The sequence below is a fragment of the Urtica dioica genome, chromosome 9 (genome assembly GCF_054948205.1).
Source record: "Urtica dioica subsp. dioica isolate 48M chromosome 9, U.dioica_male_clone48M_v1_H2, whole genome shotgun sequence".
NCBI lineage: Eukaryota > Viridiplantae > Streptophyta > Magnoliopsida > Rosales > Urticaceae > Urtica > Urtica dioica.
The window spans coordinates 30,064,471-30,184,876 of record NC_142764.1 but is presented as its reverse complement, the minus strand read 5'-3'; the positions used below and the strand labels follow the sequence as shown (position 1 = coordinate 30,184,876).

The window sequence follows — 120,406 nt, the reverse complement described above, 5'->3', positions numbered from 1 at the left end:
ACATCTGACGTCAATGTTTTACTCATAAATTCTGGATAGTTCTGTGTCCCTCTCTCCCTATCCATACAGCCCATAACTTGGAATGGGTTTGGGTTTGGTTTGATACACGGCGCAAAAAGAGTGCTACGTTATGGCACGTACGTAACACTAGTTTAAGCCAAGAGATATGGATTTAATTTAAATGATAATACATACGTATGAATGGTTCACCGCATACCATAAATATATATAATATATAATATATCAGGCGCTTAGTTTTAAAAAAATTAAATTTTTATCCTAAATATTTATATTTCTAGCCAATTTTTTTTTGTATATAGTAGATTTCATAAAGTTCAAAATATTGTATTCATACCCATTGTTAATCCTGACTTCTTTTAATTATTATTTTGTACACAAAAGTATCATAAATGTTACTATAAAAGTATAATAAGTGTATTAATAAACTCCTCCACATCGATAAAAAAAAATTAAAAAAAAAATCGATCAGAAAAAATAAACTCATCCACAATTGGCTATTCAATTCATTTTGTAATAGCCCGTACTTTTTTATCTTTCAAGGAAAGAAATAGTCAATACTCAATCCCTATGTAAATGATCATGTACGGAATGAAAATATTCACACAATAAAACAAGTTTCTGAATGGAGGGATGTTGTTCAAGGGAACAACTCTATTTATTTTTGTTTGGATATGTAATAGATTTCTGTGTTTAAATACTTTTTGGTCCACTATATTGTAGGGTGATTTTTGTGTTAAAAGATGAGCTAATCATCTTTTAGATTAATAGTTCGAGTTTGCTATTATTTTAGGGTAGAGGTTCTCTAACATTTTTTTTTTATGCGGGATGATGCTTCAAGCGTTTTGCTTCAATCATAAACCTCTAGGATATATTAAAAGAGCGTTAAAGTTGCTTTGCGAATAAATCATATACGCAAACTCACGTGTCGTCTAAATAATATAGATTTGTAAGTAAAGATATCGAACCCACGAACTAGCAAAAATTAGCGATTTACTTTAACTTGAAAGATAATTGATTCCAAGGTGAACAGGAGATGGTTTTAAATGACTAACGAAATTAAACAAAAATAAGAAACAATAAATCAAATGAGTTTAAACAAAGAGCAAAGTAGGACTACGACTTCACTACAAACCGACTACGTCAACTATCTCTAATATGTCTATTGTTGCCTCGTTTTTATATGTTACCAATCTCACTTTTTTTAACATATTCACTAGCATATCTCGAGTGATCTAGCAAATCTATGCAATTGACATATCATTATCATCTCGGCCTCTAATCCTATTAAAACAATCACATGCATAAAAAACAAGAATTCAAACGATTGCACTCTCGCCTAGAGTTTTCTATTGACCTAACTCGATCATTGATTATTATAGCAAAGGCACGATAATTTACTCTCTTTCGAGTAGCAAACGATCCTAAACAACAATTCAAAGGTAGCTAATCAATGAACAAACATTAAGCATGGCTAATAATCAAGCAAACAAAATTAGGAACGAGCAATAGACAAATATTAGAGAATCATCAACGCCTTTTTATCTCTTCCGAAAGCTCTTAAAAACAACCAAACACTAAAAGAAAAACTAAAACAAAGGAAAAGATGCGCTTTTAGTTTATAATGATCTTTTAAATAGGTTTTAGGGGTGAATAAAGGGTTTGAGCGTGCTCTGTTTCAGTCATTTCGGCTCTGATGTCGTTGACCAGTGCTGGTGGCGTTGACTTTACCTACAAATCGTCGTTTTCCTCCGTTTTGACCTTCAATTTCTTTTAAATAGCTTCTATGAGGACTCGGTGCTCAATTATGCACAAAAACCTGAAAATTCAATATAAAAACATCAAATAACTTCAAATACACTTGAGAACTCGCTAGATTTTTGCCCGAAAATGATAGATTAGTATGTATAAAATGTACTTAACATTGTTTTCTTCTCTCTTTAGTCCCTTTTTCATTTTAAATTGAATTCTATCCCCTGCCAACTTTATCTTTATCATAATTTTAACTTTATATAATTAATTTTGACATTTAACTCCCTTAAACTTATATCATAGCATTTTTTGAGTCTGTATGCTTGAGTTGTGTTTAATCCTGTGCATTTGGAAGGAACGCGTTTAGCTCTGATGCGCATGTTTACATACTGATTCCCATGGCGTGACTCTTCTATTAAAAAAAAAAAAAAAAAATCACTATCCGTTGTAACTTAGTATTTGCAAGAAACACAATCATCGAAGTCGAGAAGAGCCACTTTATTCGGGCCATAACCAGAGTCTCGTATAATAAGCAAAAGAAACAAGAAGGGAAAAAAACACAATTAATGAAATTCATAAATCATATGTCGTACAACAACTTCTCGAAGGCTTTGAGGTGATGGGGCTGAAGGCCGATTGCAACAGAGAGACTCCCATCCCCAGTCGTGCTTGGAAGCATAAACGACAAACCCTCGAACATGATCCCTCCTGGGCCCATGAATATGGGCCGGCCCCACCCGAAATCCGCGTCGTGGATCGGAAGCCTGACCCAACTCGTGATCCCCAAATTCGGGCACCGGAACGTGTGGGCCCCACGAATCAGCGCCGATAGATCTGGCTGAACCTCCAAGTAGTCGATCGCCGATCTCAGGTAGTCCTTGTCCATCCTCGCCAGCGCCTCGTGGATCCGACTCGCCGCGTACCACGTCGGCCGCGACCGGATGTCTCCGGCCACCGCCATCGGCGTCGTCGTGAATATCACGTTCCCGAAGTACCCCGCCGGGAGCCGCGGGTCCAGCCTCGCGCGCCCGTCGGTGGCGATGTAGAGCTTCGTGTCCTGGTCGTCGGGGAGGTCACGCGCGATGCACGTGCACCGCCACACGTGGCCGGAGAGCATCTCGTACGAGCTGTAAGCCACGGTGTTTCCGTTCTCCCTGGACTTGGCTTTCAGCTTTCCGATCTGCTCCTTCGTCATCTTGTACAGTCCCACGGCGTGGCCGTCCGAGGTTATTGCCGGCGGATTCTTCATCGGCGGTGCGGGATTGTACTCCACGTGCTCGAATTCCGGGCGGGGAGGGTCACGTGCCTTGAGCAGCGTCCGGTCTATGAAGGGAGGGAGAGAGAGGTCGAGGCCACGTGCCATGTCTGACCACGTGTTGACGAAGTGGAGGCCGGAGAAGCCGTCGGCGGCGTGGTGTTCCATTCCCACGCCCAGCGATACTCCGCCGCATTTGAAATAGGTCACCTATAAACATACACATATGAATTTAGTACTACAATTCTTGATGAATAGATATATGCGCTTCAATTAATATCTAGTACCTAATCAGAAGAATAATCGATAACGAATAAAATCTGATACCTGGTGAACAAATAGAGCTCATATTGATTGAGGTTCAGAATCAGATCATTTCAATAAACAGTATACTCAGTAGTCTACATTGATTGATCAATTGTTATCAGTAGCTTTGACACTTCAACATTATACAGAAAATCTTTGGTCTGTGTAAGTAATCGATGAGCTTCGAATTTAGCGACATTGATGTATTGGATATATATGACTAATCAGAAGTCAAGAACTATGTATACACGAAGACTCTGATCAATTGTTAGTTGTATATATATCTGCCTATGACTCAAATAACAACTACATTATGACTCGAGAGTGGATAAGTGGAGATTCCGGCGGAGAAATCGACATACATACATGAAATTTTAGTACTCCATTTCGTGATGGATTAATATACATACATATAGCTTCAATAAATATCTATAGAACAAATCTGATACCAGATAAACGAAGAGAGCTCATATTGAGGTACAGAATCAGATTAGTTCAATTCAAACAGAATAACCTGTAGTCTATTAGTAGTCTAACATTATTCCCAACAGGTACGGAAATGAATACCTGCAAGACGAGGAGCGGATAGGTAGAGATTCCGGCGGAGTAATCGACGGTGGGGATGAGCGTTCGAAGCTCCGGCGTGGGCGTGAAGTCGCCGAAATCGTCGACGAGGGAATCGGTGTAAGCTTCGACGAAGAGGACGCCCTCGGCGTTGCAGTCGATCTCGATGCGGCCGTCGGAGTCGCAGCGCAACCGCCCCGCCATCGGATAAAACGGCACCAGAGCCTTCCCGAGCGCGGCCCTCATGACGTCAGCGTCGAAGAATTTCTCGGCTCCGTTGGGACGGTAAAAGTAGACCGACGGAGTGTGCATCTTCGGGACCACAAGGTCAAGGTTCGAGTTCCAAATCGGCTCATTTGGCGTCTCCGCCGAGGGCCGAACCAGCGTCGACGATTTCACGGTGATGATCATTTTTTTTTTTTTTTTTTTTTGGCTCTTGTTCTTGTGGTTGTAGTGTGTGCTTTGTTTGTTCGCTAACCAACCCTGAAACCAAACCAAACCAAACCAAACTAAAGCGTTAACGTTTGCTTTAAGTAATTGTTTAAGGCTGTTTTGGCATCGTGCAGGTGTACTTTAGTATTATTAGTGCTTTGCCTCTAATTTGCATAAAGAAGAATAATGGTAATAAATAAGTTGAAGTGCACGATGGTGAAATCTCTCTCGAAAGTCTCGAGATATATATTATATTTATTGGATTTGAATTGAATTGATCAATGAGTATTCATTTGTTTGAAAGCTGTGGATTAAAGAACAATGGTTTGTGAAAGAGATCACTCAATTCAACCTGAATAAAAAAGAAATGGTATTATTACTCGAGAACTTCAGGTAGATTTTTTTGGCGTTTGGTCCGTGTGTACGTAGTGGTGTGTTCGTTTGAATTTGAGTTTTTAATTAAAAATAATAAAACAAATCAAGAAAGAAAAATGCATGATGATATATTTTATAACATAACATTGAATCGATCAGCACGGTCGGTGAGGTTTTCTTTTTCTTTCATTCCTTGTGGGATACAAGAACAAATTTTTTTTTTTTCTGATGAAGAGATTATTCAATCACAATTCAACCCAAATAATAGCAAAGAATTGGAAACGTTACCTGAATGTAGAAGATTATTAGAGACGAGAGATTCTTTGGTGAAACGAAACAAGTGCAGATAAACACGACACACGGGTTTCTAAGTTCAAAATTGATAAAGGTCTAGGCTTATATATATATATATATAAATATATATATATAATCAAATCAAATGAAATCAAATGAAACGCACTTTAGTTTTGGCACTCACCTACTACAGCCACCATGGTTGCCCCGTAATAATCCGCCACGTCAGCAAACCGCATTGACCGGTTTTTGGTTCTGAAAGTTGAGATAAAAGTTGGTGAGACGGTGACCGGTCTACGACCTCACCAACTCTCATCCAAAAATGACTTCTTTATTACCATATATTATATTGTATTATTATATTACGAGCTTTCTTTCCATTTCCTTTCACTACAGCGTTTGATTCACTTTTGGTATACTTCACAACCGTGTCTCTTTTTCTTTTCAGACAATCAATCAATAATGATTCATGACTAAGACTTTTTTAAAAAAAAAACACGTATAGTTTAACTTTATTTTCTTTATTCATTTACTCTTTTCTTTACTTTGACGTGTGCTATTTATAAAACTATTCGTGAATATAAAGAACATCTTCCCGATTGCACATTAGACTTTTTTTGTTTTTGTTTTTGTTTGAAAATAATTCACGATCTGTATTATTCCCATTTGATCATACATACTTGTGCGTTTATTATCTCTTCTTATCTAAAATAAATAATATCTATCTCATGGTGCGTTGGTGCTCGTATTGGAAGCTGGCCAAACAAGATCGTTGATCAATAATAAAAACGTATTCTTAAATTAGCAAAATTAAAGCACAGCCTAACTATGAATAATATTGCTGGTCAACAAACACATATATATGACTTTTGATTTTTTTTTTTTTATTTAGTCCCATATTTGGATCGGATTGGGACGATGATTCATCTTGTGCTATTGTATTTAACTCTCTCTCTCTCCTTTTTTTTTAAGCTCTTGTATTTATCTCTTGCTTTGTATACTGTTAGACTGATCTTTATCTTTTGTATTCATTTTTTTTTATCTAACTGTTTGATCTCCGCCTACGTCATCACCATGTCATTCTCAATTTCGTTAATTGGATTTTTTTTTTACCTGCACCTGCGTTGCACATGAAATGGGTTTTCGGAGAAACACAAATCAATTGTTATTTGGGTTATTAAGTTATATAGCCGAACGGTTACAGTGAATTGAGATATAGCCCACATTTCGTTAATTTCTTGTAAATAACCAAGTTAACTTATTAACAGATTAGTAAAAGACTTATTTAATCCAACCAAACATGTAAAAAATGTAGTTAATAGGCTGTCAAGTATGCAAGTTGGTTATTTACAAAATATTTATCAAAGGTTGGATAATTTAAAATTCTTATAGTTTAGATGGTTTAACCAATTTTTTGTTATTATTTTAATAACATTACTTTTTCTTTCTTTCTTTCGAATTTCGATAACGGTGTTTGGCAATCAATCACACCTGTAAAGTTTGATATCGGATTATTAGTGTACGTAAATGAAATTTATTAGTTACTGGGAAAGTTGAATGTCTCTTACAAGTTTTATGACTTAGTCGAGTGGTTCAATTCTTCTATTTTCTTCTAAAGGAATAAAGGGTTCAATTCTTCTACATTCAACAACATTAAATACTAAACTATAATATATTCGTATCATTGTGATAAACAGTACATACGGTTTTATCTTGAGAGTTTTGATTGTTATGTTGTCTTGATGATCTCGTTCAAGAGACCATCTCGTGAATCTTGATTTCAGAGTTTGACACGAAGATTTGAGAGTCGATTTATGGACTTGAAAGACGACTCTTGGACTTAGTTTTGAGTCGTCACGAGGACTTGAAATTCAATTCGTAGACTTGAGACATGACTCGTGGATTTAAAAGACGACTTTTAGACTTGGAGCGTGGAACGTCGTTCGGCGATAAGCGAAGCTCAAACCTTTGGGCGTCAATAGCATAAAGCGACTCCCAAAATATAACGCATCACTTTTTAAGCGACTTTATAAAAGTATTTTGTAGTAGTGGTGGATTTAGTTTTGGATCGATTCGTGGATTTAAAAGATGACTCTTAGACTTGATTTTAGGTCATCACGAGAGATTGAGAGTTGTCTTGATGATTATAATTTGGAGTCGACACGAGGACTTTGAGAATCGACTCCTGAACTTGAATTTGACTTGAGGACTTGAGAGTCGATTTGAGGACGTTGATCAAAGGGTTGACTTGAGATTTGAGACACGTCTCGTCGTTTCTGTTTCGAGAGTTTGATCCGAGAGCTTGACTCGAGGTTTGACCCGAGTAATTTATTTGTGGGTTTGGGCGTCATGTATAGACTTGTCTTGTCGTTTTTATATTTGGAGTGTCGTTTTTACATGTGAAGACGAAAGTATAACAATAATGAAATGAAACTGGGATACTTAAATATCTCTTACAAGTTTTGCGACTTAGTTGAGTGGTTCAATTCTTATATTTATTTTAAAGAAAGAAAAGGGTTAGACTATAATACGTCCTTATCATTATAATAAGCGGTACATATATATGGTTTTATAAACCATAAAATAACTGTTTGGTGGTGCTTCAAATTCATCAATTGGAACATGAAACCAAAGTTTAACATACAATCGACAATAATAGTTTTTTTATCAGATGGTCTGTAGCTAATTCATTCGATTTGCACAAACTCATAAATATTTTTCAGTTCAATATTTTTCAGATGAATATCTAAACATACGAGTTGAGCTAAACACGTTGTTATTGGTTAGTCCGAATAATATTGTTGGTCACCAAACATATATATGTCTTCTTAAAAGAAAAGGAAAAAAAAGAAGAAGAAGAGAACCAGCACATATATGCATTTTGATTATTCATTTAATGCACTATATATTTTTATTCGATTGGGATTCATTTTGTGCTCTTGTTTTTTTATGTTTCTGTAGTAATTTTTTTATTTTTATTTTTGGTCTAACAGGTTGATCTCCGCCTAACGTCATCACGATGTAATTCATAATTACTACTTCCTTATATTTTGATGTACCTATTTGAATATAAAAAATGGATATCCAGATAAACGTAACATCAACTATTTGATATATCTTTTGCGAAACTTGACGTAATTTGCTTGAAAATTTGTAGCTTAACTATTTAGTTATTTCGATTCGTTCTTCTTCTATTTTCTTTATCTTTTTATATGTGGTCTATTTGATGATCATGATGTTTGGCGATCAATCACACGTTAGCTTAAAACCCCAGTGTTGGTTAAATCTGTGATAGGATTGGCGTAATCATTTGAATAATAAGTTGCCACTTGGTTGAGTAAGTTGTTCAATTCCTCTATAGATGCAACAACGTTAAACGAAACTATGTGATCAATCAGTACCATAATAGATATTTATGGTGGTCCTGTCAAATTTATCAGCTGGGGTCATGAAACACATGGTAATGTACGATGTGTTTGCTTGTCGATCGATAGGGTTTGAAAACTCTAAAATTGACTGAGTCTTTCAGGATTATAATAATAATATTATTAATATTATTATTATTCCCGATTATTATTATTATCATGCTGCCGTTAGACTTGGACTTTAAGTTATTGACCTCATTATAACAAAATAAAATACGAGATAATATGCTATAAATTGGAACTCATCATAAGATGGAAATAAAAGAAATGCATGATAATTTAATTTATCTAGCAATAATGGTATAAGTATAAATTATTCAATTAAAAAAAAATTAAAAGGAATATAGTAGACGTATGTAAAACTATAGTAGTTGTTCCCTCAAAAAAAAAAAACAAAAACAAAAACAAAAAACAAAAAACAAAAACAAAAAAACAATAGTAGTTGTCAAGACAATAATAGTCATATGACTCATCTGCAGAGGCCCAAAACAATAATAGTTGTCAAGACGTGGCGATGATGATGTGCTGTTATTGGGCGAGAAAGAAAACAGCCGAATATTAAGATTTGGCCCATTGTACATTCATCGGGCTTTATTTACCACAAGCCCGTTTATTCTATTTTCAACGACTGCTTTATTTGTTTTATTATTTGTTTTATAAACATCTCCTTTTTTATATATATATAATTTTCCTTGTTTACATTTTTATTTGAATACTGAGATATCTCTTTTTTATTAAATTGTTGATGTACTTCAATATTTAAAACTTGGATTTTGACTATAATACATTTGGGGTCTCTTTAGAAATTGTGATATTTCGGGTTTAACCCTAATCGTCACAGTCGTTGGATAAGACTCGTTGCTCTCGTCGTGATTTTCGAGGGTTTGTTAGAGATTGTGGTAATTTAACTCTTATCCCTCTTAACAATGGTGAAATTTTAGATAATTGTCTCTTATTGAGATCACCGGGGAAAAAATATAAACAATCTTAACAATATATGTGACATCTTGTATCGCCATATATCCAGCTTGAAGACTCTATCACTATCGAATCTCACGTGCGGTTATAGGATTTAGATCTAAATCGATTCACATAAAATATCAAGTGTATCACTCAAGAAGCAGGGGCGGATACAGGTTTAAGTTTAGCCGCCCAAAGCCCAAATTTTTGGGCTAAAAAAAAAAAATTAGCCTATTTTTTTTTAAGCTTAAATTTTTTTTGGTCTTTTTTTTTTGAATCTCCGCCATTATCAAGAAATAGTCTACGACACACACACACACACATATATATATATATATATATATATATATATATATATATTATATTGTGTGTGGTAACAAAGTATGTAAATCAAGTGATATTTGAACAAGCAATACGTTTTATTCATGACTTTTATAATTAAATAGTTCATAAAACTAATAGATTTGCAGTAAAGTTTGGATTCATTTGAAATTAGTGAAATAATTAAAATGTGTAAATATTATATTTAAATAATGTTTAATACTGTGTAATTATTTTTCTATGTGATAACATGCATATATAAATTGTCAAAAATTTTATTGATATTGTCAATTTGTTTTTACATCGCAACTTTAATTACATTTTTAGGCGTGGAAAACTTAAACTTGAATTGCTTTATTAATCAATTAATTTCAAATTATTAGTATAATTTATTATTTATCTATTATTTATAATATCAAATCACATGTTTTTTTTTATGAAATCACTTGCAAAGTGTGTGATTTCAACTTGATAAAAGATACAAACATTTTTTTAACCGAAAGGCAGGGATTAAATAACATCACAATTCAATTATAATTTTATAATAAAGAAAAAAAAAATGAATTTGGTTAAAATTTACTTTTCTTTCCAAATATTTCACAAAATCAAGTATATAACTTTGAGTTCATCATTTTGGTACTCTCCATATATATCCATTGAATTTACTTGGTCGAATTTTAACAATTAAAAGCTGGTGACTAAACAATTATGTTCTTTTTAAATCTCATCACACACTTGAATGATTTTATCTGAAACCTTCGAAACTTAGTCGTCATTTTTTATGCTTAAAAATATGAAATAAATAATAGGATGAGGGAATATATGTTCCCATCATTCTAACATGTTTTGTATTTTTTTCAAAAAATAAAAAATATAGGTACAAAGTAATTTTTTAATATGTTTGTTTCGTCTCTAATATTAATGACGATAGCCTACAAAATTACAAAATATAACAACAATACAATAAGAATAATTAAATCAATCAATCTGATAAAGAAAAAGAGTTATTATATCAAATCCCAAACCATATGGATCATCATCATCATCAACATTAGGATCTCTTTTTTACTCTCTAAACTCTACGCAATTTGCTCAAAGCCACACAGTGAGAATTCTTCGGTAAGAAATAGAGCTATGCTATCTTGTTAATTTCGTTTCCATTTTTAGAAAGGAAGAAAAAAAAAGTAATTGCGAAACCATTTGTGGTTTATGAAGATTTATGCTTTATGCTTTATGAAATTAATGTAAATCTCTCTTAGATTCGATTCGAGTCCAGATTCTGATAGTTGTTCTATTTGATCGCCGACGAAGCCCGAACAAAGCCAACTTGAGCTCTCATGATATAGCACACTAGGATTTCTGATTAAAAGTAAAAAGGAAAAAAGAAGAGCTTTTTTTATTATTATTTTTAATTCGGAGTAAGAGTTGGATCTAGATAAAGGTGAAGGTCAGGTCTTGAATTCTGATGTGTTACAAAATACTTTATTTTTTAATATATTAAGAATCAAGATACAGTTTGTTTGGTTGATGAATTGAACAGAATTGAATAGGGTTGGGTGTTTTATTTATTTATGATTTATTGCAGGCAGAGAAATGGGGATATATCTGAGCTCTCCAAAAACTGAGAAGTCTTCTGAAGATGGAGAAAATGGAAAGCTCCGATATGGCCTCTCATCGATGCAAGGCTGGCGAGCCACCATGGAAGATGCTGTAAATGTTTCGCTTTCTTTTTCTTGCTCTTCTTACAAAATTTGTTTTAGTCTTTTCGGCTATCAATGAATGTAGAAAGAATTTTGGCAAGAAATGATTGATTCGGTAAAAGTAACGATGGAATGGACCGAATTAGAAAAGCATTTCATGAGTTTTTTTTCTTTTTTTTTCTTCATGTTGTGTTCATTATTTATAATTTGTGTCACAGCACTCGGCTCATCTAGAATTGGACAGCTCAACTTCATATTTTGGGGTTTACGACGGCCATGGAGGTAATTACTAGTTTGTTTTTCCTTGGGAGATTAATAATATTGCACTACCGTTGTTTTTCTAATTTATTTCGAAAAATCGTCGGAAACGCAGGTAAAGCAGTTGCGAAGTTCTGTGCCAAGTATCTTCACCAACAAGTCGTAAAGCACGAAGCATATGCGGCCGGAGATTTCGGGACATCGCTTCAGAAATCTTTTCTCAGGTTGACCTTTCCTTCGTACTTTACTTCTCATTTGGCTATACTAAGAACGAAAAAGAAAAGTTGAGGAATTTAAATTATTTATGAACAGAATGGATGAGATGATGCGTGGACAAAAAGGGTGGAGAGAATTGGCGATTTTGGGCGATAAAATGGACAAGGTTTCGGGCGTGATCGAAGGGTTGCTCTGGTCTCCGAGGCGTGGTAGTGATTCCAAGAAAGGCGAATTCAGTGAACAACCCAACGATTGGCCTTCCGAAGATGTAAGTTCACCACAAACTGGCCTGAATTCTTACGAGAAATTTCACTTATTAGGCCGTCTAAGTGCTCTTAAATCATGAATAGCTTCGCTTGTTGAACTTTATCAAAACTATAATATTGTCCCTCATTTGGACTAAAATACCTTTCTTGGACTAATAAATGCCATTCTTGAGCTGTTTAGGTCACATTTCAATATATCAGTTGTTTCAAATTCAATCTATTGAGGTCACATTTTTCTTTATTTTATGGTTAAGAGTAAAATGGTAAAAAAAGTTGTACCTTTTGATGAAGTTACCATAAATGAATTAAGACCCGTTAGAAGGTTTGGTGCATGAAATTTATGTCCCTAATATGGAATATCAGTTCATACTGTTTGATTTATCGTTCTATGTTGAGAATTATCTGGATGAAACGTGGCGTTGCGAAATAGGGTCCTCACTCGGATTTCGAAGGACCACACTGTGGATGCACGGCTTGCGTTGCTCTCATCCGACAGAACCAAGTTGTGGTTGCCAACGCTGGTGATTCGCGCTGTGTTATATCCCGCAACGGTCAGGTATTATTTCCTTCTGAACCGCCTGAAATTATATCCATGTTTTAAGAAAGATTCTCACGTCTTTTTTTTTTTTTTTTTTTTTTTTTTCTGTTTGCAGGCGTATAATTTGTCAAAAGATCACAAGCCCGACTTGGAGATCGAAAAGGAGAGGATTTTGAAAGCCGGCGGTTATATCCAAGTTGGACGCATCAATGGAACTCTGAACTTGGCCAGAGCTATTGGTACTTTAATTTTTTTTTTTTTTTTCTCGCTTGCTTTCTATTATTTCATTTTTTTGTTCTTTTGTTGAATTTTTACTTATATTTTTGAATGCTGCGTTTAATATCGCAGGTGATGTGGAATTCAAATTGAACAAGCATTTGCCGGCTGAAAAGCAGATCGTAACTGCTTTTCCTGACATCAGCTCTGTATGGACAGTTTATTTATGTATTGCACAGAAGTTAGATTTTTCAGGCACTCATTAATAGTTTGGTAGTTTCCTTCAGATTTGTATAGTTTACTTTCTTTGCCACAGATTGAGCTTTGTGACGATGACGAATTTCTCGTTTTAGCCTGTGATGGAATTTGGTGAGTCACTACAACATTCTTCTCTCTCTCTCTCTCTTTCTGACCTAGATTTCACATTATTATTATTATTGGCAATGAATTTCCATATTCTGAAAGATCTCTCAAACCCTTGTCACACTTTCTGTTTAGGGATTGCATGTCAAGCCAACAACTCGTGGATTTCGTGCGAGAACAGCTGAAACAGGTAAAGGTTTCAAAACGCTTTGGCTTTCAAATCTTTGAATTTTCTTCTGATTAAAACGGATTTGTTGGATCGTAGGAAACGAAGCTCTCGACGATCTGCGAGAGAGTGTTCGATAGATGCGTGGCTCCGGTTTCCGGGGGAGAGGGCTGCGACAACATGACTATGATCTTGGTTCAGTTCAAGAAACCAATCGTCGATTCAGTTCCCGAGTAACTCCTCTCATTGATCAAGGGAAGCTCGATCGGGGGAGCTTTGGATCGAGCGTTTGAAAGTGTCGTCGGTCGGTCATTGGTGATGGTTTTAGACCAGGAATGATTTGGCCCAGTTCCAGGGTCATTCATAGCCATCAGATGAGTCATTTAAAAAAAAAAAAAAGACATTGATTATTGTACATATTTATCAGGTGTATGAATGAATGTTTTGTAAGTGTATTCCGAGTGTTGTACATGAGCTTGGGTGTTTTTTTTTTTTTTTTTTCTGCATGGATGGATGGAAATAGTCCAAGATTTTAAAGGGCTTAATAACATTGTCATTCCTTTTTTTTCTTTTTTATTTTGTTTTATAAATAAGGTTCAGTAACTTGTTGCATAAGGTCTTGTAAGTTGTAACCCAAAGAAAAGTTCGACATTCCACTCATTTTCAGCTTGAACATGTTATTAAGATTCTAGATTATCATTTTAAGATTTTAGTTACCGAATCTTAAAAATCGACATCCAAATTGATGACTTCTTGAGCCAATAACGATGAAGCACACTCGATTAGATTGGACTTCTTCAGCCTATTCTTTTTCAGGGTCTTGGCTTATTCTGCACCTGATGGACTAGTTTCTTTGGATTATTGAAGAAATTACCCTCGTAACGTATTTTCAAATTTAATCTCTATTATTGCCATTAGCTTTTTAATTCACGACACGGTATTTGTGAGTATTCCTATAAATAGTATTACACGAGTCATTTTCATTATCAGCCTTTCAATTTGAAAAACAAATTATCCCTATAAATAAATTTGCAGCACTTACCTTCTCCTCACAATCATGGCTAAATATGTACACATATTTATAGCAAAAAGTGTTCTTGACCGACCAAAATAGAACTTAAATTTGTGGTAAATAACTCGGCACACTAATTATAACACACCTAAAAAAAAAAAGGATGCACCCATATAAATTGTGCACTACGCGAATTGAATAGCCACGACATCATCGTCTCATCCTCGATAAAGTAAATTAAAATACACGAGAAATGAAGGGCGTGTGGGCGATGTTGTTGGTGGCGTTGATAATGGGGATGGCCATGGTGGCTGAGCCGAGAATGGCCGTAGTGTCGTGCAAAAATGGAAACAAATGTGCTCCGACTTATGTGAGCACAAAGAATCCAAAACCAGCTGGCTCGCAACTTCCTAAGCCCTCCAATCCTTATAAGGACCGTGGTTGCAACCATCACGACAAATGCCGTAACCGTGGCTAACAAGCCATTCATTTCTTGTACAACCATTTGTTTTGTTTTTTTTTTTTTTTCATGCAATAAAAGTTGGGTGGACCTTTGATTTCTATGGAAGGAACCCATAATGAAATGATGTACTATGTTTTAATTCTTTTCAATAATAATGCCTATTACAAATATTATTTTAGTCTTGATTTTTGTTTTTTTTTTTTGTTTTTTTGTGGATGTGGAAAAATTTAGCTTAATTAGAGTAATTTGACATCATCACCAGTACTGCAATATAGATATGGATCTTCCTTGGTAAAATGACTAAAGGTGAAGACTTGTGAGATTGCCGTAAAATTTTAAAAGAGTGCAACATTATACTACATACCAAACTGGCATTAATATAAATGTAATTGGAGAGAGTCCTTGTCATGAATATATGTATATACATAATAATATATACATATAATCCGTACCTATTCAATACATCAACTTGTTTTTATGACGTACCATCGAGCATCAACTATAAGGCCAAATAATTGACATATTATATTAATGAGGGTATAGGACCCCCCGTATTTTAGATTTTGTTTTTGTGTGATTGGACGCTATTGTTTTAAAAAAAAAAAAGTATTGATTGGGATATACATAAAAAAATCTATTGATTTCACTGAAAATTAAATAAAAAGCTATTTGCGGCAAAAATACTCAATATTTTCGATTTGTTGCAATCTAATACCTGTTAGTGTCGTTTCCGAGCCTCAACAATCACGAAGAAAATTAAAATATAGTAAGTGTTTGATTCGGTTTTGAATTAATTGTGGATCACAAAAAGACTTCGTATAGCAAATGAATATTAATTATATGATAATAAATACGAGAATAATATAAATAATTGGCTTTATTTATAACTTGATCTTGAATACACTGGTCGAGTACAAATATAGAGGGAGAGAGTATTCGATGATAATAAAAGTCACGTCTAAATTCTCTCTGAATGAGGGAATTCATATTGGGAAGAGATGCAAAATCCTCAGATATACGTGTTGGCGACTTCGTTCTTCATTGCCTCGTTTGCTGCCACGTCGCCTTCTCGTTTGAATGAGCTTGGAAGAAATCGCCAAATTATACTCCTATTTTAGAAAATGATTTACGATTCTAAACAATAGTACACTTTAAACATATTTGATGGTGATCTCCCGGTCTTGGTTTTTGCAGGTCTCGAGAGCGAATGAGGAGTCTTTCCGGGAGATCTCTGGTGCCCCGAACCCCCTCCACCGGTGGTGCTCGCGATTCCTCACCGATCTCGGTGGCTTGGGTGTTGACAAGCTACCAAGATGCAGCGGAGGCTTCTGCTCCTTCACGCCCCACTTGCCCTCGTCGGAAGCCACCCTCGCCGGCGAAGGTTCTCCAAGCCGGAGTTCTTCTGCGGTCGACGTCCCCGGCACCGGTTCAGCCCCAACGGTGTGGACTAGCGTTTTTCGGAGGTGCACAGCGAATCCCACCCTCTCGTGTGTAGATCCGAAGCTCCAACATGGTCCCGTCGACCCCGATCCTTATGGTCCCTTTCGGATGGAATCGCTGGAGGTGCTCCGTGCCACGGGTTCGAGCCATCGAAGCTTGATGCCGAGTGACAGTTGTGGCCCGTCGACGTTCGCGACACGGCCGTGCTCGCTGCAGATCTTGGGTGCGGGTGTTCGCCTTTTTTTAGTTTGTTTTAGTTTTTTTTTTTTAGTTTGTTTTTTTTTTATGTTGGCATGGACCTATCTTTTTCTTGCTATGCTTTGTTTTGTGTTGGACTCGGATTAGCCGTAGTTCACTCTCCCGTAGTGGATTTCCTGTTAGGTTTTTATCTATGCAGGTTGAAGAGCCACTCTATTCGTGGTTATCGGACCAAGTTAGGTTGGATTTTTCCATCGTCATTCTTTGAGTTTTTTAACGAGCCTCTTGTGTGCTCTATTGGTGCTTGTAATTCTTCCCGTTGTCGGAAGTTTGCACATATCTTTTACCGAAGTTAGTGTTAGATTCACCTCGATTTAGGTCTTGGTAATCCATGTACTAAGGTGTTATTCTCATGTATTGATGAGTTTTTTTTACACAATTTTAATGGAAAATCCGTACTATTAAAAAAAAATACAATGAAGAGGGTAATAGAATTTAAATATTTATTTTTAATTAGAAATATTTCCATTACAATAATATTTTTTGTACTTTCAACACTAAAAATATAGCCATATGAAGAATAATTATTTACCCACATATATTTAATCCATTATTAAATTTTTATATGTATTCTCGAATTACATTTTAGAAATTTTATTCGTAATATGGTGAGTCTTATAATTTCATTTTAATAATAAAAAATATATGTTTTTTTTTATACTTACAAGAATAAACTATATATGTCTATACTCTATACACATATATACAAATTCTTCATAAAAGTAAAAAAAAAAAAAAAAAAAAAAAAAAAAAAAAAAAAAAAAAAAAAAAAACGTAAAATATTATGTTTATAATTATCATATACATAGTTTATTCATTATTAGCATTGGCCGCAATATTCGCCATAAAATTCAGACATCATATAATTTTCTAACTGAGATTGTTTTTAGCAACAAAATGAGAGTTTGTAACTTCATACTAGGATTCAAAGATTCTTTCACAACTCCATTTGTGATTAAACAGTGTTAAAACATATTTCATTGTCCTCACAATCATGGCTAAATATGTATACATATTAATAGCAAAAAGAGTTCTTGACCGACCAAAATAGAACTTAAATTTGTGGTAAATAACTCGGCACACTAATTATAACACACCTAAAAAAAAAGGGATGCACCCATATAAATTGTGCACTAGGCGAATTGAATAGTCACTACATCATCGTCTCATCCTCGATAAAATAAAATAAAATAAAATACACGAGAAATGAAGGGCGCGTGGGCGATGTTGTTGGTGGCGTTGATAATGGGGATGGCAATGGTGGCTGAGCCGAGAATGGCCGTAGTGTCGTGCAAAAATGGAAACAACTGTGCTCCGACTTATGTGAGCACAGAGAATCCAAAATCAGCTGGCTCGCAACTTCCTAAGCCCTCCAATCCTTATCAGGGCCGTGGTTGCAACCATAACAACAACTGCCGTAACCGTAACGGCTAACAAGCCATTCATTTCTTGTACAGCCATTTGTTTTTGTTGTTTTTTTTTTTCATATGCAATAAAAGTTGGGTGGACCTTTGATTTCTATGGAAGGACCCCATAATGAAATGATGTACTATGTTTTTTAATTCTTTTCAATAATAATGCCTATTACAAATATTATTTTAGTCTTTTTTTTTTTTTTTGGTGGATGTGGAAAAATTTAGCTTAATTAGAGTAATTTGACATCATCATCTGTACTGTAATATAGATATGGATCTTCCTTGGTAAATTGACAAAAGGTGTAGACTTGTGAGATTGTCGTAAAATTTTAAAAGAGGGCAACATTATACTACATACCAAACTGGCATTAATATAAAGGATATCCTAATATAAATGTAATTGGAGAGAGTCCTTGTCATTAATATATGGATATACATAACATATACATATAATCCGTACCTATTCAATACATCAACTTGTTTTTATGACGTACCATCAAGCATCAATTATAAGGTTAAATAATTGACATATTATATTAATGAGGCTATAGGACACCCCGTATTTTAGAATTTTTTTTTTCTTTTGTGATTGGATGCTATTGATTAAAAAAAAAAAAAACTACTGATTGGGATATACATAAAAAAAAATCTATTGATTTCACTGAAAATAAAATAAAGAGCTATTTGCGGCAAAAATACTAAATATTTTCGATTTGTTGTAATTTAATACCTGTTAATGTCGTTTCCGAGCCTTAACAATCACGAAAAAAAATTAAAATATAGTAAGTGTTTGATTCGGTTTTGAATTAATTGTGGATCACAAAAAGACTTCATAAAGCGAATGAATATTAATTATATGATAATAAATACGAGAATGATATAAATAATTAGCTTTATTTATAACTCGATCTTGAATACACTGGCCGAGTACAAATATAGAGGGATAGGGTATTCAATGATAATAAAAGTCACGTCTGAATTCTCTCTGAAAGTGGGAATTTATATTGGGACGAGATGCAAAATCATCAGAGATACGTGTTGGCAACCTCGTTCTTCATTGCCTCGTTTGTTGCCATGTCGCCTTCTCGTTTGAATGAGCTTGGAAGAAATCGTCAACTCTCCGATTTTATAGGCGAGATTGCATCTCCCATGTTGACTTCAACTTCGTCAGAATTCGTTACGGAGATGAGATGAGCTCGTCAGATTATTTGGGCCGGGCCTAAATGATTTATTTTATTTTCTTTATTCAATTATAATTAAATAAATTCGATAATTAAATATCGAAAATTAATTATTTACTTTATTTTATGTTAAATGGGCCTTTTCGATATTGGATTGGGCGGCCCAATATATGACTTGTTAGTGGACCAAACTCTACCCCCACAATACCTATTATTTAAAAGTTGCGGGAAAAATATTCAATGTTACAATATTTTTCCACCGTTACTACTTGTCCGTTGAAATGGATGGAAACACATATAAGCCATCTAGATGAGGAAAATTAAATAAAATAAACATCATATTTTTATATATTTAAAAAATAAAAAAAGTGCTCATATTCTATTCTTAGCCTAAATTTTCTACCCCTCTAACGCATTTTTATTTTATTTTAATACCGAAAAAGTTTGAATATTCATATTTTTAAATAAATAACAAATATATTATACTAACAATAAATAAAGAGCTAGAAGCAATTTATTTAATTTTTAATTTAAAATTATTTATTTTCTACAACATTAAAAGAATTAAAAATTAATAATAAATAAAATGAACATGAAGTTTGCAACAACAAAAAAATGCTCATGGTGAGGAAAAAAATGGAGAGGATAGAACACTACTACAAATCGCTTAATTAGCGTCTAAAAAAGTGACGCATTACATTTTGGGTGTCGCTTTTTGAGCGACGCATATGCTAGTGACGTCCATACGTTTGAGCGTCGCTTATGGCCAAGCGATACTCCACGTGGGTGCGACATAGGTTCCTGTAGAAAAAAAATACGGTTCGCTTATGCGGAAGCGACACACAATGTGTTGGCGTCACTTAGGCAGAAAGCAACACGCAGCTCACGTCACTGTCTGCATAAGCGACGTCTAGCCCATGAATTAAATTAATTGGGGCGTCGCTTTCTCATTGAGTGACTCGACATTTAATTTTTTTTTAGTATATATATACATTCTTTCCATTATACATTACATATTTCCTGCAACAAAACAGCAATGAAACAACACTCAAAACCAACCAAAAAGGTAAAATGTAGCACCTATTTTGCATGTTAAATTTCATATTCATTCATAAACAAGCATCTTAACATAACAAAATATCACCAACGCATTTTTAAAATTCATTAAACTTGTTTTATATCATACAATTTCAGTCATAGATATTCCAATCTCGTCACATAGGCTGAGATAAAGATGTAAACATACTATCAACGACTGCAACTGCAATAAAAATACATTAACATATTACAAAATATATTACAAAAAAAGTGGATCTGAATAATCTTCCTCAAGCTCAAAATCCCAGATTTCCTATTTCTTCTACTTCTTCACTGACGTCTCCACAAAATTCTTCCTCGCCGGAGCGGGCTTGTAGTTCCACGCCTTGGGGTCGAAAAGCCCGTCTTTTTCTCCTCCTTCGGCCTTGACCGCCTCGAGCCATTCCTCGTCGTCGTTGTGCCAGCGAGTCCGAATTCCCGAGCTTTTTCGGGGTTGCCCAGGAAGCTTTTGGGCAAAGCGCACCATACGACTTCCTGAGCCACGGCGACGTTTCCAGTCCCAATGGGCTCCGATGTCGAGCCGGACATGGGCACCCACAACTCGATCCTCCACTCGCTCTGCCGCGAGGCTCGCACGAGAGAGGCGGTGCAGATGATTAGGGGCACACAAGGCCTCGTCCATGGCTTCTGCAGAGCCCGGGGAAGCCCCAAGGAGGCTATGTTCGCAATGAGCGGTGGTTTGTGCCACCGGGTTTAGCAGGCGCGAGGGACAAGAACAAGACCCAATCTTCTCGGCTAGGGTTTCACGGCATTAATTAATGTACCAACGGAAACAAGAAGACTTGGTCCGGATTCGCTCGTCGTTGCAGAGATTGGGACGGCGAAGAGTCCGATTTCTCTTTGGAGGCGGAGATTCTCGAGTTCATGAGCTGTACGGAGAAGCCAGAGGCGTTTCCCACCAGGAAAGAACTTATCAATGGCGGCGAACAGATTTGGTCGACGCGATTCTGAGGAAGACGATGAAGAAGAAGAAGAAATCACAGTCCGTGGATTTCATGAAGCCAATAGTTGGAGTTCATGGGAAGAAGACTATCGGATCGTCCATGGCTTTCGTTTTGGTTGTGTTGAACACGGGGAAAGAAGAAAGAGGAAGTTGAATATTTTTTTTTTCAATTTTATAAATAAATGGTTAATTTATTATTATTATTATTAATAATAATAATAATAATAATAATAATAATAATAATAATAATAATAATAATAATAATTTGTGTAAACTCATAGATGGTAACTGATAAACTTTGACGGAAGGGGCAAAAGTGAACACATATAGGAGTTCAGAGTAATTTTTGTTGAAAATCCGAGTTGAATGTGCACTTCGGTAATCTAGTAATAGTTCAGGGAGGATTCTTATAAATTATCCTAAAAAATATTGAATATATGAGTTGGATGACGTGGTAGGCATCCACACCCAAAAGAATCTTATAAATATGACAAGAAAAAAAATCTGATTCTCTTGTTATTGTTCACGGAAAACCCCTCTTTGTTTCTATTTTTTGAGAGATGGATGGATTCTATCAACATGTTGCAGTACACAAATTGAAATAGATACATTTAGAAATATCTGGATGGCTAATAAATAAATTTTAAAAAAAATGTTCGAATGTATGTCTTATTATATCAATGTGCATCTCGTAGATGGGTGGCAAGTCCTTACAAAATAGATATTAAATATGAGGTTTTCTGCTTCCTCAGATGTTCCTATCTATACACAATGGATATAATTGGCTCAATATATGGATATAGCATATATGAGTTTTAGTCGCTTTAATGTATGTTGACCTTGATCGTGTTTGTTATATATATCTAATGCTCGAGTTTGAAACCATCAATTTTTTCAGACGGAAAATCTAAACAAAAATATGTAAATATAATAAGAGTTTTACATATACACGGTCCTTCAAATCATGAGCGTTTTGAGAAGACAATAGAATATACTCTATATATATTCCGGGGATTCCATTAACTCGTGAATAGAAACTCTTTTAGAGGCTAGGTAAGAAGCATTGTAAAAATATTATTTTAGATGAGATTAGTAGTAAAAGTATTTCCATATCATTTTTCTTTTTAAAATGAGAAGTGTAATTTAAGCTCATGATCTCGAACTTGTGTGGATAGAGCATAGATAGAGGTCTTAAAACTTCAGTACCGATTTGGTCCATTTACATTTTGTTTGTTTGATTTTTTAAATTTTGGTTGAAGTTTATTCGATTGTTATGCTGATATTATTTACTGTGCCCTTATAAATCCAACTCCAGCCTGACAATTGATTTTTGGAATAAATTATTGTAATTTTTAAGTTCACAAACACAAAAACGTGTCAATAGATGCTAAGGGTACTATATAGTATATATAGATGATAATAAATAAATATTTGCTATATTATTTAAAATTGATTTGTGGTAATAAAAAAGAAAAAAAACGTGGCAGTGACTGCTTGCATGCGTGGAGTGTCCGCGTGGGTGTTTAGTAAATCACGTTGCACATTCAACGCTGTTCATAGAATTGTAAAAATATGAAGTAATGGATAAAAAAAAAATATACCCTTTCATTTTTCTTTGACAATTGGATTCCATTGGATAATGTAATTACTGGTCTCCACTTCAAGTCCAAACCAAACTCAAAGAGCCACGCGGTTAATAGATATAAATTACATTTTTTTTGCTAGCAAATAAATATAAATTACATAAATGATAAATCTACTTGATCTCATTCACCGCCACGTTTCCCACTTCGACACCACATACTTCAGTTCTGAGAATAGCCTTTCATATATCAACTTTTTCCACCCCGAAGAATTTAAAAAAAAATTCAAACAAAATAAAAACCATTTCCGAAAATAACTTATCTTTAGTAGGAAAAAGAAAATACCGCAGTTGAATTTTTCCCCTACTTTAACTGCGTGACTTCGAAATGAGTTAGTTAATCAACAATAAATCCGCGGTAACTCAGTTTGTTTAAGATAAGATCTGTAGCACGAAAAAATCGAAACGCCCGGATAAGCGAAGAGGAATAAACCAAAACAAGAGGAGAATATTATTTGTAAAATAAAATCCGAATCCTTTAAAAAAAAATCCAAATCGAAGGTTGTGTTTGGTAGTTAACTCAAAAAGTTTTTTGTTTTCTGTTTTCTAATTTTTGTAGTTGTATTGAAAAACTGTTTTGTAGTTGTTTTCAAAAAGTTGTTTGGTACAGTTTTCATTTTTGTTTTTGAGAAAGTGAAAAAACTGAAAAAAAAGTGTTTGGTATAGTTTTCATTTTTGTTTTTGAAAGAATGAAAAGAGAAGATGACGAGAAAGATGAGAGAATAGAAGAAAAAAAATTTCAAAAACACTTTTTATTTGTTTTCAGTTTTCTTTACTTTTTTCCAAAACAACTTCAAAATTTTTTGAAATTTTTTTCCGAAAACACTTTACCAAACATGTTTTCAATTTTTGTTTTCAATTTTTTCAACTCAAAAACTAAAAAACAGTTTTTGAGATGAGAAACACACATGGCAGAAAGTCTTTGCTTGTCAATTTTTTTTTTTTAATTAAAAAAAATCTGACTAGGACTAATAATGGGATAGATAGGCGTAGAAGAAGACCGCTTTTTAAATTAAATAATAATGAAAAAGATACAAAAAGACGCGACACGTCATCACCAAGGCGAAATCAATTGAAAAACCGGATAAGGACGGCTATTTTGCCCATAGTTTTTTTTTTTCTCTCTCTCTCTGTCTCTCTTATCTTATTAAACCACAAAGTTTTCTCTATAAATACCAAACCAAACACTCTTTTTCCCTCATTCATTTCCATCAACAATTATTAGGGAACACGGCTTTGAGAGAGTATTTGAGATTCCATAAGGAGTTTTCTTGCTTTTGAGTTGATTTCTTCATCTTCTTTATAACTATGGCTGCCGTCAGCGCTGGGATAATCGGAGGAAAAATCAGATCTCCATGGATTCAGACGAACCAGAAAAAGAATAAGACAGCTCCGAGAAGAATCAGAGTCTGTCGAGCTTCCTATTCACAGGCCGTATCCGATCCGTACAAGACTCTGAGGATCGAACACGGGGCTTCCGAATCGGAGGTCAAAAAGGCCTTTCGAAAGCTAGTCCTTCAGGTTCGATCTCGGTCCTTTATTTTTTTTTTTGTCTTCATTTTGCATAAAAGATTCGAATCAGGTTACTAATTTTGGATTCTCCGTTTCAATTTCTTTCAGTACCATCCCGATGTATGCAGAGAAAGCAACCCGGGAGTTCAATTTCACACAATCAATGAAGCTTACGATGTGAGTCCTTTACTATATGTTTACTTAATCGTGATTATGGAGGTAAAGCTCAATTAAAAGCTAGAACAACGAACGGAGAAATAAATTAGGGTTTTGTAATTTCGCAGATGGTAATGAGGCATTTGAGAGGAGAGACGAGCGCGTTTGAGACGTTCGTTGATGAATCTGAGGATCAAACGATAGGCGTTTACGATGATGAATACGAGTGGGAAGAGTGGATGGGATGGGAAGGGGCTGGAATTAGGGATCAGATCAAAGGAATGGACGATCAGGATTGGGAGGAGTGGACTAAGGGAAGGAGCTGGGATTAGGGTTTGTTTTTCTTGCTAATGATTGTTTGGCAAGTCAAAATTGTGAATTGATGTAAATTGGGGGTTTTTTTTTTCTTTCTGTTTTTTGAAGTGAAAAGCCTAAAAAAAAACTATTTGTAAATAGAAATAATTGAGAGTAGAGGATTGAGAAATGTTCAATCCTTTGTCTCGTTATAATCCTTGTGTACATATTATTATCTTAGGAGCTGAGTTTTTTATGCTTGGCCTCTGATTGATCAAAAGTAAGAGGACGCCTCTCTTTTCGTATTTTGAGTTTTGACTGACTTGTTCAATGGATTTCCTTTGAATTACGTATGGCACGACTTCTGGTTCTGAATATGAAAATGTCAAAGCGTTGAAGATTTAAAAGGGGTATCTAGAAGAAGAACCTTTGACATAGAAATAGATGAAATATTTGACAATTAAATCCCATGAATCATTCATGTTCAACACAATACCATATATAATTTAATGCATTTGTTTTTGCGATTCAAATTCAATGCTGAACTTTCGTCGTTTAGAGACCCATGTAGCCTTGAAACATTGCAAAACTCTAATGGACGTTTAGGATGATACAACCAAAGAGTGTTTCATTCCTCAGCCATGGAGGCTTAAGAACAGCTCTTCTTCACCGTGGTCTATCTTGAATTTACGAAATGCTTTCGACGATTCTTTGCATTACCCCTCAAGAAGGAAGATATGAAAGTTGACGCATTGAGTAACGTTGTGCTTTTTTTTTTTTTTTTTGAGAAAAGTAACGTTGTGCTTTTATTACTACAAAAGGAAAGGGAAGAAAAAGAGAGAAGAATGAGAAATTGAACACACGTACGAGTATTTTTTTTATGTTAAAAGTTCATCTATAAAAAATAAATGGTAGAATTAATAAATGTACAGGACTAGTAAGGCAAGAATATTTGCGACACAAAATTTGTATAAACAAATAAGGGGAAAATATAAAAAAATGTCCCACCTGTTTTAGTGCAATGTCACGATTATACCTTGCGTTACATAAAAAAAAAAAATTCCCCTTGATTACAATATGTCATATTTGTTACTATATTTACAAATCATTACAAATTAATAACTCCATTTTGAATTTCGTTGACTTAAATAAGTTTTGCAAACCTAAATGAATACAAACAAGATGAGCTAGCTCAGTTGTAAGCATCCACCTTCAAATGTGAAGAAAGTTTGAGTCATCGCCAAAACAATTAATTAAAAAAAACATTGCTCTCTCTCTCTCTCTCTCTCTCTCTCTCTCTCTCGCTCTCGCTCGTAATGGCAGTGGGCTGTGCTTCCATGTTGCACTTGGGCTGGGCCAGCTCTGGGCCACATGTTCAGTCCGCAGCTCCAAGTAAGGCTTGAGGGCCTATATCCTAGCCCAACTCATGCCCTCCAACAAATCCAGTTCGGCCCGACCGTTTACTGAAAAGAGTCGGGCTTGTCCAAAACCTGCCAAAAAAAAACAAAGAGAGGTGGGCATGTTAACTCAATTTACATGACTTGTTTTAGTTTGATGATTATCTTTCCTTGTGTGCATATGGTTGATATGTGTTACTTGTTGTTCTTTAATGGTGTCTCATAGATCAATTAAGCATAGTAGGAGCGTGATCAGAGTTCATAAATAGATTCTTTCCGCAAAGAGCTTAAAATTTCATAAAAGGTTTCTGAGCCGGTAAGAGTTTTAATCAAAGTTATTCTGATATGTTCGGAACCTAAAAAATACATAAAATTAGAAAAATAGTCAATTTAAACGTTTGACAATGCTAAATAGCCAACGTTGGTAAATCTTAGGTAAATAGCCGTAAATAATGACGTGACCTAATATATGGAGGTGGCTATTTATCTAAGAGTTACGTCTGTAAATACATAAAAAAAAAATATTTACCTAAGATTTACTAAACGTTCGCTATTTAGCAATATCAAACGTTTAAGTTGACTATTTTCCTAATTGACCCTAAAAAATATGAGGGAAATCAAATTTGTGTAAAATTTCGAGGGAAATTATTAAACTAAAAAAAGGAAAAAAAGAGATTTGATGTTCCTTGAAAAAAATGTGTGAAAAATAAAAATCTGAGCATAATTGTACACGTGGGGAATTCTTAGGTTTTCTCATGAGTCATAACCACACTTTGAATTTTTATTCCTCATTGCATTTTTCACCGTAAGATCCGAGTTTCTAAACACAACCCAAGTCTAATGCCACACGGGTGGCTCGAGACAATTAACAACTAGTACTTGGCCAGAAGCTATTGAGTGGTCTCGCATTTGTACGTAGGCCCCATTGAGTTGCTTTTTTTGCTTGGCGCCGAGCTTGACATACATATGATTGCCACTGGGAGAACCATGAACAATGCTAATATGCTTAGGCGAGACATGTGTGATTCAACGAAATGTTGTCGAGAGAGAGAGAGAGAGCTTATTTTGGAGATTGAATCGCCTAGTATTTATAATATTTTGATTTTAATTTGAAAGCGAAAAATGTGGATTTTGAAGATAAAATCGTCCATAATATCAAAAGGCTATAATCGAAATTGTAATATGCTTAAAATATATTTCACATCATCATAATAGATATTCCTCTTAAAAAGAAAAACATTGGCTATACTATAATTATTAAGTTTGAAGTAGTTTAGTAACTTATAAAATTTGTGTGGTAGTGTGCTTGATTGAAGCCCTTTATTTATGTACTTCTTATTTAACGGAAAAGTCTTTTATTTCCATATGCTTAGCACCATTCGAGTACTTGTCGTTTCTACAAAAGACGACTGTTACAGAATTATCATCGTAATTTTTTCAGCGGCTTGACGATAGTGTTGACAAATCTAAGCAATAAATAAAATTCTACAATGCCCTATGAATTGTGCCTCAAAACTTGCTATTAATTATGTAGAGTTACTACGGAAACAAAAGGTATTAGAATTGAAATAAACCTTTTTAGTTATTAACCATAAACTGCTAGACTCTTAAATTAAAATAAACAAAGCTCCAAATGCTGGTATGCCTGGTAATCGAAAAAATCAAAACTTTTGGTTTCGAGGACATTTATGCCACTAATATTACCGTGCTAGTGGCTAATGGAATAGAGCTTCTAATTCCATAAGAAAATCAGAAGTACTCGATAATAAGTGAAAAACATTCCTCTCGGTTATTTCTGTTGAGACTAAAGGCTTTATTTTTTAATTGTGGACCGTTAGACTTTGAGCTGATGGAGATCAATTATCCAATAAAAACTAGCCGTTTTTAATTATTTTGCAAAACATAATTAAAAAAAAAAACTTGAAATGATATTTCCAATCTTAGAACCTGAAATTCCACTTCCAATAAAATAAAATAGAATTTTATTAGTTTTTATTGATCGGAAATCTTCCTTCTATTAATAGAAATTGAATTCCGTCTTAATAAAATGTGAAATTTCCTTGACTTCATTAACCCAAATTTAGTCAGTGATAGGACCTTAAACATTTTAGGTGACCTCTTACATTTTATGTTGAAACTTCAATGTTTAATGGAATTGATAAATGTTGAACAGAAAGAAAATGGAATTTATAAACGTTCAATGTTATTGATGTTTTAGTAGTACATATTTACTTCTTTTTTTTTTTTTTTTTTTTTTTTTTATATATATAAAAAAAAATGAATGAAAACGAGTGGGTCAAATGATTAGCAAAGCAGGGAGGTAAAAGATGACATGAGTTGAGAGAGAGAGAGAGAGAGATAGATTGCTAAAACAAAGTTAACCGCCACAAGTGTGGAACATGTTTGCCTTCACCACTAAAACACCTCTCCTTTGACGCGATTTCATTCGACTCTCTTCATCCAGGTATTCATTCGTGCTCGCTCTTTTGTTCCATCTTTGAATCTAGGGTTTCTTTTCATTCCTTAACTCAGTAATCCAGTTTATTGTTCAATTGACCTTTTTTATGCCGATTCAAGCGTTATCAACAGGATGATTTTTAAGTTTTATCTATAATTATTGCAGGACGGCCATCATTTAGCTATTATCACCGCCGGTGTCGATTGTTCTAGGTGATTTTTCTCTTTCGCTCTTTAGGACCATGTGTGTGGATTTTACGAAGCTTTGTATATGTCAATGTCAAGGAAATTTGAAATGCTCTTTCTGAGAACTGAATTAGAAAACTGAAAGATCTATATACAAATATTGCTAGAGGCTTTTCAGAATTGACCAAATTTCCCTGACTTGATTTAGGTTGATGATTATCTTTTCTTGTGTGCGTATGGTTGATCTGTGTTACTTGTTGTTCTCTAATGGTGGGTCTCATAGATCAAGTAGGCATAGGACTGTGATCAGAGATAAAAACGGATTCGTTCCGCAAAGAGCTTAAAATTTCATAGAAGGTTTCTGAGTCGGGTGGGAGTTTTAATCAAAGTTATTACGAGCCTATGTTCGGAACTTATAAATCCGAGGGGAAAATTTAAGGGAAATCAAATTTGTGTAAAAAGTTGAAGGAAATTGTTCAACTTAAAAAAAAACAGAAAAGAAAAAAAAAAGAAGAGATTTGATGTTCCTTGGAAAAATGTGTGAAAATTAAAGATCCAAGCAGAGTCACACACGTGGGGGATTTTTAGGTTTTTTCATGATCACACTTTGAAATTCGATTCCCATCACATTTTCCACCGTAAGATCCGAGTTTCCAAGCACAGCCCGAGTCTAATGCAAGACAAATAATTTTGGTTGCCCGTCACAGAATTTGATGGCGGACCTGAAAGAGCGGTTGCTTCCGCCGAAGCCTGCTTCGGCGATAAACCTGAGGGAATCGTCGCAGCACCGTCCGTTGGGGTCGGGAAGGCAAGCGTTCCAGAGCGTGGACGTGTCGGGTCTGAAGAAGCGAGGCCAAGGAATCCGGTCGTGGATCCGGGTCGACGCCTCGGGCGATTCCCAGATCATCGAAGTCGACAAGTTCTCGATGATGCGGCGCTGCGACTTGCCCGCCCGCGATCTTCGCCTCCTCGACCCGCTTTTCGTGTACCCTTCAACGATCTTGGGTAGAGAGAGAGCCATCGTGGTCAACCTCGAGCAGATCCGATGCATCATCACCGCCGAGGAAGTCTTGATTCTCAACTCCCTCGACAGCTATGTCTTGCAGTACGTCGTCGAGCTTCAGCGCAGACTCACCGCCAACGTCGTCAGCGAGGTCTGGCAGCCGGAGAACAGCGGCGATTTCGGCCGGAGACGAGGGAGTAGGAATTTCGACAACGTTTTCGGGAGCACGTCCCCGGATTATCTTCCCTTCGAGTTCAGGGCTTTGGAGGTCGCTCTCGAGGCCGCTTGTACGTTTCTTGATTCCCAGGTAACTATTATTAGGTGAAAGATTTCGTGACTCTTGTCGTGATTTTCTCTCCGCTTAGTTGAAAAAAGAAGCTCGGTTTATTCAACATTCTTGTGGGGTAGAGAAGGACGAGGGGAAATTAAAACCAAATTTTCCTTATTACCTTTATTAACAAAGAAAAATGATAAAAGATTTAAAAAAAAGTAAGAAAAAAGAATACACTTATTAGAAATGATGACAGTGCCTTTCTGTATTATTCCCAATTTTGAATCTCTGTATCAGTCAGACAATTCTATGTTCTTTCCTATGCTTGTATTAGGTTATTTACTTTGTTTCTTTCTTTCCTGTGAAGGCAGCGGAATTAGAAATCGAGGCGTACCCTTTGTTGGATGAACTCACATCAAAGATCAGTACGTTAAACTTGGAACGTGTCCGGCGTTTGAAAAGCAGACTTGTCGCCTTGACTCGTAGAGTTCAGAAGGTACATCACATCAAATAATTTTGAAATAAAAAACCAGTTTCTTATTACGTTCTCTTCTCTCTCAGGTTAGGGACGAGATAGAGCAACTCATGGACGACGACGGAGACATGGCTGAGATGTATTTGACCGAGAAGAAAAGGCGAATGGAATCGTCCTTCTTTGGAGACCATAACTCTTTGTTGGGATACAAATCGATGGACGGGGCTTCGGTCTCGGCTCCCGTTTCGCCGGCCTCTTCGCCGCCGGAATTACGAAGGCTCGAGAAGAGCTTGAGCATCGCGAGGAGCCGGCACGACAGCACGAAGAGCACGGAGAGCAACACCGAAAGCATCGAAGAGCTCGAGATGTTGCTCGAAGCTTACTTTGTTGTCATCGACAGCACGCTCAACAAGTTGACCTCGGTATGTGCGTCTCTTCTCATCGTCGGGCTTTCTCAATTTCATGTCTTCTAATTGGATTTTCTCTCGTCGTCTTTGTGTCGCAGTTGAAGGAATACATCGATGACACCGAAGATTTCATCAACATTCAACTGGTATAAAACCAATCTCTGCCTATGATATTTCTTGTTCGGAAACTCACGGGTTAGTATTGTGTACAGGATAATGTAAGAAACCAGCTTATTCAATTTGAGCTTCTACTCACGACGGCGACGTTTGTAGTGGCGATCTTCGGGGTGGTCGCCGGAATATTCGGAATGAACTTCCCAATTCCGATGTTCGATGAGCCTTCTTCGTTTAAGTGGGTTCTTGTGATTACGGGGGTTATTGGCTTCACCATATTTAGTGCCTTTATTTGGTTCTTCAAACATAGAAGACTCATGCCATTGTAGAGTAACTAAATTTTAATAAGAAAAAAGGAAAAAAAAAGAAGAAGACTCTTTTTAAAAAAAAAAGCATAAGATATAAATTTTCTGTACAATTCGTATTCAGTGCAATAATATTATTTTGGGGATGTAAGCCTTTTTTTGGAGGGGTTTAAATATTTGAATTGAGTGTTTAAAATTGCTAGTCCACAAGTACACCATGAAAATCAGTGCAAAAAAGAATGGGGCTTGGTTAAGCATAAGTGCATTTCTCCTTCCCGTAAAGGCTTGATCCAAATCTAACCTGTCTAAAAGGCCATTATCAAAACACAAGCCATTATCAAATGACAAGCCATAATCATGACAGTCGATCTTTTGGCTATTGTTGCAAAAATCTGAGCACCAAGAATCCTTTTTTAGCAAAGCAACCAGAGTTCATCTGAAAACCATGATTTTCAGAGTGCAAAGAAAAAGAAAAAAACTTGATAATCAAAAGTCAAAACCATTCATTGAGCTTATTATTACTAAGTAATCGCTTGGTACAGACACCGAGCATGAAAAGAAGCAGAACTAACAACCCCTAACAAAATCTGCTGTGTTGATATTGAGAATGAACAATGTATGAAACAAAGACGCGACAAATCTTCGGGAACTCATTTGGCGGGTGATGAAGCGGCGGCACCGGAAGAAAGCCTTGCGCTCCGTGCTTTGTCTGCCTTTTCCAAGTAATCTTGATGAGATAATTGCTTAGATCCTGCAACAAAACTCACTTCAGTTAGACTTAGATATATCGGTGAACCCGAGTATTATGATCCATCAACCACACTGAACTTTGTCACAGAACTGACTCAAAACCTAACAAACGTATGTGTTCTATTCTATGTAACATAAGCCACGCATATATATAGGACTGCCTTTTTTTCTTCACTCAATTGTAAATAGAAAGACTTTGATTTCCACGGCTTGAAGAAAAAGACAAACAGGATATCAAATAATAGCAACCAGACTAAGCGAAATATGCCTAGCAACAAATACGTGTATGTATAATTCATTATTCTCGTATGATCACTGAGTTTTCACGAGGAAAAGTGTTTTTATTCAATTTTGCAACATTAAAAATGATCCGGAACGAGGAAATCAATTCATGTTGTTACGATAGAAGAATTTCGAATCGAACAAGTAAAAGAACAAGTAAAGTGTATGCGTTTGCGATCCTGAAATTTACAGACCTAAACCCTAACCCTAAACCCGAGAGCGAAGAGAAAATACGAAGGGTTGACGAACCTCGGGACATGAAGTACCAGGGGATTCCACAGGCAATGGCGATGATGGCGAGTCCACCGGCGACGTGTTTCTTGTCGCCGCTGTACAAGTAGTTATTCATTCTCGCCCTGAATCCCCCTCCGCCGCCATTTCCGCTCATCCTTTCGATTTCTCTTTCTCTGCGCGCGACGAATCAATCGGCCTTTCTCTCTCCTTCACTGACTCGGACCTTATACGATGGCCTCAACTAAAACGACGTGTCGTTTTCAGTTTAAAGGTTGTCGTTTTCTATGTAAACGGTGTCGTTTCTATTCGTTTACATGTTGTCGTTTTAATACGTGTCGTTTTCAATTTAAAGGTTGTCGTTTTCTATGTGTCGTTTCTATTCAAGTACTTCGTTTACATGTTGTCGTTTTAATACGTGTCGTTTTCAATTTAAAGGTTGTCGTTTTCTATGGGTGTCGTTTCTATTCAAGTACATCGTTTACATGTTGTCGTTTTAATACGTGTCGTTTTCAATTTAAAGGTTGTCGTTTTCTATGTGTGTCGTTTCTATTCAAGTACTTCGTTTACATGTTGTCGTTTTAATACGTGTCGTTTTCAATTTAAAGGTTGTCGTTTTCTAAAGGTGTAGTTTCTGTTCAAGTACATCGTTTACATGTTGTCGTTTTAACACGTGTCGTTTTCAATTTAAAGGTTGTCGTTTCTATCTAGCGCTGTCGTTTTTTTAAAGGAAAAAAATTATGAAACGACAACTTTAAATGTTGTCGTTTTGATACGTCTCTCTCTCTAATATGATGAGAATTTACAGTTGCTACGATTTACAAGTGATGGCATTTCTGGTAATCGCAAGGTGTCTTCGGAGACAACATCTCAATTCATTCTCCACGCTTTTTCATTACTCTCAACCCACGTTTCACGAAACTCTCTTTCGGACATTTCGTCGAACACTTGGCGTTCCCTTTCGGGATTCTCCTCTGAGAGCCCTTTGTTTCTCAACTCTCCAACACTACCACCACCATGATCTCTACGACTCGCTCCAATTCAAGCCCGGAAATAATGAGGTCGACTGTGAGCTTCGAAACGAATTCCTCGGAGCGATCGAAAGAGTCTCTGGTCTCTCCACAGAAGACGAAGCCATTTCTGCTCTTGAGAGCTCGGGTCTTAAGGCAACCCCGGAAGTGGTTCGTTCGGCGATATGGGCGTTGAAGGAAGACGCGAAACTCGCGCTTCTGGCTTTCAAGTTGGGCGAGAGATTGGGTTGTTGTGGTGACGAAGAAGCTTGGAATTCGATTATATGGGTTTTGGGAAATCATGGGAAGTTCAACACCGCTTGGTGTTTGATCCGAGACTTACACAACTCCTCGTTGAGCACTCGACGAGCTATGCTTATCATGATCGATAGGTCAGTAAAGATTTGTACTCTCTTTCTTTGTATAATCATGGAAGATAGTTTATGTATATATAAACAAAAAAAAAATGCGATTGGTGAGTCACACCAAATTCATTGCTTATTGTTCAGAAGTAAAAGATTTGCACTTTTTCTTTCTTAGCTTATAATCATGAAAGATAAGATTTTGTTTGTTTATAATGATCCATAAAGAATTGTACTTGATTTCTTGGAATATTTATGTTGGATAATATCATGTTTGTTTAATCAGGTACGCAAATGCGAATGATCCGGGCAAGGCAATATGGACGTTCGAAGTTATGGAGAAGTTCAACATGAAACCCGATAGAGAAGCGTTCTACGCTTCCCTGAAGGCTCTGTGCAAACACGGATACATCGACGAAGCCGAGGAGTTGATGCTGAAGAACAAGAAGATGTTCCGACTCAAGACCGAGGGATTCAACATCATTCTCGACGGTTGGTGCAACGTCTGCGTCGATTTGGCCGCAGCGAAGCGGATCTGGAGAGAAATCCCGAAGCGCTGTCTTTTGCCGAACGCGACGAGCTATACCCATCTGATCTCGTGCGTCTCGAGGCTCGGGAATCTCTTCGAGTCGTTTAGGCTCTACGACGAGATGAAGAGAAGGAAATGGGTCCCCGGTTTCGAGGTCTACAATTCCTTGGTCTCGGTGCTGGCTCGTGAGAATTGCCACAAGGAGGCTCTCAAGATGGTGGAGAAAATGAGGGAGTCGGGTTTCGAGCCCGATTCGACCACGTATGACGCGATGATAACTCCTCTGTGTAAGGCGGGAAAAGTCGACGAGGCGAGAGACGTGTTGGCGACTATGACGGGGGAGAATATCGACCCGACCATCGAGACCTACCATGCCTTTCTCGAGACCTCGGGGTTCGAGGAAACTCTCGAGATTCTCGTTCGGATGAAGAATTCCGGCTTGGGTCCCGTCGGAGAAACGTTCCGCGCGGTTCTCGGAAAGTTATTCGTGTCGAAGCAGCCCGAGAATGCGATGAAGATATGGGAAGCGATGGCGAGTTATGAGATTGTTCCTGATTCTAGTCATTACACGATTATGGTTCAAGGTCTGGAAACTTGTGGATCGTTAATCAAGGCCAGAGAGATTCTGGCTGCGATGAAATCACACGGCTTTGTTGTGGATCCTAAGCTTAATATTCTCCTGAAAGTACCCGAAACAAGCAGTTCTGATCAAAAAGAAAAAAACGGTTCTGGTCCAAAAGAACGAAGCGGTTCGGGTCTAAAAGAAAGAAGCAAATCAGGTTCAAAAGAGAGAGGCGGTTCGGATCCAAAAGAAAAGCGAGCAAGGCCGAGAAAGGGACACCGAAAAGGTTAACGAGAATGCAAAACTATCATAGCCATGGGAGTAACTTAACATGTTAGTCAACTTTTTAGTACCAGACAATAAAGTGCTTCTTTCTTCTTCAAGCAGGTTTTGTGTTATCCTCCAATATGAAAGGTTTTTTCCTGTTTTATACATCAGGAAGCATGTTAAATAGAGAAAGTCCCACATTAGTGGGTGTTGTTTTAACTTTTAAGCAATGTGCCTGGATTAGATACCCAAAAACAGATAGATTAGAGAAATTTGAATTTCATTGTAACTCAAATCTAAAGTAGAAGATTTCTTATTTCAAGCCTCCTAGTCAGGTCAGGATACTATTTTTTATAACAGTGCCTGACGACAATAATCCATCACTGCCATTAAAAGGTAACAAAACAATGCTCTCAAGTCTTATATAATAAATGAATTGTTAACTTGAGTCTGCTTTAATTCAAAATTTCAAATCTGAGCATAAATGCGGTTCTCTCATTATCCTCATCATATTCTATGTTTATTATAGTAGTGTGGGACCATTAATCCGTGCTGTGTGTGTGGACCCACCCACATACATCGCTGGATTGAGCATTTCAATTATAGCTCCTTCAAGAAGTGTCTCTTCCATTCAACCAAGGTCAGCAAAGATTCCAGCTTTCTCTCTCTATCTATTTCATACTTATCCGGACAGGAATTCTTTTTTCCATTCTGTTTTTGGCTCCCAAGAAAGTAAGAGAAAGAGAGAGAGAGAGAAAATTGAGAAACAAACTTCAGAAGAAAGAAGTGAAAAAATGGGAAGCTCAGTGAATCTCACTCTCATATTGTCCATAGTAGTGGTAGTGATATTATTACCTCATGATGTATCAGCAACAGATCACATTGTTGGAGCCAACAAGGGTTGGAATCCTGGCCTCAACTACACTTCTTGGGTTAAAAACCACACTTTCTATGTCGGTGATTTTATCTGTAAGTCTCTCTCTCTCTCTCTCTCTAGATATGAAATGAAATGTCTCGTTTGTTTGTGTATCGTTGGATCTGGTCCAACCGTGTGTTAATTTGACTGGACAAAAGTTCTTTCCTTTTTTAGCTCACCACGCAACACAAGTTAGGAACTTTTTTTGTTTTGTTTTGCTTTATCCAACTCAAAGTTGGAAACTTTGAAAAAGAGACCCTTGAAAGTTGGATCTTCACAAGCTTGACACAAAGCCAAGCTCACCATCTCAGTATTAGAGCATTTTTAATGGTTTCTTGCTTAACAATTGTAGGGATTTGCTTGTAAATATAAAAAATGTTTAGCTAGTTGCTTAACTATTGTTTTGCATATTGGCTATTGATTTAACTAAGCAAATCTAAGCAAATTAGTTTATTTAAGCTAGTTGTTTAACTATTTAGCTCTAGAAAAATCTATGTGACAAATAGAGCTAATACATTTAGCTAAACCATTAAAGATGCTCTAATAGACCTCAGTTTAAGTACAAGAAAAAAAAAACGTTTCTTTCTTTGATTAGCTGACCAGTAACCCTATGCATAAAAGGGCAAAGGACAGAGACTTTGATCACTTACTAGTAACCCAACGCAAAAAATGCCCAAACACAGAGTCTTTGATCACTTACTAGCAACCCAATGCAAAAATAAGGCAAAAGGCAGAGCCTTTGATGAGTTACTACTTACTAGGATCCCAATTTGACACAGTGTAGTTCAGTTCCGTTATACTAAATTTCTGAAGTGATTTCCATAAATAAAAAAATGTATATATATTTTGTTGTTGGTGTGGACAGCATTTAGGTACCAGAAGAATCAGTACAATGTGTTCGAAGTGAACCAAACTGGATATGACAATTGCACGACGGAAGGGTCATTTGGGAACTGGACAAGTGGGAAGGATTTTATACCTCTGACAAAAGCGAAGAGGTACTTCTTCATCGGCGGAAACGGGCAGTGCCAGAACGGCATGAAAGTCTCCGTCGTGGTCCACCCTCTGCCGCCGCCGCCTTCCTCCTCCCCCGCAAATCACAATTCCTCCGATGCAGCGATTCCTCGGCCTCGATTCCGAGCCATTGCTGTGTCCTTGGCCTTGGGTTTGGCCGGGTCTTTTGTAGGGTTTTGACACCTTAGACGACGAAGAAGAAGAAGAACAAGTGTATGTGTGTGTGTGAGATGATTTGTTGTGTCTTGATTCTTTGACCATTTTGTTGCCGAGGGTTCTTCTTATCCTTGGGTTTGGTTGCTTTATTCATTCTACTTGTAGTGTTTTGTCTGCGTTGCTTCTATAATATGAAGTGATTGCATGTTAGTGTCGTTCATCTTTTTATCATTTGTGAAAGAGTAACATTTTGATGTTTTGGGCGAAGTTGTCCCATTTATTTTAAAGCGGTAAAATTTATGTTCCACTTTGAATTATTATCGAGTTATTTAGTCAAAATTAATGTTAAATTATATGTAAAGAAATTTGGTTACTAGCTACACATGTAGATATGCCAATTTGTTAAAAGAATAAATAAATTGTGGTGCAAAAGTTAATTCCATTGGGCCATACATAGACATGACAGAGTTGATTTAAAAGCAATTTTGTTTCAGGGATTCTTCTAGGTTTTGTTTATATCAATTCATGTCGTTTAAAATTGGTTGTGATGAGTTGTCGCTTGAAAAAATTCTAATGTCGTTCGGAATATGTCGTTTTTCGGGGTTCTTGAGCTTCTTAGTTTTGGACTATAGGCTATATACCATTCCTCATGCAAGACAAAATGGTGAATAAAAATGTTTCTTCGTCCTTTTATTCTCACCAACCATCGATTTCGATCGTTAATGTTTAAAAAAAAAAAAGTATCGATGTCGTTACAGCTAGCTACATGCTTGTTGAGTATCTGAGTATTTTACACAATGTATATAATATTAGGTCAACTAAAAATGTGTTGAACAGCATAAATTGGAGACATAAAAAAAGTATAGCTTCTTGAACTTTATTTATTCAAGTAAAAGATTGTCCCGGAAATCAATAGCATTGGTCTTTCCTCTACGCTAATTTTTTCTTTTGACAAGCCACAATAAATAAATTCACCTATTCAATAGTTTACTCTCAGTTTTCTAATATATATATATTGGCCGGTGATTACGACTTTAGTGTTGCTTACTTTCAGTTACTATTTAAATTGGCCGGTGATTACGACTTTAGTGTTTTCTGACCAGTCGACCAATAATAATATGTATGTAAATAAATCATCAAATTGAGCATGCTCGCATGAGGTCTCATCAATGTTGAATATTGACAAAACTTCATTGACGTGAATACGATTGTTCCGTCTGTGGACCAATCCCGTGGCTGTGTACGAGTAATAAAGCCAAAACATTCTGTAATATAGTTTCAGTTATGATGACCCTAGAGAATATTTTGGTCTACTGCCTATATTTTAATGACATAATAATATCACGCCACCAGTCATAACTTTTTTTTTTTTTTTTTGTTGCATGTAATTACCAAAGGAAGAAAAAAAAAAAAAAACACAATAGATGAGAAAAGCTTTCAAAAAAATTGAGAGAGTTAATTTGGCCGTAGAAGGATCAAATTGTATCTATTGTTAATGAAAAGATAAGATCAGAAAGAACAGTAACGTAGTAATTAACATGACATTTGAGCAGTGAATTATCACATAAATATTACAATTGATGTATATACAATACACACACTACACAGCAAGAGATATATAAAAAACGGTTATAGTAAAAAAAAACTTAAAAAGAGTCTGGAGTGGACTTGTGGTTTCTGGTGGAGTAGAGCCTGGACGGCGGAGAAGGAGAGAAATCGGGCGGCGGCGGTATCGGCAAATCCATGTCTCCGACGAGAATCCTGACGATATCGGCGGCGTCGGGCCTGAGGTCGGGCAGGCGGTGGAGGCAGGCGAGGGCGAGGGCGACGCAGAGGGCGGCCTGCTCCCTGTCGAAGCGGCCGCGGAGCCTCTCGTCGACGGCTTCCAGAACATTCTCGGCCGCCGCCAGGTGGCGGCACCAGCTCACGAGGTTGGCCTTCTCCAGCTTCATCGGCGATGCCAGCACGTGCAGCGGGCGCCGCCCCGACACGATCACCAGCGCCAGCACGCCGAAGCTGTACACGTCAGCCTTCTCCGCCAGCTGGCACTCCGGCGCCACGTAGCAGAGCGTGCCTCTCATGCTGGTGGTGCTGCTCAGCATCTCCGATCCCATCGAGTTCTCGTCGTCTCTCTTCTTCCTCCACCCCCGCCGGAAGCTGAACTCTCCGATGTTGTTGTTGCTCTGCTCTTCGCTCTCGCCGCCGCCGCCGATTCCTCTCTTCTCTCTCCGCCCCAGCATCTTATTCAGGCTCCTCTTGATCACCTTCATTGCTACGGCTTTGCTCTTCCTCTTCTTCCTCTTCTTCTTGATCTTGTTTTTATTGCTGAGCTCCGCTAAGTGCTCTTCTCTCCACCACTCTTGCATCTTCCGACCCTTCTTCGCCGTCGTTTTCATGGCCTCGATGCTGTGATGATGATCGGAGTGAATTGGTTCTCGTTGTTCTTCTTCTTCTTGATCTTCTGTTGTTTCTGGTCTGGTTGAAGAATTAGGGCAAATCTGAGTTCCGATCCATTCGGAGACGTAGTCTTTGGTGCAGAGCTCGTTCCCGCCTTCTTGTCTCCACCACCAATCCTTTCCCCACTGTTTTCCGTCGTCCAATTCTTTGCTGTCGTTTTCCTCGTTCCGGTTGTCGTTTCCGTCGTACGGCACGAATTTCTGATGATCCCAATCTCCGCCGGAAACCGATACCTCCTTCCCTTTCGGCGGCGCCTTCACATTGTGGCTGCAGCTCCGGCTGTGTTTCGACGACGACGAGGCTTGCAGCGCCAGAGAGAAGTCAACCTCCCCGTTGACCACCGCCGGTGGAGGAGGAGGAGGAGGAGGCGTGGGAGTCAAGTTGCCGGAGAGCTCTTGACTGAACGGGTTATCTCCGGCGCCGAAGAATTCGCCGTCGACGTCCTTGATCCTGGAGAGACCGAAGTCCGAGACCTTGGCTCGGAGATCGGAGTCGAGAAGGACGTTGCTGGGCTTGATATCGCCGTGAATCACCGGCGGATCGCAGCGGAGGTGAAGAAACTCCAGAGCTCTCGCCACGTCGAGGATGATCTCGAACCTCTTCTGCCAGCTCAGTATCGACTCCGATGACACGTCATCGTCGCCGCCTCCGAACAGAGACTCTTGAAGGCTCTTGTTCGGCATGTACTCGTAGACCACGATCCTCTGGTTCTTCTCGACGCAGAATCCCAGCAGAGTCACCAGAAACGGCGATCTCAGTCCGCCGAGGATCTGAAGCTCGTTCTGAAACTCCCTCTCGCTCTGCTCCGAGACGGTATCGAGTCTCTTCACGGCTATTGACTTTCCGGCGCCGAGGACTCCTCTGAACACCGTGCCCGAACCGCCTTTTCCGATCACGTTGGAGGCGTCGAAGTCACCGGTGGCGATCCTGAGCTCTCTGTAAGTGAATGCCTGGAGTTTCAATGGCGGCGATGTGGAATCGATCAACGGAATCGTTTTGGCTCTGTGAATCGTGACGGAACGCCATAGATGGTAGAGAAAGTAGAGAATCGAGGCTAATATCACGAGCGAAGCTGAGATCGTTACGGCTATGAACAGAACTCTGGTTTTGGTCAACAGAGTCGCGTTGGGGTTCGAAGGGAAAGGCCTTGAAGTCATTATCGATCTTTGTTTTCAGTTTCTGGGATTCGGTTTTTGGTTAAGGCTCTCTAGTAATGGAACTTGTTTTTTCTTTGTTTTAACATTTTCTTTTTTCTTTTCTTTTGGGTAGAATCCAATGCCAAGTTTTATTTATTTATTTTGTTTTGCTTTACAGTTGGATATATAACTCAAAACAAAGATTGTTTTGCTAATTACGTACCTTTCTTTTTGGGGTTTAACATTTTCTTGAACAGTGAGTTAAATTCTGTGATAATTAGCAGATCAATTGGGAGGGATATATATAATAAGGTCACAACAAGACGCTTTTGACTAAAGAAAAAGCTCTCTGCACACAAAAAATAAAGTATCATGCAAAAGAAAAAGGAAAATAGTTAAAGTATTAATATTATGATATTAATATCAGTTTACAAAAAAAAAAATTGATAGTAATATAAATATAAATTTGGAGGCAAAGTTGAAACTTGGAAGGATTGGAACACAGTTGTGGAGGTAAAGGTTGGTAGTTTTTATTTATTTATTTATTATTATTGAAATTAATATATGAAAGACAAGGGTTTTGTCTTGACTCTTTATACGCTATGGTTTGTAGTAAAAGCACGTGCATTGGCTGAGATTTATTTAGCGGTGATTTCATTTGCATATATAATTATTTTTCTCTATATTAGATGTCAAAGAGATTCCACTAAACGTTATTCTGATTGGTCCTCCCCATATGGGTGTAGAGTTGCAGATATAGACAACTACGTATAATCAACGATAATTCCCTTAATAAATAAACGAAGTTTTAAATGCAGATCCTGATTCAGCTGCAATTAATTTGTCTCTTCTAGAATTTTAAGAGACAGAAACCGATGTTTGAAATGATATAAACTTAAATTCTGAAAGCTGTTTTTCTTTTTTCTTTCTACAATTGAGGGTCCCAGTTTCCTGAAAGAAAAAAAAATGGCGAGTTTCCAAGTTATGTTAAGAAATGCATGGCTGGTTCTTCTGACCATTGCATTTATTTAGTGTTTCCCCAAAAAGTTGACCAGTAAAAATGAATAATTTAATTTTCTGAATTTGCTGGCTTCAAATGGACAGAGATTTTAGATGAGATAATATATATAATTTGAATGATAGCAATGAGAAAGGAATCAATAATTTGTAGCAAGAGCAAATAATTCAACGGTTCTTCATTAAAAAAAAAAGCGTTATTCGAGGGTACTTAATTTGTATGTGGTTTCTTAAATACATACTAGTAATAGAGCAGTAATACATAAAAAATAATACCAATTCTACGCTTAGACGACATGTCATTATCACTAGTGAGAGTGACAAGTCCTTATAAGCACAATTTACTGCTCCCTTTATCATGTAACAATCATCTTGATTTTTAACCATTTTTGTCTTTATATACTACATAATCTTTTGATTATTTTTATTTTTATTTTTATTTTTATGGAACACGTATTATTACTTTCCACACGCCATGATATGAGAGACATGTCCTTAAAACCTGTACACAAAAAAGATGGTGCAATGTTGTTGTTGTTGTGATAATACTTTTCCACCGAACAACAAAACCTATTTTATTTATTCAGTAATAATACTTGTATGCATAAACAGTGATATACGTGTAAATCCAAATGAATAAGAACAATTTTTAAAGGTGGTTTGTGGATCCCACCAGCAGCATATTCTGTTAGATTTTCCATACTGCTCGTTTTAATTTCAAGCACTAGTAAACTACTAAAGATTTTTTTTTTTTGTCATGCTTTTGTTATGTCAAATATACATATATTATATTTATCTATTTATATACTTGCAATCTTCTTTTTTTTTTTTTTTTTTAATCTACTTGCAATCTTCTTTAATGATACATGTACAATTTATAATGATGAACTCATCTTTCATCGACGTACTTGTACACAGATAATTCGTTTGATGTATTATACGAAGTACCACCATGAGTTGGATTATATTATTTGTGGGGGATAATTTAATACCATAAAAGAAAAGCTAGAAGAAGAAATGTTAGGGGATAGGCTCTGGTAATATATCAATGAATATAAGCTCATGTGTCCAATAATTTTAAAATTTTATGATGGCATTATCAATCAGAGAAAAAAAAAACATTACATGTGAACAAATTGATATGTGACACCACTAATAATATGTATGTCTTAATCATGCAATCTTGGATAGTTTTGATCGTTATTAAACAACATTATTAAACTGAGATTTATCGTCCTGTGTGGGTCTACTCAGATAAAGCAATTGGATTAAATTATTATATAAAAACTATGCTCAATATTTGATGCAGGATAACATTTCTTAATTAGCTACACATGGAAAGGATAAACATTTGTAGGATACTATAATGTTCCTGCTTTATATCATCTTTTTTTTTCTTTTAATTTATGCAAGTATGGCATTGACCATTAGTAAATTCATAGCTGATAATAAAATTCTATGCAAATTCTAACGATACCACAATACCTTTTTTTTTTTTTTGGCAATTCATTAATTAGCATTTTAGTAATTGTAAGATATACCAGTAGCTCTTATAGTAACGATATCTGAATAGTACCTAACTTGGGGTAAATTTACATTCTGATAAAAAAAAAAAAAAAACACAAAAAATTGAATAAGGTTAGACCGGGGAAAAAAAACTGTCTTCAAGCATCAATATGGATATGCAAAATTAGATGTGGATTAATATTTGTGGATATTTATAAGAATCCAGTCCAATCTTAGCTTAGTTAGAAAGATATGAATATGTTGAAAGGTGATGATTCTACAGAAATGGTCAATAAAACAAAAGCACAAAGAAAAAACAACATGTTCAGAAATGTCCTCTTTTGGAATCTGCTAAGAATGTTTGATAGTTTTAACTTCACTGCACACAAGGTCTTCAATTTTTACAGTGAATATTCTTGAACCAAACAGACGAAAAATAGAGAGCTAAATTAAAAAGAAAAAGTAAAAGATTTCTACTTTATTGTCCAATTATTTGGAATTTATTTGGCACATTTCATTTTTATTTTACAAACTTAATGATTACCAGTTTACTTTCTTAACCCTTTAACAAGTCAATTATTACACTTTACATCCCACCATATGGACAATAATGTAAAGGAAATATAAGAAAAGAATGTAAAAAAGCAAACCGATGAGAAAGCAGATTGCAGCCAAGCGTATTAACTTATTCATATATTACTGTTTTTATATGGCTTAGAGATTAGGGTTTGTTCAAACTTCAGCGAGACGATGCTACATGACAAATAAGAACCAATGAAAAGTAAGAGGATTGAGAACAATATATAGCTAAATATTTACAAAACGAACTTATGATACATGTATGTATTCAAATGTTGATAAAAAGATTGGGAACCAAATATTTGACTTTAGACATAAATAATTATGACTTCCACCTTGGAATGGAATAAATCATCCAAAAGTAGTGTTGGCGTTGATTGTTCTGTTTTTAACCTTAACAGAATCTAACTCACTAGGCACGTAATTGGGTGTTGTTGAGAAGAAAAGTCCCACATCGAAAAGAGATGAGAGAAACAAAGTGTTAATATAAGGGCAAGTTGGGCTATAGAATCGCCGGGCCTGGTGACGTGGGCTTGTGACCAAGTGGGGCAAAAAGATGGTTGGATGTGTTGTTGGGTGTGAGACAGAGTTTTCCTTTTCTGGGTGTCTGTGCTAAGCTTGCCTCGTTCTATCCGACGAAACCTCGGACGCCATGTCTGTGGGTTCCGACGAAACCTCGGACGCCATGTCTGTGGGTTTGAACCGCGTGAGAACCCGTGGTTGAACCGCGTGAGAGAATCCGCGGTTCGAGGATTGTAGTGTGAACTCTCTTTCCTCATTCTCGACCGAGCCAGAGATTGGCTCGGACAAGTTGGTATCGGATTCGGTTCGGTACCCGGATATTCTGACTATATCAGGATATTCTGAGGCCTGATAAAGACACAACTCTGTAACATCACTAAATCCCTGACACACACAACCAATCTTTTATTTTTATTATGTATAATTGATCTTTTTAGTGGTTGGATGATCTCGAAACTCGAATGCATCCAAAAACCCAATGTGTAACTAAATATAAGCCTTGACCAATAATTAATTCATTTTTAATCAGATAAAGTTAACCAATTTAAAAAAATGTTATTATTTTACTCCATTTTCGCAGTGAGTTCATTTCAATAAGATTGGTCTCGTATTATTCATAAGATTCAATTCAAAATTTTATCTTTTTACTTTTTAAGGAAAATATTGACATTCTCATGGAGTGAAAAGGATGGGAATTTCGGCGATTTCTTGTGTGAACTAGTATGGATTATAACATTGTATAAAAATCACTATTACTTTCACTTTGGAGTTCGATTTTTATTTCATTTTATTTTATTATATTGCTTTTCATCTCCGGAATTGTAATGTGGCCCATGAACTGTCTAAAAATGATTTACATTTTGACGTAGATGTAATTTGGTCTTCTTTTGATGTAATTAGGTATCTCCTCAGCGAATAAGTTGTTGACAATATGCGAAGCCAAGTGGTTTTTCCCGATTCGAAGCGAGAAAAAAGAAGCAAATGTGTCAAAGATTGTTCAAACTTCGATGACAAACCAGATTATCGTTGTTCACAAGATATTCATGTTTGGTTCAAATCTCACCGATTAGAGTTTAAGGGCCATAATCTTAAAATTTGAATCACGCTTTGTTCAAAAGTTCGTAATTGTTTTGGTGAGAGGATTCTCTAGTCAATAATGACCATTTTTTTTTAAATTTTAATATTACATCAGTTGATTTGTCTTGAAATATGAATTTCGCGTCGAGCTTTTTTTTCTTTTTATTTGCAACACTTTTTCTGTCTGATCCATTTTTTTATTTTTTTACTTTTATTTATCAAATTTTATAATTTTTGGGACCACCATTGACTTGATTATAAATTGATAAATGCGGGTATGACTTTAGCATTGATTTGTCAACAGATTTATATAATCACAAGAGCTTGCTCAAATATATATCACTTCATTTAGAACTAAATTAAGTCTGAACAAAACTCTTATTTATAAGAACCCAGCCCAATCTTAGCTTAGTTAGAAAGATATGAATATGTTGAAAGGTGATGATTCTACAGAAATGGTCAATAAAACAAAAGCACAAAGAAACAACATGTTCAGAAATGTCCTCTTTTGGAATCTGCTAAGAATGTTTGATAGTTTTAACTTCACTGCACACAAGGTCTTCAATTTTTACAGTGAATATTCTTGAACCAAAAAGATGAAAAATAGAGAGCTAAATTAAAAAGAAAAAGTAAAAGATTTCTACTTTATTGTCTAATTATTTGGAATTTATTTGGCACATTTCATTTTTATTTTACAAACTTAATGATTACCATTTTACTTTTTTACCCCTTTAACAAGTCACTTATTACACTTTACATCCTACATTCCTACCATATGGACAATAAAGTAAAGGAAATATAACAAAAGAATGTAAAAAAGCAAACCGATGAGAAACCATATTGCAGCCAAGCTTATTAACGCCTATAATATCCGTTATCTTTGTTCATATATTACTGTTTTTATTTGGCTTAGAGATTAGGGTTCGTTCAAACTTCAGCGAGACGATGCTACATGACAAATAAGAATCAATGAAAAGCAAGAGGATGAGAATTATATATAGCTAAATATTTACAAACGAACTTATGATACATGTATGTATTGTATTCAAATGTTGATAAAAGATTGGGATATAATACTAATGATGAAGTGGGGATGCCAATAGTTGACTTTGGACATGAAGTTTTTAAGACATAAATCATTATGACTTCCACCTTGGAATGGAATAAATCACCCAAAGTAGTGTTGGCATTGATTGTTTGTCAATATATTTGTCTGTTTTAAACCAACTGAGTCTAACTCAGTAAGCACGTAATTGGGGAGAAGAAAAGTCCCACATCGAAAAGAGATGAGAGACACAAAGTGTTAATATAAGGGCGAGTTGGGCTATGGAATCGCCGGGCCTGGTGACGTGGGCTTGTGACCAAGTGGGGCAAAAAGATGGTTGGATGTGTTTGGGTCTGAGACAGAGTTTTCCTTTCCTGGGTGTCTGTGCTAAGCTTGCCTCCAAATATCCTACGGAACCTCGGACGCGATGTTTCGTATCGAGGAATTATAGAGGGGTAAGCTCTCTTTACTCGGACAAGTTGGTATCTACCAACACGTTGTAACCGCTAATCGAAGCGGTTACAAAGGATATCGTGAGGCCTGATAAAGACACAACTCTGTAACATCACTAAATCCCTAACACACACAACCAATCTTTTATTCTTATTAAGTCACCAAGTCCATGTAGATGATCTCGAAACTCGAATGCATCCAAAAGCCAACGTGTAATCAGATAAAATTAACCAATTTAAAAAAATGTTATTATTTTACTCCATTTTCGCAGTGAGTTCATTTCAGTAAGATTGGTCTCGTATTATTCATAAGATTCAATTCAAAATTTTATCTTTTTATTTTTTTAAGGAAAATATTGAAATTCTCATGGAGTGAAAAGGATGGGAATTTCGGCGATTTCTTGTGTGAACTAGTATGGATCATAACATTGTATAAAAATCACAACGTTTGTTTAATTTTAAAATGGAGTAAAATCAAGTTGGCTTTGTTATTGCGGACACTATTACTTTCACTTTGGAGTTCGATTTTTATATATTGCTTTTCATCTCCGGAATTGTACTGTCTAAAAAAGATTTACATTTTGACGTAGATGTAATTTGGTCTTCTTTTGATGTAATTAGGTATCTCCTCAGCGAATAAGTTGTTGACAATATGCGAAGCCAAGTGGTTTTTCCCGATTCGAAGCGAGAAAAAAGAAGCAAATGTGTCAAAGCTTGTTCAAACTTCGACGACAAACCAGATTATCGTTGTTCACAAGATATTCATGTTTGGTTCAAATCTCACTGATTAGAGTTTAAGCGCCATAATCTTAAAATTTGAATCACGCTTTTTTCAAAAGTTCGTGATTGTTTTGGTAAGAGGATTCTCTCGTCAATAATGACCATGTTTTTTTTTTTTAATATTACATCAGTTGATTTGTCTTGAAATATGAATTTCGCGTCGAACTTTTTTTTCTTTTTATTTGCAACATTTTCTATCTGATCCATTTTTTTAATTTTTTTAATAAAATTTTATAATTTTTGGGACCACCATTGACTTGATTATAAATTGATAAATGCGGGTATGACTTTAGCATTGATTTGTCAACAGATTTATATAATCACAAGAGCTTGCTCAAATATTCCAATATATATATATATATATATATATATATATATATATATATATATATCACTTCATTTAGAACTAAATTAAGTCTGAACAAAACTCTTCTCAAATTCAGATCATAGAAAACAAAAATGTGACCGACTTTTATTCGACTAATTCTAAGCCGACATTGCTGGATCTGTGTACCCGAACAATCACATCATTTAGAACTATACACGTGTCATCTTTGCGCTACCCTCTCCTCCATATTCAGCACCATGCATATATTGACAGCTGAACGCCACGTGGCTTATAACATCATGCTTAAAAGAGAGCGACGAAACTCTTCATGCTGTTTTTACATCGAGGATGTCAAGAAGAAGAAGAAGATTAAAAAAAAAATCTATTATTAGCATTTAGCACATTCCGAGAAAGAAGTAAACAACAAAAGACTTTAAACAAATTTGATGGACGAGATTTCATGGAGTATAAACTTGTTTCAGAATTTGTCACAAGAGACATGAACTAAAAATCTGCTAAAGAACAGAAATGGTTATACATTGAAAAAAAAAAAAAAAATATACACAAACAGACACAAGACAGAAAAAAAAAAAAATACAAAAAAAACGTTAATTTTGTTTGTGTAATGTGATCGACTTCATCAACATGTTTGATTGTGGATACAAGTCGCAATACGTTTCCGGATCAAGGAAATTCGTAAGGTATTTATAAATATTGTTCATTACTATACACCACATCCATATTATTACGTACGTATATAAGCATTTATAAAACCTAAAAACACGAGAAAAAAAAAAAAAAAAGCTCAATGAAACGCTAACTTGTATAGATTATTTTCAAGATCTGGGGTTATAAATTTGTAGGTTGGAGGATTTGGAGTCTTCACTTTCGTCGTCATTGCCTCCGAACGCGATGAAGCAACGATATTGGACGTTGAATTTGGAAGGGCTTCCTTTCACGGGGCGAGCGAAGAGGAACGCGTCGATATCGCTCCGCCACGGAATGAAGAGAGGATCGGACGGTCTGATCACGATCGGAAGATCGCTCAAGAGCGGTGTCACGAGAGCGGTGTTCCCCGAAGATCTCAAGGTCTCCGATCGGACCATCTTCGACCCGCAAGACAAGTCTCTCCTCTTGTGGAACAGGCTGTTCGTGATCTGCTGTATCTTCGCGGTCTCGATCGACCCTTTGTTCTTCTATCTCCCCGTGTTCAACCGCAAGTCGAACTGCCTCGGAATGGACACCAAATTGGCGGTCACGACCACGACTCTCAGGACCGCCGTGGACTGCTTTTACCTTCTCCGCATGTTTCTTCAGTTCAGGACGGCTTTCATCGCTCCCTCTTCGAGGGTTTTCGGACGAGGCGAGCTCGTCATCGATCCTCGCCAGATCGCTCTTCGCTATCTCCGCCGATACTTCTTCATCGACCTCTTCTCTATTCTTCCCCTTCCTCAGGTTTTTATTCTTTTTTTGACATGATAATTGATGATGATGAATTGATGATGGTGATGTGTTTGTTGGTTTCGATTTTTCAGATAATTATCTGGAGGTTTATTCACCGAGCAAATGGTTCGGACGTGCTGTCCACAAAGCAGTACTTGCTTTGGATTGTGTGCTCTCAGTTGATATTCAGGTTTGTCCGGCTAATACCCTTGACGTCCGACCTCAAAAAGACAGCTGGCGCTTTCGCCGAGAGCGCCTGGGCCGGCGCGGCCTACTATTTGCTTTGGTTCATGCTTTCCGGGCAAGTAAGTACTCACTCCTGAACAACACTGCACAATTAACTAATGTGGGCAAAATGTGAAGAAAACAAAAAAAAAGAATTCGATTTTCTCGGGCAGATAACGGGGGCGATATGGTACTTACTGGCTATAGAACGCAACGATACGTGTTGGAGAGACGCTTGCACTCGAAGCGGAAAATGCATAATCGATTATCTCTACTGTGGGAACAAGCACATGAAGGGTTACGGGGATTGGGCTAAGATCAGCAACCAAGTTCTGACGTCTCGGTGCTCCGTCGAAGGTGTTTCAACGCCCTTCAAGTATGGAATCTACACACAGGCTGTGAGTTCTAGGATTATCGAGTCCAGAATCTTCTTCTCCAAGTTTTGTTACTGCCTCTGGTGGGGTATGCAAAATTTAAGGTACTATACTTTTTTCTCTTTCTCTTTCCAGATATCGAACTTTTTTTTTACTTCGATTTGAAGATTGATATTTCGATTTCTGCAGTACTCTTGGTCAGGGGCTTCAAACCAGTATATACCCTTTGGAGGTTCTTTTTTCGATAGCAATAGGCATCGCCGGTCTCATCCTTTTTGCACTTTTGATAGGAAATATCCAGGTACAAAAACCTATACACAAGAACTACTTTTGAAATATCCGAGTGTTCTAATCATTTTTTTGTTTGTTTTCGTGTTGGGTGGTTTCACGTACATGGGAATAGACCTACCTTCAATCCATAACGATCCGGCTCGAAGAGATGCGGATCAAAAGGCGCGACTCGGAGCAATGGATGCACCACCGCTTGCTTCCGCACGAGCTCAGGGAAAAAGTTCGACGCTACAACCAATACAAATGGCTCGAGACTCGCGGCGTCGACGAAGAAAGCATAGTCCACAGCCTTCCCAAAGATCTCAGACGCGACATCAAACGCCACCTCTGTCTCAATTTGGTCAGACGGGTAAGTAAGTACGCAAGTGAGTGACTAGTGAAATATCATGGCGTTCCATCTACAAACCAATTGACAATACAATAGACACTCCAAAACACTTTTCGAGAAGTTTCTAATTAGTAATACGGAGGGATATTTATCAAAAAAAGATATCTTTTTTTTAATGAGATGTGTCAAAATGGACACTTCTTAGCATTCGAGGTGCTCTTATAAACACTTTTCGACGTTTGATTCCAAATAGGTCCCACTTTTTGCGAACATGGATTTTGACACCTCTTAGCATTCGAGGTGCTCTTATAAACACTTTTCGACGTTTGATTCCTAATAGGTCCCACTTTTTGCGAACATGGACGAACGGTTGCTCGACGCGATTTGCGAGCGACTGAAGCCGAGCCTATACACGGAGAGCACGTACGTGGTGAGGGAAGGCGACCCGGTGGCGGAGATGCTCTTCATAATCCGCGGCCGATTGGAGAGCGTGACCACCGACGGAGGCCGGAGCGGGTTCTTCAACCGGGGCACGCTCAAGGAGGGCGATTTTTGCGGGGAAGAGCTTCTGACGTGGGCCCTGGACCCGAAAGCCGGGTCGAACCTCCCTTCGTCGACGAGGACGGTGAACTCAATCACGGAGGTCGAGGCCTTCGCTTTGGAGGCCGAGGAGTTGAAGTTCGTGGCTAGCCAGTTCAGGCGCTTGCATAGCCGGCAAGTCCAACACACCTTCCGATTCTACTCGCAGCAATGGAGGACTTGGGCCGCGTGCTTCATTCAGGCCGCGTGGCGCCGGTACTCGCGGAGGAAGACGGCCGAGAAGCGCCGGAGAGAAGAGGAAGAAGAAGAGCTCGCTTTCGAGGTTCCGACGCCTTCTTCTACTTCTTCTTCTTCTTCTCCGTCCTCTTCTTCTTTGGCCGCTCGGACTCTCAACGCTTCTCGGCTCCGCAGCACCATCTTTGCTTCCCGGTTCGCGGCGAACGCGCTTCGGGGCCGTAGGCTTCGGAACGAGACCACTAGGCTTTTGAACTTGCAAAAACCGCCCGAGCCCGACTTTTCCGACTGTTAGTTGCGTTTTTTTGTTCCTAAAATCTATGGACCTTAGATTGTCGGGCCATAACTTTTGCGCTAGGGTTAGTAGAAGTTAACTAGCAATTCAGATTGTAGGAACTATGCCAAGAGTTTTCAGGAGTTTTATTCTCATTACGAAAAACTCTCCAAAATTCTTTTGCTATTATTATACACTGCACACACAAAATTCATTTTCGGTGGTTTATATACAACTGAAATCGGGTAGGGGAATTTTCGGAATAAGGACTATACTTCATTTAATAATTAATAATAAAAAAGGAATAGGGAACAAGCCTCGTGCCTTGACCAGGTTGGCTCTTTTTGCGACTTTGTATTAAAACGACTCAATTACGCCACTCAGAAGATAATTCCGCCTCAACATCCTCTTCCCACCAAGTAGAAGCCTGAAATTCAGTTTTTGAACAAACTGGATTAGATTCTCCACTCAAGTTGATATATGATTTAATAGTATAAAAACAAACCTTGTAGCCTCTGCGGAGAAATTCCAGCGAGCTTCCTTGTTCTTCTTGTAGCCCAAGAACCCTCAACAGCTCTTCTTTTGTCTACACAGCCAAAAAAAAAAAGAAAAAAAAAAAAGATGAGCCTCGAATCAAAAGAAATAATGCATAGACAGGAAGTGAAAACAAATAATTACTTCGCCGAGGGTGAAACGCGTCTCACTCTCCGCCACACAAGCAAATGAACCGTCTGCTTGTTTAAGCATTACCTGCCATGGACCTTGAACATATTTGAAGAAAACATAAATTAGGAAAAATAAATTAAAAGTAAAATAAAAGGCGAAAAAGGGTATATAATGTACCGGGGTATTGGCGAAAAATAGCTCCATTGTAATTGACGATATAAGGTGCTACTGCTACAGTCTTTGAAGTTAACAGCCGATGGTTAAGCAGTGAAAAACACGAAGTTGAAAGGCATAGACTGAGACAAGTGAGTAAATATGTACCTTTGAGTACTCTCTGATTCGAATATAGAAGATCGGAAGGAACTGAGAAAGGAACCGAAAATGGAGATCCTTTGGTGGAAATCCCGGGATACCTAAGTCAGCACTGCGATGACTCAACAGTCATTCAAATGAAAAAGGCGAACGAAGTGTGTCGCTCAATGTTTAGAGAGGCGCGAAAGTTACCGAAGAGTTTCTAGTTCGAGATTAAAGAGCAGCGTCGGGGTCGAAACTGCAAATTGTTCCTGCAAGTAACTCAAAATACACTCAGAATAGAGGGAAAAAAAAAGACCCCTAAGGATTTTACAATGGGTAATTAATTGATCTACGATGGTAATTTTACGAGTTTCCGATAGATATCGTACCACATACTTCTCTATGGAACCGAGTTCTCGGGTACTGCAGTTAATGAATATATAGAGAGTGGGTGGTTCGTTGGACGCCCACCGATCTGCAATTTCAAGAGATGAACAAAACACTCGATATCGAAACTATTCTATTATTATTATTATTATTATATGTAACTTGTAGAATTCATTCCCAAGGACAAACAACCTTCATTTTCATCTTCGAAATCGAAATCAAGTGTGTTCCTTATCGATCTGAAGAAGGAGGTCACGGCACCGCCAGCTACATCGTCCAAGGAACCAACGCTTATACCATCAACCTGAAAACGCATAGCTATGAGTTAGAAATCGACGACAATACAAAAAAAAAAAATTAACAGATATACGTGTCCAAGACGAGATATAACCACAGGCAGATGAGAGGAATTCCCTATGATGAAATGCTAGTAACAATTCGAGAGAGCACAAAAGAGGAGGAATATGCCAAGCCCATTTGGGTCACCAACACTATGACATAATGAATAAACTAACTCGATAACTCAAAATATGGATAGAGATCGTGACTTACCGAGTCCAAGGCCGCTCTGAACAGCTCAGAGGCCCTACGCTTTTCTGGCTTATCGGGAAATACCTGAACCCAAATATTCAACGCCAGAGCCGAATATATATAATTAAAAAGAAAAAAAAACATAAAAAAAGAAGAGAGCTTGACAAGACAAAGACTTGACTTACAATGCGGGCTCGGGTCTCCGTTTTCAGTTGGAGCTTCTTGACAAGAGACAACACCAGTTGGATGTTGGCATCTATGAATTCATCTGAAGATCCCTTTACAATTTTAGGAATTTGAGATAATCAAATAAAACAAAAAAGAACATTGATAGCCAAACAACAAAAACAAAAAGAATTTGCTTAAACAATCATCAAGTGCAGAGTAGAGTAAAAAGAGAGGTACCTTATAGGAAGATATGTTGCTGGGTAAAGGACTGAAAAAAAAAAAAGCAATCAGAACAAAAGGAAACTTTGATTCGCAATGAGTTTCATAGAAGAGAGAGAGAGAGAGAAAGTTACGGGAAGTCAATTTCCAAGCGAGTCTTTCCGTCTCTGAGAGCGAAATCGAGCGAATTCGCGGCGTCTGTGACGAGAACCTCGTACGACTTTGGCTTGTACACCGCAACCCCTGCCTTCGCCGCCACCTCCGAGCTCTTCTTCTTCTTCTCCGTCGTCGTCGTCGTCGAAGCTTTCTCTTCTTTTTTGACGCTTCGGATCTGCCTAAATCTGGGTTTCGGGGTTTTGGGCTGAGCTTGGCTTTGAGAGAAGCTAGGCTGAGAGCAGAGACTGTTGTTGGTGCGACTGTGAGTCTTCGCCGACGTGAACGCCATCGTTGGTATCGTCGCCATTGTGACTGTGAGGAGAGAGAAAGAAGAGAAGGAGAGAGAGAGAGAGATTTTGATGGAGGGAAAATAGTCCACAACTGCTTAACTGGATAACGAACTTGAAGTTGAAGTTCAACCCCTTCTCTATCTTCGTCTTCTTGCTGTTCGGTCCTTATTCTTTCATTGAATTATAATTTGACCGCATAAATTCTTGCTCCCTTTCAGATTCGCCATAACCAGCCATATTTTAACGGCTTTTATTATTTTGAAAAATTAAAACAATAAAGCCACTTGAAACAACAAATTTTTTATTTTTTTAAAAACAAGGACTCACGGAGAATTAATTAAAAGCTCTCACTTAAATGGCAAAAAAATACCGTGGTTAGATCAAAGCAGAGCCGGCCCTGACTATAAGCGAGCAAGGCTGATGCCTAGGGCCTCCGATTGGGTAGGGCCCCAAAATTTTTATATTTTTAATTTTTTTCTTTTATATTTAAATTTTTACTATCATCGAATGGGCCCCAAAATATGAATTCGCCTAGAGCCCCTAATGAATTCGGATGAGTTTGGACCGGCCCTGCATCAAAACCTTTTGATCATCAACAACCTCTCTCACAACATGGTGGGACAATCCCCAACCACCGAACATCCGAAATAGAAAATATCGAAACTCATAAAGTAACAACTTTACAAGAACGGGGAAGAAAGACAATATCGAAACTCGTAAAGTAACAACATAATACCTTAATGTCCCTCAGGATAGTGCCGAGCTCCATAGTCGGAATGGTGTCACTTCGGGCCCCGAGACCACCTTGGAACAATCTGATTGCACCACCATCCGCTTCCGGCCTAAGTCTCGGGCTGTTGCAACTCCCCGGAGGACTGCCATAGGATTTCTTAATTTGAGGATACTATAATGCTTGCTTTTGATGAAAATATTAAGAATCGGACTTTCCTTCCGCCAGAGCTACGTTCCCTCTGGCAATTGAAATAAATGGCAGCGATCGATATTCCGAGATTGTAAAGCTCGGCAAAGTCCTTAATTCTGGCGCCAGCCTGGCGCGTCCACAGTTTGCCTTCCTAGCTGGCGGAACAACGCAAGACGAACCGGTGAATCCATAAGGCAAGGAACTCGCATGTAGTTTTTGGACGCAACATTCGAAGCCACTATGTAGCCTCTATGGTCTAGAAGCACACACCCAACACCAAATCTTCCCACAGCCACGGCCGCATAATTTTTATTTAATGAGATATTTATTTAATTACCATCCGCATAATTTTTTTTAGAAGTGATATTATTGGCTAAGATTACATGATATATTAGCAATACACATGACACTATTCTTTAAAATTACATGATTTAAGATAAATTCTAAACGGACATGCATGTCCATGTGATACAAGACCTCTCAAACAAGATAGGTTTGTGATTACCATTAAATCAAACTAGTTACCACATCATCTGCGTATTAATGCATATCATTTATGTTTTTATTTTCTTTCCCAGAGATAGGATTGATAAACATATCATTTATTATAATTATGATGGTGAAAATGAAATGACGACTTGTTTTTCTTATTTGAAGACTTTTCCTTTGTATTATTATTATTATAATTATTTTTTACAAATACTAGGTATTAAATATGTCGTGTCGTGCCCGCTTTTTTAGTTTCAAAGTCATTTACTACCCGGTTATAGAATAATTAAACTTTGTTTTTCTAAGGAATAATTCAAATTTGTTGCAGTCTCATTTTTTTTTTCTCGTAGCTTGGTGGGTTTGTGACGTGGAATGCATGCTATATATTGATAAAGCTAATCTGAAAAAGCAGTTATCAACAACATTGGAAAGTGGGACTAAAGAATCATCTTTATTTCCCATGCATATGCATGGCATTACAAACGAAATAAAATGGGGGAAAAGCCATTTAAAAGCTCTTCGTTTTGCTTTTTCAGAAAGAAAAGCAACGCTCTTTATTTTGTTTTGTGGTCTCCTTTCAAACTTTCCGTATTCCTTTTTTGTATTACGTTACTAAATAATTCGGAGAGAGATATTTCTGTAGACATTAATATGAAATTTACCATAGTAAACTATATATATATATATATATACCGTATTAGAACGACTTCTAAAATTAATTGATTGTTCAATTTGATGACGAGGATGACAATGTAACGACACAATCAAGCAATACAAACAAAGCAAATGATACAGAAATATACTGAAAACCAACGTCTTAAGCTATTGATTATATATATATATATAATATATATATATATATATGTGTGTGTGTGTGTGTGTGTGTGTGTGTCAATACTCAATATAAATAGTTTTAGACGAGTAATCTATTAGTGCTTCACATATTCAAGCATTTAAGAAAAGAAAAAGACTTCTAGGGGAAAAGATTACACTTCTCTTCAAATTTATTTCCATTGTTTGTGATAATTATTAACTAACTGAAAGAAAAAAAAATCGAATAATTATCAAATGATTTAATATTTCTGTACTAATTTTTTTACCATGTATTGGGAGTTGTAAAAAATGAAAAAAAGAAGTAATTAAGTGGTTAGCCTGTCTCTGTGCATAATATTCCCATGCTTTGTTACTAGCTCAGCTTTTACACTTACAACACTACTCTTCTCTTCTCGCTCGTTACTCTCTGTCTCAGCCATGTCAATGAGAGACCTGCTTTGCCCTAATTCTCACTCAGTACATCTCTTTCTGGGTTTCTCATTTCTTTTCTTTTTTCCACTTCTCGTTCTTCTGTACAATATAGCAAATTCTCTGTTCTTGGAGCTTATAATCGCCTTCATCATTGCACTGTGACTTTATTAATTTGCAGATCACATCATCGCTTTTTTTTTATTTTTATTTTTTTTATAATCTTGTTTGTTTGAGAGCTGAGAGAACTCGAGAGACGCCTTGTAGAACACGGAATCTAAGTCCTATCAAGTCGCGCTTGTTTCCGGAGAAAGTTTCTTGTAGAATAAGCCTCATCGTCTGTGAAATTAGAACCGTACTCTGATTTGATCGAATACGTGTTTTTTTTTCGTTCGAAATTCCCGTACGCTTTCGTTTCGCTTCTTCGGCGATCCTATCACAGAGCACTCCTGATCGATTTTTTTTGTTTCATTTTTAATTTAACGATCTAAATTATGACTACAATGTCAGCAAATTTTTTTTACAATATTTTGTGTCTTCCAAGAAATGTGCTAGACCGTAATCTGAAATACAGGAGTGTTTTTTCGCAGGCGTGGAATAAGAGTGGACTCTTGGAATGTTTGGAAAATCTATATCCTTTTTATTTTATTTCATATATTCCTTTGTAGATCAAGTTTAAGCTCTGTACAACAATCAATTGCTGTTCTTTTACAGTCCTTACTGTTTTAGGGTTTGGTGCAAACTGTGTGACGCTGATTCTGATTCTGGTTCTTGGAATAAGCCGAAGGAATGGAAGAAGAATTTGGAGGGTCTGTTTTACTATAAACCTTGAAATTTCTTTACTTGTTTTGTGTGGAATCATTATATTATGCATCGTGATCGCGCAGGTGAGTCGTTCAAGGAAGTTTTTCTTGTTCTTCATTCCTGCCATTGGAGCAACTTTGACCTTTGTGGACATAATTTTTCTTCTTAAGAAAGCACTTCAGGGAGAATTTTTACCATACTACAAATGGTTGTTCAAAGGTTCACAGTTTGCCGTGTGGGTAAGTTTTCTCAAACCATTTCTTTTAGCTTATTTTCAAATTGTTCTGAATTCGTAGTGGTACTTTTGAAAATATAACCATTTTTTTTTTTTGCACAGTCATCAATCGTACTTTCGTCATTGCGCATCAATTACCACGATGTCTTATGCAACCGAATCATGTGTTTCTGGTGGATTGGGAAACTGCTAGTTGAATTGCCACAGTTAGTGACAATATATAACTCGTTCGAGGTAAAATGGTCTTAATTTTTTTTGGTTTATGTAAAAAAAAAAAAAAAGAACATGAAATTCCTTTGAGTGCCAAGTTTGCTTAGTGTCTTGTTCTTACTATAAGCACGAATTCTAGTCGAGAAAATTTTGTTGCTTGATTTTTTGCATTGTGTTTCTGATTTTCTCTTCTTTGGAATTAAATTTCCTCTCGACAGGTATTGACATGCCTCAAAGATAGCAGCATTGTTTTGTTGGACATCATGTTTGGATTGTCAATCAACATTTTCAGAGCAAAACAGGAATATAGTAGGATCAGGTATGATCCGATTTTCATTCTTTCTGTGGTATTTTTTTTTTCTTCCCTTTTCCGAGAATTCATTTGAACAACATAATCGCACACAAACACCGGCTCGTGTATTATATAATTAGCCTGCTTAACATTCAGTTCCATGGAAGATCCGCTACTTTCAGTCGATTCGGACATAGAGGAAGCTCGCGATAGAGACTCGGTCAGTAAAATATCCATTTCAACTGCAATTTTTTCCACTCTTGATTGAGATCCACACTGATGAAAAGTGTTCTGATGGTATTTATTTATTTTTTAATAAAAATAGGGAAGCACTGGTTATTTAGATACTGTGACATTCAACTCAATATCGCCTGTAATGAACCACGGAGCGACAAAGCAACTCGAGTTTGACAATTTGCTTCAGCTGCCATTTGATATGAATCCCAGTTGTTGCCACGATAGGCTGTTAAGTTCTTGGAGATCACAATGCAATAATGACCATTCTAAACCATCCCTGTTTTGGGCTATCTGTCGTGCGTATGGATGGCCATATTTTCGCCTCGGTTTGTTGAAGGTACATCCTATCCTATCCTATGCTTGGAAAACACATGATAATGAAAAGAATAAATAAAAAAATTAGAGAGCTCACTATGCGTAATTTTTTTCTAGGTGCTTAATGATTCTGTTGGCTTTGCTGGGCCGTTGCTTCTCAACAGGATGATTAAATTTCTTCAAGCAGGTTTGGATTGATGTACACTCAATAAGAGTAGAGTGAGCTTCAAGTAATGATAATTCTGCTCTCTGTATCATGTTCAGGCTCAGATGATTTGGATGGTTATGCTCTTGCTATATCATTAGGTGCCACGTCGATCTTAAAGTAAGTTTATGCTCTTTCAATACGACTTCTATTTCTTCTTCTGGATGTATTACAACGCTGTCCCTCATTGTTCGATCTTCTAAAATTATCCGTACAGTCTTTTCTTTTGCACCAAGTTTTTTTTTTTTTGGTGTTCCTAAGAGCAAGTTCGGGTGATGTTTGGCCTGATTTTGCAGGTCCATTTTGGATACGCAATATACATTTCACCTTAACAAGCTTAGGCTAAAGCTACGATCAGGTATTATGACTCTCATCTATCAGCAGGTATGGTTTCTCAGTATTTCTTTGGTAAAACTTATTGCTTCTTTACCTTATTACCATTCTTGTGAGAATTTACCGAACACCCACAGATAACACGAATCTAGAAATATATGGCCTATCGCCTCGGACAACAAGAACCAAACAAATCTTTGGCCTCTGCGGCTTCAGATATTCAGAGCGATTGTATCAAATTCATCACTCTTTCTCTCACCATCACTTTTGACTCCTATCTGTTTTCGATGCTCTCAGTGTTTCACGTGGTTATATCACGACAATCTATCTCCAAGTGTTTTCCTCTCTCTAGGTTCTTTCTCTTAATCATACACTACTCCTCTAAAGGGTCTCCAAAGTATACAATTCTGTACCCCGCAACTATGAGTAGATAGGATCTAAGATTTTAATGCTTTTTTTTCTTTATTCAGACGCTTCCCACACTATAATTTGTTAACTTGTTGCTAAGTGCATATTATCGCATCTTCTACCTTTTTTTTTTGTCTACAAGTCGAGAGCAGCAAGAACGACGGTTGCTTAATGGTAAATTTGTATCCTTATTTCAGTGTCTATGCCTCAACCAAGCAGCACGGTCGAAATTTTCCGAGGGAGAAATTCAGACTTTCATGTCTATAGATGTCGATCGGACCGTTAACTTGTGTAACTGTTTTCATGATATGTGGAGGTAATATAAAATTTGAGCATCTTTTGATTTTGGTTTGTTTTCGGTAGAAGTCTGAACTTTGAAGATTAAGATTTTCTTTTCCAATTGCGAGACTGAACGGATGTGAATGTTTCAGCTTGCCTTTTCAAATTGGCGTGGCTTTGTACCTTCTCTACACACAAGTCAAGTTTGCATTCGTCGCTGGGACTGCTATTACAATTCTGCTGATACCAGGTCTTCAAGGCTTTTGTTCAAACTTCGAAATGCGTGTGACATCGTATAAGTTGGTTAAATTTCTTTATACGCAGTCAACAAATGGATATCGACTATGATTGCAAGTGCAAGTGAGAAAATGATGAAGCAAAAGGATGAGAGGTACGTTTCCTTTCTACTGAAATAGTTCGACTTGGTGAGATTTTATTCATTGATTTATTTTCCATACTCTTAATAGGATTAGAAGAACGGGTGAGCTTTTAGCACATATTCGCACGTTAAAGATGTATAGCTGGGAGCTTCTTTTTTCTGGCTGGATAATGGAGACACGATCCGTGGAAGTGAAGCATTTAAGCGTATGAACAACAAATTTGTTTTACAGATTTCCGAGCAGAGATAAAAACACCATATCATTATTCTCTTCAGATTCTGACTTTCAACTTGTTCGATGTTTGATCCATATAATTACTAGACACGTAAATACTTGGACGCGTGGTGTGTTTTCTTTTGGGCTACAACGCCAACACTTTTCTCTCTTTTCACATTTGGCCTCTTTGTACTGATGGGAAATCAGCTTGATGCTGCAACGGTAACTAACCTATCCATGCCTCGGTAAGAGTAAATATATCGGCTTATTTTTTATCCAATGCATTTCTTCTCTAATTCAATGCAGGTCTTCACTTGTCTTGCTCTGTTCAACACTTTGATTTCTCCTCTAAATTCATTCCCTTGGGTTATCAATGGACTAATTGATGTGAGTTTTCCTTTTGACATGATAGTTCACGTTACGAATATATTTTTGTATTTTGGAAGATAATGAAGGTAGTGAAACGTACCTTCTTCGTATTCACAGGTTGTCATATCTACCAGACGGTTGACCCGATTTCTCTCTGATTCTGACTGCAAAGCTGAGCGCGAAGATGCGGAGATTGTTTCCACACAGTACTCTGACCAGTCGGAAGAATTTTCTGTCGTCTTCCACGAAGCATGTTGTTCTTGGTCGATCGACAAAAAAGACGAATGGAATTTCGCCACAAATATGAGCCTAGGCCTTCAAAGAGGATCTCTCGTCGCAGTTATCGGAGAGGTTAGATTTTTTATCTAATCTCTAAATGCATAATGAAGTATTATTAGCTGTCACTCAGCTTCGTAATCCTCCGATTGTCGTCTTATGCGCATGTGATCAGGTCGGTTCAGGAAAATCATCGATGCTGAGTTCGGTTTTGGGCGAAATGCAAGTGGTCTATGGTTCAGTACAGTCTAGAGGATCTATGGCATACGTACCGCAGGTTCAGACTAGCCTGCTCTTCATAGCTCGCTTTATTTCCGTTCTTTTTTATAAATCTTTTATCTTTAATTTATAGGTTCCGTGGATCCTATCAGGAACAGTACGTGATAACGTATTATTCGGAAAGGATTATGACTCAAAAAGGTGTAGCTATAAATAATCAATTGCTTTTCCTATTTCTTCACAAACTAACGGCTTCATTTTCTTTTTCAAAGCAGATATTCAGACACTTTATGTGCATGTGCACTAGACGTTGATATTTCGTTGATGAACGGAGGTGACATGGCATATATCGGAGAAAAAGGAGTGAATTTATCAGGCGGGCAGCGAGCTCGGCTTGCTCTGGCAAGGTTATATTATTATTGTTATTACTATTCTGACCGGTTTCGATTGTATTTATTTCTGAAACATGTTAATATCGAGTATCAACGCAGGGCTATCTACAATGGATCGGATATTGTAATCCTTGACGACGTCCTCAGCGCAGTCGATGCCCAAGTTGCTCGGTGGATATTAAATAATGCTATTCTGGGCCCGCTCATGAACCAGCGGACATGCCTTCTCTCTACTCATAACGCTCAGGTTTCGTTTCTTAATCCTTGGCTTCGCATATTTGTCTACCCGAGTTTGAGAGAAACTCAAAGTTCCGATCCTCCATATTTTAGGCAATTTCTTCGGCTGATGTGGTTATAGTAATGGAAAAAGGATACGTGAGGTGGTTCGGTCGCTCCTCTGAGTTGGCAGAGTCTTCATATTCGGAATTATCTCCGTTGAATCAATTCGACAGGAATCTGCATATTCGAGAACAAGAGAGAAGCGCGGACAGTTTTACAGACGAGAAGCAAAAGCTCGCTGTAGAGCATAGCGATATCTATTCTTCAGCGGAAGCTCAGCGGATGATTGAAGACGAGGCAAGGAAAGAAGGAAGAGTTGAATTTAGTATATACAAGTGAGTTCAAAACAAAAACTTTTAACCCTGTCGGCTCTTTAGTAAGCAATTTCGTCAGCGCGTTTGATCATGTGTTAATCTCTTTTTTGTTGAAGGAATTACGCCATGTTTTCTGGGTGGTCCATAACAGTAATAATATGCGTCTCAGCCGTAATGATGCAAGCTTCTCGAAACGGAAATGATTTATGGCTGTCTTATTGGGTTGATACAACTAACGGAAAGCATCAGAAAGAGAAATCTACTTCCTTTTATCTGGTAAAATATGATTTTATAATGATGTGATGGGAAAATGACGCTTGATTTGGAAACTTTTTTTTTTCTATAGATAACTTAGATCACAAATTAACCAGCCGAAATCAAACTTAGCGGAAAAGAATGAACACAAACATGATTTTTATCCTGGTTCGACAATGTGTCCACATCAAGACGGAGATCCAATCCACTAATGCGAGAAAAAGACTAAAAATGTATGCGAACAAATACACACTAAAAAACTCTATTCCCGATCCCCTTTTACAAAAGACTGTTTTCCAGTGTTTATATCTCTCAAACTCTTCAGAATTATGTTACAATTAACTCTCTCATTATTGATGACCTATTTATATAGATACGAGAATTACAAAGAAATAACTCGGCCTTGACGATCCCTAGCTATGTTGCTTATGATCCCAACGGTCATTTGCAAAGACTTTATCTCTTCAGCTTTTTGTCTTTGCATCCCAATGTATCTATGATATGAGATAGCCTCTTAATAGTTCCAATTTCCATAATGATTAACTCTGTGCAGGTTATACTTGGCGTGTTTTGCGTCATAAATTCATGTCTTACACTGGTGAGGGCTTTCTCATTTGCGTTTGGCGGTTTAAGTGCCGCGATTAAGGTACACAATACGCTTCTCCGAAAGCTTATCGACGCACCTGTTCAGTTCTTTGATCAAACGCCTACTGGGAGGATATTAAACAGGTTACTAATTTAATGTTTGCCACGATATTTTCTTTCCTTGGAACGCACTTCATTGACATGATTACTTCTTGCTTAGGTTATCTTCGGATCTTTATACAATCGACGACTCTCTTCCTTTCATTCTCAACATCCTACTAGCCAATTTCGTTGGCCTCCTCGGAATCGCAGTGGTTTTGTCCTATGTACAAGTTTTCTTCCTTCTTCTGCTACTTCCGTTTTGGTACATCTACAGCAAACTTCAGGTATTTCTTTTCTTTTTGTTTTTATACTTTAGATTTTGATATTCGGTGTCTCAATGGAAGTCTTTCAAAAGATAGTAGTATGGATTTAATGCACTATGCATGGAAACAAAATACAAACGGAAAAATGTTTTTAAAAGTATGTAATGTATTATATCCGCAGTTCTTTTACAGGTCAACATCGAGGGAACTTCGAAGGCTAGACAGTGTTTCTCGATCTCCCATCTACGCATCCTTCACAGAGACCCTCGACGGAGCAACAACCATAAGGGCTTTTAACTCTGAGGTATACACAACAAGCATAGAAATGAAGAAACAAGTGTTCGGTTAAAAGAGTTAACTATTTAACTCGTATATTACATTTGTTTCGACAGGAGTACTTTTTGGACAGATTTCTCGAGCACGTGACTTTATATCAGAAAACTTCTTACACAGAGTTGACAGCAAGTTTGTGGCTTTCTTTACGGCTTCAGGTGCGTCTTGAGAAATATATTGATTGATCAGACTCTATCATAGCCAGTGAGTATAGTAATGATGATTTGACATCGTTTTCCAGCTCTTGGCAGCGTTTGTTATCTCGTTTGTGGCAATAATGGCTGTCATAGGATCCAATGGAAATTTACCTATCAGTTTTGGCACACCGGGCCTGGTAGGTCATACTTTGGATGGCCATATTCTTGATTCTTGTGAGTGGTGTTTATTTTATTTAAATGCTTTCGACACTTTGTTTGGTAGGTAGGTTTGGCTCTCTCATACGCCGCCCCGGTCGTATCTTTGCTGAGCAGCTTCTTGACGAGTTTCACCGAAACAGAGAAGGAGATGGTTTCCTTGGAAAGAGCTCTTGAGGTATGGCTGAAGATAAAGCTTTTCTTTCCTTTTCGTATAATAACCTATTGCCGATCGAAGCACTTAAAAAATATTTTCCTTCTCTTCGTGTTGTCAACAGTATGTGAACATCCCCGAAGAAGCGGAGCTAAAGGGACAACGATCCCCGAGTCCTAGCTGGCCATCTCAAGGAAATATTGAGTTTCATAATGTCACGTTGAAATATATGCCGTTTCTTCCACCGGCTCTTAATGACATCACTTTCACCATCGAGGGCGGTACACACGTACGTATAAATATCTTTTAACGCCAAGTGGTTCGTTTTCAGCGCGAGATTCAAAAATCTATAACATAGTAGATGGTTTGGCTCTTTCTGTGATCTATATACGATAAATCAGGTCGGAGTCATTGGAAGGACAGGCGCGGGAAAGTCTAGCATTCTAAATGCGCTTTTTCGTCTCACTCCGATATGCGGAGGAAATATTATTGTGGATGGAATAGATATAGTCAATGTCGCAGTTAGGGATTTACGTGCCCGTTTCGCAGTAGTCCCTCAGAGTCCGTTCCTATTCGAAGCTTCGTTAAGGTACCTAATATTTAGTAAAACGCTCGAGTTTTTTTTTTCCCTTTTGTTATCATCGATTGAAATCAACCGTCCCCTATAAAATTTTAGGGATAATCTAGATCCGTTTCACGAGAGCGACGACGCGAAGATTTGGAAGGCTTTGGAGAGATGCCAAATCAAAGATGAAGTAGAATCGGCAGGTGGGCTTGATATCGACGTAAAGGGGTCCGGAACGTCATTTTCTGTTGGCCAACGACAACTTATTTGCCTCGCGCGTGCTCTTCTAAAATCTTCGACTGTAAGAACACGAAGAAATAAAAAAATACACAAACTTCTTTCGAGATAAAAAGATGTCAGGGAATTGACACGAACACGATTATTTCCAGGTTATGTGTTTGGACGAATGCACGGCTAGTGTCGACGCTCGAACCGCATCGATATTGCAAAATGCGATATCAACTGAATTTAGGGGAGCGACGGTGATCACAATCGCGCATCGAATTTCGACGGTCTTGAACATGGACAACATACTCGTCCTCGATCGCGCTACTCTGGTATGTCTTTGTTGTAGTAATGACCTGTTCTTTATACCATGAATCTATTTCTTGTTATACAAGTTAATCCGGTTTCGATCAATTTGCTTCCAAACCAATCCACTATGATGATCTTAATCATCTTGAAGATCAAATTTAATCCAATTTACAAGCACTCAACACTAAAGCTCGCAATTCTCAAGTTTTTTCGTATAATTCTCTCTTGTACTTATTAACTCTAACTTGCCGTATTTCCTTAAACAATTCAGTTGGTGAGATCTGGTCAACAAGAACAGTGATCTCTACGTATTATATTATTATTGCCTTTTTCCATTTTGATATTGGATTGTATCTCAAAAGCATTTTCTCTGATATCTTGTTCAGGTGGAACAAGGAAACCCGCAGGAGCTTCTACGAAACGAGTTCTCCAGATTTTCGAGCTTTGCTAAAGCTTCTACAATGTGACAATATATTATAAGCCACAAATGTGACCGATCTACCAGCAATACATAAATGAAATTCTCACAAATCCAATCCGATCCCCGTTTATCGTATGATTAATTACTGCCTGTTAGAGTTTTAATTTAAATCGTTTTAGTCATGTGTGCGTAATATAGAAAGCCACGTCAGTAATTTTCGCATATAACATTTCTTTGTCAATCACTACCTGTCTCAAATTAATTTTCACATTTTGAAGGCTCGTCTGCACAAGTAAAGCTTAAGCTATAGTATGCCTTTTTGTAGTGATTTTCGAACAAAAAAAAAAGTTGATGTTATATGTGGTGACAATTATGAATGCACAATTGACATTGCTGAGACTTTTTTGAATCAAGAATACAAGGAAAACAAGGTTTGTCTGCCTTTGAGTATGGGCTCAGAAAACAACACATAGTAGTGGAAGTCGATTTAACACTGTGTATATATTGTCCAAAAGTTGGTATATGATCACATCTCTCACAATTTATTTTGCGATAAACAATTTATTTATTTATTTATTATTATTATCAATTAATTGAATAATTAAGTCACCAAAATTTGAAGATTTATTAAATAGCTAATTTTTTTGTAATTTTTAAGTAAATAATCGTTATGGTGATGTTACATTGTTTGGATGTTTTTAACATTTTATTTATGCACTATTGGAATCTGATGGTTATTTACAATTATTAATAAATATTTATAATTATTGATTTTTTTAATTTTGTTGATAAAATTTCTTAACTATTTACTTAAAATTTATCAAAATTTGATTATATTGATAAAATTTGAATTTTTTATATATATCTAGAGAGGAGTATCATTATCATTCTTGTAGTGTTGTACAGTAATTTTCTATCACTTTCGTCGCCCTCGTCACTTAGGCAACGCAACAAAACAATTTAAAAAAATTCTCATATAAATAAAAGTATCATATATTTTCAGCAAATAAACGAATCTTCGTTTCTAACATTCTTATGAGACTAATTCTATTATCTTCGACATTATCACCTTTCTCGTATTATTTCACGGAGCCAATGGAAACTTGACACGTGGATGACTCCATAAAAAAATCAATCGTGCAGTGTATATGCTTTTAAAAGTTCCCATGTATGAGAGTTTTGAAAGACAAAAATTAGTGGTCATATCAACTACTGTGCATATATTATACGGAAACTGTTTTATTATTATTATTTTTTTTTTTTTTTGGTTGGCTCAAATATCTTTACTCACTAATCTTTGGTTGGAGTGACGACATTAGGGTTTTGAAAGAGCATATACTAAAGCATTTTTCACAGTCGGACAAAAAAAAAGAGAGAGGGGAAGAACTAGAGAATTAATTCTGGGAAGAAAAGAAAGCTATAGATATAACTAGAGGCCACTCTATAGTTTAATATGCACTAGAAAGCCTATATGAGTTTAAAAAAAATTAAAATAAGTACAATTGTTGCTAAGAGTATTATTCCCTAATGGCTATAATATAAATTTTGAAATATATACTTAGATCCGATAGGGAGACGATGCCCATCATCGACAAAATCTAATCTTTAGAATCTATATCCTTGAAAAATAATTAGACACAAGATCTTTTTTAACTGAAGTATGTCAAATTGTTTTTGGAATAAAAATCTCTACTGAAATGTGAGAATGTGATTAAAATCCAATCATATATTATATAATACATGAGAACGTAAGGGCTGATAGAGAAACATGCCATGATTTAGGGAGGTTAGTTAATTAAGCATTATTATGCTTTATTAATAACTGAGACAATTAGGCCACTCAAAAGATCATTACAAGATGGGAACCGCATGTTGCATCAAACAATATTTAATGGGGCTAAAATTCCTTTAGAAAGATTTGGGAATGAATTGAAAAAGAATACTAGGATTATGGATAACCACCACAGAGAAAAAGCTATATAGCACAAGGAACATTTGACTCATAAGCTACTATCACATTCACACCAATAGCTTTACATGAGATATGAAATATGACAATGAATATTACATCGACGACGTTTATAATACTATGTAATACGAGTAATTGATGATTTATAAAATGACGAACAATAAACATCACTGAAATATGCTGTGCAATTTATGATATTGACTAAAAAAAAGTGTAAAAGTCTTATTGAGGTGGAATAGTCTCACGTTGATTGTGTGTGAATGGACACGTGTTTATGTATCAGTTGAACATCTCCACTTAGTATCAATTGATTTTAAGATAGAATTTAACAAACCTTTTTCTTGAATCATTTTTTTGAGATATCATACACACTCTGGTTTTGTTTTGGACACTTTGACGGAAAACGCCATGTCTTCTCCTTCTTCTTCTTCTTCTTCTTCTTCTTCTTCTTCTTCTTCTTCTTCTTCTTCTTCTTCTTCTTCTTCAGTTCGAGAATTATTCGTTATTCGTTGTCAGAGATCTCAAATATAATAGTGATACATTCATCACAAAATAATTGCATTTATCTATGACATAATGAAATTGGCTAATTTCTAATTTTTAATTAAATATTGACTAAAATACAACTGACAAGTTTCATATGATTTAGTTAGTTATAATTTTGTGTATAGATATAATACACATATTGAAATAAGATTACTAATTAATTAATGGTTGAACTTGAAACCATCACTAATTTTTTATTTTATGATCGTCTAATCTGATTGACACAAAATTAAGCACTGAAAACGCCTTTATAAAATAGTTTTTACTTTCTTTTTTTTTTCCAAAATTTCAAATTCATTGAGCCGCCGCACTTTATGTAGATATATTTAAACGAGAGTATTATATAGTATTCGATTCACTCTTTAGTCCTACTATAATGAAATGAATTGCTTTCGCATGTACCTCCACACTTCAAATCCATTTCATTGGTCAACAACAAATCATGCAAAACCCAATTTTGTTTATTCAATAGCACATGTTAATACGGCTTCTTTTAGGGAAAATAAATAATTCCATGGCGTGTAACATAAGTCTAGCTAGCCAGAAAAAAAAAAAGAAAAAAAAAAGTGATCAAGTTCCTTCAATCTAAACAAACTTATTGGTGTTCTTTTAAATATTTATTTATTGTTCTAGAGAAATACTTTGATGAATAGGAAAAGAATCTACCTTCTAGACCCATGTTATTGCAATTGTGGTCTCACTATCTTTGTGAAACAAAAGCAGGGTTTTTGACACTTGTAAGTGCAGGCCATTTTGCTATGGAGAGCTCAAAGGTTGACAGGTAGTTGGATTCTAGGCAAAAGTGTTTTACTTTTTCCTATTAATCTACTAATTAAGTACAATTATACGGCTCTATATATTAATTAACTCTTGTATATCTTATTTTACTTTGCGATTCTAGTTTATTGTCATTTTTGGTTTTTGAAAGGGTTCATCACTTTTCTTTTTCTTTTTTTCTTTTTCTTTTTCTTGGTACGGTCGGTGCAAGGTGTGGGGGACCATGCAAATAATTTTTACTGCATTCATGACACGTACGTTGATAATTTTTACGTAAACGATAAAAAATCACATGATTCGAACTTTAGAAATGCAATTGGTAATTAATTACTATTAACGACGTCTTAGATTCTTTTAGTTATTTGATTTGATATGATCCACACCTCACACATTGCACGAACTTGAGAAAGATTTGTTGCAACTTGGAAGCATGTTCTTCTCTTCCTTTTTTGTCCACAAGCCAATTTTAGCTGAGCCAAGTATCACTACAAAATTACCAACTCTTGGCATGTATACATATATAGAGATTGAATGTCCACTTTTTGAGCGGTACTTATGTGCAGTATTTTATGCTTGTTACCAAAATAAATGTTTATTCTTGTGATAGCTAGCGTGGTCTAATGGTAATCTCACACGTATTTCATCTGAGAAGTTTTGGGTTCAAGTTCCATGAATTGCACTGCTAAAATATCATGTAATCATAATCAATAGTGTCATTTCTCAAAAAATGTCTATTCCTAATATCCTATTACATATCTGAAACAAAATTATGAGAAAATATGATAGTGTTATAAATATAATATATCATGTAATCATAATCAATAGTGTCATTTCTCAAAAAATGTCTATTCCTAATATCCTATTACATATCTGAAACAAAATTATGAGAAAATATGATAGTGTTATAAATATGTCATTCTAAAATAGTGATAATTAATGTTATTTTTTAAATTTTTTCATCGTGTGTGGAGGGAGTGAGAGAGATCACTTGTAGTGATATATGATAGTGAGTAACTGTATATTCGAGAGAAAATTTATTTGTGTTTCTTTTTTTTTATGTATATTCAATTAAATTGGGATATATGCAATTAAATTTTATATATATATATATATATATATATATATATATATATATTAACTATAGAGGAGCTAAAAATGATTACGTCTCATAATTCAATTGAAGAAACATAAAATGAGATAGGAACGACAGAGAACGGAAGATCAGATTACAATTCCTATTGGATTATTGCTCATTGTCATTGGAAATCAAATTTTATTGCTTAATAATATATGTACAAATACATTTGCAAACTCTTATCTTGCTAGCTTCTTTTTTCTACGTTTTATATATTCTTCTTTTAGATCACAGTGTAATAACAAAAATCAGTCGTACAAAATTGTTTCAGTGCTAAATTTTGATGCGACGCAAAAATCTTGTCACACGAAGTATTTGCACCCCTGAGTTTTCGCTACGGCATATACGTCAAATTGTTGCACGAAACAGAAATTGACTTTTGGGTCTTGCATGCGAATCAATTATTTTGTAGCGGGTGAGTGGGTGAAAACTTATTTAATTTACTCCTCATTATTTCGCTATATAAGTTATAAGTTGTCATCAAAGTCATTCCGTTGTAGCCTTGCAGATAATAGTTGAAATAAAATTCTTGGATAAAAGTGATAGAAAGGTGACATCAATTAGTAGAGTGGATTTCATTGACATTAGTTGGAATCTAAGAGCTCACAAATTACAAACAGAAAAATGTACAAAAAAAGAAAAAAGAAAAAAAAATCACTCTCAAGCCTTAAACTACTCTTGATAATTAGGTACTCCAATTAACGAAAATTACAATTAATTTAGACTAGGATAAAAACAGTTAAAAGTCACGCGGGTCAACAAAAATGACCGGCGACGAGGGCCGAGAGTTGACCCAATCGGACGGCTCAGATTTTCCACGTAGCTTCTTGATGCACCACAAGTCTTCGGGGAAAGAGAGTGTACGCCAATGAGGGATAGCGGCCCGGACCGGGTCCCGCTGCGCCACCTCAGCGACGACGGCCCCGCACCCGCCCTCCTTGCGGGCCATGTTGTAGGCCGAGGCGCAGAGAGACTCCATCAGCTTGGGTCCCACCTTACCTTCCATGTGGAGCCCGTAGAGGAAAAGAACCCCAAACTTCCTGAACACGTCAGGGAACGAGGGAAGCCTCAGCCAAGGCATCCACGTGTCCAAAACCCGGCTTCCCTCGCAACACGCGTAAGTCAACCCCGAGACACCTCTCACCTCCAGCTGGAAAACCTCCTTCGTGTTCCACACGCTCAGCATCGCGTAGCTGCCACGTGGCGGAGTGGGACCCTGCGGGTCCCACGCCGACAGGCTCTTTCTGGGCACGGCCACGAACGTGCCCAGGTTGAGCCTGCTAGAGAAAACCGCGTCGATATCTTGCGGAAAAAATTCCGATTTCGCGAAGATTCTTCGGTACATTGACTCGGCGGCTTCCGGGGAGACTTTCACGATCGCGACGCTCGAGGAGATCGGCTTCTTGTGGGCGTGGACCGGCTGAACCAGCATCGTCGGGGTACGAAATTTCGAGTATTCGCATTTTTTGGTGAATAAATTGATTGAAGCTTGGTTGGTACAGTCAGTCATCATGTAAGAGGACTCAGCTCCTTTTTCCTTGCACCATTTCTCTACCTCTTTCACCAGCTCTGTGCCAATGCTCAATCTCCTGTTGATTAATTGATTAATTAATTAATGGATAAGACATAATGTTTTGACTTAGGCTAGTTTAATACTAACAATGACGTGATGCATATCTTCAAAGGGCTAAACAAAACCCTATTTATGGTAAAGGAGAGATTGTGAATAAGTGGATTATCGTTTTCAAAAGCCAGTTGGTGTAGAGAGAGAGATTTAGAGAGAGGGTTTGCATGGTGACAAAAATAAAAGCAAAAATCTAGTGGGGGAAAAGGGGGTACTTTGGAAAGTGGCGTTAATGGAAAAGTAAGGGAACAATATATTTAAGATATGATATTATATATATATATATATATATATATATATATATATAATGTGTATATTACATATAGTGAAGTGTGTGTAAAAGGATGAGATCAGAACATAAGATGCAGTTTGTATTGGAGGTCACATCTGAGAGAGATGTTGTCTAATTGCCCAAATGGAAAAATACAAAACATAATGGAGACAAACGGTCCAAATATGATAATTAAAAAAAAATCTTTTTTTTTTCAAACTAATAAAAAGAAATTTTTTTTTTTTTTTTTGGTGGAAACACACTGTGTGGATGACAATATAGAATTTAAGTACAGACTACAGACAATGGGGGGAATGAGAATGCGACATTGTATCTGATATATTTATTACTTTATTTAAACAATATGTGATTATTAAATTATTAGAAGACTCGGGAAATATATCTTTCTTATAAATTAAGTATCCAGTGGATGCATATGGCTAAAGTTCTTTCCCTGGCTTTTGTTGTTGTTAATTAATTAAATTATCAGATAATCTTTAAACGATACGAGTATAATTAGCGCTCTTTTCTTTTATACTGGCTAGCATCTAATCTCTTCTTCTTTCGCTCAGTTTTTCATATGTCAACATACGTGAATATATAATTAAATATTTGTCCATATATAAATTGTAATTAAACTGATATATTCGTAAATATATATATATATATATATATATATATATATATATAAAAACTAGGGTTCAAGAAAGAAGGCATGAGAGAAACTAATAATTAAAAAGTCCCGCCAAAAGTACTTACTAAAACTCTCATGCAAATAAACGTAGTGTAACGTAAGTTCATGATGCTTTTGAGAGCTAAATGTAGAGAAATGTGAGAGAAACAAAAAATTTTAATAGAGATAAAGAAATAAATGATTGAATTATACCTGTGCGTTGGAGAGACTCTAAGCCCCGAAATATAAGCCAGCTTTACATAAATTGAATTCCCTCTTGTTACGTTCTTCACACAAGCCCTTACAAGCCCTACTATCTCCTTTTCTTCTCCGTATTCAGCAACCTGAAAATATTACAATTTTAATTCATTATAAATATATATTTTAATTTATTATACAACCATGCAAATAAATAGTGACATAAATCTTTGTACTGTAACCTAATATATATATATATATATATATTAATGGATAATATTGTACCAGCATGACACGGGTTTTGAAGTGACGTATGCGAGAGATTGGATCGCCCAACATGTCGGTGACTAGGGAGGGCTTGCCACGTGGACCACCGCCGCCAAACTCGCAGCGGCGCTCGAGCTCCTCCGCGGCGGCCTTGTCTCTCTCCTCGTCGTACTCTCTGATCACCACAGCTTCTCTCATCGATCGCGTCGCTGTTTCCTCAGCTGCTATTTTTAGCACCATTCTTTCAATTCAACTCTTTTTCACTGATATTATAATATCTTTACTTATCTTTCTTTCTTTGGTTTTGGTCTTCAAGCATGGTTCTGTGGCTCTCTATTTATACAAGTGCCAGAGAGAGAGAGAGAGAGAGAGAGAGAGAGAGAAACCCCACACAATTGAAGCATAGTATAAATTTTATATATTTAAAAATAAATTATTTTGTGATGATTTATTGACCAGATATATATATCCTTTCAATTATTGCTTTCAGATGGTACATGCCTTTCCAATATATACGTATATAAAATTCGAAAAAGAAAGCTAGACTAGACGTACGTTAAATATATAATATGACCATGAAAATAAAAATATATAAGAGAGATATGTGTGTCTGAGTTAATGAAAAGAGAAGCAAAAAGAAAAGAAAAAAAAAGTCATAATACAAAGTCTCTGTCATCCCATCTCATGTAAGCGTCAACTAGGATTGTGATATAACTATATGATGGTGATATTGAGGATACTAAATCTTTATTGTACTATATATATAGGTGATATTATGGTAAAGCTTCTTCGTAAGGATCAAAAATCAGATCTCTTCTCTTCCACTTCCAGTTATATGCGACCTTTTGTAATGATTCATTCATGATACTTCCATTCATACACATATTGCAACTGCAGTATGATTAATTTTTTGAAGATCACATGATTTAATCATTCGACATATATTTTTTGGTCAATCATAATACAAATTAGACACTTAATTAGGATCAATAATTTCTTTATAGCGTGCTTGTTGCACTAACAAAGTAAGAGAAGAATCGATCTCCTAGGAAGTCTAGCAGAGCTTAAATATGTACGCTCCTTAAAATTATTGTTGAGCAAATTTTAATAAAAAAGGATGAAATTGTATGGTTTATTTAAGGATGTCACAGAAATAACATATTTAACCTTTTAATAAATTGTCCAATAAATAACATGCATAACTATTTCAGCTCAGTTTAGCCTAATCACACGCATGTCAGGATGCCGCAGATTATTGGTGGAAAGTAAATTCACACAAAAAAAAAAAGTTAAAAAATACTACTCGAGTTTGTTTAATTATCTGAATAAATTATATTATAGGGTATTTTTTTTTCTAACCGAATAAATTATATTATAGGGTTTTTTTTCTAACTATTCGTGAATTTCAATTCAGATTTATTCAAAATACTCTTCCTCCCACTTAAATACTCTTCTAAGTATTTGACATTGACTTTAATAGTTCAAGAACAAAAGCAATCACACTTATAAACTCGATTTCTACCACTCGCAATAAGAAGAGAACACTCGCACACAAAATGCAACAACCAATTTCTAAAATCTTACTAACACTCAAGATCGAAAAACTGCACGGAAGAACAATATGAACAAGCTGGTGTACAAGCTAGGGTTTTAAAGAAGATTCTTAAAATGAATTTTCAATGATAAGAGAAACCTCCTCGAGATACATAGAACATATATATAACCATTCTCACAATCAGTTTTTATGCGAGCTTAGATAGTTTTGTCAAACCATAATATATAAGCTTGATTTCATATAAATTTCTAAATAATTAATAGGAGAATAAATGATATTTTTGCCCCCTGAACTATAGTACTTGTAAAGAAGATGTAGACCTTGTACGTCTCAACATTCTTCTTGTGCCTCTTCTTCTTCTTCTCTTTGGCCACCGCAACTCTGGCGTCCTTGGGCTTCTTCTCCACCGAATCCTTCTCCGACTTCTTCCTCCTCCATCGGCTTCTTTTCCACTAGCTCTTCTCTAGCTTGGGTGCATCGCATGAAAATGTGTAGGAATTGGTTTGGAAGAGGGAGTGGAAAGAATTGGGAATTTTATGAAACATTGTTTCATTTCGGTTTTATAGAGAATGAAAGTCTAATTGGATTGGCATCAACTCTGTACGCGAACCCTCTCCCCGAAGCTCCGGCAAAGAGGAAACCTTAAATCTTCCGGAAATATCCCCAACCGCTTGGAATCCTTAACTCCGCGAACCTCTCTCTCTCTCTCTCTCTCTCTCTCTCTCTCTCTCTCTCTCTCTCTCTCTCTCTCTCTTTGTACCTGTTCTTCATCATCTCCAAGATCGCTCGGCACTAAGCCTCGGTGGTGTCAATCCTCGCGACGAGGGAGACTCTCTCCACCACGTCGCGCCACTCCTCCGACCTCAAGCTCCGCAGTCCTTCCCACATTTCTTCTGTGTTTTCATTCTTTTATCTTCAATTTTTTTTAATAAAAGTAATCAGCTTAACAGTTTAACTTACTAAAAATGCCCTCATTTTGACCATCACGTAACAACAACATAGTTACTTAATTAACGGTTAGTGAGGTTCCGTTAGCAGAAGGACTGTAATGACACAAATGATGATATTGAGGGGCAAAGATCGAATTTTTATAGTACGAAGGCAAGTTGTTACAAGTGTTATAGTTCAAGGGGGAAAATGTCATTTATTCTTAATAGGATTCACAATTAGGAAAAAATCTTGACCTACGTCATATATATAACGTCAAAGACGTAGTTTTTTATTACTCGGAGACATGCCTAGGATAATAATTTTATAAAATACATTAATAAAAACGAAGCAAGTACTTATCTCTCAATTTAAGTGAGACACGAGTCTTGATAAAAGGACTTATTTATCCTCTTAAATTTGTTGTAAATGGACACGGTTATGTCCTATTTTTTTGAGCTATGGACATTTATGTTCCATTCCAAGTTTGATCTTAAATCAATGTTTATATTTAGTGTATAATTATATGTAAATATTAGACATAAAAATGTAAAAATGGGAATAAAAGCTCACCCTTTTTAAAATATGGGCAAATAATATCATTTTTACCAAATTATTTTTGCAGGTTATGCATTGATCAATATCTCAGCACCAACAAATAATAATAATAAATAAAAATTCAATTGCTTCAATTATTGGTGGAAATGGTGAGAGACGCATGAGAGAGAATAGCACGTTTTTTTTTTTAATATGAGCAAGCATGTGGAGGGTCTTTTCCAATTGTGATGATCAATATTATTTGCATATAAGATTGCAACCTCTCTTTCTCTTTGTCCTAAACAATGATCGCCTATTTCTATGTTATAAACAACCACGCATTAAATACAATGCATGGGTAAGAGCCATGGATATATACTACCCCTTGTCGTATATGTATTTGTACTATAATACAAATATTAGAAAATATAAATAATGGTAAAAAAAAAGTTGGTCAAGTGCGTGTGTGTATTTTATTTCCTTGTTTCTTCAATGGCTTGAGCTTCTCTGGAAGGATAAAGAAGACGAGTTTAGGGAAAAGAAAAGTTTATCTAAAACTGCCTGATCTATTTATATCATCATCTTTGTACTAATTTTAACTTTTATTCTAGAATTGCTCTAGACAAGTGTTCAAACACAACATAGAAAACATTGTAACACTCACAATTATTCTTGTTAAATATAACTAATGCGACAATCCACTATAGGCCAATGATATCGTCATATAGTCACTATTCAAGGAAAATAATATTAATTTCAATATTTGGGTTCTAATTTTGGTGTAGCCAATTAAAATAGCTAGGATAAGTTTTTGCCTAAACGAAATCGGTCACTAGTTATGTAGTAGTATACATACATAAAAAAATATATAGTGGGATTAAAATAAGTAAACTAGTGTATTATATATATATATATATATATATATATATATATATATATATATATATATATATATATCGATTAACACAAAGCGAGTCGTGCTTATCAATACGTAGTTATAGTATCACAACTAAAATTTACATAATTGAAAATAACTAATAAAGTGCGTAACATGAGAGCTACTAAAGTATATTCTTGGTTAGGACATGGGATATATATATCAAGGATAGTCCCACATCGACTGGGTATTACGATTCTGGGCTCTTTATAAGGCTTGTGGGTTACTCCTCTAATTGTCAAACTTGGTTTTAGATGCAACCCCACACCTTTAAGATGATATCAGAGCGGGGCCCATTCTCGGTTGTGGACTACCTGATCGGGCCTATACTTCACGCTTCCAGTGCCTGTGCCAATGTGTGTCTGTACCAGTGCGCGTGAGGGGGTGTATCAAGGATAGTCCTACATCAACTGGGTATTACGATCATAGCCTCTTTATAAGGCTTGTGGGTTACTCCTCTAATTACCAAGTTTGGTTTTAGATGGAACCTCACACCTTTAGATGGTATCAGAGCGGGGCCCATTCTCGATTGTGGGCTACTTGATCGGGCCTATACTTCACGCTTCCAGTGCCTGTGCCAATGTGTGTCTGTGCCTGTGCGCGTGAGGGGGTGTATCAAGGATAGTCCCACATCGATTGGGTATTACGATCATGGGCTCTTTATAAGGCTTGTGGGTTACTCCTCTAATTACCAAGCTTGGTTTTAGATTGAACCCCACACCTTTAAAAATATATTTTCATGTGAACAAAAATGAGCTTGGGAAGCGAATCCTAGTTAGTCAATTATATATATATATATATATATATGGTTGTAAAAAATATATATTATACTGTTTGATGTAACAATATAAATAATTATCGTGAATAGTTTGGTGTTTAATTATAATATTTAAGTACAGTAAATTAAATATTAAAGCACGGTGAATAAATTTTAACTTTTAATAAGTATTTCAGATTTCGAAGTTGCAAGTAAATATAAGATTTTTGTTAACTTAAATTAACCTTATTAACTTGAAAATTTTGGTTTAAGGTTAACCTTTGCAACAACAAACACAAAACAAGTAACCTCAGCTAACCTTATTTAAAAAGACCCAAAATACTTGTACGAACTTATTAAAAAAGAGTTTTTGAGTTAAAAAAATTGGAAACAAAAAACGAAAATGCGTTTGGTTTAATTTTCCGTAAAATTTTTTAAAAATTTTTTGCAGTTGTTTTGTAAAATAGTAAAGAAAACTGAAAACAAATAAAAAGTGTTTTTGGAAAAAAAAAAAAAAAAAAAAAAATTATCCTATTCTCTCCTCCTTCTCCTCATCTTCTCTTTTCATTTTTTCAAAAACAAAAATGAAAACTGTACCAAACACTTTTTTCAGTTTTTTCAATTTCTCAAAAACAAAAATGAAAACTGTACCAAACAGCTTTTTGAAAACAACTGCAAAATAATTTTTTAGTACAACTACAAAAATTAGAAAATAGAAAACAAAAACTTTTTGAGTTAACTACCAAACAACCCCAATATATTTTGAATAGATATTAGTTTTCTCAAGTTAAAACCGGTTAACTTTTTTCAACGGTTAAAATTAATTTTGACCTTTTTTTTTTTTAATATTAACCTTCAATTAATTTTTACCGGTTAAAAAGGGTAAATGACCAATTGTATTTGAAAAAAGTTCACCTTACTTTTATTTTCAGGCTAATATATACATCAACATCTCTAGTAAGAGACACGAGCAAAGTATCAAATTAGCATATAATCTACAAAAGAAAAACAAGTTGATCATATCAAATCACCAGTATTTCTCTCTGACTTTTATGGGGCTACATAATTTTATTCAGCCAACGATATATGGTTACGTCAATGAAGTGCACTTTTATAAATTTATAGATAATATAATTTGGTTTTGTTTCAGGTCATAGATTGACTCTAAATATTCTTCTTTCACTCCACAATGCATAGAAATATCTTGTATTAATTATTTTACTATCTTTCAATTTTCATAATGCTCAACTGGTGCTAAATATTCTCTCTACTAAACTATATCTAATCAAAAGTAATTATTAGGCATACAACATTAACATTATAATACTAATCATGAAAGCTTCTTGATATGGCGGGACTTAAGCACGAATCAGGAAAAAAAAAAAAAAAAAAAAAAAAAAAAAAAAAAAGAAGAAGGGAATTTTAATGCTTACGTAATAAGAACTTATTCAAATTCTCTATCTTTGTATTATCCGATGCTATAAAATTCGAAACCCTCCTTTTCTTTCTAGCTTAAAGCTAGCAGTAAGTTAGTAACTGATATGACTATACAAAAATAAGAAATATTCTTCGATATCCAAGGTGTTTATATTCTTTCACTAGACTATCTAAGACGTGACGATGATGGTAAAGTCAGTGTACAAAAATTAAGTACCAAAGCAGGAAATTATATATTATAGAGCACTACAATAATACTTGTAATGTAATCAATATTCATATCGTACGTACTCGTATATAGATATGAGCCCTTAATCAAAGGACTATTAAAGCAAACATTCCACAATAGAGATGGACATGCATGTACCTAGGGTTTTTTTTTTTTTTTAATCAAGCTATTTTATTCAATTGCACGCCAATGTTTATATATGATCATCTTTCTATCGGAAAATAAATTATTTGAATAATCACCTAAAAAGGGGTAGTCTTTAATTCTTGGCATCTGGCATCACATGGGGTAATAAAGTGGTCCAAACCATTTAATTAACTATGTTATACTTATACCTACTTTCAAACAGAAATTGGATCGATATTTATGCATTAGATATACCGTTTATATGTTTAAAGTTTAAACTTAAAGTACATATATCGTTATTAATCAATATTATAAACTAACCTTCTATGGAACGGGTGTATAAATATTATTCAAGACAATATTTTTCCCAAAGACTAGAATTATGATAAACATTTGGTCATGTAAAATTTTTATTTATCCTATTGAAATTATATCAAGATTTCCTGTTTAAAAAAGTCATCATAAATAGAAAAAAAAAAAAAGAAAAAAGAAAGATAAAAAAAGTACCAACTAGATTGTAATTAACAAGGCCACTATCATGACAGTTTGTGAGTACTACGTAGCAAACTAAGAACACGAATCTCTTTCACTAAAATGAAAATGATTTTTTTTTATTAAGAAAAAAAAAACATGTATCATTTTCTGGGACCATTAGATACTTGGACAAACATGTGTTTTTGTGACTGGGCCTAATGAAATCTAGCTTTGTGAGATTTGCTATGTCCACAAATGTTGTCCCTATTTTACACCGTTAGAACCAACTTTAATAACACTAAATACGATGTAATTATAATATATCCAGAGCCATCGCAATTACGTTACATTTTTATTCGCGTGTTGTTATTGTCTATCGCGCACTAAATTTAATGATGCTTCTTCTGAATTGCCCATTAAAACAAATTTAATATACTTTTCTCTAGGATATTACCGCTCCTAATAAATGAATATATCTACTTGACATCGAAAGAAAAAAATCAAAGCCTTGATGGGATACATGTAGACGATAAATAATTAAGTAATTAGTCATATTTACACTTTTACATTGTTATATAGCTATTTTTTCGTAAATATTAAATAAATAATCATAAATATGATGTGACATTCCTGATTTATCTTTTTATTGAAATAAAATGACAGTATTATAGTCAATTTACACGTGTAAATACATGGACGTAATTATCTATCTAATTATTTATGTGATATTTACGAAAATTGACTATATAATAATGGGAAAGCGTAACCTGTAAAATATGTCATCGGCCGCCATTATTATTTTAGAAAGGCGCACACCACATAAAATATATTAAATACGAGTCACTAGTCCTACTTATAAAGCTTAGACGTGACATGGAATATTATATCAAGTATTTTTTAGATATATATTTCATCGATTTACTTTAATACTAACTAAGCACAGAGTAGTAAGTTATAACACTTTGTTTGGTCAAGATTTAGCTAATTTTGAAAAATGGTTATACATTGTCTATCAAAGAAATGTATATGTTTTGAGATAACATATCAAAGTAGATTTGACGCCATGAATGAATAGGAATACTCTTGCTTCATGGGTCCGGTCGGTGCTATTTCGAATCGGTCTCCAAACTCGATCCGGCTATTTTATTCGATCTGAAAAAAAAAAATGAGATGACGACAATTTAGATCTAAGTTAGTCCGGTTTAAACATTTTTAATTTTTTTAACAAATTTAATTAAAGAAATTAGCTAAAAAAAATTAAAATGATCTTAAATATTAACACAAACATTGTATCAATCGACATTGTTAAAATAAAATTATTAGATTTTAATATCTTATAATTTTTAATAAAAAATACTAAAAAAAATTGCATCATCTTTGAATAGAACCAGGCTGTACCGTTTGAGATCGGTTTATAAGATTTCACCGTACCTGATTTTAATAAAATAGTTTTAAACCAAACTTCCGGCCAATTATAGAATTTTTTTTTTTTTTTTGGCACCCAAAATAAAAGAGAAAATGGTTTTTTTGGTTCAATAGGTGAGTAATTGGGCCTGGGCCTATATATTTAGAATCAGAAGTGGGCTCCAGATTCACAATCCGTAACGGGAAAGGACGAGAAAGGAAAAGAAAGAAAGACGAAGGCTTTATCGGTGAACTGAAAATGGGGTTCTTAGCGGCGTTGGGAGTGATATCACCATTTCCGTTCTACTTCTGGCTGTGGACCCACCCTCAGACATGGGTTGACCTGTGCGGGTCAAAGTGGGACCCATCGAAAGCCATGGCTTTGGTCTCTCATCTGCTCAAGCTCATCCAATTCCTCTCTCTCTTCTCAGTCTCCGCTCTCTCTTGGCCTCCTTCTCTCTTCTTCTGGCCTCTCTTCCTCTTTGGCCAGTTTCTAAACTTCAGGTTCTCATTCATTCTCTCATCTCATCTCATCTCACTGTTTGTTTAACCATTCTCTGTTTAGTGACACTGACAAATGAACGACGACAAAATGCAAGTTTCACCCTAGACGAGGAACATGAAGATAAAGATGTTTTTATAAAATTATTGAGACCCACCCAACACCTTTGTTGTTTGTTGTCACGTGATTGCTGTCTTGTTGATTTTGATGGTGAACTTAGGTTAAAGATTCTAACTTTGTATCTGGGTTTTTGTGATTTCGATTTGATGGTGAGCTAGTTAAAGATTGTAACTTTTGTTGATATTTAGAGATTATTTTATCTTAGCAAAAAAGAAATAGAGATTATTTTATATGAATACTTTTATTCTTTCATGATATTGCTGCTCCTTTATGCTTTTTATTGCTTTTTATTGTACACGAAATGTACTTACATAACTCCTTGGTATTTTTCTCGTACTAGGAATGTTGTAATTTATTTCATTTTATTCTACACGTATGTACTGTTATTGCCTATATATATGGCATTCAATACAAATATATACCCATCAGTTCAAAATCGTTTTTCCAATTTATAACTTTATGTTTTGGGTTGGTGTGATTATGATTTGTTCTTGATGATTTTTTTGGATAAAGATTGTAACTTTATGTCTGGGTTTGATGATTTTAATTTTGTGGTGAATTTTTCAGGGTGTACCAGTTGCTGGGTGAAGCCGGGACTTACTATGGAGTTCGGTTCGGGAAGAACATTCCGTGGGTGACCGAATTCCCGTTCGGCTACATTCAAGACCCTCAGTACATTGGAAGCATTATGAGCTTGTTGGCTTGCTTTTCTTGGGTCCCATTTCAATATCTCCTCTTATGGAGTCTCGGCTACCTCTTCATGATGCGCGTCGAGTCCAGCGAAGATCCGTCGACTCGTGCCAAAAAGTAATCAGAAACTTATCAGCTCTCTATCTACTCTCTCGAGTCTTGATAAGAAGTTTCGGTTTTGGAGACATTGATCTTGTTGTTTGTTTGTTAGAGAGTAGAGACTGACTTTAGCATTATTCTCCAAGGCATGAATAACCGGATGCAGTATCATAACATTTATTAGTACTAATAAGCAATAACTTTCTCGGTAGTACTGATGGTAATATACAGATTAAGACTGTGCAAGCAATATTATTAGTGTCTACTGTTCATGGTAGAATATCATTGAAAACTAGACAAGAGCATAGGCGAGATCAAAAAGCGGGAGCGCTTGTTTGACGGCCTCGACGTCGATATCGATTAGCTTTCCCGTCTTTGACGAAACGAGAACGCAGTTCTTCTCTTCCGCTTCGGGGACAAACAGCTTCGCTTTCTCCTCCGAACTAAACAATCCAATGCTGCCATAAAAAAAACGAAATTATAATAGAAGAACTAAACATACCATTTCTAGGGAGTTGCAAATAAATAAAAACCTCGGTTTTTGTCGTGCATTTGCTAATTGGATTGCCGCGGTGTTTGTGGCGATAACCCCGGCAGAGTCGTTGATGAGAGCCGCCAACTAAATTCAGAAAGCACGAAGCTTTTCAGGTCAGTTCGACCCGAATATCATGTACGTCTCTTTTTCTTTCTTTACGTGTCTCTCTGATTAAATCATAGAAGTCGGAAATAAGACATAGAATCACACACCTGCCCGGGTGTAGTGATCATCACGATGTAGGCCTCGTTGAATCCGAGAGCTTCCTCAACGTCCTCTCTAACCTTCTCGTGTGGAATCACAAAGAGCGGCTTAAACGCTCCGTTTCTGACAAACACGCACACACACACAAAAATCACCGGCTGAATCAACGGATCGAGGGCGATAGAGGCGAGAGAGGTTTCACCTGAAACCACGGGCGATTTGATACCAAACATCGATGGGCAACAAGCTATCGGTATCGCCTTTGGACTGCATCGAAGCCTTGGAGTCCACTTCTATCCCGTGGATCACCACGTACCTCCCTTTCACTACGCCGGCTTTGTTGTACTTCTCCGCCACGTAGTCCTTCATCTTCCGCGAGATCGACACCTTCAGCGGCGGGACCGGCTGACGTGGCACGCTCCGGAACGGCTTCCCCAACCACTCGCCCATCTCGCGGTACCTAATACCAATCTCACGACTCAAAATAATCCGGTATTTCCTTATCTCAATGTTACTAGTTTTTGTTTTTTTTTTTTTTTTTTTTAAGGTTTGTCTCACATGTGATATCCGGCTTCGGAGAGATTGTCGGAGGGCGCGACGAACTTGTCGGAGAGAAAGACTCCGGCACCGGCAGAGTTCACATTGGGATAAACGTAACTCACTCTGTCTCTCGCGGAGCTCAGGAACAAGAAAACTCCGTGGCCGAACCCGGCGAGCTTTGTCGATAACACCATGTCATAGTACCTGTTCTGAAATATATATATAAAATAAAATAATTCACATTTCCTTATAATTGCCAATTAATTATGAGAATCTTTGTTTAAAAAAAAAAAAAAAAAAAAAGTCACATGTTGACCTTGAAAACGCCGATCATGTCGGCGTACTCGGCGGGTTCGGGCCAGTGGTCGTCGGGGTCGAAGACGGTGGTCCAGCGGACATTCTTGTTGATCTCGTAGACTTGCTTTCCTCGGTCGGTGGTGACGACGTCGATGATGACGCCGGGGTATCGGTCCTTGAGAAGCTGGATCACCGGAAAGAAGAGCAGGTTCTCGTAAACACCGCCGGAGACGACACAGCAGCACCGCCGCACGTCGCCTCTGGTCTTCAGCCCCAGCGACGCTATCTCCGGCAGGAACCCCTTCTGGAATTTCAAGTACCCGTACGGGTTGCCTGACAATATAACGATGAGATTAGAATGATGTCAAAGTTAGTTGTGTTTTTTGTGTGCCACGTGGATGTGCCTACCTGGGTTTTCCGGGGGACGCGTGTCCTCTTCCTGCTTGCCGTCGACGAACTGGGTGCCGTACTCCATGTCGGGGTCGTCGCCGTCGTCGAAGAAGTCGAACCAGTGGTCCGTCCTCTTCACCCTCGACTGCCACGTCACCTTCTTCTTCTCCTTCTTGGTGGTGGCGTTGGGGAAGGAGAGTGATGATGACGTGTGCTGACGTGGCGTGCTCTTCTGGAATGATGCTGACGTGGATTTCGAGAGGAGAGAAGCTGTCGTCACTGTGGCTGCTGTTGACGCCATGCCTTTTCTTGACGAAGAAGAAGAAGAAGAACGTTGGGATTTATTTATTTTATTTTTTATATTGTGTTTTTGTGTGTGTGTGTGTGGAAGAAGATGTTTTGGCTCGGATAACTGGGGATAAGTGCGAGTGAGTGAGAAGAAAAAACGACACGTTAGTTCACTTACGATGCTATAATTGTCGTTATGTATGCCTGTCCTACGTGGCTTTCGCTTATTCGTCTCCACTAGTCTTACTTTTTCTCCTTTATCGCACATTCTCGTTAGAGCAACTCGAATGGAGATTGGTCATGGAGGTGTTTTATGCATACGTAGAGTTTAGGTTGAAAACACCTCAAGTTATTTTGCATTGAAAATAATTGAAGCCCACCAAAAAAAAAATTATATTATAATTTGCTAAAAAAACATTGATGCAGATAATAATAAAATAAAAAATTTAGTGATATGTCTAAATTTAGCATCTTTATGTGTCCGAGTTGCTCTTATCCGGCGGCTCTTTCTTATCTTTCTTATCGACGCGTTATTGACCTGATCGCTCACGTTTTTCAAGACCAAATTCTTCGAAATCCTGGGACCCCGATTGAAAAAAATTCCAAGGCTTACAACATGATCGTCAAAATTCCAGCACCACCAAGACTCTGATCATCGGTAATTGCCGATTCTGATACAACGCTTCCGGTTATTTGAAATCGGAGTATAAGGCCTTGTCCATCGTGTTACGGTTCGGAATTGTCGTCGTCCTTGCACAATGACGGAGAAGAATGAGATAGAGAATGTGCTGGTTAGCAAGGTCTATGATAATTTGGACTCTCGGGATTGCTTTGACTACAAGAAAAGTTGCTTGGTATTTTCGCTAGTAACAAGTGAGATACAAATAAAAATTGTGAATTTATTTCCACGACATTTATCTCTTCATGTACACCAAATAAATGAGCCTACTTTCAAACCCAAGGTATACTTTCAAAGTACACGACGTGATATTCCTGATTTGCCCTTTCATTGAAATATAATAGTGGAGTATTTACGTCAATTTGCACGTATAAATACATGAACGTGGTTATTTACCTAAAATTTACGTAACATTGGTTATATAGTAATGTGAAACTGTAAATATGCCTATATATTTAATGGACACTTTTATTATAATTTGGGAGAGTTGAGTGTTCGTACTCTTTGATAGTAGATCAGCCATTGTAAATCAATGTGTTAATTTTCATTGATGCTCAACAGGGCCAGTCCAAACTCACCCGAATTTATTAGGGGCCCTAGGCGAATAAATATTTTGGGACCCCTTCGATAATAGTAAAAATTTAAATATAAAAAAAAAAATTAAAAATATAAAATTTTGGAGTCCAATTACTCGCCTATAGTTAGCTTGCAATTTAAGAAACCTCTCAAATCAGTTTTTTTTAAAGATATTTACTTTTAATGGGATTGAACCCACAATTTTCACTTTACTTTAGAGTTAGTGTGAAATTATAGACTATATAAATTATGTCAGATACCATAACAAGTCCAATGACACAACAAAAAAACAGAAATAGTCTTTTGAAATTAGTAAATAATTTTATGTAAATGTTTGTACCTCCATAAGAAAAAGAAAAGGTTTGTACAATCCAAGCGAAAATTGGATCGAGATTCCAGAATATTTATGCTTTTGGTAAATAAGAGTTTGATGATCCTAAAGTGGTATTTTTCATTTACTTACATATATCAGATAATAGAACCTTGGCCGAAATCTTGGACTGACCATGTGAAAGGTATCTTCTCAGGTAGGCAATTCTTCATATAGACTTTGACTCGATTGCCGTTTCGAAATTTGAAAAAAAAAAAAAAAAAAAAAACAATGTTGTGTATTCAATTTCAATGATCAACTTGTAGTGGTACATTATTTGACCCAGGCTTTATCATTTGCACTATTATCATTCTCTAACAAAGTTGGTTCCTCTCTCTCTCTCTCTCCTCTCATTTCATAATGAGGATGGTGATTTGTGACCAAAATGGATAAGAAGAGTCTGAAATCCAGCTAGCTAGAATCCGTGAGTTTCTTTTCTTTGTTGAGTGAAGAAAGAAAACAATAGGACGTTATTAATTCTTGTTTTGTCTACTAGGCCAAGTCCAAAGTCCATGACGGCTTGTTTTTTTTTTCTTGGCTCTCAACTTGATGAGAACGTGAAACGTGAGCGTATACGTCACATAAAGTCAAGAAATTCCCAAACCAATGTCTGCTTTTGTTGACTTGAAAAAAAAAAACACCCTCATTTACTATGCCCTGAATTCAACCATTTGGTCGCCTAATTCTAAACCTTTTTTAATCTTCTATATTACTTTTTTCTTGTTTTGGCGTTTTCTTGCGCAAGATATTTAGATATATTCAAATTTCAATCCATTTAATCCGATAAACAGCCTGTCAAAATCAATTGGCAACCGACTATCTTTTCACCTCTTTATATTCATCTTCTTCTACTTGAAATTACTGTTGTTAACAAGAAGAGGAGTCAAACTGGATAAATATAACTCAATTCAATTCATTTCAATGTTTGTTGATCATGATATAAAGATTCTTCTGTCAATACATTATTTTCGCTACCCTCTTCCATGGCTTCATAATTACTATTTTTACCATGCACAACCGTAGCGGAACTAATGAACTTTTTGAATCTCCTTCCTACATTTCCAGTTTTGGAAAGACACGGTTTCTAAATTCCAAAAGTATGTTGTGTAGTGTAGTGTAGTGTAGTGTAGTGTATCCAAATCTTTTCCTCTCTCTCTCTCTCTCTATCTCGCGCTCTCTTCACGTTTGTATTTACAAAATAACCATTCCTAAACTCTCAAAATAAAAAGAAACACGGAGAGAAAAAAACAGAGGAAAGACACAACTAACTCCGAAATCACCATTTCTCGGTGGGATTTCGCTGGTCGTAGATTCTCCCGGAGATCGCGGCCGCCAATGCCGCCGTGAAATTCGGGTCTTTGGTCAACGAGGATGCCATTTGCTCAACCAGAAACTGTCGAACGTCCGGCGAGTCGATCTTCGCGGCCTTCGCGGCCTTCACGGGCTCGTTGTTGTTGTTGTTGGGCCTCGGCTTCGCAAAATCCAGCGAAGCGTTCGCCGCCGAAGCGACGGAGGTCAAATTCGCGGCTCGGTTCGATCCCGAATTCGGCTCCGTCTGAGACGGCTGAGGATGGTTGTGCTCTCCTTCGTATGTTGCCACCACCACCGTTTGGTCTTCAACGCTCCTCTGAACCTGAACACAATTAATCAAAACCATTTCTCAGCAAAACAGCACTACATAGAATTTCTGATGATTACAAAGCCGAAACGAATCGAGTTTTCTAGTACCTTCTTCTTTACGCAACAGCTCGGAGCGAAAGAGCATTTGAAGTAAGCCCGCGGAGAAGGATTGTCCCTCGTCACCTTTTGACCGTATTTCCTCCACTGATACCCGTCTTTTACAATCTACACGCATCATCAAAAGAGGATAATGTTAAATTCTCGGGACTGTGAAACTAGCTGGCACTAATTAATGAATCGACTGTGCGGATATTGATACTCACCAAGCTTGAATCAGAGGCCTCGGTTTTGACGTAGCTCTTCCAAATCTTGGTCTTGATGGCTTCTTCGCGGGGCTTCTTGAAGGACTCGTCGTCGGTCGAACTACTCTCCGAGTTTCCGTTGTTGTTCGTCGCGACGATGTTGGTGCTCGTGTTGTTGCTGCTCTCAGATTTCCTCTTCTTCGAAGGACTCGGCTCTTTCTCAGCCTGGCTTTTGTTCACGTACTCGGCCATTTGGCTTCTCAACTCGTTGTACTTATCGCACATGACCGTTAACATCTCAGTCAACTTCTTGTTCTCCGCGCTGACTCGGCTTAGTTCTTCCACCAAAGCACCGGACTAAAGAATTGAAAAAACAAAAAATTTAAAAACTTTATTAGAATCTCATCTCATGCAGATAGAAATACAATCTCGGCGTGTCGTGGTGCGAAAGAAAGAACCAACTAACCTCATCTTTGACCAAAAGCTTCTTCCCAAAATCGATGAATTTGCTTTGAACCTCTTTGTTCTGAACAAAAAATAAAAATAAACCCATTGAGGCAATCAGTCAAACAGGTTCTGGGCATATGCGAGGGAATAAGGTGTTCGTAAAGAACCGTACTTTGAAACCTACCGGAGCATCGTCGAGAAGCCTGAGAGGCTTCGAATTCAGATCCAAAGAAGTGTCAACATAGGCAGAGGAAGAGTAATCCATGACAGCCTCTGAAGTCCCTCTATTCAAATTCCAAGCACCAACAGCCTCAGATTGACCCAGAAAGTCAAGCATGAATATATATTTCTATTTCTGTGTGTGAATTGTGGATATTCCCAGCTTCTTACTCGCAACTTTCAATGAAAATCCAGATCAAGTTTGTAGCTTTAGGAAATGAGAGAGCTTTGGGACGTGTATATATATGTGTATATAGCTCTCAGAGTCTCAACTAACTTGGAACTTGGAAGGAAGCTTGGTCGAAAAAGAGAGAAAGAGAGGAGAGAGAAGGTCTTTTTAGGGAATATTTTAGTAATGAATCGTTGAAGTTATAAATACAACTTGGTATCCTAATGTTTATATAATATCTAGATATATAATAATATAGATGTAGATATAGATAGAAAAACGTATTTATAGAAGACTGCTATTGGTTGAGTGAGTCATGTCGGTCATCGTTGAAGTTCTGTCTCACACAAAGTCAAAGTCACGCCACGCTTTGGAATTGAATCAATAATTCTCATATTTTTTTTTATTTACATATTATATAATGAATTAAATGTGGGTAGGGTACAGTAAAGCAATGTATATGCACACAAGCGTACGTACGTGTGTCTTGGAATTAGAAAATTAATTTAGGTCAAGAATGGAAGTTCTATGTTGACCCGGCTGTGTCCCTTTCATATTGTCTATATACCAGTCTTTTACTTTATGGCAAATGGGGTCATTGTTGCAATTGATTTTTTTAGTCACGTTTTCCCAGCATTTTCCACGTTCCATGCATCACTAGTAGTTGAAATTTATTTTCTAATAATTTTACTAATTATTGCTTTCATATCTGGCTTTGTTCGTTAGATTTCCAACGTGACAAATCAAGTTTTATAATAATAAAAAATGTTAACATAAGAATTCAGTTGATGAAGTAGAAGAATGCACGAGGTTTTTTATTATGGTATAATTACAATGTGATATACACGGATTTTCTTTATTAAAAAAAAAGTTGTTTAGCTTTCATAGTGACTTGGTGATTTATTAACGGATTATCTCATTTGATAATGTGATCCTAAAAAATTTTGTTCTCTATTTTCATTGATCGAAATACCATTATCGTTCCGGGACTCAAATTTTAATGATATTCGAAGGTAAATAAGAGAAATATCATAAAATTCAGAAAACAAAAAGAAAAACTGTATCATTGATAATACTGTTACCGTCAAGGAATACTGTCAAATATCGTACTTACCGAGAGGAATGTAGTGAATAAATATTTTTTTAAAAAATTCATACACAACATAGGATAAAAATTGAAAAAATCTACCATAATAATTTAACAAAAATCCAACATAAACTTAATGACATAGTTCAATACAAGGTACAAAATCAAAATAATGATAATATTCATTTTAAAAATCAACTAATTATACATAAAATTTCATATTCTACAACTAATTTAACAAAAAAAAAAAAAAAAAACAAAAAACACATTCAAATGAAACTTTATTTTCGGATGTAACAAAAAAATTGAAAAAAAAAAAAATTGGATACAAACTCCAAATTAAACACAATAATGAAGTTAGAAACTAAGAATTTGAAATAAATCATCAAAAACTAACGAAAAATTTCGTGAAGAACACTAAATATTATCTTATTTTAAGAATTGCCGGTATTCGACCGCTTACCGGTAAGTTTCCGTCGTGCTTGAGAATTTTCCTAAAGACAACCCGAAAGTGGACGAATTCCCCGAAAAACATCGGAAAAGGTTTTTTCGGAATCCAAGAAAAATTTTGGTTTTGTACACACAAATACAGAGACTCTAAAAAAACGAATTCTGGTAGATTTTTTGGCCAAAATCCGCGGAATTTCAATTTTGCTCATTTTAGAGTTTTTATGCATTCATTCTTCCATTTTTTAAGACAAATACTACATCATTAGAATAGTACTCTACTCAAAATATCTATCAGTTGTAGCTTTAATCTATTTCATATCTGGGTTTGTTCGTTAGATTTCCAACGTGACAAATCAAGTTTTATAATAATAAAAAATGTTAACATAAGAATTCAGTTGATGAAGTAGAAGAATGCATGGGGTTTTTTATTTTGATATAATTACAATGTGATATACATGGATTTTCTTTATTAAAAAAAAGTTGTTTAGATTTCATAATGACTTGGTGATTCATTAACGGATTATCTCATTTGACAATGTGATCCTAAAACATTTTGTTCTCTCATTTTAGAGTTTTTATGCATTCATACTTCTACTTTTAAGACAAATACTGTAAGTCATTTGATAAATATTTTTCAATTTTCCATCAAAAATTTAATTTGATCAAAAATTTTAGTAAGTCATTTGTACAAATACAATTTTACTATCAATATGATATCAATTGACATCGATTGTTGACATAGATATCAACAATTGACATCTATTATTGATATCCATGAGTTTTGAGTTTTCTGTTTGTTGACATAAATATCAACAATCGACATCTATTGTTGACATTAATTATTGAGGGTAAAATTATATTTGTACAAGTAGTTTAATAGTATTTTTTTATCAAATTAAACTTTTGATTGAAAAAAAAAAAACTTATCAAAATGGTGGTGGTAAGCAATTTTTCCAAATACTATACATCATTAGAATAGTACTCTACTCAAAAAAGATCTATAAGTAGCTTTAATCTAACTGTCCTAAGTAAAATTATTTACATCCAACCTCATTTGTTCGGTAAATTTAGCTACCCGACAAATCTAAGACGTAAGTACTCTACTTAGGTTTTAGACAACCAAAACTCAAGACAAAGGCCTAAGGCTATGGAAAGTGGAAACTTTAATTTCACGAATATTTATTTAATATTTTCTCGTGTATTTCCAATTTTTCATTTTTGGAAACTTTATTGTGTTGGGTACAAATGTACAATGAAGTTCTATATCAAATGCAATACATGATTATTTTATATGTTTATTCTTTTTTTAAGATATAAGACCACTAAATCTCTCATCAAGACGATGATATGATGATTCTTTGCGTTCACTTCATTTGGGTTAAACCTCATTATTTTCGGACCAATACTTGTATAAGTTGTGGACTATCGTAGGATTATATTCAGAGCTTTTGGTCTCAAAAGGTAATTATCTGAACAATTACTAATACTTTATCCCATACACACGTTTTGTGCACTTGTAAGTTGTAAAACACGTGTATTTAATTTCAATGGTGAAAGAAAATCCCATTTCGAATATTAATTTTATATTTTCTCCAGTGAAATCATCTATGCATAGAAAAAGCTTCAATCAAATTTGTTAATCAGAGACCTTGTGATGGACTTGCTAACTATGTTTCTTCTTCCTTTTTTCATTTTTTGCTTTTATTTTGTTTTGTTCCTTTACTTGTACTCGATGAAGTGAATCCAGCTTGAGATTGTTGTCGGTAGACCAGAAATGCACGAATAGATTAAGAGTAAAGTTTATGAGTAAACTATTTAGGACCACTTGATCAGTTTTATCTCCTGCTTTTTAAACATGAAAATCTAATAAAGTTTTCAATTTGTCGTTTCTACTTTGTTGGATTTTCCATACAAAATAAAATTTGATTTTCCTTCCAAAATATTCCCTTCTTCCACCGAAACCTGAAATGTCAAAAATGGCTGCAATGATAACTTAAAATGCAAAACAATTCACCGCACGAACGAGGATGACGAGATTGTCAATTTAAGTCTATCCCTATCGACCAACTCAGCACGTGAATATCATCACGAATTTCACAAGCAAGATGATCAAATTATTCATTAACTACTCCACATTAATCAGCTTTTATTTCAAGCGACACAAAACGAAACGTTTCTGAATGAGACTCAAAACTTGGCAAATTTATGTGTTGACCTGTAAAATTAGTATAACAATATCTTACGAAAATACACAAGTTCCGAGTACGAGGACTTCGAGTACTGATATGATTTAGGCAAGACTTTCTCTTTATACTGACGAATCTAATACAATAGAGCAATGTTTACAAGGGGTTCTAAGTAGAAGAAAGCAAGAAATACGTAAAAAAATTTGTGTCATGAGAATCTTTGTAGCTTCCTATTTATACCCGTCTGGGGTTGCTTCCTTTACCACATGGTCGTGGGCTCTGACGGTTATTCTGGTGAACGTGGGGTGATCAATCCCACGTTCTTGGTGGTTTTTGGGTAACTGCCACTTTCCTCTCGCAGAGGTGGACGGTTACTACTCTCTGTATGATTTTGGAAGTTGAGGTGTGCGTTTTAAGAATTTGAAACATGTTTTCTTTTGGTTTGACTAGTCTTTGACTTACGGTCTTCTCTTCTCTCCGAAGTTCTGATCGGTAGGTTTCGTTCTTATCTTATGAACGGATCGTTCCTTTTCAATGGTTAACTCTTGGGTCTATTTTACCTGAGCTCGGTGTTGGATTTTGTCTACTGCTCGGGATTCCGACTAATATACTCGGTGCTTGACCAAATTATCCCGTAACATTATGCATTTCGAAAAAACATAAGAGGTTTTTTTTTCTGTGGGGAATATGTGGCTCGGTGTAATTGGATTACTTTGAAAGTGCGTGAAATTATTCACTACTACAATAAGATAGGAATCACAATTAGAGCAATCATTTGTGTCAAAATATATCAGTGCATCAAAAGAACGAAAAAAAAAGGAACCGCAAATTTCGTTTTAATTGCTTGAATTGTAGGATTGAAGTTTCCCGTACGTTTCGATTCCAATCATACACAAAATTTCAATTCCGAGAACATCAACATATTATACGCCGCCCATTTTTTTTTCTTTTGAATCTTGGTCATTTAAGTCCAATGCTAAGGATTTAGCGCATAGTAAATATATATAAAAACTTCATTAACAAATCTCAAGTTGATAGTTTTTTATTTGCTCCGGTCCATATAAAAGTTAGTTAAGAGTTTGATTGACCATGACGTTTTACCCAAACATAATTATAATGGGTGTAAAGCATCTATTTACAGCTATTTAATGACTATAGTGAGCACAATAACCTAATTCTCAACAAAAAGTACGAATAGTACAAAGACTCAACTACAGACCATGACCAATTTATTTATTTATTATTATTTTGTACTTTGTAGAACTAAAAGTAGGCTCTGTAATAGTGTAATTCGAGACTCCAATGTCCAAATCAAATTTGGGTATCAATATAAATAGAGAATTAAAATATTAGTCAAAAGAGAAATAAAATAAATGAGGAAAACTTTACTCATTGGAATTCAATTGAAGTACGGGAGGTCTTACTTTCCAAACACATGTTTGAGAATGTTTACTTGTCCAATTCCATTATTTAAAATAAAAAAAAAACAATATATATTAAAACTTGTCCAAATCCACTCGCAGCCTCTTTACATAAAGACGAACATTGTTTGGTGCTAGTGACACTAGTTGATAATTTGACCAAAGATTCAAATTAATTAATCACCGGTTACAAAGTACGTAATTAACAAATGATTGACTCATGTTGACCCATCTCCCTTTGCACTAAGGCGCGATGTAGCTCTTTACTTTCTTTCTATTTTTTTTCTTGACTTAGCTATTCATTAAACACCATGCAAACGAATCTCGTAGACGGTAAAACATTTTTTTTAAGTTAAAGCAGGCGTATAATTTGGAAACTCCATTCGTCATTGCCCAAATCAATTCTATTATACGTTTAATATATTTAGAAATCATAAAATTAGACGCCACATTTCTACTAAATACATGAGATATACTTAATGTTTTTTTCTAAATAATAATTATTCATAATAAAGTTTATATTTGATACTATATATATTTGTGGTCGATTAATCATGAAAAAAAACATAACAAAAGAAACTAAAAATTTTGTTCCTTCTAATATTGTTCACGAAATCAAAAAATTTGTTCCGATGATTAACGGAATTTAAATTTTTGATACCTTTCAATATTGTTCATCAAAATTTATTATTATTATTTTATAATGGAAAATATATATTTGAGGTTTAATTTTGTTTGTTATTTTTAATTTCGTGAATAGTATCAGAAATCACGGGAAGGAATGTTATGATTCCGGATTGATTGAAATTTTGATCCTTAATAATCATAAACCTTTCTTGAAGACCGAGATTATATTTTATTATAAGTGAAATTTTAATATCTTCCGAAGTTAATATTTCGAAATTCCATTTATTCGTTTAATTTTTGGAAAAATGGTATGAAATAGCCAATTCAAACTATGATTTTTACAAAATAGTCATAGTTTCATTAGGTATAGCAAAATAGTCAATTAAGAGTACTGCGATTTTTAATCCTGCCTCGATTAATTTTAATCCAGCATTCATAAAGCTTACATTCTGTCTTTATAGTTCGTTGGGATTAAATTTAATCCAACTTAGATTAATCTTACTTTGACTAATTTGCTTATAGTTGACAAACTATGATTATTTTGCAAAAATTTAAGTTTTATTTGATTATATAACCGCTTAATCCTTAATTTTTTAGGGGAAACAGATCAATGTGTCACCTTTTACACGTCCCATAACGTCCCATTATTTGTTGTCTGGGTCGTCTGGGTTAGTAGTATTTTTAATCCCATCATGTCATAATTACAAACCCAAAAGTTCAAACTCTAAAACGTAATGCATGAGATCACCACGTAATTCAGAGCACAGTGTTGTGTGCCAAACTAGACAATAATAATAAATAAATAAATAATTAATAAAAAGTGCAAAACCTTTTCTGTATTATTTTATATTGTTTAAATGAACAATTGAAAAACGTGGGTTTCAATTCTTATGTAATAATAGTATAATAAAACAAGAAGCTGAGATTTTCTGATTCCTTCAGATCCCTTTCTTTATATTCACGTCCCAACGATATATTTTCTTTTTCTCTTTTGTCTCAAATCTCAACAATCTATACATATAGGCTATATGATATAGCCATGTTTTTATTTTCTATGTGCAACGTGGCTCTATCAAATTTCTTTGTTTATTTTTATGTGCCGAAAATTGAACAGTGAGTACGACTAAAAGAAGGCTATGAATTTATCATTATTTATCTAAATTATTTAATTTATCCGCAATCAAACTGACTAGTCTAAAGTTTTTTTTTTTTTTTTTTTTTTTATGTATATTTATAGTAGATATTTTTTTCTTACAACCACTTCAAGAAAAAAATAAGGACTTCAGGCCGCGACAAAAAAGATCACGGCTAAATTTAAATTAGCTTCAAAATTAGTATTTGTTCTTTCGCTACAAGGATTGAGTTGTTTCGTCGTAATATACCCATTTCTTTATTTGAGCTTCCACGCCATCCAAAAGTGGCTTCGGTGGTTGTACCATATTTTCCTTCGCTTTCTGTAAAATTAGAACATAATTCGGTGAAGAAAACATGTCCGTAAAATTAGCACATAATTTGCAACATACCATAACACGAAAAATGAAAAACCCAAATGATTAAATAATTAGCATCAGTAACACTATATTACTCATTCATTATCATCGCATGCGTTATAAATATCATTGAAATCAATAAGTTTTTACATCTTTTTCAACTTATGTAACGTTATCGTCTGCATAAATAAATAGTCATTCGGATGTGTCATCGTGTAGAGAATTCAAACAATCTATATATAATTTTTGTGTTTTATGTAAATTAACATTATAATAAATAGTCATTTGGATGTGTCAATATGTAGACAATCCGAACATTCTATTTATAACTTTTGTGTATTACGTAAATTACCGTCACCATTTGCTTAAATAAATAGTCATTCGGATGTGTCAATAATTCGAACGTTTCTTATATAATTTTTGTGTTTTTTTTACGTAAATTTGGTTATTTACATAAATTTGATCATGTAAACAAAAAATATGATTATTATTTATAATCAACAAAAAAATTGATTATATAACAATTTTATTGTTTATAAGATTATATATACACCGAACCAAAAAAATTATAAAAATTAAGTTAAATAAATGTCCGTAGTTGATAACTAGTAGAAAATATTTTAACAGTAGCTATGTGCGATTGTGGAATAAGTATTGGTCATTTCTGATTTTTTTTTGTTTTTAAGTATTGAAAATTTGGTATTATATATAAATTGTTATGCATAAAATAGATTAGTCAAGTGGATGGTAGATAAAAACACTCACGGCCAGCTTGCAAAATGACTGCTCTCTAGTCTCTCTCTATAAGAAAAATTGTGAAAATAAATTAGAAATATGAAATTTAAAATGAAGTGGTGGGGGGCAGAGTGATAGTTGACGCGCACTTTCGGAACGTGACACGCACGGGACACGTTTTCAAAGGTCATATGCACGATAATAAGATATTTATATATACACGTTTGGTTTTGACTTTAATATCATCTTATCTTGTAAAATACTAAATACTCATCTACACTACACCACACACACACTCGTCGTCTACCAGCTAGCGAAGCACTAAGTCGTAAGCAAATAGATCAAACATAAACAGTTATAAGAAAATAGAAATGACATACACTTAATTACTTTAACCGAAATTATTTGGATTTGACTTGACTTACCCTCTCGACGCCGACGACGTGTTAGAAACGATGTATATATATATATATATATATATATATATATATATATATATATATATATATATATATACTAGTTTCAACAAAATTATAATTGTTTTAAACAAAAAAAATGAAATATAAAAATAAAGAAAATAGAGTAAATCGAAGACTCATAATTTTATTAAATTAAATTTAGTAAAATAGTTGTCAATGATTTTTAAAAAGTAACAAAAGGTAGAAAAAAAAAATTTTATGATTCAAAGTTTTTCAAAATATTGCATGTTTTCCTATCCGTCAAATTTCTTAGAAATATTATGGACAAAAAAAAATTTAGGTAAATAAAAGTTGAAGTTAAATTTTGATAAAAGAAATTAAAAAAAAAAGACATAGAGAAATAAAAAGTAAGAAAAGTTTTGTATATTTATATTAATAATATATATTGTTATGTTAAATTGCAAAAGTGTATTATATATCAAACAATAACATATAAAATCTACGTGTAATATTAATATCACATAATTTTTCCAAGAATATATATACATATATATATATATATATAATAACATATACTCAAAATAATGTATGTTATTGATATAGTATATTATAGTATTAGTAATTATGATTATAATATACATAAAAAAAATTATACAAAATGTATTGATGAGAGAGGGAGAAAAATAAATAATATACATAAAAAAATTATACAAAATATATTGATGAGAGAGGAAAAAAAAATTAAGGCCGAAAAAAAAATTAAAGGCCGAGAGAAAAAAAAAAATTTAAGGCCGCCACGTGTCGCCGCCTGACAAAACCACGTCTCGGTCTCATGATGAAAGTGGGAAATGAGGTGCTCTTTATTATCTATGTTATAAATATATATAATATTTATAAATTAATAAGTTAGCCATCGAAATATTATTTGTGAATAAATTTGAAAATCTAAAACAGAATAAAACCAAAATTTGTTTTGTTTCGATATTGTCTACAAAACGGAAATTCTAATACTGTTTTGGTACTATTCCTTGATAAATTTTTTTTTCAAAGTACATTATGTTAGGTTTTAAATTTATTTTAACAAGTCAAAATGAACTGAAACGTTTAGTTCAAGTTTGGCCAAGTTTTGATCCTATTAAAATCGAGATCTGTAACATAATAATCACTTAATTCCTTTAAAATAATAGCCAAATTACATTAAAGCAAATAATCGATTGTTAATCAGAGTTACCAAAAATAATTTTTTTTAGTGAGGCGATAGCTCTGAAACGATAGATTTTCCATCTTTTCTTTAAGCTCGAAGGAAATACGATCGAAAGGGGCTAATTCAAAACCTTCGGGTAAAATAAGAACAACCCCCACATTCAAAGCCCCTTTTTTAGCATTAACAAGAATTTGTTTCAATTGCAGATCATAAAAAAATTCGAACAACTGCTTCAAAGACAGTATCGGGTGGGACTGGGGGCTAAATAACTAACCAAATAACTTTCTTCTTTTAAAATTTTAGTCTAATTGCCAATTTATTGAAAAATATAGCCCATTTGAGCAGCCAATATTTTAAATCCCAATTATACCCTAGAGTTTCATTTTATCGATTTCAATCTCAGTCAAACAACGCGATTCTGACTCCGAAGAGATTTACTCCGACTCTGACGAAATTCTCTCACTTTCGATCGTCACTCTCGCCTCCAATCGTCTCTTTTCCTCTGATCTTCCTCTGACCCGACACTACGAGTTGAGACCTATTTTATAGGCATTGCGGAAGAATCTATTTCTTCAACCACCACCACATTTTCTCTTGCCTTCAATCAAAACCCATGCAAGATCGTCTTTGTCATGTAGACCTCGTGTCGAGGTTCGAGATGCCCGATTGGCGCAACCGTCGAGACTCACCTGTTCGATATTGTTTTCAGATGAGCATCGTCACAATTAATCAGATTAACCTTCACAGTTAATATGCGAAGACCTTGCGTCGAAGTTCGAGTGACCGGATCGACGCAATCGCTGGGATTCGCCGCTGTTGAGATCGTTTTCAGAAGAGGATCGTTACATTTAATCTTATTAACTTTCACAGTTAATCAGATTAACTATCACAGTTAATACTTTCGCGATCTTTGATCATAACCTGAACCAGACATATTGGAACTCGAATTTTATCGAATAGTTTAGAGAGAACGTTACGTTGAGTGAGATTCGAGTCCTCGTCGGGTGGGACGTCTGGCGGCTATCATGGAGGCTCAAGCTAAGGTTTCGACCGGAGGAACAGTGGAGGTTGGGGTGAGAATTTCGACGGTGGTAGTATGCGAGTGTTTATTTTATTTTTTATGGAAGACATCTAGCTAAATTTCTCTATTCTTTTGTCACTATTAATTTTATCACGACAGGTTGCTATGTGGTTTATAATAAGTTGTGATAATTAAGTGCCTCAAGTATGTTGTCCAAATGTAATCTCTTTTTTGGTTGTGAGTTTTATGTGAAAAATTATTTGCGGTTTTTGCTTACGTGGCCTAATTTTTAGTTGTAATGGAGCAGTAAAAGTCCGGGTCCATCTTATTATTTTGGGAAAATTGCTCAAAGCACAAGTAAATAAGTGTCTCATTCCACATTATTACTTAAAAAAAAAAAAAAAAAAAAAAAAAAAAAAAAAACTAGACAAAGTAGTAATGTAGAACGAGACACTTATTTACTCCTACTAGTGTCCAAACTTTAGTATTTTCTAACGTTTAAAATAATAGAATAAAATTATTAAAAATAAACTTTCTTAGAAACAGAAAAAATATATTTTCCAAATAAAATTGTATGGCTTCGTCTACGTATAATTCGTGACTTATTTAAAAAAATTACGAGCATGATATATTACGATAAATACGCTGAAATTAAAAAAAATCAATGATATATATATATTTTTTTTACGGAATCAATGATAGAGTTTAAAATAACGTTAAAAAATTAAGTTTAAATGTCTAGAAGTATTTTTGTCCATTTTATAGTCAAAATTTCATTTTTGTATATTTTGTAAATAAGAAGTCCATTCTTAATATTTTTAAAATTACTAAGTCTATAATTTAAAATTTCTCTAATTAAACCCGCCATCTATGGCTATTTTGTTTATTCAGGGTTGAATCAACTTGACATTTGAGTGAAGGTTTCACATTGCGTACGAGTCTGATTTGAATCTGAATTCTAATAGCAACTACAAGTGATGCAAATTATTCATCAAGAAAATATTGGATAGTGGCACACAAGTAAATATGTAACCTGTAACAGTGATTGACAATTTTGTTTTACTTGAGAATTCCCTGGTTCTCTTGTGTGAACGCAAACGTAAGTTGTATTGAACTATTGATTACATCCAAAGATTCCAAACTATCGACAATTTGTTTGCCATGATTTAGTCAAATACCAACTCTCTTCGTGCATGGTCTCATTAGAATACCTAACGTAAACACCACAAACTGGACCACAGATGACCGAATTTCATAACGGAATATATATATATATATATATATATATATATATATATATATATAGATATAGATATAGATAAATGAAACTAGTCAAATGATCCATTGCACCTAAAATACACTAGTCTTCGATGTTCTCATTCATGAACGGGTTTATTCCTATGTTTTTAGTCTAGCCTCAATTCAGATATTATAAAAAGTTGATAATTCTTCCTTGGTTTAGTTAGGTGAAATGATCACTTTTTGAAACTTCAAAATATAAACTACGTATAGATATAGTCTCCTGTATACTATCTTAAAAATATACGGAAATTTAATTGTGAGTGAGACGATTGACATTTATAAACAATGTCATTAATTTTTTGACGATTTATATAAAATAATTTATCACTTTTAAAAAATTTAATTACAAGATCAAAAGGTAATTGAAATATGATACTTGCACATTTGAGTTTATTTAATGTATTTTAGACAAATTTTGCTATTTTACAAATCAGCTGGCTACTTAATTGGAATGCTTTGTTCCGAATATGGCAGGAATTCTGGTGAAACTTGAAACAAAAAAAAAATATATATATAGTTTCAACATAGTTTGAAGAACAAATATTAGTCTAAATTATGCTCAGCTTTTCAAAAAAAAAAGGAAGATAAATTCTAAACAGTATTGGCAGAATGGGAATTCCGTTCCACCTCTGTTTCACCTGAATGTTATGAGTTGAATTGAAACAAAAACTGTATTCTAGTTCTTGGTTTTGCCCAATGCGCAACAGAAGTTCTGTTTTCTTCTATTTTTAGAGTGTGGTCTAGAGTTATAAAATAGTAGTAACTAATTTGGATATTATACACTTTCTTAGTTTCTCTGACTTTTTTTTTTTTTTTTTGAATAAACGGATTTTCCATTAAAATTGGGTAAAAAACCCATCAATACAGGAAAAAAACACTTTAATACAAGGAACACCAAGACCTAAGTCGAAGTGAATCTAACACTAAGATCCGGTAAAAGTACGTTATGTGCAAACTTCCGACAACGAGAAGAATTACAAGCACCAATAGAGCACACAATAGGCTCGTTCAAAAACCCAAAGATTGGCGGTGGAAAATCCAACCAACCTCGGTCCGATGACCACGAAGAAGATGACTCTTCCACCTGCATAGATCAAAACCTAACAGGAAATCCACTACGGATAAGGAGACTACGGCTAATCCGGCTCCTAAACAAGTCAAAAAAACCAAAGCACAACAACAAAGATAACGATTCACTACAGAACCAGCAAGAGCTAAAACCAAGAAATCAAAACACAAAACTAAATTAAAATTGTCTTCCAAGAAAAAGCTCTCAAACCCCACAAGGACCGCGACGAGGCCGGCGCCGAACTGAGCCATGGACCCCCGGTGGACCGCGACTGCCTTCGCCGGTGAAGCACGGAGAAGAACTGCTGCAAGGACCACCGGCGGCAGCGCTGCACCAGCCCCGGTCGGAGAAGAAGGCAGAGCCGACCGGACCGCGACGAGGCCGGCGCCGAACTGAGCCATGGACCCCCGGTGGACCGCGACTGCCTTCGCCGGTGAAGCACGGAGAAGAACTGCTGCAAGAACCACCGGCGGCAGCGCTGCACCAGCCCCGGTCGGAGAAGAAGGCAGAGCCGACCACTCGCGAGGTCGCAAACTCAGATCTGAGATTTCAGATCTGAAAAAGCCACTCGGTCACCGCCGTGCGAGGTCAAGGGAAGAGCGATGTCGGAGAAGCCACCACACGCGAGGAAGCGCGACCTTCGCCTCCCCCCGGGTCGGAGTCGAACAGCCGACGTCCGGTTCCCAGGGGGCGGCGGCAAGAAGCAGCTAGGGTTTTAAGGGTTTCAAACTTTGCTTCTTCAGCAGAGTTCACGAGAGAGAAAGAGAAGCGTGCAATACCTTGAATGCCAAAAACTCATTATATTTTCCTTAGTTTCTCTGAATTCTTCATGTATCACAAGACCACCATACCATCCTAATTGAGAACTAAGCTTTAATGACCTTCCAAGATATCAATGTATAATTTTCACTTAAAGAGTTTTGGGAAAATGAGCTTAAAATAACAGGGAGTGAGTTTCAAGGTTCGCTGTGTTATTAGGGTTTAAGTGACTTTAGTCTATATACTTGCTAATAAGCTATAAGGAAAATTTTAATTGATCCTAATTGTGCAATTTTTGTTCTTAAAATATTTTTGATGGCTATGGTTTTGGTCGCTGACTATATCATTCACTCGTGGCAATAGAAGCAAAGGCAAAAACAAAATAAAACGGTTGACCACGTTTCATTGGACGACCTGAAAGCCTTTTGGGGTCAACTTTAATTTCTAAATAGCTCCTTATTAAACCATTTACCACATAATTTCCACAAAAGTTCATCAATTCTCCTTTGAACTTTTTGTACAAGAAACAAAAACTCGTCAAGATAATGTCCTACAACTGGTGGTCGGAATTGGCAACTTTACCACCTAATAAAAAAAAACAAATTGGGAAAAGAAATATCCCCATATTCAAATTAAGGACTGACTTTGATGATTGATATTGATAATTTGTATTTATATTTTTTGAAGATAATTTTTTGAATCTATGCTCTTGAAGTAGTAACAATTGGCCTGAGCGACACAGTTTACTTTGGTTCCTATATTTTGTTTTTTTTTTTTAAAGTAAAACTATGTACACATTTAATGTTGCATAATTTTTACATGATAATGGATGGTGCCTAAAACTACAAAACGACGAGTCGTCAAGGCACATTTGATAATGCATTACATGAGGAGAAAGCAACAAGCTTGTCAATTAGTTTGTTTGAGTGTTTATTTTGTATACGATATATATATGAGAAAACTCGATTCTCTTGATCGTTTGTTTTCTTAATCCCAAAGCTCTGAAATAACGAAACATATTAGTTTGTTTAAGAAACGAAATGATGGGAACGGGTTCGAGTTGCCGGAGATTCTTCCACAAGTGAATGCCATTGAATTCAGGTAAACTACTTGGAACATTATAAATTTCCCTTTTTCTAAGTCACCTCATAAAAATAAGACACATCTTCTGCTATCATGTATTTTTGTTTATAAATTAATTTAAGATCAAGATGTGACACATCGCGTTAAATTCGTTCAGTTTAATTTTTTTTTTTTTTTTTTTTATCAAAAAGGGAATTTTTAGTTATAGCCATTAGATTTGTTAGAGATATTAAATTATTCAATATATAGAATAATTCAAATTCCATTTTCCACTATGAAAAAAATCAAACAGATGGAGAAAAGTCCGCTATCGGAAACATATAATTGAGAGCACAAAAAGTCATACCATAGTTCTAGATACAGTCAAGTTTGTTTTTACTGAGCTACTCTGTAAATATAACCCGGGGTTTCATCTTGGCAGATCAATAACCATGCAGTCCAAACTGTTTGACATTTCAAGTAAAGCAAAGCTGTGTTAGCAATAAACAAACACAAATATTTATTTAATAATCTTTTGTCATCTTAATTACCGATTCGAAGTACGGTTTCTTCATCTCCTCCAGCTGAGCACCAATTTCACCCACCTGTTTACAACATGGATTTATTGTTATTATTCACAGTCTTTCCATTGAAAATGATGAGAAGTTGCAAATTTTTTTTTAATTTTTTTTTTTAATGGCTTTGCTCATTCCATTGTCAATCATAGGATCAAATTCCATGACCACAGATAGACCAGAAACCGCTTATCAGTGACTCGAGGTATAAATCGCTTATCAGTGGAAAATAAGCTTCATAAAGTTCATCAACGCTGAACTCTTGCTATTCTATAGAAGAGTAAAAAATTATGCATACAAAGTGTGAACAAAATTAGAGCAGACTAATTTTGACCCTAGACTATCAAGAGTAAAATGATGAAGTTCGAATTCCTTTTATTTTCAGCTATACCCACCTCATCAGAGATGTTCAATCCATAAGTTTTGTCATTCCCATCGTCACCTAAACAGAAATGAAATTACGACACTCAATAGTTATTTCGAGAGAACGGCCATAAGAGTTTGCAAAATAAAGAAGCATAAAAATATCCACACACACACATATGTATATATATCAAAGAGTTCTACAAGGAAAATGGAATCACCGCAAAATACGCATCGTATATTTTCCGGACTTTGCCTTAAAGGGCAGGACCAAAAACTTAAAACTATATATTGTGATCTCCGAGAAGCTAAAACGAGGAAAGAAAAGTCAGTTTGGAAGATGTTGCACCTGGATTTGAGCCAGCGTTGAAAGGAAGTCAACCGATTGAAGAGAGTCAAGCTACAATGGAGGAGAGTCAAGCTGCTGTAGAAGATAGTCAACCTGCAGTGGCAGAGAGTCAGCATGAATTGGAGGAGAGTCAAGCTGCAGTGGAAGAGAGTCAACCTCATGTAGAAGATAGTCAACCTGTAGAGACGAGCATGAAGATGAAGAACATGAAGAACCAGAAGTCGTTGAGCAAGATAGTGGCTATGGAAGTGTATGGAATGTCTATGGAAGTGAATGAATGTGTGTCTATTTTTGACTGTTAATCTTGTGGTCATTTTCGTGTTACGAATACCGTCGCTTGTGTCCATTTTCAATTTCAGATACTTGAAGCAAATAAATTCTCATATTTCAGCAAATAAAAAACAGAATTCAATTAAATATTTGTGTCCGCATTTACATATAATATTACACTAACTAAAGAATGCATTAATTTATAAATAAACTTGAAATGTGATTTAGATGCATATATACTAATAACAAAATTAAAAGAGATAAATATGTCCAAATCCATTTATATGTAGTCTAATTTGACGTTGTTTCCATGGTGATATAATTATTTTAACTTTTGTTCATTTAGATAAAATTGTATTATTATTTTAAAAATGATTATAGATTTTTTTAAGTTCCCAAATGTTAAGCTTTTTTTACAAGCTCTAGTATTTATTCAAATTTCTAGAATAAGGTTCAAATTGATGAAATACCCTTATGCTTCCATATCCTTAGCAGATAAACTCTTAAAGTGACATAACTTCCAAGATCGTCTACTATAACAAGTTGAGAAGAGCCCGATTGTGCTTTGTTTACGTGACTTTTTTTCAGGGTTGATCAACTTGAGTCTGAATACATTTTTAAAGGTCTTTTCATAGGACTATGTCGAGTGACAATTTTATCTCTCGCACCTTAGCTAAATGTCATCTCTGACTATATGATTCGGGATCAGATTTCACGTCGAGGACCTCGGCGGCTATGAATATGGCTCGGCTTGAAGCTACGGCTTGGGAATTAGGTTTGGGTTTGATAGGGTCAAGGAGTTCAAGGCGAGGATGGTGGAGATGATTACGAAATCATAGTGTAACTAATATACGTCGAGTATTGATTAACAGGGGGTTAGGTCTTTTATTAGGGTATTTGTGATATCATGGCAAATATTGTGTATTGTTACACGTCTTTATTAAGAGCACTGTCATTTAAGAGCATCAGCGCTTAGTGTCCAATCCAAACAAGTCAAAAGTGGGTCCCAGCAAACTCACAAACCAATAAAAATTATCCTCTTCGCTGTATAGCTGATACAGATGATAGTAAGCATTACCGCTTTATTAATAGTTTTATCTTATAGTGCAGTATTCGTATATTATAAATTTATAATATGCTATTATTCGCATGGTTTCTAAGTTTTGTGCAGCAAGTGATGAACTTCTCAACTAGCTTCTTGGAGAGCTTTATGTACCCAATTTAGTGCTAAAATCGCCTTGTATGCTATAAACTCGAAATTAAAAGTACATTACCTAAGTTTAAATTTGGTTTCTCTTGTAGGAGAACTTGGTGGCTCTTATTCTTCAACTAGTTTCTTCTTCATTTCTCTTTTATTATTTTTAAGTTTCGTCATTGCTTTTGTTTCTAGTTTATTTATATGTTCTGATTAAAAAAAAAGTTTAGTTATATGTAGCTAAGTTTCTATCGGGGCCACAATATAGCTCGGAACGATGAACGTTTGATGACCACACTTGAGAATGTACATATTTTTTTAAAATAAAACAGTTGAATCTTCATATATAAAATCCAATAATCATATGTAACTCGTGTAGAATATTCATTAAAAAAAATACCATATTTTTTCAATTTTATTTAGGCCTCAAGCTATGTCAAACCAGGGTGAGGTGTGTGTTTGGCTTATTTTTACACGACATTGGAACCAGTATTTGACATATTTCAAGCCCTCTGCCCTTGAAAAAACTCAAAATTAATAAGCATAACCTGACATTAATTGCTCTGATTAACTCCCTTTTCATGTTTTGCTCCGATTCATACCTTGTAGTCAACATTGAGTTTGAGTAGTGAGAGTAATCAATGATTTAATGTATAATTAAGATTAAAGGCTATTTTTTTTATGCCCAATGAAATTGATGATATAATATATATTGTAAGTTTGAAGAAAAATGGGGTAACATCATCAGTGCAACATATCTTTTGCTTTGGGAAATGGACTTGTTTTCATGAAATTACATGTCGTTTCTAAGTTTTGTCACACAACCTTAAAAATCGAAAGGACGATTCTTTCCAAAAAGAAGGCACGCACGCAGTAAGGCTTTTAAAAAGGCTAATAAAACAATATGAATGATTCTCAAAGCTATCTAATTAAAAACTAGTAAGCATGCAAACTTTACTCAGATTCCTTTCCCACCTTATAAGAAGATTTTTGGGTGTAAATATTCAGGAAAAAAAAAACTTTCTTAGCCACTATACACTTTTTCAACTAGTTTAGATCTCACGGTGATTTTCGTATATATTTAAGATATATATACTTTCTCCCAAAGAAAACTTTACAATCATATTGGACTAGACTTCGAACTTCGAACTGAAGGTGGTCCAAAAAATGGATCACTGTCAAATAAACATCAAAGATATTCGAATATATATATATATATATATATATATATATATATATATAAATATTTATGTAAGGTTCCTCTTTTGTGAAACTCAATTTGCGGCAGAGAGGTTATGAGAGTTACAAACCATTAAAGATGTTTGGGAATTATGTTATATATCTAAGTAGATTAGGTTTGGTTGGTTCTCAATAAACACTATTTTCTTATTCCTTTTATTTGATTCTCTATAATCCTTACCATCCAAATGCTTTGAAAAATTCCTCAACGTTTCATAATTCCAGAAGTTAAAGTTTATATATGAGACTCTTAAATAGTGGATAAGTTAACAAAGGCTCTAATTCATTATTGGCAAGTGTGACACTGTATACTAGTCAATAAAAGAAATCAAAATCATGGAACCCCTTTTTTGATCAAGTGATCAGAAGAATCGTATACTATATCATAATTTTCATAAATAGATAAAACCCTTCAATATTTAATAATTAGGGCGAATCCGTCAATTTGAGCATTTACAGAGACAGATTTGAAAATTAGATTTTTTTTATTAAATCCGTCAATATTTAAAATTCGTCTTTACGCTTTCGTTGATAGTAATAGAAGCATAGACAGGGCTAGTTAAGGCCTAAGGGACGCTTAAGCCCCTCTCAATTTTTTTTACATGCATATAATATATATGTTTTTATAAAAGAACTATACTAGTAATAAGCTAAAAAAATATATAGAAACCCCTCCTCGTAAAATTACTTTACATTAGCACCCTAAACTAGGGATCGGGATCGGTTATTCTAGGCAACGATATTGACTGAATTTATATATTAGTTGATAATCCTAAGGAGGATAATTACAATATAATTACATTTAGGATTATATTTATAACCAATCTAGAGACTGATAACTGACTTTTATATGTCTCCTTACTTATTCTTCAATATTAGTTGGCCAATTACTTTCATAACTACTTAATTTTCTTCCGGTTCAAACCAGATTACCTCTCGAACAAATTTCCAAAGATCGTAATTGATTACGACAAGAAAATTATATAACATGACGAATGGAAAATACGTATGAAATTCAAATTAAAATATAGTACTTTTCGACCTTAGGTCCGTTAACGTGGTTTTGTTTCTTGTCAAAGGAGTGGGAATTTCAACCATTTTTTGTCAACTCGATTTTTCCTGATTATGTGTTTCATTTATGTATTTTATTGTATTAAGTGTATTACTAATCCATTATTAGAAACGTCAAACTTACTGTATAAAATAATAAAATAAAACAAAGACATGTCATACTGAATTGCATGCGTTTCATTCAAAATGTTAAAATGTTTATTCATATATTTATTTAAATTTAGTGGAAGGTTTTGACTTTTTGAATTATGTTGGTTTAGCAACTCCATTCGTTTCCATGGTGCCTTAAGCTTTATTCTGATCAGAACTGTTCTAAGATTGTTTTTTTTTTTTTTTTAATCTTTCATAATAATATAATATAAGCGGGTAATAATGGATTTTAAAAAAATTGTTAGAATCAAATTCAAGAACAAGTCAAAATAAAAGATATTCTAGTCACATAAACTAGTTTCCATATATACACCTTGTATAAAATAAACTTACAAAATGTATAGTATTTTAGAAAACCAAATTTACTAATTTTCATATATACATCTTGTATACTCTTGAGTCAAAGATATATTATTATGAATATAGTGAGAAACAAATGTGGAAAAATTACATAACTAATTTAAAACATTTGTCACTTTTTATATTTTACTTATGTTATAAAAACATTTCGTCAATAACCGTTTTTTTTTTCTTCAAACAAAAATAGCCTTATGTTTTAAATCTAGTAAAAAGTTATTGAAATTTATTTAATACTTATTGAAATCTGGGCAACATTTATTGAAATCTAGTTAATAATTATTGAAATCTGTTTATAATATTTTTTGAAATTCGGTTAACAATTATTGAAATATGGTTAATAATTATTGAAATCTTATCCAAAATATTGGTATATTGAAATCTGGTTAACAATAGTTATTGAAATCTGATTAATTATTATTGAAATCTGATTAAAAAAATATTAAAATATGGTAAATAATTATTGAACTCTGGTTAATAGTTATTAAGGGTAAAATAGACACTTTAAAAACTAAAATGGTTATTTATGAAAAATAAAAGATTCAGCGGCTAATATTGAAAAAAAATATACAAAAAGGCTATTGAAGACTATTTTCACAAAGAAAGTCTAGTACTAAAAACTTAACAAATTTCCATGTATAATTTTTTGGATAATCTAGCAACGTAGCCAATTTCATACATGCTTTTAAGGATGTAGTCAACGTTTGGTAAATTTTGTAATCTTTATGTTAACCGATTTTAATAGATGATAATATAGTAATTTGCTAAACGAATAATAAAGTCATATCATCATTCGTGACTTAATTTGAAACTTAGGTAAAACGTTGACTATATTACAATACCAACTTTTCAAGTGGCTTTAGTCAGACTAATTTTTCGAATTTTTTATGCACAAATAGATAATTCTTGTAATTGTACAAGTTAGAGAGTATTAGACGCAAAAATGTTCACATAAATTATGTTAACAATTTCTGCTACAATTTATTTGTAGTATAAATTATTGTCTGATAAAAAGTAAAATATATCATATAATAAACGAAACGTGTGCAAATAATTTTTCTTCTGTTGAAGAAAGCATACAAATACTTTTTGTTAGCTTATTTATCGTCATATAATTTGGATGGATTGAAATTTTTGTAAAAATCAAAGTAATCATTTACGGTTTTATATGACCCCAAAATCTATTCTTGAGTTAAAAAAACTTGCAAGATATTTCATGGCTTGGTATTTGTTGTAAAATTTACTTTTTGTATATTTTTTTTATATATTTATAAGAAATTTAGAGCTCACTCTCTCACCCTAGCCGCACAATATAATAAAGGAAAAATATCAATAATATCCCTAGTGTTTAATCGAAATGCGAGATTTATCTCCTTTATTTCTAGAAATATCAGACATATCCCTCCAGTTTAATATAAATGACATATACATCCCCTAAATAAATGTTATATTACAAATATCACCATTTTTCGTTTATTTTTTACAAAAAAATAATTTGAAATCCCCTAAATACCCTTAATGAAATAATTTTTTATCTTCTATTCTATATAAAAAAAATTAAATTAAAAAATTTCTTAATAAAAAGTTAAGTTTTTTTTTAGAAAGAGAGATTTTGATTTTTTTTTTAATAAAATAGTAAATAAATATTTATTCTATTAAGGGTATTTTGAGGAGTTCAAATTATTTTTTTGTAAAAAATAAACGAAAATGATAATATTTGTAATATAACATTTTTTAGGGGAGGTATATGTCATTTATATTAAACTAAAGGTATATGTCTGATATTTCTAGAAATAGAGGAGATAAATCTCGCATTTCGATTAAACATGAGGAGTATTCTAGTTATTTTCCCTATAATAAAACGCATGAAGAGCTAGAAAGCGAATATCAAGCCGTTGATTAGAACTACTCTTAAGAACTGAAAGAATCTAGACCGTCAAATCAGATTGACCCACCGAACCTAAAGAAAAGCTCTGACCAAACGAACGCGGGACGGGACAATTTAGATCTCTTTCCGCTGACGTGGCAGAAGGCGACAGGGAATTCGGACTACGATGCCGGATTAGACGGTCCAGATTCGCTCTCGCTTTTATGGCAAAAGTGTCTCCACCACAGTACTCTCTCAGACTTGACGATTTGGAATATTCTCTCTCTCTTTGCTTGTCAAAAATAGACATAAAGAGCGACGAGCATTTACTATGATTATCATCTCATAATGTATACAAAATCCTTTTTTTCTACTGTTTTTTTTTCCCTATATAAACAAATGAAACGGAATTTGTTCGCATAGAGACAGACTCCAAGAGAAGATTATTAGTGTCCAAAAACATTGTCTCATCAGGTTTTTCTTTTTCTTTCTTTCGTCTCTGTTCTCTTCTCTCGAATATGAGTAAAACATGATCGAATTCGTAGCAATTCTCGACGGTACTCCGTTTTGTCGTTTATTCTTGTTTGGTTGCCCAGAAAACGTTAAAATAAAAGATCGAGTGTTTAATTTTTTTTTTAAATGATTTAGAGATTAAAAAAAAAAATAAGGGACGAGACACACACACACACGCACGGCCGTACGTATCATTTGTTCTTGTATTGTAACGACGGTCAACTCGGTCAACGCAATAAAGCTCTGTGTTTTTTCTTGTTTTTTTCTGCGACAGAAAGTGAAAAGTAGAGAAAACGACAAAAGAGAGAATGGCAGTGAGTGGTTCGAGTTCTTCAGGACAACCTCAGTTCATAGCGAGCGCTGGAAATCGAAGCTTCTCGAACGCTCCACTGATCGACGACTCTTCCTCCGAACAGATTGTCGTCCCCGATGTGAGTTTTCGTCTCTCTCTCTCTTATTCTATTATTATTATATATATATATATATATATATATATATATGTATTGTATTTGTATATATATTCAAGGGTTTGAATAAAGACTTTTTTTTTTCTTTCACTTACTAGATTTAGGCAGCCATGCAATCTGTAAAAAACAAGAGCGAATGTCATTAATCCTTTTGATTAAAATAATGAAACGTGTAGAGATTGGCTGAAGGAGCACTGAAGTGTATTGATGTTGACTGCCATGAAAATTTGAAAGAGAAGACTAGTAGTTTTTACTCTTCACTACTTTGATGCAAAGCTCTATTTTAAAGAATTTTAATACCACTATGTGCTTTTTTATATTTGTGCTTTCTTTTCCCTTGACCAACAGAAGAAGAACTCTTAATATTCAAATTTTAAAAATGAAAAATGAAAAATTAGAAAGTGACAGAAGAGGGACAACCATGGGACTAGCTTGTTCATGGAAACTGGCTTAATCAGTTCATTTGCTCTAAATTTCTTGTTAATGATATGGCTTAAGACTTGACATTCCGGTTGTGTAGAGGAAGAGCTGGAAAAACTTCTTTGCTTACATGGGCCCGGGATTTCTGGTTTCTATTGCCTATATTGACCCCGGAAACTGTAAGAAATGACACGATCTCGGAATATTACTACTTTGAGCTCCAACATCACTTAATTGTTAATTACTGATTGACTTGTCACTCTATGCTTGATATGTATAGTTGAGACGGATTTGCAGTCGGGAGCGCAATATAAGTACGAAGTAAGTAAGATCGGCCGACTTATTATCGAACGAGCACAGCTATGAATACTACTATTATGATCTGTAATCATAAGAGATTTTCAATATTTTTGTTGCAGCTACTTTGGATAATATTGGTAGCTTCTTGCGCCGCGCTTGTAATCCAATCCCTCTCAGCCAATCTCGGGGTTGTCACAGGCATGTGATTTTCTTGATCCGATCACATCTGTATCGATGCGATTCTCATTTAAAAAAAAAATGTTTGGTCTCACACAGGAAAGCATTTGGCGGAACATTGCAGGGCTGAATATTCTCGGGTCCCGAATTTCATTTTGTGGGTTCTCGCCGAGATCGCCATTGTTGCCTGTGACATACCTGAAGGTAACTCTTCTTATGAAGTTACTTCTTTACGAAGCAACGCGATTAATTACCATAAACCTCGGTGTTCTGTTCACGCAGTGATCGGAACTGCCTTTGCTCTGAACATGTTGTTCAATATCCCGATATGGTGTGGTGTTCTTCTCACGGGACTGAGCACTTTGGTTCTTCTAGCTTTGCAGCAATACGGGGTAATTATTACATATTTCGGCTTTATTTTTTTTCTTTTTATCTTTTCTGACATGGGATCCTTAAAAACATTTTATTATGTGGTGTTGCAGGTAAGGAAACTCGAATTCTTGATCGCGTTCCTCGTGCTAACGATCGCGGCGTGTTTCTTCGTGGAGCTTCACTACGCGAATCCCGACCCGAAGGAAGTGCTGAGAGGGCTTTTCGTTCCTCAGCTCAAAGGAGACGGCGCTACCGGCCTCGCCATCTCGCTTCTCGGAGCTATGGTCATGCCGTACGGTTTTTCTAATCCCTTTTCACACCCACGAAAAAAAAAAAACAAAAAAAATACTAATAATGTTTTCTTTTCAACTCAGACACAATCTGTTTCTACACTCGGCGCTCGTGCTCTCTAGGAAAATCCCTCGGTCCATGCGTGGCATCAGAGTAAGCTTTCTTCTTCTTCCTCGCTGAACTATTATGTGTCTTGTTTACTCGGACTTACTGATTATTTGATGTGCAAGACTGTAAATTTTTAGTAATTTAGCCCGATATGAAGTCAACGATCACAAGTAAGACGCAAATTTTGCAGGAGGCGTGTAGGTTCTACATGTTGGAGAGCGCGTTCGCTCTCACGATCGCTTTCCTGATCAACATTTCGGTCATTTCTGTGAGCGGTGCGGTTTGCAATTCCCCGAGTTTGAACGCGGAGGATCAGAAGAGCTGCCAGGACTTGGACTTGAACAAAGCTTCCTTTTTACTCAGGGTACATATATATACGCACACCGTGGTCCCGCTAAAAACATCGAAAACTAATCCTTTTTTTTCTATTCGCTCGTCGAATTGATCATCGTGATCACAGAACGTGTTGGGAAGTTGGAGCTCAAAGCTCTTTGCGATCGCGTTGCTGGCGTCGGGTCAGAGCTCTACCATCACCGGAACTTATGCAGGCCAATACGTTATGCAGGTAAACCAAATTCTAACGGAAATAATCGTGTTGTACAAAGTATTTTAGCAAAATAGACAAGTTTTGAACATAACAGTTTGGCTAATTTACAAGGCCTTTTAAGTTTGGAATGGCCAAATTCTAATCCCAAGATTGTGGTCTAAAAGGGGTTTCTTGATTTGAGATTGCAACCGTGGCTTCGCAACTTCTTAACGCGGTGTTTGGCCATAGTCCCGAGTCTGGTCGTCGCATTAATAGGCGGTTCTTCCGGGGCAGGAAAGCTAATCATCATTGCATCAGTATTGCCATTCCTTCTTGTCTTTTATCATAATTTATACCAAAACAAAAAAAAGCAAAAATTAATAGTAAAATCATTTCTCTGCGGCAGATGATATTATCGTTCGAGTTACCATTTGCGCTTATCCCGCTTCTTAAATTCACGAGCTGTAAATCGAAGATGGGGGCGTATGTCAACTCCGTGACGGTACTATTTCGCTTTTTCGTAATTAATTACATTCAAATAGTTACATAAATGTCTACTATACTCTCTGTTTTTTTTTGGCAGATAACATTGGTGACTTGGATCATAAGTTCACTCCTAATGGTGATAAACATTTACTATCTGATGAGTGGGTTCATCAAGTTGCTTCTTCACAGCAAGCTGGGGATCGTGGCGAGAGTATTTCTGGGCATATTCGGATTCTCGGGGATGGCGGTGTATTTGGCCGGGATCGCTTACCTCGTTTTCCGAAAGAACAAGGAATCTACACGTCTCATAGCTCTCACCACCGCAGAGAGCAGAGAAATGGCTTCCGAGAGCAACAACAATACTAACAATGGATCCATGTATTGCGTCCCAAGGGAAGACATTGTGAGCATGCAATTGCCTCAAAAAAGGTCCACTCCCGAAGATATTTGATCTTCTACGCTATAGTTTCTTTCTGACTTTTGTCTCAATAATTTGTATTCGTGCGCTTTGATATATATGCGAACACTTACCAACTTATTAGCTCTTGATCAAACTTTTTTTTTATTACGTACGGTGATAATAAGTTATGAAAAGAAAGAAACGATCTCCTAAAAATTGATTGAGCTTGATAAATACATTGCAATCTCACCAAACAACTAAAATAATGAGGAAAACAAAGAAATGTGTGATCAAAGTCGGAAAAAACAAAAAAAAAAACAAAAAATAGCAATAAGACTAATAAGGGAAGGTAACGGAAGACGCGATTTGACAGTGTCCTCCTGGGACGCCGGAGTTTCTGAGAAGCCTGACGTAACCAGCCTCGCCCCAGTTCGGGCCCCACTGGTTCCTCACGAGCCAATAGTCAACCCCTTCGTCGGTGGTTCCGTATCCGACGATGGTGGCCATGTGGTTGACCCGATCTCCTCCGCAGCTTCCGGTGAAAACTCCCCCGGAGTAGAACTGAAACTCGCGGCTCCCGGCGACGAGCTCGGCGGAGACGGGCTGGCGAGCCACGGCGGCCCTGAGGGCGTCCTCGTCGTCGGCGGGGTCGACTCGGCCGAAGCCCCTGATGACGTGGCGGAGGGAGGCGGCGGCGCACTGGCCGGGCGGGTAGGAGGCGGCGGTGGCGACGCCGCCGTTTCGGATGATGAAAGCGTAAGAGTCCTCGGCGAAGCCGGTGTTGCAGCCGCTGCGGCCTTGGGCGGCGTAGACGCAGTCCACCAGCTGATCCACCGACACCGACGGAAGATTTCCCGTCTTTAGGAATGTCAGGCTCTCCACCGCCGACGCCGACGCGAACGCCCAACACACCGCTGCCATGCATATAAACACGTGAGATCACGAAGGCTACGTATTCTAAACTTAGGGGCTATAATGACATTCTTTTTACTACTGGAGGACTCATCTGTAAATATTTACAAAAAAATATTAGGAAAAAATAAAATTCAGCTACGAAAAAAATAAAAAAACATATGCCCACGAAGCCACTTTACGCTTCCCTTGAATATTTTTTTAGAACTTTTTTTTTTCTTCATATTAGTCCCTCTAATTTAGGTTTCTGGCTCTTTACCAATGGCACAAAATCACATGTACACCCTCATCATTTCTCTTTTTTTCTTTTTTTACACTTTTTCCTAGTTTGTATCTTTTTATCCTAAAACATTACAAATCAGCCCCTGAATATTATATCTTCGCATATATATATATATATATATATATATATAGAGAGAGAGAGAGAGAGAGAAGACTTACAACATTCGCCTTGGTTTTGGATGGGATTCACGGCGCCTTTTTGCCTCCAATCCACGCTCGCGGGGAGCGACAAGTTATTACTACTTGTTCTATTGTTGTGGTCGTCGTTATTACTACGGTGGCGGTGGCAGATTTGGTCGTCGTCGTTGACATCAACATCGTCGCCGTCGTGGTGGTCGAGCGGGACGGGAGTGAGGTTGTTGAACTCTCGGTTGGTGAGGTCCGCAAAGGTGTTGGGACGGAGACTGAAACTCGCGTTGGACTTTGAGTTGAAGCGTTGGATAAAATCCATATTCTCTTTGAAAACTCCGAACCTCATTTGCTTCTCCGACTCGTCACCGTACACGCGACCGTGCTTTGCCATCCACCGCTCATGCCTCGTCGCCATTTCATCGTCGCCGCCGCCACACTCGACGGCTTTCACCGCTAATATTGACGCGATAACGACGGACCACAACAAAATTCTCATCTTCATTTCTACTCTTTTCTTCTTTTTCTTTTTTTCTTCTGGTATAGTCACTCTCGTTTTCACATTCTATATATAACAAACCCTACCACCACCACCACCAAATCTTACGTGAATATCATATATATTATATACGTATGAAAAAAAAATCAAATATATCACGTATATCATCGTAAATATAGGCAGAAATATATAATGCCATTTCGATGAAGTATATGCGTCACACATATTTATATTCACAAAATAAATATATGAATTACACGTATATATACGAAATAAATATATCATGCACATATATATATATTTGCCACACGTCATACATATTTTTACAGGCTATTAATTTGTTATAATTATACGCTATATACTAGGGTAATATACTAATATATTTGATTTTCTACAGGCTAGCATATATACATGGTTACCGATTATGTGGTCTTTTTTTTTAATCGAAGGATTTAATAAGAAGTGGAAGTGTGGTTAAGTATATATATAGAAAATTTTATGCCGTGTAGGTTGGAATTTGAGTTACTAGATTTTTAAGTAATTTAAAATTCTAGATAACCATAATCCACGCTTCTAATTTGTTAGTGGAAATAATTTATAGTTTTCTTTTGTCCTCTATAAACAAAATATGAATTTTAATCACTATTAAAGTGTACAATATCATTCGCAACAAGGACATATACGAGGTAGCACATAACTCAAACTAAATAGTGTATTAAGAACTAGCATTGATGTACTTGACCGGGAGATAGTTGAAAATTGAAATAACATATATTAAAACGTTAAAACTATTTTTTTTATCATATATCTTCAAGAGATTTAAAAAAAAAACTCACTTTACATATTATTAAATTAGATCTCGATACGTAGATCAAGTTTATTTGCCAATATATTATTGAAAAGGGTTACTAAAGTGTGTCAAATCGTTTCCATGTAATTAATTTGGTTGTTATAAGTCAAATCGATGTAATCCGACTTTATGGTATGATTTATCCAATGATGGTAATACTGTTATCAGCACTTGATTGAGACTCAAATTTTAATGGCACGTCTCAAAACCAATTGATAATGAGATGAGTAATTCATGATATTTATAAACATTGTTAGTTCTTATTCTGTTTTCCATGTGGGATTCCTAATAGCCCTCCTCAAGATGATGGCTCTTTTAACGATTGACTCATCATCTTCGACCGAATCTCAACGATTGGACAAGTTACCCGTTTAGACTTAGTGGGCTCTGATACCATGTGAAAGTATCATGGGGTTCTATCTCAAAACCAATTGACAATGAGAGGAATAACCCATGATCTTTATAAATCTTGTTAGTTCTCATTCTCTTTTTCATGTGGGACTCTTAACAATACCAAGAATTTACCGACTTTGATAAAAAAAAAATCAAAGATTTACCGTGGTATCTCGTAAATAAAAGGTAAATTGTAATGGTGAATTTATCGTTATCGAAAGGGTAAATCGGTGAATACGAAATTTATCAAGAGGTTTCCACTAAACAAATAAATACAAATATATATATAT

General features: G+C 35.6%; 16 protein-coding genes and 1 pseudogene across 19 annotated transcripts; 9 read left to right on the top strand and 8 right to left on the bottom strand.

Annotated features, from left to right (window-relative positions):
• Positions 1-2,249: 2,249 nt before the first annotated feature.
• On the bottom strand, positions 2,250-5,125 carry LOC149386787 (shikimate O-hydroxycinnamoyltransferase-like). Its single transcript, XM_089625334.1, has 3 exons — positions 4,991-5,125; positions 3,899-4,378; positions 2,250-3,235 (listed from the first exon to the last, which is right to left on the bottom strand). The coding sequence occupies exons 2-3, from the start codon at positions 4,304-4,306 to the stop codon at positions 2,351-2,353; spliced, it is 1,293 nt and encodes a 430-aa protein (XP_089481460.1). The 5' UTR covers positions 4,307-4,378; positions 4,991-5,125; the 3' UTR covers positions 2,250-2,350.
• Positions 5,126-10,659: 5,534 nt separating this feature from the next.
• Positions 10,660-14,130, top strand: LOC149386786 (putative protein phosphatase 2C 21). Of its 3 annotated transcripts, none has more exons than XM_089625936.1 (11): positions 10,661-10,821; positions 11,288-11,412; positions 11,621-11,684; positions 11,776-11,884; positions 11,973-12,144; positions 12,573-12,698; positions 12,796-12,919; positions 13,029-13,105; positions 13,213-13,265; positions 13,395-13,449; positions 13,525-14,130. In XM_089625936.1, the coding sequence occupies exons 2-11, from the start codon at positions 11,296-11,298 to the stop codon at positions 13,660-13,662; spliced, it is 1,035 nt and encodes a 344-aa protein (XP_089482062.1). In that variant the 5' UTR covers positions 10,661-10,821; positions 11,288-11,295; the 3' UTR covers positions 13,663-14,130. The 3 variants fall into 3 exon arrangements, with proteins under 3 accessions (XP_089482064.1, XP_089482062.1, XP_089482063.1); XM_089625937.1 differs by lacking the exon at positions 10,661-10,821 and adding an exon at positions 11,002-11,149; XM_089625938.1 differs by lacking the exons at positions 13,395-13,449; positions 13,525-14,130 and having other exon boundaries at positions 10,660-10,821; positions 13,213-13,269.
• Positions 14,131-24,052: 9,922 nt separating this feature from the next.
• J8 (Chaperone DnaJ-domain superfamily protein) lies at positions 24,053-25,144 on the top strand. The gene is made up of 3 exons (XM_089624939.1): positions 24,053-24,398; positions 24,498-24,566; positions 24,674-25,144. The coding sequence occupies exons 1-3, from the start codon at positions 24,186-24,188 to the stop codon at positions 24,875-24,877; spliced, it is 486 nt and encodes a 161-aa protein (XP_089481065.1). The 5' UTR covers positions 24,053-24,185; the 3' UTR covers positions 24,878-25,144.
• Positions 25,145-28,526: 3,382 nt separating this feature from the next.
• MGT1 (magnesium transporter 1) lies at positions 28,527-31,630 on the top strand. Its single transcript, XM_089625532.1, has 7 exons — positions 28,527-28,700; positions 28,860-28,906; positions 29,587-30,189; positions 30,521-30,649; positions 30,715-31,050; positions 31,134-31,181; positions 31,248-31,630. The coding sequence occupies exons 3-7, from the start codon at positions 29,593-29,595 to the stop codon at positions 31,476-31,478; spliced, it is 1,341 nt and encodes a 446-aa protein (XP_089481658.1). The 5' UTR covers positions 28,527-28,700; positions 28,860-28,906; positions 29,587-29,592; the 3' UTR covers positions 31,479-31,630.
• Positions 31,631-31,937: 307 nt separating this feature from the next.
• On the bottom strand, positions 31,938-32,928 carry LOC149386783 (GAG1At protein). The gene is made up of 2 exons (XM_089625534.1): positions 32,736-32,928; positions 31,938-32,205 (listed from the first exon to the last, which is right to left on the bottom strand). The coding sequence occupies exons 1-2, from the start codon at positions 32,872-32,874 to the stop codon at positions 32,105-32,107; spliced, it is 240 nt and encodes a 79-aa protein (XP_089481660.1). The 5' UTR covers positions 32,875-32,928; the 3' UTR covers positions 31,938-32,104.
• Positions 32,929-33,525: 597 nt separating this feature from the next.
• LOC149386782 (Tetratricopeptide repeat (TPR)-like superfamily protein) lies at positions 33,526-35,930 on the top strand. The gene is made up of 3 exons (XM_089625859.1): positions 33,526-34,119; positions 34,376-35,466; positions 35,568-35,930. Exons 1-3 carry the CDS (start codon positions 33,545-33,547, stop codon positions 35,750-35,752), a joined length of 1,851 nt encoding a protein of 616 aa, XP_089481985.1. The 5' UTR covers positions 33,526-33,544; the 3' UTR covers positions 35,753-35,930.
• A 152-nt stretch (positions 35,931-36,082) lies between these two features.
• Positions 36,083-37,829, top strand: LOC149386781 (basic blue protein-like). Its single transcript, XM_089625861.1, has 2 exons — positions 36,083-36,416; positions 37,229-37,829. The coding sequence occupies exons 1-2, from the start codon at positions 36,242-36,244 to the stop codon at positions 37,555-37,557; spliced, it is 504 nt and encodes a 167-aa protein (XP_089481987.1). The 5' UTR covers positions 36,083-36,241; the 3' UTR covers positions 37,558-37,829.
• Positions 37,830-38,999: 1,170 nt separating this feature from the next.
• Positions 39,000-41,321, bottom strand: LOC149386780 (Protein kinase superfamily protein). The gene has a single exon (XM_089626064.1). It carries the CDS (start codon positions 41,145-41,147, stop codon positions 39,180-39,182), a length of 1,968 nt encoding a protein of 655 aa, XP_089482190.1. The 5' UTR covers positions 41,148-41,321; the 3' UTR covers positions 39,000-39,179.
• Positions 41,322-48,927: 7,606 nt separating this feature from the next.
• On the top strand, positions 48,928-52,162 carry LOC149386779 (putative cyclic nucleotide-gated ion channel 7). Its single transcript, XM_089626556.1, is given in 6 exon segments — positions 48,928-49,133; positions 49,296-49,887; positions 49,968-50,578; positions 50,664-50,775; positions 50,878-51,114; positions 51,434-52,162. Coding segments are annotated over 6 exon segments (2,337 nt in total). The 5' UTR covers positions 48,928-49,077.
• A 102-nt stretch (positions 52,163-52,264) lies between these two features.
• LPA3 (Low PSII Accumulation 3) lies at positions 52,265-54,954 on the bottom strand. Its single transcript, XM_089625260.1, has 12 exons — positions 54,541-54,954; positions 54,425-54,455; positions 54,205-54,297; positions 54,041-54,103; positions 53,681-53,792; positions 53,491-53,576; positions 53,312-53,370; positions 53,129-53,231; positions 52,985-53,045; positions 52,820-52,902; positions 52,647-52,727; positions 52,265-52,568 (listed from the first exon to the last, which is right to left on the bottom strand). The coding sequence occupies exons 1-12, from the start codon at positions 54,867-54,869 to the stop codon at positions 52,509-52,511; spliced, it is 1,161 nt and encodes a 386-aa protein (XP_089481386.1). The 5' UTR covers positions 54,870-54,954; the 3' UTR covers positions 52,265-52,508.
• A 2,542-nt stretch (positions 54,955-57,496) lies between these two features.
• ABCC13 (multidrug resistance-associated protein 11) lies at positions 57,497-67,259 on the top strand. The gene is made up of 35 exons (XM_089625507.1): positions 57,497-57,553; positions 58,096-58,136; positions 58,227-58,314; positions 58,393-58,548; positions 58,647-58,778; positions 58,973-59,073; positions 59,203-59,266; positions 59,372-59,620; positions 59,716-59,785; positions 59,863-59,923; positions 60,100-60,187; positions 60,742-60,860; positions 60,976-61,073; positions 61,148-61,214; positions 61,291-61,408; positions 61,525-61,641; positions 61,726-61,806; positions 61,906-62,139; positions 62,240-62,341; positions 62,417-62,484; positions 62,559-62,690; positions 62,775-62,922; positions 63,006-63,289; positions 63,385-63,544; positions 64,077-64,252; positions 64,329-64,494; positions 64,655-64,777; positions 64,866-64,964; positions 65,048-65,144; positions 65,231-65,337; positions 65,438-65,602; positions 65,715-65,902; positions 65,990-66,179; positions 66,268-66,435; positions 66,799-67,259. Exons 1-35 carry the CDS (start codon positions 57,515-57,517, stop codon positions 66,877-66,879), a joined length of 4,377 nt encoding a protein of 1,458 aa, XP_089481633.1. The 5' UTR covers positions 57,497-57,514; the 3' UTR covers positions 66,880-67,259.
• Positions 67,260-71,800: 4,541 nt separating this feature from the next.
• Positions 71,801-74,645, bottom strand: LOC149386776 (putative N-acetyltransferase HLS1). Its single transcript, XM_089626900.1, has 3 exons — positions 74,312-74,645; positions 74,042-74,172; positions 71,801-72,849 (listed from the first exon to the last, which is right to left on the bottom strand). The coding sequence occupies exons 1-3, from the start codon at positions 74,531-74,533 to the stop codon at positions 72,000-72,002; spliced, it is 1,203 nt and encodes a 400-aa protein (XP_089483026.1). The 5' UTR covers positions 74,534-74,645; the 3' UTR covers positions 71,801-71,999.
• Positions 74,646-82,867: 8,222 nt separating this feature from the next.
• PLMT (phospholipid N-methyltransferase) lies at positions 82,868-84,394 on the top strand. Its single transcript, XM_089626713.1, has 2 exons — positions 82,868-83,180; positions 83,866-84,394. Exons 1-2 carry the CDS (start codon positions 82,936-82,938, stop codon positions 84,107-84,109), a joined length of 489 nt encoding a protein of 162 aa, XP_089482839.1. The 5' UTR covers positions 82,868-82,935; the 3' UTR covers positions 84,110-84,394.
• PNSB1 (NDH-dependent cyclic electron flow 1) lies at positions 84,241-86,467 on the bottom strand. Its single transcript, XM_089626712.1, has 7 exons — positions 86,072-86,467; positions 85,683-85,996; positions 85,385-85,575; positions 85,029-85,286; positions 84,835-84,949; positions 84,621-84,706; positions 84,241-84,545 (listed from the first exon to the last, which is right to left on the bottom strand). The coding sequence occupies exons 1-7, from the start codon at positions 86,352-86,354 to the stop codon at positions 84,380-84,382; spliced, it is 1,413 nt and encodes a 470-aa protein (XP_089482838.1). The 5' UTR covers positions 86,355-86,467; the 3' UTR covers positions 84,241-84,379.
• Positions 86,468-88,859: 2,392 nt separating this feature from the next.
• On the bottom strand, positions 88,860-90,934 carry WRKY40 (WRKY DNA-binding protein 40). Its single transcript, XM_089625578.1, has 5 exons — positions 90,520-90,934; positions 90,355-90,414; positions 89,910-90,245; positions 89,695-89,811; positions 88,860-89,599 (listed from the first exon to the last, which is right to left on the bottom strand). The coding sequence occupies exons 1-5, from the start codon at positions 90,670-90,672 to the stop codon at positions 89,243-89,245; spliced, it is 1,023 nt and encodes a 340-aa protein (XP_089481704.1). The 5' UTR covers positions 90,673-90,934; the 3' UTR covers positions 88,860-89,242.
• Positions 90,935-113,318: 22,384 nt separating this feature from the next.
• Positions 113,319-117,197, top strand: NRAMP1 (natural resistance-associated macrophage protein 1). The gene is made up of 14 exons (XM_089627023.1): positions 113,319-113,465; positions 113,779-113,935; positions 114,492-114,570; positions 114,672-114,712; positions 114,811-114,889; positions 114,968-115,072; positions 115,151-115,260; positions 115,351-115,532; positions 115,615-115,684; positions 115,830-116,003; positions 116,100-116,204; positions 116,351-116,482; positions 116,572-116,667; positions 116,749-117,197. Exons 2-14 carry the CDS (start codon positions 113,813-113,815, stop codon positions 117,100-117,102), a joined length of 1,650 nt encoding a protein of 549 aa, XP_089483149.1. The 5' UTR covers positions 113,319-113,465; positions 113,779-113,812; the 3' UTR covers positions 117,103-117,197.
• Positions 117,198-117,387: 190 nt separating this feature from the next.
• Positions 117,388-118,901, bottom strand: LOC149386771 (senescence-specific cysteine protease SAG39 pseudogene; annotated as a pseudogene). The gene is made up of 2 exons (XR_016301358.1): positions 118,405-118,901; positions 117,388-117,965 (listed from the first exon to the last, which is right to left on the bottom strand). The product of XR_016301358.1 is annotated as a senescence-specific cysteine protease SAG39 pseudogene (transcript).
• Positions 118,902-120,406: the final 1,505 nt, after the last annotated feature.

Coding starts and splice junctions, on each gene's coding strand:
- LOC149386787 (XM_089625334.1), bottom strand. CDS start 4,306: ATGATCATCACCGTGAAATCGTCGACGCTGGTTCGGCCCTCGGCGGAG. Junction 3,236..3,898: donor ATCCGCTCCTCGTCTTGCAG/GTATTCATTTCC, acceptor GTATGTTTATAG/GTGACCTATTTCAAATGCGG.
- LOC149386786 (XM_089625936.1), top strand. CDS start 11,296: ATGGGGATATATCTGAGCTCTCCAAAAACTGAGAAGTCTTCTGAAGAT. Junction 11,685..11,775: donor GGTTTACGACGGCCATGGAG/GTAATTACTAGT, acceptor TCGGAAACGCAG/GTAAAGCAGTTGCGAAGTTC. Junction 11,885..11,972: donor CTTCAGAAATCTTTTCTCAG/GTTGACCTTTCC, acceptor ATTTATGAACAG/AATGGATGAGATGATGCGTG.
- J8 (XM_089624939.1), top strand. CDS start 24,186: ATGGCTGCCGTCAGCGCTGGGATAATCGGAGGAAAAATCAGATCTCCA. Junction 24,399..24,497: donor TTCGAAAGCTAGTCCTTCAG/GTTCGATCTCGG, acceptor AATTTCTTTCAG/TACCATCCCGATGTATGCAG. Junction 24,567..24,673: donor CAATCAATGAAGCTTACGAT/GTGAGTCCTTTA, acceptor GTAATTTCGCAG/ATGGTAATGAGGCATTTGAG.
- MGT1 (XM_089625532.1), top strand. CDS start 29,593: ATGGCGGACCTGAAAGAGCGGTTGCTTCCGCCGAAGCCTGCTTCGGCG. Junction 30,190..30,520: donor GTACGTTTCTTGATTCCCAG/GTAACTATTATT, acceptor TTTCCTGTGAAG/GCAGCGGAATTAGAAATCGA. Junction 30,650..30,714: donor TGACTCGTAGAGTTCAGAAG/GTACATCACATC, acceptor CTTCTCTCTCAG/GTTAGGGACGAGATAGAGCA.
- LOC149386783 (XM_089625534.1), bottom strand. CDS start 32,874: ATGAGCGGAAATGGCGGCGGAGGGGGATTCAGGGCGAGAATGAATAAC. Junction 32,206..32,735: donor CTGGTACTTCATGTCCCGAG/GTTCGTCAACCC, acceptor GTTTTGTTGCAG/GATCTAAGCAATTATCTCAT.
- LOC149386782 (XM_089625859.1), top strand. CDS start 33,545: ATGGCATTTCTGGTAATCGCAAGGTGTCTTCGGAGACAACATCTCAAT. Junction 34,120..34,375: donor ATGCTTATCATGATCGATAG/GTCAGTAAAGAT, acceptor TTGTTTAATCAG/GTACGCAAATGCGAATGATC. Junction 35,467..35,567: donor GAGAAAGGGACACCGAAAAG/GTTAACGAGAAT, acceptor TTCTTCAAGCAG/GTTTTGTGTTATCCTCCAAT.
- LOC149386781 (XM_089625861.1), top strand. CDS start 36,242: ATGGGAAGCTCAGTGAATCTCACTCTCATATTGTCCATAGTAGTGGTA. Junction 36,417..37,228: donor CTATGTCGGTGATTTTATCT/GTAAGTCTCTCT, acceptor TGGTGTGGACAG/CATTTAGGTACCAGAAGAAT.
- LOC149386780 (XM_089626064.1), bottom strand. CDS start 41,147: ATGACTTCAAGGCCTTTCCCTTCGAACCCCAACGCGACTCTGTTGACC.
- LPA3 (XM_089625260.1), bottom strand. CDS start 54,869: ATGGCGACGATACCAACGATGGCGTTCACGTCGGCGAAGACTCACAGT. Junction 54,456..54,540: donor CGCTTGGAAATTGACTTCCC/GTAACTTTCTCT, acceptor TTTTTTTTTCAG/TCCTTTACCCAGCAACATAT. Junction 53,232..53,311: donor CTCGAACTAGAAACTCTTCG/GTAACTTTCGCG, acceptor GAGTCATCGCAG/TGCTGACTTAGGTATCCCGG.
- ABCC13 (XM_089625507.1), top strand. CDS start 57,515: ATGTCAATGAGAGACCTGCTTTGCCCTAATTCTCACTCA. Junction 59,621..59,715: donor TTCGCCTCGGTTTGTTGAAG/GTACATCCTATC, acceptor ATTTTTTTCTAG/GTGCTTAATGATTCTGTTGG. Junction 62,342..62,416: donor CTATGGCATACGTACCGCAG/GTTCAGACTAGC, acceptor TTTAATTTATAG/GTTCCGTGGATCCTATCAGG.
- LOC149386776 (XM_089626900.1), bottom strand. CDS start 74,533: ATGGTGCTAAAAATAGCAGCTGAGGAAACAGCGACGCGATCGATGAGA. Junction 74,173..74,311: donor TCAAAACCCGTGTCATGCTG/GTACAATATTAT, acceptor TAATATTTTCAG/GTTGCTGAATACGGAGAAGA. Junction 72,850..74,041: donor AGAGTCTCTCCAACGCACAG/GTATAATTCAAT, acceptor ATTAATCAACAG/GAGATTGAGCATTGGCACAG.
- PLMT (XM_089626713.1), top strand. CDS start 82,936: ATGGGGTTCTTAGCGGCGTTGGGAGTGATATCACCATTTCCGTTCTAC. Junction 83,181..83,865: donor GGCCAGTTTCTAAACTTCAG/GTTCTCATTCAT, acceptor TGAATTTTTCAG/GGTGTACCAGTTGCTGGGTG.
- PNSB1 (XM_089626712.1), bottom strand. CDS start 86,354: ATGGCGTCAACAGCAGCCACAGTGACGACAGCTTCTCTCCTCTCGAAA. Junction 85,576..85,682: donor ACATGATCGGCGTTTTCAAG/GTCAACATGTGA, acceptor TATATATTTCAG/AACAGGTACTATGACATGGT. Junction 84,707..84,834: donor TGATCACTACACCCGGGCAG/GTGTGTGATTCT, acceptor TTCTGAATTTAG/TTGGCGGCTCTCATCAACGA.
- WRKY40 (XM_089625578.1), bottom strand. CDS start 90,672: ATGCTTGACTTTCTGGGTCAATCTGAGGCTGTTGGTGCTTGGAATTTG. Junction 90,415..90,519: donor GGCTTCTCGACGATGCTCCG/GTAGGTTTCAAA, acceptor TTTTTTGTTCAG/AACAAAGAGGTTCAAAGCAA. Junction 90,246..90,354: donor AGCTTTTGGTCAAAGATGAG/GTTAGTTGGTTC, acceptor TCAATTCTTTAG/TCCGGTGCTTTGGTGGAAGA.
- NRAMP1 (XM_089627023.1), top strand. CDS start 113,813: ATGGCAGTGAGTGGTTCGAGTTCTTCAGGACAACCTCAGTTCATAGCG. Junction 113,936..114,491: donor AACAGATTGTCGTCCCCGAT/GTGAGTTTTCGT, acceptor CCGGTTGTGTAG/AGGAAGAGCTGGAAAAACTT. Junction 114,571..114,671: donor CTATATTGACCCCGGAAACT/GTAAGAAATGAC, acceptor TGATATGTATAG/TTGAGACGGATTTGCAGTCG.